General features: G+C 45.1%; 3 protein-coding genes across 4 annotated transcripts; 2 read left to right on the top strand and 1 right to left on the bottom strand.

Annotated features, from left to right (window-relative positions):
* Positions 1-2,245: 2,245 nt before the first annotated feature.
* On the top strand, positions 2,246-16,290 carry IFI30 (IFI30 lysosomal thiol reductase). Its single transcript, XM_066635669.1, has 7 exons — positions 2,246-2,579; positions 10,520-10,702; positions 10,873-10,947; positions 11,764-11,853; positions 13,442-13,594; positions 14,301-14,369; positions 15,759-16,290. The coding sequence occupies exons 1-7, from the start codon at positions 2,454-2,456 to the stop codon at positions 15,837-15,839; spliced, it is 777 nt and encodes a 258-aa protein (XP_066491766.1). The 5' UTR covers positions 2,246-2,453; the 3' UTR covers positions 15,840-16,290.
* A 25,725-nt stretch (positions 16,291-42,015) lies between these two features.
* CPAMD8 (C3 and PZP like alpha-2-macroglobulin domain containing 8) lies at positions 42,016-98,541 on the top strand. The gene is made up of 43 exons (XM_066636288.1): positions 42,016-42,293; positions 46,353-46,504; positions 50,762-50,784; positions 53,165-53,330; positions 53,424-53,476; positions 54,171-54,188; positions 54,714-54,768; positions 54,964-55,077; positions 55,338-55,422; positions 55,901-56,009; positions 56,407-56,634; positions 58,164-58,334; positions 58,669-58,797; positions 59,922-60,108; positions 60,313-60,485; positions 60,595-60,744; positions 68,267-68,431; positions 71,625-71,767; positions 73,957-74,019; positions 79,113-79,341; positions 79,510-79,663; positions 80,667-80,803; positions 81,453-81,504; positions 82,836-83,134; positions 83,673-83,898; positions 84,192-84,368; positions 84,536-84,617; positions 85,477-85,633; positions 86,484-86,558; positions 88,580-88,745; positions 89,648-89,734; positions 90,390-90,526; positions 90,858-91,013; positions 91,418-91,480; positions 91,608-91,846; positions 92,579-92,666; positions 93,216-93,290; positions 94,205-94,310; positions 94,410-94,520; positions 95,120-95,332; positions 95,461-95,538; positions 96,966-97,126; positions 97,221-98,541. The coding sequence occupies exons 1-42, from the start codon at positions 42,226-42,228 to the stop codon at positions 97,121-97,123; spliced, it is 5,517 nt and encodes a 1,838-aa protein (XP_066492385.1). The 5' UTR covers positions 42,016-42,225; the 3' UTR covers positions 97,124-97,126; positions 97,221-98,541.
* Positions 98,542-102,874: 4,333 nt separating this feature from the next.
* SIN3B (SIN3 transcription regulator family member B) lies at positions 102,875-130,172 on the bottom strand. Of its 2 annotated transcripts, XM_066635844.1 has the most exons (19): positions 130,062-130,172; positions 126,471-126,577; positions 125,789-125,942; positions 125,250-125,513; positions 123,997-124,140; positions 122,909-123,031; positions 121,625-121,714; positions 121,161-121,279; positions 119,234-119,441; positions 118,956-119,072; positions 118,323-118,561; positions 116,830-117,013; positions 115,296-116,040; positions 110,058-110,227; positions 108,886-109,059; positions 107,717-107,809; positions 107,466-107,560; positions 104,277-104,481; positions 102,875-104,190 (listed from the first exon to the last, which is right to left on the bottom strand). In XM_066635844.1, exons 1-19 carry the CDS (start codon positions 130,170-130,172, stop codon positions 103,960-103,962), a joined length of 3,573 nt encoding a protein of 1,190 aa, XP_066491941.1. In that variant the 3' UTR covers positions 102,875-103,959. The 2 variants fall into 2 exon arrangements, with proteins under 2 accessions (XP_066491941.1, XP_066491942.1); XM_066635845.1 differs by lacking the exon at positions 130,062-130,172 and having other exon boundaries at positions 108,886-109,023; positions 126,471-126,571.
* Between the last annotated feature and the right edge of the window lie 2,683 nt (positions 130,173-132,855).

Raw genomic sequence — 132,855 nt, 5'->3', positions numbered from 1 at the left:
ATCCAGGAAGGGGAGGGCCCTGACCTTCATAAGGCACTCAGCTGTTCTGTGTCTGCTTCCTTGGGGCTTGCCCAAGCCCAGGAATAGGACTAAGAGATGGGAGGAAGAGGAAAAAGGGTGAAGCAACCTCTTTCCCACTGCTGAATTCTGTAGCCTGGTTGGGAATCGCAGCAGCAGGGCCAGCAAACCCCTTTGTTTCTACCCCTCTTTTCCTGGGGCCAAGAAGGACCTGGACACCAGCATACACACCCCTCATATGGTAACCCTACCTAGGGTGGAGGACAGAAATGCTTATGTAGGATGTATATACCTTTCCTTGTTTTGACAATAGCATTTGGCATTCAGGAGCAACATGCTGTAGAACAGAGAGTTCTATTGAGTTCGCACAGCTAATAACAATTGATAACTCTTCCATGAATGTCTACTTTTTGAAATAAATACATACATACATACATAAAAAGCACCCTGCTGTGTCAAATCAGAGGTCCATCAATTTCAGCAAAATATTAAAACAGCCTCAACCATTGTATGGCTCAAGCATCTTGGCATTCAAGGTATGCTGCTTCTGAAGATGGAGTATATCACCATTGATAATTCCCTCCTCCACAAGTTTGTCTACTTCCCCTTTAATTAGAATGTAAGCCCTGTTGGATCTGATCCAAAATCTTGTTGAGATCAGGATCCTGTTTTGCACACTGGCCAATTGGGTGCTTCCAGGAAGCCTGAAAGCAGACCATGAAGGCAATAACTGTGACCTGCTGTTTACCCCCACGAATGCAATTAGTTTCTGAGCTAGACTGAGCAGAGAGATTTCATTAAGTAATAGCATGACCAATAACTGTTGATAATCAAATACATCTAGGAAGATAGCTCCAATGGTCTTTTCAAGTGGCCATAACCACATCTTGTGGCAATGAGTTCCATACAATTATAAACTTCCTGACTCCAGCAGGTTGCCAGCCTTCACCACCAAATGCCTTTCACTTTATTGAACAGGACATGCACATGAACCAATTCAACTTGTTTTTCCCACATAGGGCACACCCAACATTTCATCACAGGCTGCTTGTAAACGATGCCATTCTCCAACTGATTTTTACCTGCCAGGAAAGGCTAATCTCTGGCATAATTATTCCATACCAAAGTTGTTCGTTTGACTTTGTCAGCTGAAACATATCCACATTTGCATCATTGTACATGTACTGAAAGAATGTCAGCTGTGATTTAGAGAGTTTTCTCCCTAATTTGCTAAGATATATTTTTGAAATTTTACTGAGCTGTTGCCCAAATTCACACCCTGCTAACTATGCTATCCGTATTCCAGATCAAATGTAAATGGCAGCCTGTAAAGAGGTGTTTTTCAATGGCTGCTCCCAAATCTTTAGGATTCCTCTATCAGAGGAACAAAATTATTTTGCTTTTCAGCAATAATGTAAAACATAATACAAAAAGTAACCTTTTAGTTGCTGAGGACTAGGGTTTTGTTTTGTGCCATATTTATGTGTGTTGCACAGCTGTCTGTTCATGAAAGGATTTTAGCCTAACAACTTTATTTAAATAAACTCAAAATTTTCAGTGAAAGTTGCCTGCTTTTTACAATTTTGGAGGCAAGGGACATGTGTGAGAGAATCTAAAATTTTATAAACCAAGGTTACCATCCACAATTTTATTACCTTTTCTTTCCTTCTGTTTGTTTTTTTAAATAAATTTTGGAACTATGGAGTATTACATGAGACAAAAATTTAGCTTCCAAAAAGCATTACTTGACCCAAGGCCTTTGAGTAATGTGGAAGCTTCAGGTTTAAAACTCACCTTGCCCTAGTTTTCATGTAACAACTTCTGTTGCCTGTAGTTCTTAAAGCCTCTGCAGTTTCCAAGCACCATGTAAGATTTTTGGGTGGCTTTAGATCCAAACTAGAAAGCAAATTTGTTTTTGCATCAAATTTGACGCAAGCAGGAGAGATATTGTATAGTGACAATCCTTTTCAAATTCCCAGATTATCAACTCCTTCTTATCAACTCCACAGATTAAATTGGGGAACTGGATAATTTTTGTATGCTAGACAGACTTTAGAGCGTGCACATGTTTGTTTGTTGTATAATGAAGTGTAGAGCACTGATAGCTTATCAACATTGTTTGCATTCTTGTGTGTTAAAGTAACTCTGCCTTGAATCATGAGGTATGGTATCTGGACAAACCCAGCCAACAACAAAGTGTGGGGAACTTCTACGAATGAATGCTCTGTCATTAGTATGATGGCCTTTCCCCAGACTTCCCTGGCTGATGTCTGGTGTCTCTGCGCCTCCTGATTGGGATATGACGAGCTGAGTCATGAATGGAAGAGGAAGAACGGGCTGCCTAGAGCAGGAAGAGGGCGGGCTCTGATACTGTTTAAAGTCTCACCAGCACGCCTGAATTCTCAAGACTCTTGAATTGCCACCCTTGCGTGATCATGGGCCCTTTGCTCTTGCTTCTTGCCTGCTGCAGCTTTTGGGCAAGCACTGGAGATGCTAAAATTGCTTGTAATTACCCACCCCAGCTTTGGTGCCAGTCCAAGGAGATAGCACAAGCCTGCAAGGTAAGGAAAAGGATGGATACTCAGACTGGTTCCTGGTGTTCAGCTTCATGTCACTCACCCTAGCACTGTTCACCACCATAACATTCCCCACAGTTTGGTGGTCTTAGCTGGGGATACGCTGAAGGCTGTAGTGCCTGACTCCCACTGGGCCCAAAGCCTCACTAGGGGAAAAACATGTACTTGCTTCTTTCAGAGGAGGGGAGAGTGGCACTGTTCTAACACTTGCGCACGCAAGGATGCTGGTCATGCCGCTTAAGTCTTCTTGAATTCTTGCTTTTCAAAACCTGCTCCACTCTGTGTTCAGAAACATGCAGACTGTTTTGACCATTCCCAGGTAGCTTTCCTAGTGAAGGGGATGTCAGGGGTGGGAGCAACCCTCTTGTTTAGGCAGGAGGGTCTTTGAATTCCTTCTCTGATCAGACTGGAGGAGCAGGTCATAGTGTGCAGCATCTTCCTTGCTCTTCAATGCACGTTGCTCAAGTCTCAAGATTTTCTAAATGTTTGCTGAACTTTCGGCAGATCCAGTCCCTCTGGTCTGTGCCATGTGGGCCTCTGTCCTCGATTAATATTGTTGTGAAAGTGTAAATTGGTTTGCTGCCTTCACACTCTTGAAAACAATTTGCTGGCTAACCTCTTATTTTAAAAATCTTGTTTGCTAATGTGACGTGGCTATTAGCAGGGCTAGGCTGTAGGTAAGACAAGAGATGAGAGAGAAGCAAAAGCAGCCTCCTCTGTATGGTGCAATATGACCTGACTGACACTGTGTCATCCAGTCTCTTTAACCTACCTATTTGTATTGCATGTCTGCAATTTCCAATTGTCCCTTTGGGTAATTGAGGTTATTTGCATTGCTGGGGGTTGAGGGGATGAGCAACAGGCTTCTTGCAAAGTCTCATGGAGAAAATTTATTTTGGAAAGAAAAGGCAATGGCTGAAAGGAATACAGTTCCTTTGCAAATGCACTGCTACTTGCAGCTGTCATGCCTAAAACACTGCAAGTTTGCTGGCAGACACAATTAAAAATCAAACGCAGAAAATATAATTCAACCGAAGTAAAGTGCAATATATGGCTTTGAGATGGTGGGCAAATACATCCAATCGCCAGTTCTTATTTCTTTGGTGTAAGGCAGCTCTAGAGTCCACTGTAGCTCTGTAGAAGGCTATTGGGGGATCTATGATATAGCTGAAATTCGAGGGAGCTAGGGCTAGGATTTGTGGATTTCATTTCTGCCCAGCCCACAGGTGTACACATTTGATCCCTGTTGCATATATGCAATGTTGGGTAGAAATGGCGTAAGGGTCCCCTACCTTTTCATTCTATAATTTGAGCAGTATATGTTATTTCCAGATGGGTTGGGGGAGGTTCTTGCAAAGGACTTTAAATTAGGTGGACTTTGGCCTGATCCAGCTGTGTTCTTAAGCAAGAGTTCATTCTTTATTATGAATATTTAAACGCATTGACATAATGGATGGGGGTGTTTGGTGTGTATGTCTTTTTTTTTTTTTACAGGAAGACAGGAAACTAGACCACACAAGACTAATATCAGCCCATCTGTGAAACAGATATTTTACAGGAGGGCCTAATCCTGTTTGGGGTCTCCAGCTCCTTTTCTACTTCTACAGTTCTTTTTCTCACTGGCAGGATAGGACAGGGTCTGTTAATCCCTTTCAACACTTGAAAAGCTCTTCTTTTCAAAGAAGACCCCAAAGGGCTAGAAACATTATATATATGTTCCATATTCATATATGTATGTTCCAGAGGGATCTGAAGGCCTTAGGAGTGGACCCCAACAAGTGGGAAACTCTGGCCTCTGAGCGGCCCGCTTGGAAGCAGGCTGTGCAGCATGGCCTTTCCCAGTTTGAAGAGACACTTGGCCAACAGTCTGAGGCAAAGAGGCAAAGAAGGAAGGCCCATAGCCAGGGAGACAGACCAGGGACAGACTGCACTTGCTCCCCGTGTGGAAGGGATTGTCACTCCCGAATTGGCCTTTTCAGCCACACTAGACACTGTTCCAGAACCATCATTCAGAGTGTGATACCATAGTCTTTCGAGACTGAAGGTTGCCAACGTGTGTGTGTGTGTGTATATATATATATATGCTTTTCTGTTGCAAAAAAAAAAAGTAGTATTCTTGTTAATTAGTTTGCATTTGCCCACCATTTGTCAAAATTTCCCACGGAAATCCCCATTGCTACAAGTGTCAGTCTCGGAAGTCTGCCCAACCTCATCATTCTTTCACTTCTCTTTTCCAGAAAGGAGTAAGATTGGAGGCTGGGCATGTCATGGGCTGAGATTCTTTTCCCCTGTGGTCTTTCATCCTATCCATTTACCACTTCCCTTGCAACCTGTCTTTCTTTCTTGCCTACAGAGAAGATGGGACAGGTTTTCATTGCATCTTTTTCCCAAGGAGTTCTAGATAGTGCATGTAGTTCTCTCGTCCCTCTTGTAATCCTCACAAGGACCCTGTGAGGTAGGTTATGCTGAAGAGTGACTGGTTCAAGGTTACCCAGGAAACCTTTTGGCTGAGTTGGAATTTGAATCTGGGGCTCTGTGAGTCAGGGGTTCTCAACTCAGGGCTTCTCCCTGGCTTTACTATACCACCCCTGGACCATTGTCCCAACCTCACAGCAGCTCAAGGGCACACGTGCCCAATTTTCAGGTAACCCACATGCTTAAGGGATCCAGTCTTTCAGCTTGAGGGTATAGGCTACTGTTTTTAATTTCGGTTCTACCAGTCTGTGCTATCTCAGGGGGACATAACAAACCAGAGACAACAGAACCCAAGTTCTTAACCAAAATAAACCAAAACACAGAGTACAAGGTTCTTAAGCATAGGTACCAGCTAGTTTCTACACACACAGACAAGCCAAGTGAGTACACTGTTTCTGGGGCAACAAGCCCCTCCATCCAGTAGTTCTGCCACCACCTTGGTTATGCCAGCAACTCAGCCCCAGGCTGCCTACAAGCTTTCCCTGGCTCTTGCATACTTTGGCCTCCCTTTACACTCAGGGACCCACATCTCCAAACTCCGGTACGTATTTTAATAGCGACATAAACAGCTACGCTGGATTAGCTGAATTCCTGGTCCTTAGTACTCAAGACCACATGCAGGTCTGTAAGATATATATTGGTTTATTAAGAATAAAGAATTGGTTACATATAGCCAAAAGGCATTAAGGAGTTGTGAGATAAGATTTACAACATACAACTGTCAAAAATAATAAAGCTGCTCCTAGTTCTAATTACCCTTATCTCTCATCTGGTTACTCCAACCCTTTGAGAATAGGCAAGGTGGTTACCTATCAAGCCATAATGATTTGGCTCCCTCTGTGATTTAGGTGGGGGCACTGTCCCAGATGAGGATCCACTTGGATACAGATCCTCTTATATGCAGATGATGCTGTAATAATGTCCTGGACCCATTTGGGTTTAAAATGCCTTTTGAAAAAGTGTTTGGAGTAGTTGTCAGAAAACCATTTACAGCTGAATTTTGACAAGTCTAAAATATTCGTGTTCTCTAGAGCAGTGTTTCTCAAACTGTGGGTCGGGACCCACTAGGTGGGTCGCAAGCCAATTTCAGGTGGGTCCCCATTCATTTCAATATTTTATTTTTAATATATTAGACTTGATGCTACCATAGCATGTGACTGCATTTGGGGAAAAGTTACAGACCTGTACTTTTAACAGACTATGTATATGCTTTTAACAATGAAAGTAAATAGGACTTACTCCTGGGTAAGTGTAGATAGGATTGCAGCCTAGGATTGTTAAAAATTTCCCTGCTGGATGATGTCACTTCTGGTGGGTCCCGACAAGATTCTTTTTCTAAAAAGTGAGTCCCGATGCTAAATGCGTGAGAACCACTGCTCTAGAACAGGGGTGCTCAAACTTTCAACTTTAGGGATGCTGGACCTTTAACAAGTGTATAGAAGAGAGAATTTCAGCAGGTGCAACTTGTCATCCCACAGATGACAAGCTTCACCTGCTGAAATTATCTCTCCTATACAATTTTAAAGGTCCAGGATCCCTAAAGTTGAAAGTTTGAGCACCCCTGCTCTAGAACATGGAACCTGTATAATTGGCAACTACATTGACACAAATTAGAACAAGTTAACCACTTTAAATACTTTGGTCTAAATTTACATTATAGTTTCTCCTGGGCTATTCACCGGAAAATGGTAATTTATACAGCTAATGTTACCTCTGAGTCCATCACTCATTTTTTCTTTGCAAGAGGTAACTATTATGTGCCAGCAGCCTTGAAGACCTTTAATGCTAAGGTGATTCCCCAATTATTTTATGGAATTCCTCTTTGGATTTGAGCTTTAAACAATGCTCTGGAATCTGTCCAAGGCAAATTTCTGCAAAAAATCTTGCACTTACCAAATTGTGTAGCTTATGCAGCCTCGTACCTAGAAACGGATCAATCATTGCTAGAAACCAGGACCTGGCCGATGACTATCAAATATTGGCTGTGTATATATTACAACTATGACCCTTGAAGCCTCAAGTAGCCTCATATCTACACTCGCTGCATAGTTATCAAAAAAGGAGAGCCTTCTCCCTCTGCCGTTCTATTTGGGAAATTTCACAAGATCGCTCATGGTGAAAGGCGATGCCCATGTGGGCTGGGATGTATTGACCACTCCATTGTCCACTCCATTCTTTATGGTCCCTTTTACACCGAGATCTGTCAAAGATATCTGAACCCTATATTGAGAATAAGAGGAGGATTTACTGATGTGGCAAGAAAGTGCTACCTCCTAACTGACTCTTCTGTGGAAATATCCGATACTGTGGCAATTTTCCTATATCAGCTCACTGAGCTGCACAGTCGAGAAGTTGATTTGCTTCCAGTCTGACCAAATGTATATAGTTTGCAGATTTGTTTTACATGCCGATAAAGGATTCTATCAGGCCCAGCACCCATGATAGAATGAATACAGCCCCTCCCTCTTGCAGTACTTCAGGAATGCTGTTAGCCAACCAGTATAGTCTGATCCAAAGAACATTTTAGAAGGCTGATGCAGTTACTCATGGGCACTTGATCTCATCCCCTCCCAGCCAGTGAACCTCAGCTGCCTGGCTGCACTGAACTCCTGTTATCTTGGTCCTCTTGGCCACTGAGAAGCAAGATAACAGAAAACATCCCCACCTTCAATTAGGAAGATTCTCACCAGCTGTGAAAGAATGGTTGCAAGCTCCTAAGTGGAAACAGGCATGGCATAGATTTTCACCTGTACTTCACAGGCTCCTAGTCCAACATTTCAAGTACTTATAGTTTAATAATCAAGAACAGGGGTCTCCAAACTTTTCAGCACAAGGGCCACATCGTGTATCTTGACACAGTTTTGAGGGTTGGAAAATAAAAAATAAATACATGGAGGACCTATGTGCTGAGAGTTTGATTGAATGCAATAAGTGGGTGGGGGTGGAAGGAGGAGGGGAGCAGAGGGCAAAACTGATTTGCACAGGAAAAGGGGGGAATGGATTTTGAAAAAGCATCGAGCAACCTATGATGTAAATCTCAAACTTGTTATGTCTCAGTTTCTACTCTGTTTTAAGTTTAACTAACATACAGTATTTATATTCCAGGTCTCTCAGCATCAGTATATATTTCATTCAGCCACTAGAGGTGCTGAATTTAGTGTCATGTAATGGGATTTTTTTCCATTACATTGCATTACATTCGGCACCCTGACATGTGACTTTTGAGCTCTGAGAGGTTGGGGAACCTCACAGACCAGATAAAATCCTCCTGAGGGCCAGATTTGGCCCCTGGACCAGGGTTTGGACACCCGTGATCCAGAATATAAGGCCATCTTTATAAGCATTAACTTGGGAAGGGCCCCTGCCTTAGTCGTTGTGAAGCAAGCACCATTGCTCTTTACGGAGCAGCAGCCCCCTTTCTGTTGGGGCTGCTGTGTTGAGGAGCACTAGGCCAAGGTACTTGGACCCCCACAGTGCAACTTGCTGGCAAAGCAACAGCAGCTGTTTGTGCCCCATGAGTAGGACTGGCACATCCATGAGGCCAAACCAAAGTGGTCATCTCTGGCAGCAGATGGGGGGGTGCCCATTTCCATCTGCCTACTTGCCTCCTCCTCCTTCCATTTCCTGGGTTGAAAAAAGGAAGAGTGGGACAGAGAGGAAGAGGAAAAGTGAAGGGGAGTGCTGAGCTAGGACATTGGAGAGTGGGAGGAGCAGCCACTGGCAGATCATCAGGTAAGGGGGCAGCATTTGGCATGCCCACTCAGGCATCCAGAGGTCTTGGGCCAACGCAGGAACTAGACAAGTGTTTTTATTCCAACTGTCCTATGCCAGGCAGAGCCTTTCAATGCTCTGGGCCCTCTCCATGGCCCTCAGCCATACACACATTTTATGATGATGATGATGATGATGATGTTATGCATTTGTACTGTTGCCAGTTGGTCCATTTGAATCTCCAAATGGCTTTAACATAAACATAAGAACAGCCTAGTTTGAGGCAGACCAGGGGCCCATCCTGAATAAAAGAACTACCAGGTAGGTGGTTGTGGGAGGCCAGGAAGTCCTTGTTGTTTGTCCCCTGTATTTTATGTTCAGACATAAACTACCTTTGAAGATAGAAGTTTCATTTTGCATCATATCTAATAACCATTAAAAAAAGGTCTCCAGCGTTGTGTTTCCCACAGTGGCTAACTAGAGACATGAGGGCAATAGCTCTCTATCACAGTTTGCCTCCTAGCAACTGAATCACTATGTAGACAACATGGCCAACAGTCATTAATAGACTGAGCTCTTCCCTTTTGCGGTGAATATGCCTGTTCCTCTTTTAAAGCCATCTAAGCGAGTGGCCATCACCATACCTTGTGGTAAAATATTCCGCTGATTCTGGGCTTGCAGGAAGGAGGAATGTATTTGTCTGACCTGAATCTGAATAGAATTAGTTCTAAGTTTTGTCTCTGAGTGATCAAGAGAGTAAGCAAGGCTTTTCTCTGTCCACTTTTGCCACACCTTGTAAGTTATAAACTTTTTTTTTTCTAAATTGAACCCCCCCCCCATGCTTTAGTTTTTCCTTGTGCTAGCTTTAGATTGGGGGGGGGGAGGGCTTGATTGTGATGCTCCCTTCTCTGAAAGTGTTTAATAGTATCCTTTTTCAAAGGAGAGATCAAAGCTTTGCACAGGTTTCCAGTCATGATGTACTGTAAATGATGGCTTTTAACACCTGAGAGTTAAAAAAAAAAGTACTTAAAAGTTTTTCTTTGTTTCTTTCTGATTTGTTATGAGCCTGCTGAACACATGATCCAGTTGGTCACCAAGATGCATGATTTCCCCTAGGGCAATGGTTTTCACACATTTAGCACCAGGTCCCACTTTTTTAGAATGAGAATCTGTCAGAACCCACCAGACGTTATGTCATGACTAGAAGTGACATCATCAAGCAGGAAAATTTTTAACAATCCTAGACTGCAATCCTACTCACACTTACCAAGAGTACATCCCATTTATTACCATTGTTAAAAGAGTATACATAGTAGCTTGTTAAAAGTACAGGTCTGTAATATTTCCCCAGATGCAGTCACATCCCATGGTAGCATCAAGTCTATTAAAAATAAAATATTGAAATGAATGGGGACCTACCTGAAATTGGCTGATGACCCACCTAATGAGTCCTGGCCCACAGTTTGAGAAACACCACCCTAGGGTAAAGAATTTGACTTTTTTGGCCCAAGGGTAGGTGACTATGGGCCCAATCCTATCCAGTTTTCCAGTGCCAGTGCACCACGTCCGGTGGTGGTGGGGGGCAGTCACAGTGGCCTTCTCAAGGTATGGGAACATTTGTCCCTTACCTCAGGGCTGCATTGCACCTGCATCAGTGCTGGAAAGCTGGATAGGATTGGGCCCTGAACCAGTTGATCCACAAGACTACAGTTCTTTTGACACCCCTGGGTCTCTTGCAGGTGGAGGAACACTGTGCTAAGGTGGCAGCACGGTCGCATAAAGCTTCTCCTGTCTCTGTGAGCCTCTACTATGAAAGTCTGTGCCCAGCCTGCCGGGGCTTCCTGGTTCTCCAGCTCTTCCCCACCTGGGTGATGCTCAATGATATCATGAATGTCACACTTGTTCCTTATGGCAATGCAAAGGTAAGGAGAACAAACTTCCTAGAGAGGAAGGCGTGGGGGGAGGCTACATGCAAATTGTGGGTCGTCTTTCTTTGAAAATTGATACATGACCCCTTCCACCTCTCTCTCTCTCTCTCTCTCTCTCTCTCTCTCTCTCTCTCTCTCTCTCTCTCTCTCTCTCTCTTTTGCAGGAGACAAAGAAGGGCCAAAAGTGGGAATTTCAGTGCCAGCATGGTGAAGAAGAATGTGTGGGCAACCTGATGGAGGTGTGTGCTTCTAGGATACTGAAGTCCTATGCTGGCAGGGCAGGATCAGTGGTGGCACAAGAAAAAAATGCAGGGGACACAGAAGCCACTCCCGAGTGGTGCATAAATAAGAACAGAAGCTCTTGGCCACCTGTCAGGGATGCTGTAGCAGTTCCATGCACTGAGCAGGAGGTTGGATATGATCCAAGGTCCTTCCAACTCTAACGTTCCATGATCTTCTAACACTGCATTTCAGGGGTGAGCTCTGTCCCACCTTGGATTTTCAAAGGAGAAATAACGGTGTATTTCACACTGTTTGTCCCATCCTAAACAAATTCTTCTGCACTAAGTCCTATTGATTTGATCAGAGTTTAAAGTTCTGTTGCTCACCCCAGTTCTGTTACTGATGGATGGCAACACTATGGCGACACTGCTCTTTATACATATTGAATTGTGGATAATAAAAGCACTCCAAACAGAGTCTGTGAAAAGTGTCTTAAGTAACCACAAGGGTCTAGCAATGTGGGGACAGGTCACGGGTGTGCTATACATTCTCTTGTGCCAACTATAGCTAGGCCCCACAGGTGACTGGGTGTCCCTTTTTTGAGTACTGTTGCCTGCAGCCATTAAAGTAATATGTGCATATCTGGATTTTGGACACTATGTAAAGGCATGGGAAGAATCTAAGTTTTTGCCCTTGCTTTTTTTTTTTTCCCCTGGGCTTCCAGGTGCCCCTTCCCCCATGTTTCTCCCAGTGGGCTCTCGATGCTGATCTCTCCTCTGTCTTAGTCTCTGTTTTTTGTTTGCTTTCTAATTCCTACTGCCCACCTTCCCCAGGCCTGCCTCATACACCTGATTGAGTACAACTACTTTCCAATCATTTTCTGCATGGAGTCGGGCATGGACGTCGTAGGGGACCTACCACAGGTACATCTGAAATTATTCTCCACCATCCTTTCTATGCCACTCTAGAACCGTGTCTGTGTAACCATGAATCACAAAACCCAGGAGGAAGGACTCTGCTACCTCCTATTAGCCATGCTTTCCACTGAGCCAAAAATATGGTGGCTGTCATGGTGAATCCATCCAAAGATCCATGCATTTCTCCACCAGATGGATGCCTCCAGGAAGCTTATAAACAGGGCATGATGAATCTAGCAATCCACCTGCTAGTGCCCAATAAGTGTTCACAAGCAGTAGACCCACTCCGCAGAGAATCTTTTCCAAAATATCAGTGCTAATAGCCAGGATGGGAAAACTCAACATGGCTTGACTCTAGTTGAGTCACTGAGTCACCGCCCCCATGAATCAAAAGAGTCCTAACGGGGGCACTTTCCTAATAGCTAAGTCACCCTTTAGTGATTCTAAAAGACTCAAGTTGCCCCCCCCCATTAAAAAAGTCTGTCATGGAAAAAACGAGGCTGCTGCCAGGGTGTGTGTATGTTGGAGCTCTCTTTATCTACTCCCTTGCTGCCCTGTCCCATCTGTAAACAGAGTGGGAGGGATTGCGAGAGAGCGGGGACAGAAGCATCAAGAGGGAGGAGGGTCATGTGCAGCAGCTGCGAGGATTTCTAGGATGACCTGATCCTTTGCAGCCCTACTCAGAAGTAGTCCCACTGCAACCAGTCATTCAATGAGAGTTCCTCCTCCCAACCAGCCATCACTCAATCATAAGGCAAGAATCCCCCTGGGCTATTCTTCCTGCCCTCCCTCAGCCAATGAAAATATCAGAATGCCCATTCATTGTCCAATGATCATCCATTCCTGCCTTCCAATCAGAGATGGGAAAAGAGAGCCCAGTCCCGTCTCCCGCCCCCCCCATTCATTGCAACATTAACCCTTTCCTGCCCTCCCCAACTGGAACCTCCCTCCTACTTGCCCCGTCAGAACGCTGGCACCATGAGGTTTTTCACGCTGTGAAAACAGTGCACATGAACACCAAGACTTGTCAGCATCCGTGGGGTGAGTTCTGAGTCAGGGGGCCCTGACTTGAGGCTTTTTCAGAGTCTTCCACACGCGCAACTCACAGTCGCCGAGTCACTCAAAATCACACATTTTCGCGACTTGTGTCTGAGTCACTGACTCAAGTTCCCAACCCTGCTAATGGCTACTGATGGACCTTTCCTTCAAGGTTTGAGTTAACACTACAAAATCAACCTGTTAATTGCTAGGAGTGGTCTAATTTTCCCCATCTGATGCTCTTTTTCCTGAGGGAGCTCAGTCCTTTTGATGATGTGAATGAATATATAAAGGTACTTTCCCTGAGGCAGACCTCTTGGTCCAACAAGCTCAGAATCATCTCCTCTGACCAGCAGCAGCTCTCCAGGGTCTCAAACAGAGATCTGTCGCAGCCATAACTGGAGATACCAGAGATTGAACTTTGGGCTTTCTGCATACAAAGCAGGTGCTGCTACCATTGAAACTGTGTGTTGAGGTATCTATTCTGCTTGGCACTCAAGCCAAGATGGTAAAGTAGCAAGGATTCTCACCCTACTGCCTTGCTCTGTTCTTACAGTGCCTGAAGGTGTATGCTCCAGACTTTCCTCTGTCCAACATCACTGCGTGTGTGAATGGAGATCTGGGCAACCAACTCATGCACCGTAATGCTCAGCTCACCAGGGCCCTTAACCCACCTCATCGATATGTGCCATGGATTGTTGTTAATGGGGTAAGTGCCACCAAGAGACTGGAAGATTGTGTGTGTAGGTGTGAGTACCAATCCCAGTCCCATAAAGACTTGTCCACCTATACTTCCAGATGGGATGTTTAGTACCGGATTATCTCACATTGTTCATACACTATTTGCGGAGTATTCACACAACATTGTTGGCCATCTGTGATTCATCTCTACTTTTTCCCCCATGTGGTTAAGTCTTATTAACAAGGAAAATCAGTTAATGAAAAAAGCAGCACACAACCTGTTAGTATGGACAATTATTAGTTCTACTGTTCTTTTTGAGACCCGTGTGACCTGATTTAACAGACCCAGACTGCCCATGAAACAAACAATGCCATTCACATTGGGCCTGAATTGGGAGGCAACAGGGAAGGGGCAATGAACAATAACACAAGTTTCAAGAACATTTCTCAGCGGTTGCCTGTTCATATCTCTCTCTGGATATGAAAGCAAATCATTTGTTCTCTGCTGTAAGAAAGGGACATTCATTCATTCATACATACCTGCATACATACATACCCTGCTTAATCTCCCAAAATGTATTCTAAATGACTGGCAGACTGTGTCCGACTGGTATTCCAGAGAGTGCTCCAATTCCTTCTTGATGGTTTGCTTGTAGAAACGGTTTCCCCTCTCAGCGATTGCCAAGGAAGGGAATGTCCTCACTTTGCATTTCACTTCTTTTTTTTTTTTTTAGAACCACACAGATGAGCTTCAAAAAAAAGCACAAGATTCCTTGTTCATGCTAGTTTGCAGCTTGTATAAGGCAAGTATCTCTCTTTAGGGATTAATGCTTAGTTGTATGCTAAACCCAGGTGTGTTTTTTTTTTGAACAATCAAACCATCAGTAGGGTCTGCACAGTGAAGAGATGTGACAGTCCACTGAATTACCCATGAATGTGGTCTAGGCAGACAAAGGGTAAAATGTAGCTAGTTTATCTAAATGAAAAAGGGTTTAAACAATATGGGTAAAGAAAGGTGAGTAGTAAAAGTATATATATATATAGGGCCCAATCCTATCCAACTTTCTGGTGCCGGTGGAGCCTCAATGCAGCCCTAAGGAAACACATGTTCTCATATCTTGAGGAGGCCTCTGTGACTGCCTCCCCACCACGGGATGCAATGCACGCCCCATTGGCACAGTTGCACCAGCACTGGAAAATTGGATAGGATTTGGCACATAATTGGGCAGCAATTCCTTAAGAGACACCAGGAAATTGAAACGTATTTTCCTATCTAAATGTAAGAGCTAAGAAGAAGGCATAGCTCAGAAGGCAGACAGGATGAGGCAAACAAGAACAAGGATTTGAAAAATCTAGTTTTTGCCATGTCACTCCTGACTGGTAGAGAGAAAATGAAGTCAAGTAACTGAAGAACCTGTGTGTTCATGTGGCTGGCCCTCTTGTTTGCTTCCATACTAACCCTATCTGCCTTCTTTAGTCTCACATGTCACTGAAAACTCAGAAAATGAATGACTTTTTGACAATAAAACATTGGTTCCTGTATGTTTTCCATTACTCTGCTTTGTTTTCAAACCTAATGTGTGAAAACGATTTTTTTTTTCATAAATACAATTGCACTGCCAGCCTGTCTGCTGTGGAATGGCAAAGTTCAATTGAGGCTAAAAGATTTCTGCCTTTAATTAAAAGCTTCCCAGAAACAGGTTTAACCCATTTTATTACTCTGTGTTCAGCATATATGGGAGATTAAGGTTTGGGGGAGGGGAAATTTTAGTCAGTTTCTTTTCCTGCCATATACATGTGTGTAATGACAATTCCATTATTTCACTACAAAGAAAATTGATATAACTCTATTGTGCTATAAAAGACAAATGGAACACATACATGCCAAAGGAAACAAGTTGAATTAAGGGGTAACTCATCTGAGCTGCTGATCCGAGCAGAAAGCAATCAAAGAGGTAGCATTTGAAAAGAGGAATTGTTAATTAATGTTGCAGATGGAGCTTTGCTGAATGGAGAATTATGATTAAACATTGTTGAAGGATCTTGGCCTTGAGGATGGCTTAAATAATATAGTTCTATATTAAGTATTGTGTGCAACTTCTGTTTAGTTCCAGCCGATGTGGAAAAACTAAGATCTCAGTGTGAAAGCACCCTTTTGTGGTTCTGAGTATGTTTGTCTTGTCTTCTTACAGGGTGATCTACCTCCTGCTTGCAGTGGGGAAAGCCAGACTCCACTTCCCCTCTCCTCAGAAAATACCTGTTTGAAAGTGTAACTTCAGCCTCTAGTGTCCCACAACCCAGCTTTGCATCTTGCTCGACCTCTAGAGCCAGCATGATCTTGAATGGATCCTGTAGCTAGAGGAGGCCTCCTGTCTAAGGCTGACCACAGGAAATGTTTTCTACCATACTCAATGTGTCATTAGCCTGTGGAAGGCACTGCCACAGGGTGGAGCTCTGGTCTGGAATGCACTGAGTGCCAAGGAGCAGCTGGACCTTTCTATCTGTGCAGAAAGAACAAAGAACTGCTGCCAGATGCTTTGGGAAGGAAGGTGCCCTCCATTCCCGTGTCGCTATTAGAGCAAGCTTGTGGGAAACTTGGCTGCTGTAAGCAGGAGTTCTCACTCCATTGCTGCAAATCTTAGCCATACTTCAACTGATTTTACTTCAACATGGAAATTTTGCGTTCAAAAATTTTAAAAAAAGATGTATCTTTTTTCCCAAAAAGATGTGCTGGTCTTCTTTTGGAACTGGGTGAAGACGGGGTGTGTGAAGAATTTGGGATCAAATAGGCTAGGGGGCTGAAGTCTAGTCTCAACCAGATTTTTCCATCTGCTTTGTATGATCTCTGCTGATGTATAATGGCAATAACCTTGGAGGATCAGGTCAAAAGACCTTCAGTATCCTGTTTCCAATGGTGGCCAACCAGATGCCTCAATTAGCAACAATTAGTAGCCCACAAGAGGGCAAGAAAGCAGCAACCATCCTTTGCTTTTTCTCTAGTTCAGGGGTCTCTAAACTCCAGCCCAGGGGCCAGATGTGGCCCGCAGCCAGCCTCTTGTCCCCTGAAAGCCCCTGGCCCACTTTGCCAAACATGACTGGAACTATGCTCTGGTTGCATCTGGAGGGTGTTCTAAGGGCCAGAGAGGTTGAATGAATGAGCCCATTCATACATTTATTCACACAACTAAGTTCCATCTCTAATTTATATAAATTTTATATTTAATTTTTTTTTCCAGCCCTCAAAACTGTGGCAGACATTTGATGCAGTCCTCTGGCCAAAAGGTTTGGAGACCCCTGCTCTTGTTCCTTGAGGTAGACTGCCTTTGACTCTGCAAGTTCTGTTTAGTTTTAGCTTTGTAGTTACATATATTAGACCTTTATTGGCACAGATAAGGGAGATACACAACAACAAACAAACAAACAACAAACAGAGAACAATAAAATAAAGCAATCATAATCCTCCATTGCCCCCTCCCCCATTCACCATAATGTAGCAGACCCAGAATTCCATCCCGCCAGTACCCCAGAAACAAAGTTATCAACCTTGCTGAGAGAGTTTCCAATATGGAAAGAAGAGATTGTAACTTAATTGAATCCTCCTAACCCTGCATTTTATTCAGCAGTGGAGCCAGGTAGTTCATACGAAGGATGTCATGAAGTGGGCAGTAAAAAAAATATGTTGTACTGTCGCCACACAGTTCCTGTCACAGATACATCTTCTTTCTGAGTAGGGAATGCCACTAAACCTGTCCACTAGCAGAGCTGATGGAAATGCATTACATCTCACAAGGGAGAATGCTCTGCGAGCCTGCGGGCACTGCAGATGATACAAGAAAGAAGCCAGTTTCTTTAACTGGAAAACTTTGTAGTTAATAGCTGTTGATGGTCTGGTCCAGGCAGTCTGTACTTCTGGAGAGTGGGTCTATCTAGTCTGGTATCTTGTACGCAATAGTAGCTGGCCAAATGCCTTGAGGAAATACCTAAGGAAAGCACAAAAGCCAAAACGGTTCCCTATTTTTGGCCCCAGCATCTAACATTTTTTGTGTTTGAGTGTATGTGAGGGCAGAGGAATGAACAAACACACGTTGGGTCATCCTCCGTGGTTAATAATGTACATCAGCTATGCCCTCTTTCATGAGCCCTTCACACAGTTGTTGTCATGAATGCATTCCAGTTTGACACTTGGTGATTAAAATTTCTTTCTTTCTTTTTGTCCTGTAAAGAATAGCGTAAATCACACAGCTTCCTGCAGCTAGTTCCTTCCTGCAAAGCAGCTTTTAATAATATATTATGAGGGAGGGGTAGAAGAGAGATTTAAAAAGCAGACTTGTTTGTTTTTGTTAATATGAGTGTTCTGCTTTTCATTTCTGTAGTAGCACTAAAAAATCTTCCATTGTGTGGAAAGCATGACTTACCCCCAAACATTTTATGGTGGAAATAGGGACACCAACTAAGGACATGCACCCAATTAACCTGCCCTGTGCTGTGTACAAAAAATAAGATTTGTGGCTTGTTGGCTGGAAACAGATATGCTAGGAAAATCAATCTTTTATATCAGCCATTCCACCAGAGCCTTACTGGCATGAAATGACATTGCGCTGAACATAATTAATGCCTTAGTGCAGCATTTCTCAAACTGTGGGTTGGGCCCACTAGGTGGGCCAATTTCAGGTGGGTCACAAAGCACCTAGCTCAGCCACCATTGAAAATACAGGGTATTGGGCGTGGAATTGTTCTTTAGCTTTTTAGCATGAGTTTAGGAATGTGATCTGTGAGAAACTGAAAGATTGGAAATAATGTAATTGTAGCTACAGTAGTCCCCTCCCATTGGAGGGCCATCTGAATTTCCCTGGTGTAATTCCTATATTTTGCCAGAAGGGGGCAGTCCCTAATTATTGCACTAATGATGTGAGTAGCAAATTCTCATTGCAAGAGAGCAGTCCTTGGCTGTAGAAGAAGTTGTGTCTGTTGGATCTGCAAACCAAGAATGGGTTTACAAGCGCTTCATTCATGACATGCCTTTTCTCTCCTCTGTTCATGCAACAGCAGAAGTTGTCTTGGCCCCCGTCTTTTCTTTCATCATATGAGTGTGTGTGCGTACGTGCTCCTTATATAGCTACCATGTCAAGCCTCCTTATATAGCTACCATGTCAAGCCTCAGGCCATCCAGCTTCTTAACCTTAAGTCCACAGGACATTGCTAAAACCACATGCAAACATTTTGACTTACCTGAGACTAAGATTTTTATCTAGTGTGTTTGAATGTGTGCAGAGCTAGTGACAGGTGGTCATTCTACAGAACAATGGTAGGACACAGCCACCTGACATGCAAATCAAGTGACTGTATGCAGGGCTGAAAGGGTGACTGGCAGCCAGAGCAACAGCAGCCGCTCCCTCTACTAGCCCTTCCTTGTTCACCATGTCTACCCCCTTGCTAACCTTCAAAAAGTTCATTAATGCCTTCCAACTGCTTTGGTGCAACCTTGTTTGAGAAAATTCTATGGTGGGGGTGGCCAAACTGTGGCTCACGATGCGATCTACATGCGGTTCTTTGGCATATAATGTGCAGTTTGTGGAAGTATGTTACCTGAGCTCCTTTTTGCATCACAATTAATATAAAAGGTAAATTAAAAATTTTCAAGCTTCATAATTTTTTACCAGGTATAAACTGAGAGTCCAATGGAGTAGTTTGATTAGTGTAAGTTTAATGTTCATGGTGAGTAAATATATTTAAGAATAAATTTTAAATGCTTCTTAAATACTACAGTTCTCAAACAGCTGAAGTTTATTGCATGTCATTACCGCCCCTGTTCCCGCCCCCCACCCCTATTCTTTCTCCTGTAGAGGTTGCCAACTGAAGGGTGCCCCTTCCTTTTCTGGGAGGTGGCTTCATGATATGGCTGAACCCTGTTCCTTCTGCTCAATGGTGCCCCTCTTCAGGGTACACCCTGACAGTTGTGCCAAAGCCTAGATATGCCTATGCCTTGCCCTTGTTTGACTGTGTGGTTAGCATGTGATCAGTGTTCTGATTTAGAGATACAGTGATTATTCTGTTTTACTGTCCCTCCAATAATTCACAGCTTAAAAGAGGCATATTTATATTTATAAAACATTTATATCCAGTTTTCTGTTGCAGTTATAGAACACCTAAAGGATAATCAAAACTTAGTTGCATACATACAGCCATCCACACTCCTTATACCAATGCCATATGCTGTATTAGGGCCCAATCCTATCCACTTTTCCAGTGCCAGTGCAGTTGTGCCAGTGGGGTGTGCGCAGCATCCTATGATGGGGAGGTAGTCACAGAGACCTCCTTAAGGTATGGGAACATTTGTTCTCTTACCTTGGGCTGCATTGTGGTTGCACCAGTGCTGGAAAGTTGGATAGGATTGGGCCCTTAGTTTGCTATACTGGTGCAACATTGGTGCTTATGCTATATTGTTGTAATAGCCTGACCACCAATGGGTTAAAAGTCAAGTAGTTGATCCATCTAAAGATGTTGCTGTCATCTAAAAGCTTACATCAATAGTACAAACTTTATCTCGGCAGCTGCAACATGCAAAACAGCGCTTTAGTGCTCAAGTATATTGATTTACATGAATGCACATTAGAGTTAAAAATGTGATTTAACTTCTAGTCTCTTGGGTGGGAAAGGGATGCATCAAGTGATGCAGGAATGGAATTGGACCCCAAAGAATGACAATGCTAGCACCTGAAGCTAACACAGTTTTTAAATGGTTCCGCCCAGTGCTTTTTTTGTAAAAGAAAAGGTGCAGGAACTCACGACTTGTTAATCTTTTATTTATTTATTTATTTATTTATTTATTTATTTATTTATTTATTTATTTATTTATAAACAAACCCTTTTTTATTGGAGAAATAAAAGATTTTTTATGTGCTTCCCCCCTAAAGATGAACTTACTTCTGAGTAGACATGCATAGGATTGGGCTGTCAATCTCCACATCCCCTTCCCCCTAGCTACTTAATCTACACATGGGGAAAAATACTGTACAGGTGCACTTGTAGTATGTAGTGTGGCACTACTTCAAGGAGAGGAAGCAGTGAATGGATTCTGAAAAATGGCTTACATGAGTTTCATGTAGTAAAATTACTCTAAGCAACTGTGGGAGTAAGAACAAAAAAGGAATTCTTACACGAGAGGGGTTCTTAGGTGCACATAGCTACGTTTGCAAACAAGCCATTAAACATGGTTTAATTCAGGTATCAGAATACTCTGTGTCTTTGGGAAGGCGCTTGGCATGCAATTGTATGTTCTCTGCTGCCCTGAGCAGCTGCTGTGCATTGCTAGAGAGGAGCTGCAAACGCTGGCTGGCAGAGGGCATGCTTGTGGGAGAAGGATGAGGAGGATCTCTGGCAAGGCTGGACAGCACATTGTAAACACGTAGAATCCCTTTTCACCTGCCCTTAGCATGTGAAAACAGATGCAGATATATATCTCTGCCAGGATTAAGAGCCCAATCCTAGGTATGTCTACTCTGAAGTAAGTCTCGTTCTAGTCAATGGAGCTTATTCCCAGGAAAGTGCCTAGGATTGCAGCCTAAGAGCCCAATCCTATGCATGTCTACTCAGAAGTCCACTTTAGTGAATGGGGCTTACTGTGGATAGGATGGCAGCCTCAGGGCCCAATCCTGTGCCTGTCTACTCAGAAGTCACTCCCATTAGAGTCAATGGGGCTTCCTCCCAGGAAAGTGTGGAGAGGACTGCAGCCTCAGAGCCCTTCCTCTGCCTGTCTACTCAGGCTGCAAGGCTATGACACTTTCCCGGGAGTAAGCCCCATTGAACACAATGGAACTTACTTCTGAGTAGACATGCATAGGCTTGGGCTCTCAGGCTGCAAGGCTATGCACCCTTTCCCAGGAGCAAGCCCCATTGAGCACAATGAGACTTACTTCTGAGTAGATACGCCTAGGCTCATGCTGCAGATTGACACAGGGGCTGCACCAGCCAGCTTCCTTCCCCTCCTCCTCCGCCAAGCCAGTACCTGGGCATTCCATGGGTGCCGCAGCCCGTCTCCCTGGCTGGCTGGCTGTCCATCCTCCTCCTCGGCGCATGTCCCCCGCACCCTCCCCCAGCTTGGAAGCTGCACAGGGAAGCAGAGCGCGGGGGGAGGGGAGGCAGGCTGGGCTTAGGCGAGAGCTTGGGGATGGGGCAGGAGTGGGTTGTCGTGCGGTCAGGCAGGGGCCAGGCGCCCGCCCACCCTGCACCCCCCAGCACCTACCCAGCGAATGCCTCTGTTTTGCTTCCCCCCTCCTGGAATGCCTCTGAAGGGGAGGGGCCCCTGCAAAAAGGTGCCGGAACTCCGTCCCCCCGCGTTCCATTAGAAAAAAAGCCCTGGTTCCGCCAAAACATCAAATTAAGATAAGTGATTTACCAGTATCAGAAAACGCACCTCTCCTGGACATTAGAGACAACTGGAGTGCATGGTATTATGACTGTGATAATTATTTATGTTCTAGGTTGTTCCTTGTCAGTTTACATGATGTGTGATGCAATGTATTCTAGTTCAGTGTTTCTCAGACTGTGGGCTGTGAGCCAGTTTCAAGTGGGTCCCCATTCATTTCAATGTGTATTTTATTTTTAATATATTAGACTTGATGTTATCATGGTATGTGCATTTGGAGATCTGTTCAGGCTATTATGTATATACTTTTAACAATCTGAGTCTTACTTACTCCTGGGTAACTCCTGGGTAAGTATGGATAGGATTGCATACTTTGGGATCTTTGGAGAATTTTTTAAAACATAGCAGCTGCTTGGGAGGCAAGGAGAGTTCTTTATTTTAAATAATTTTTAACCTATTCTTATTGTAAACTTTTGATTTACTTAAGTAATTGATTTGATATTGTCATGGGGAGTGTTAAAAATTTTCCGGCTTGATGATGCCATTTCCAGCCGCGACACCACTTCCAGGTTAATTACATCACTTGTAGTAGATCCTGACAGTTTGTCATTCTAAAATGTGGGTCCTGGTGCTAAAAAGTTTGAGAACCACTGTTCTAGGTTTTATGAAAATCTAGGGGAGGGAGGGAACTGATTTTTTCTAGTTGCCACCCTCTCTATCATTAGAGCAACCCCATAAAGAATGTAGGCCAATAGCTCAGCTTGGCTTCTCTTGGCCTTTTTCTTTGCAAAAGCTGCTTCCTCCTTGACGGAAGTGGTGCGGCTTAGTGTGTTGCCCCCGACCCGGGCAGCCGTTTCTGCATTTTTAGGCTAATGGAAACTTATTGGATTACCATTTGCCTCCCTTCCTCAGCATAAATGCCACTTTTTCAGAGAGCCGGAAACTCATACTGAAACTGGTAAATGAACTGCCGCCGGCTGGGCCACAAGCGCCAGGCAATGAACAGAGCAACCCCCAGCGGCAAAAGATCTAACAGTCCTGGTGAGCATTAGTTCAATGAACCAATTAAAGGCATTTCCAGTCATTATGTGAACATTTCTGCTCAATTTGCAGAAATAATTTCAGGTTGTTTATTCCGCTGCATGTAGACGCAAGGAGACGTTAAAATGGAAAGTGAAGTTTGTGGAATTATTCTAAAACTATGTTTGATCTATTGTTTTAATATTTCCGCTTCAAGACAAGTATTAAAGGAATCTCATTCACAGGTTGCTGCTCTTATGAGGCTTGAATTTGAGGGGGGGGGAATCCAGGAAATGAGATAATTCCTTTGTTTTCATTGTAACTTCTCCAATTAACTTTTAAAGTTGGTAAATTCATGCACATCACTTTTTAATCATGATCATTTGATAAGGGCAGGATGTTGGTTAATCTGCTTTAATCCTTGTTAATTAAGTTTTATGTCTTTGTCTGCATAATAAAAGATCATTAGAAGTGGACAGTTCAAAACTACATTCCTGAAGATGATGTGCAGTGCAATTTTATGAATGTTTACTTGGAAGTAAGTCCAACTGTTTCCAATCAGCATTGCTGGCACCAAGTTGCTGGAGGCCCTGGGGCAAAAGTGCAATTCCCACATCCCTTAGCTGACCAGTTGTAAGGGACAATGCAGGCAAAGTGGATTCAGCATGTACCAGATAGTGATGGTACCCACCTTCCTGCTGCATTCTTCTTACTGGGTAAACTTGGATTGGACTGGGGAAAGGTAGCCTTTACTGCTACCACCCAAAGCTAGAAAGCCCAAACATGAAGAGGATATGAAAAATCTTGGGATAGCATCCCCTCCAGGCTTAGAGCCTCCAAATCCAGGGGGTCCCCTTAAAAGTGATTACAGTGGAACATGGGTTGTCTGGTAATTGGGGCAACCCACTCCCTTGTGAGTGAACAGAAACCCTGACAGGTGAACTGCAAAGCTAAAAAGTTAATTAAAAAGCTCTTCATGGATATTAGGCAGTGGCAGTTCCTCTTGCTCCCCCTGCTGGATAATGGGAGCATGCAGTAGATGTCCTACAAGATGCAATGATGCCTTTGGAGATGCTCCCATTTGTTGAGAGATGCCAGACAAAGTGGAGGTGCCTACCTCTTGCCTCACTCAGGTCACCATTACCATCGGTACTGGAACTTCAAGTGTCAGATTGGCTGAATAGGCCCTTTGATGGCTGTGGGTCCTCATTCACTGCCAGACTTGGACAATTCCTCACACCACCTCTGGCAATCACACTTAGGCCCAAATCCTAACCAGTTTTCCAGCACTGGCATAGCTGTGCCAATGGAACGTGTGCTGCATCCTGCAGCTGGGTGGCACTCACAGAGGCCTCCTCACAGTCAGGGAATGTTTGTTCCCTTATCACGGAGCTGCATTGCCCTTATGTCGGTGCTGGAAAATGGGTTAGGATTAGATTAGCAATCCAGAGTGCTCTTAGGTTCCGTCCCTTGCACGGGCCAAGGACTGTAGCAAACATGTCATAAGGCACATTTGTTCCTCCGGGAGAGTTGGCTGGGATGGCACAAGGACCACCCAGGTCTGATGAGTTCGTGCTGTCTGAGGGCGGCAAGCTCAGGGGGGTTGGGAGGGTGGGCGGAGGGCAGAACAGAAGCATTTGGGGGCAGGGGGAAGGTGGGCAGCAGACAGGCTGGTAGGCAGAGCCAGCCTGGGAGGGTGGTGGGACCAGCACTTAGGCCAGATCCTAACCCTCCACCCAAGCAGTCGGGGAGGGCTTTACACCAGGCTGCTCGGATCTGCACAAGCAGTTTTGCTGGCACGGATCCAAGTAGCCCCGTTGAGGTGGCTGGGGCATTACTTGGGTAAGGGGACATAAGTCCCCTTGCTCTGAGTTGTACTCCTTTCACCTCCTAACCTGTGCTGGATAGGCACAGGTGGGTTGGCCTGCCTATTCCAGCACAGGTTAGAATTGGACTGTTAATCTCTAGCCAGTATGTGTAGGATTGCAGACTAAGTGTAACTTCTTGTACATTTTATGCATAAATTACTGCATATTAATCTGCATACACTCCATTCAAATATCACTTCATTTTAAAATTGTCCCTCTCTTGCTTCCTAACATGAATTAGCAATGTCCAGAAGTGATGCACACCAGAGACTAAAAGAAGTTTTAACTTTTTATTGCCACTTTCAAAAATGTCCTGGGATCTCTGAGGAGAAAAAACACCTTCACCGGTGAAGGGAAGGGGTCCTGCTTGTGTTTTAATTCATTTGAGTATCCTCTTTCTCTACAGCAGCATTTCTCAACCAGTGGTACTTGTAACATTGGTGGTACTTGAGATGATGCCTGATGGTACATGTTGAACCCCCAGACCCCTGCCACCTGGCAGCACAACCAGCAATGCAATGCAGCAAGCAGCAGTATGAGGCTTGGCTTAGCAGGTAGAGCTCCAGTGTGCACGTTTCTTGTGCTCAAAAAAACCCCTCCCATCTGCCCTGAGCCTCTTACTGGCATTTATCGCATTGCATCTGGCCTCCCAATCTGGCAGTAACTGGTGATGACATCATCACCAGTTACTTCCAGTAGTACTTCCAATAGGTAGGGGACAAACACTGAGAAATACTGCTCTGCAGTTATAGTAAATGCTCCATGATTGGAATTCCCAGCGTCTATTTATTTTATAAAAAATAGCCATCAGGGAATTTGGATCAGAGCTATGGCACAGGGAGGAGAAATTAATCCTTTGCTCCCACACCATTTCCGCAACTTAAATTCCTCCCTCACTTCAACAAAAAGCTATCAGTAGCCTCAGGGGGGAAAGCATAGTGGCACAATTTTTGTGCAAATTTAAATGGCAAATTCTTCTGTTGTATGTGAATGTCCTGTGTGTATGACAGTTTAGTGCATTTGAGTACTGTATGTAGTAGGTCTTTATCATAAATAAATGTGTTGGTCTGTAGTTTTCCTGTGTCTATGTATTGTAGCCTGTATTATCCCACCCCTTGCAGAGACAGTAGGTGATGGTTCTGTAGGAATGTTCAAGAGATGGTTGTGGTTGTGTTGTGTGGTTGTATTGTGTTGTGTGGTTGTGTACTACAGGAGTGGTGAAATTTTAAGATGGAATCTTGTGTTTCTGGAGAGAAACTTCATCAAACTACCGTATGCTGTCAGATCATTAGTTCATCTAGCCCAGCATTGTCTCCTCTGACTGGCAGTGGCTCTCCCAGGTCTCATGCAAAGAGTGGACTTTCCCAGCCTTTGCTATTTGTTATACTTTAACTGAAAATAGAAAGGATTGAATCTGGAACCTTCTACGTGCAATACAGGTGCTCTACCACTAAGCCATAGTAGATGTTTGATGAACATATGAACCTGCATTAATCAGTCAATTCAATTTCAATTTCAAGAACCTTTATTGGCATTAAAACAGTTTATAACGGGCACAAGAAACACAGACTATATATCAGGGTTCTATCCACAGCATAAAAATTTAAGTTAATGGGACACATGAAGATAGTTTCCTTATAACAACTAGCAAATAGTCAGTGACTAAATCAGTGATAGCCACAGAGGTATCTTCCAGGAGAGAATGCAAGAAATCATCGGATGAACCAGAGAGGACAGACAAAATTGGGTCTAAAAAAGTACTGCGCAGTGTTCAAAGAGCAGGGCAGTAACACAGGATATGGACCATCGAATGGCACATTGTGGAATCTCCCCTCAAGAACTGCAGAGGGGAAAATATTGAATCTGGCGAGCATAAAAGCTCACCTCTTACTTGGATTGATTAGTTCCATGAAATAATTAGAAATGCGGGCAAAAGATGGTAAAAGGCCAAAATAATAGGGAGAACAGGTGAGATTAACATTGGAAAACCAAAACGGGGATTCAACCTCAAAAAGTCTGGACTTGATGATGGAATGAGCCTGGTTAATATCAGTATCAGCAAGAGATTCTATCGTGATATCCAAAGATTGGAGTTTAACTTTGAAAAGTCTAAACCAGGTAGAGGTATAAGAGTCATTAAGAAGATCATAAAGATCATTATATCAAGTCAGACTACCCATCTAGCAGATCTCCAAGGTCTTTCTCAGCCTGGCTACCTGAGATTGTTTCAATGGGAGAAGCCAAATCTGGGGTCCTCTGAATGCAAGTTATGTATTTTAAGACTGACTTATGCGTCATTCAATGTGATGATATGTGACTAACACACTATTAGAAGACTAGAGTTTCAATGGCTCAATTTGCAGGGCACCCTTCACAAATTGCCCATCTTGATTTGAGTTGACTTGAGAAGGAGAGAGTCCTTCCTTGTCTCTAACCCGCCCCCATTTGAACAATGAGTCTTGGGTAAAGTGACTTTCAAAAAAAGTGTTCAGCTAACACTGCAAGAGTGGTTGTGAGAAGGGATGCAATGATGTATCAGCCTGGGGACTTTTGTTTGTGTGTGGGGCACAAGTGTTGGGAGAAAGCACTCTATCTTCTGAAAAAGACAGTTTTTCTGTTGTTGAAAACTGCTGCTATCAGTTGTTGCACCTTCCAATATTATTTCAGTTGAATGTTTGGACATTGGAAATATCTGAGGCAAGCCATAATCTTGTGGCAATTAAGACTATTAGCTCCATAGAGGTAATTATGGTTTTTCTGCAACATTTCTTTCTTTTTAATTTAAAGTTGCTGAACTGGATGAAACTGACCCAGTAACTCTGATCAAACTGAGAAAAAAACAATTGCACACTACTCCCCAGCCTCATTAAGATCTGAATAAGACATGGCCTACCCCCAAGCTCAGGGGAATTTTGAAACTGTCAGATATGTGAAGTCTGCAAACCATACAAATTCAGTGTGACAAGGCAAATTCTACCCCATTTCCTTCAAGGTTCCAGGTCAGCCTTCCAACCCACAGCTCCACCTTCCTCAGCTGCATTTACTAACTGCTAATTAAGTGTTTCCATTCCTTTGTAGCCCACCTAACTGTGAATTAATCAGCTTTAATTAAACTCCTTCTGCTCAAGCCAAAATCCTGAGTACAGTAACTATTTATTTGCCAGTTCAAAAGTGACTTTTGATTTTGAAGCAAGAAAGCATTCTGAATTTGGTCTCTCATTTGATTGGATAAATGTGAAGAAAATAAGTGACATTCAGAACCTCTGAGAGGAATTTTATCAGGGGGTACAAAGTTTCTTTTGGGCCCCTTTCTTTCTCCATTGGATCATAATCCATTGCATCATAATTTTGTGTAAGCGAAAATGTGTTTGCAAATATAAGTACTTGTGTTGAGGAACTATGATAGTTTTGTATCATAATCTGTAGAAATTATGATACAAAACTATGTACGCTTACAAAAAACATGAATGGCAATATAGGCATTTTCTGAGATCATTTTCTGAGATCCTTGGAAATTTCCAGCTCTCCTCCTTTGACTCATGGGCCCTCTTTTTGATCAAGGCACAATGTATCCTCTACACCAGGGGTGCCCAAACCCCGACTCTGGGGCCACTTGTGGCCCTTGAGGCCTCTAAATGTGGCCCTCAGGGAACCCTCAGTCTCCAATGAGCCTCTGGACCTCTGGAGATTTGTTGGAGCCCACACTGGCCAGATGCAACTGATCTCAGCATGAGGGCGACTGTTTGACTGCTATGGGACGACGGCTCCCTCCACTGCTTGCTGTTTCATGTCTGTGGTGCAGCAGTGGCAGGGAACGAAAGGCTGGCCTTGCTTTATGGTAGGCCTTTTATAGGCCTTATATTGCAAGACCTTCATTCATTCATATAAGTTCATCTTTAATATATTCATTAATGTAAATGTATGTAAATTTATTCAAATTTGAAATTTAAATTAATTCTTTTTTTCCCCAGCCCCCAACACAGTGTCAGAGAGCTGATGTGGCCCTCCTGCCAAAAACTTTGGACACCCCTGCTCTACATCCTTCTTTCATGAGTCCTGGTGAGATCAGAAAATATAAGATCCCAGGAAATTTTGGGGTTCCATCCTTTGGCTTCTGGGCCCCCTTTTTGACTATGGGCATGGGTACAATTTATCCCCTGTACCCACCTCTCATTGGCCCTGGTGACACTCATTAGTGTGAGTTGACCACTATGGGGTTGTTATATAGCTGAAGTCAGAAAATGTTATATCAGCTATGATAAAAATCCCTGATTGCCCTCTAGTCATGTTTGCCCTACTGTGTTGTTTATTGGTCAACTTCCCCAGCAGTCCAGTAAAGAAAGAGCCTGTCTTTGAGCCAGCTCATTGGGCTGTGACGCTCACTTGATTTCCAGGAGCAGTAAATTCAGGGATTCAGGTGACCTCCCCCACTCAGTCCCTTGGGTGAAACTTTATTACTTCCTTCAGATTTCCCTAAGGTGCCCTTCCTTTCTCTAAATCCCCAGCTTTGGCTGTTGGCAGTAAGAACAGCCTTTTCCCAGTTCATTCCCAGTTTACTCAATACAAGGGTGATTCAGGGAGCAGAAAGATGGGTGTCAACAGGGCCAGCCCATATGTGAAGCCAACTGAAATGGTCATTTCAGGCAGCAGATTGGTGGGAGGTGCCCATCAATGTTCACCTACTTGCCTCCATTGCTGCTGCTCCTCCATCCACTCCCTGGAATGGAAAAGAAAGAGGGAGACAAAGAGGTTGAGGAAATGAGGAGAGTGCTGAGCCTAGAGCATTGGTGAGCACAAGGAGCAGAGGCTGGCACATCATTAGGCAAGAGGGAGACGCCAGTTGGCATGCTGCCCCAGACATTAGGGGTCTTGGGTCGATCCTGGTGTAATCTGCCAAAGGGAGAAATTAAAGATATGTTTTGAGTGGGCACAAAAATGGTCAAAAATGAGGGCTGTCTGAACTGCAGTAACTTACAGCCCAATCCTATGCATATCTGCTCAGAAATACTCCCAGGTAAGTGTGGATAGGATTGCAGCCTCAATCATTCTTCATAGGATTTTCCCCCTGAATTCTGGCTAGGTTATACCTGGCACTGAACAATGTAACATGCAAACATGGAGAAATGCAGGCTTGCAAATGTGTTTGCAAATATAAGTACTTGTGTTGAGGAACTATGATTGGCTATGATTTCTCATGGTGTATCAGTTTTGTGGTAAACTATTGTGATGTACATACATTTTCCATGCAGTTGCAAGTTACTCCTGACAACATGTGCAAATTGAAAATAAGCATCAGAAAGTCTCAGAGAGAAGAATTTATAAATTGCATATTGCTGAGAAATCCATTCCTGAGGGGAAACAACCCACATCAACGGATCTGGGCCGAAATACATAGTAGGGTGGGACCACATTAAGCAGACTGCATCAAGAGAACCTGTAAGAGGTTGTCAAATGGATAGAGGGCTTGATTTGGCTCATGGGTTGAGGCTCTCCCCACCCCACTTGCTGCATTGGTCCCTGATGGTGCATGAATTTGATGGCTTGTCATCAAGTTTCAGAAACCTGAAACAAACAGCTGGCTTGCTCTGAACATCAGCCCCCACCTGCATTTCTGATCTAATTCCCCACTTATGCCCGATACTCCACCCAGCTCACTACAGTGAACTGTTGTTCTGAACGACCCTCTCTTCTTTCTTGCTTTGCCTTCCACATCCTGTGCAAAAGGTGCCAGTTCTAGAATTTAAAAGGGCTCCTGTGTCTTAAAGAATATCCAGAATAATCTCTTAATAGAAGGGAGAAATCACCAGGGTGTGAAAAGCTGCATCTGGTTAAATTCTTAGCTGTTCCCCCTGAATATTTGCTGTAATCCTCTTTTGAATGTAACTTGCTCCTATTTGTATATAATCTGAAGGCACATGACACAGCAGCAATGCTGTATGTAGTGCCTGATTGGGCAGCCCCCTGAGAACGTTTTATAAACTTTGAACAAATGTTAACATATTAATATTTGAGTAAGTCATATATTTATCTTCTGAGTAAGATCATTCAACCATTTAGATCAGTGCTTCCCAAACTTTTATTACTGGGACCCACTTTTTAAACCAACAATCTATCATGACTCACTGACACACACACACACACACACACACACACACACACACACACACAAATGTAGAATGAAATTTTTTAAAATATTAATAACACATTATTAATTAATAATTGCGGCGATACAAGGACATCTGCAAGAGGGATCTGAAGGCCTTAGGGATGGACCTCAACAAGTGGGAAACCCTGGCCTCTGAGCGGCCCGCTTGGAGGCAGGCTGTGCAGCATGGCCTTTCCCAGTTTGAAGAGACACTTTGCCAACAGTCTGAGGCTAAGAGGCAAAGAAGGAAGGCCCATAGCCAGGGAGACAGACCAGGGACAGACTGCACTTGCTCCCGGTGTGGAAGGGATTGTCACTCCCGGATTGGCCTTTTCAGCCACACTAGACGCTGTGCCAGAACCACCTTTCAGAGCGCGATACCATAGTCTTTCGAGACTGAAGGTTGCCAATACAATACAAATGTTCTCAAGGTTGCTAGAGACCTTACACGCACACACAAAGAGAGCGAGAGAGAGAGAGAGAGCGAGAGAGAGTGTAGACATTTGCTAGACCCTCCCTAGAAAAAGAGTTCAAGGACTGTTCCCCAAATCTTTATAGTCATTCCAGGGTACCCAGAAGGCTGAACTGGAAAGCAAGATGTGCAATTAAGGACTTCCAGGCCAGACAAAAGGCTGAAACTGGGTTCACATTATCTAGGTACACCAATTACAAGAGAAAATTGGAAAATGGGACATTTTAATTTGGGGGTATGAAGGTTATTCCAGCTAACAATTTTCTTCTGCAAACTGGGCAAGGGTACTTGCAAAGAATTTTTTTAATGTTTCAAAAACATTTTGCAACCCACCAAAAATTGGCCTGTGACCCACAGTTTGGGAACACCGATCTAGATCTTTATTATCTACGCTGACTGGCAGCTGCCCTCTGGCATTTCAGACTTTCCCTGGCTCTACCTGGAGCTGCTGCCAGGGATCGAACCTGGGACTTTCTCCATGCAAAAATATGCATGGCTTTATTTCTGAGCTTGTCTGAAATCTGAATAACCTGTTTCCAATCTCAGTGATAGAAAAATCTGATAGTGTTTAGTATTGGGAAGCAACAGGTTAAGTTTAATGACAGGCAACACTGTTAAAATAGCAGAAGGGTATAAGCCAGTGAACCTGTGTGTGTGTGGGGGGGGGGGGGTAATTGGCTTCAAAGAGGTTAAAGCTCTTCCTTCTGAGGGAAACATTTTTTGCCCCTCCCAAATGGCAGTTAGTGACAGAACACTCAGTCCAACTGTCACTTAACACCATATATGGGCATCAAGTCCCAAAAGCTGCACCCACACAGTCATACTGGCAGCATATAAAAGGCAGAGCAAACTGTGCCCAGGGCTCTCTCAGTTTCTGCAGGCCAACAGAAAGTGTTAGTAAACCAGGCTTTCACTCTGAGAGGTCAACCAAGGTGTTAGCCTTCCTGGGTTAGTTCCATCAGACCCGCTTCCCTTCCTTCCTTCTTTCCTTCCCTCACAAAGGCTCATGGTTCTCAGAGGCCACAAGAACTGTCTGGCTTTCAGCCCTGGTTGTCACCAGGCTGTTAACCCCCTTTCCTTGGTACTATCTTTTTGTTCTCCTTTGTTTTCTCATAACAAAATCTTTGTTGGACTTGAGAGAACTGTGTCTGTGAATGTCCTTTCAGATCATCCTGTCTAACCAGCACAAAGTGTCCAAGTATAGGAACCATGTTGCTTGGGCTTCTTGACCCCAGATTTGGCTTACACCAGTGCAATGTCCAGTGAGCTAATAATATTTGCTCCATGATTGATGGACAGAATACAAGTGTCATAAAATAATGCATATATAACTCTTGAGTATAGTCTTTTAAGTTTAGAGAAAGGTGTGGGGTAATGGAGGAGCAAGCTAGAGTTGCAGGTGTTTGGTAGGCTTTTTGTTTTAACATAAGAAAAATCAGGCTGGATCAGGCAAATGGTGTGGCCAGTCCAGCATCTTCCTTCACATAGTGATCCACCAGTTCTCTCTGGGTAACCAACAAGCAAGAGTGAATGCTATAACCCTCTCAGCATTATCCCCTTGCAACTGGCATTCAGAGACATTTCACCTGGAAGTAGTATATAGCTTCAAGATTAGTAGCCAGTAATATACTTTGTCCTTCATTAATTTGTCAAATCTCATTTAAAGTCATCTAAGCTAGTGGCCATCCTCCCCCCCCCCCCCATCTTGAGGTAGTGAACTCCTTAGATTCATTAGGCACTTCCTTTTGTCTGTCCTAAATCTCCTGGCAGTTAGTTTCATTGGTTGATCCTTCATGTACAGGTGGGTGTGAGAGAGAACTCTATCCATAACACATGTATTCTTTTATAAACTTCACTCAACCCTTAGTCACCTTTTTTCTAAACTAAAAGTTCCCAACATTGTAGCCTTTTTTATAAGGAAATCTCTCCAATCTTATGATCATTTTGGTTGCCCTCTTCTGAACATTTTCCATCTCTTCAACATCTGGTTTTAAATGTGGCCATCAGAACTGCACACAGTATTCCAGTTGCAGTTGCAGAATAGGTTTATATAAGGGCATTATTATATTAGCAGTTTTATTTTCAATCCCTTTTAAAATTATCCGTAGCATGAAATTTGCCTTTTCATGGTTACTGCATATTGGGTTAACTTTTTCATTGAGCTATCCACAACCACAAGATCTCTTTTCTGATTAGTTACTGACAACTTGGATCCCACCAGTGTATGAGTGAAACTGGGATTTTTATTTTGTCCAATATAATTTTGCTCAGATATTGCCACAAGAAGTTTTATAAACTCCTGAGTTTTGAGTTTGTACCATGTTGGAGAGTTGCGGGTCTGTTTTTTGAGGCAACTTAGAGAGAAAGAGAGGGATATGTTCTTTAAAGGACTTGTTAGAAGCCCTGAATATAAAGGCTAAATTTAGCAAGTAACAAGTGGCACAGCAATGCAGTACTTTTGTCTGTCTGTGTTGGTACACATTGTTCAATGTATTAATCACTGAGTGAGAGACTTTGAAATGGTGGCCTGCAAAGAGACCCATATCATTTGTACCAAGAGACAAGGACTGATTTGGATGATAAAAAATTTTAATATTTCAAGTAAATCTGCTCCCTGAACTGCTTCTTCTTCTGGATATTTGTACCCCAAATAATGACTGTAACTGTTCTTATAAATCTGCATATGGATCACTTGTAAAATATTTGCTTTTCAGTATGCTTTGTCATTAGTCTAACTTACCCTGGCAATGTAGGGAGAGGAAAAAGGAAAAAGTTACACAAAATGTAATAAAAAAGCTCTTTGAGAGGGTGATTAGTTAGTTATATTGCTGAAATCAAAAGCTGTCTAATGCCAGAGGAAGCTGAGAGAAGTGCTAGGGCAGAGTGTGAGAAAGTCAAAGCAAGCCTCCATCCATCCCAGAGCAGCTCCAGAACCTGGTTGATGCTGGACTCCATCCCCACAGTAACAAAACTTTCACATGAGCAAAGGGTGGGGTGCTTGCTGTGAGAGGATTGCAGGGGGGGAAGAGGGGGGGAATATGGGCGGAGCACAGCATTTCCTTTCATTCTTGAGTCCGCTCTGCAGGTTCTCTCTCTGGGTGTTTTAATTTAGTGGGGTGTAGCTTGTGTTTCTGTATGAGAGCCATATGCTTCCCTTTCTTCTTTATTGCTGGGTGGGTAAAGTTATACACTAAACATCAGGCCATGCCTGTGAGATCATCCCCATAAGCCTGGGACCTGCAGAGGTTATGGATAACATAATGCATTCTAAATGTATACTGTTCAAGTCCTGGAATAACTTAATATTATCTTAGACAGGGGAGGAGACCCCAGCTGGCCCATCATCTGTGGAAACATGAACTTTTCAAAACAGAAAGAGGCAAGCTCAGCCCAGTCATTTCCATGAAGAATGGGTGCCCTGACAGCAATGGCCTTACTGAATGAGAATGAACATTAACCCTGCAGGCTTGTACTGACCTACAAGATTTAGCCATTAGCCAAGCAAATTTGTAAACTGAATCCAGGTCTTGCCACCCTTTTTGTTTTTTACATTCTGCGAAGGTTTCTGAATTTGATGCTGCCATTTGGCATGGGAGTTAATTTGTTGTTAAGTACTTCCCCAGCGTGTTTGGATATTGCAAAAACTTAGGGAAGGGAAGCTTTCCCAAGTTGAATTCTTAAAAGTCCTTGCTTCCTCTGCCCATCAACCTGAGACCACATATGCAAGGAAGTTTATTCTTCAGGATAACCAGAAATCTGCATGTGTTTGAGAAAAAGGGACAAGCACTCACAGAATTTGGCACTAGAAAAAGGTGTTGGAAAGTCTGGGGAATAACAATGCCCTAAATTATAATTACACTGGGAAAAAAGCACAGTGAGGGCAACAGCAGGTGGAACTTCCTCTGCCCCTGCATGTGAACATCATGGTTTGGATAAGATGTAATTGATCAAAAGCATCCCCTCCAACATATCGCAAAGGAAAATATGAGACACACCCTGGTTCTGCTCCATTGGCTGGATGCTATCTCCCTTTACTCAGGAAAAGATGTTCTCTTTTAAAAGCCAAAAGTTTAATGTAAAGAACAAATATCTTTTAATGTAAAGATATGCTTTTCCCAGCACAACACGCCTAAAATCTCTTCAGAGTGAGCCTTCCTGAGGTGTGAAATGATAGGCCATGCACTCTGTGAAGCCTTAGTGTTCATGCACAGGCATTTGCATTTATAGGCACTAGAGACAAGAGGCATCTATCTCAGTGTGGCTTTAATCATATGTGGAGCAGTGAGTGATTTCGGAACATGAGCAGATTTTCATCTTCAAATATTTTTCCACTTGCTTAAGTGTTTTCTTCCAGATTTAAGGTTGAATTCAAAGAACCAAAAGAGGAAGAAAAATAAAGTAGTGGCTAGTGCTCATCGACAAATGCTTGTGCAACAGCTTGTACAAGAGTTCACGCAGTGCTATAACTGAGGTCCTATAGCAATGTTTACTGTTCTGTTCATGCAAGAGGTTGCATAAGTAGGAGTGATCCTTGAGCTTTGTTTTGCTTTTATCACACAAGATTCTAGCATGAATATATAGCCAACTCTCTGTGAAGACATTTTCTGAAAATGTATGCCGAAAAGCACCTTTGCGTGCAATATTTGTTAACTGAATTAGTCCTGAGCATTAAAAATGCACAAAGATTGATCAGGGCTGCTCTCGGCTGCCCTCTACATAGAACCCCCCCCCTTTTTTTTTTTTTAAATCTGAGGTAATAATGATAGCACTCAGGGCTCAGGCATGTATGTGAGATAAAAATGATGGCATTGTTTGTGACTAGAGAGTAGTTGTCACAACAAATTTATTTTATTTTAATTAAAAAATATTTATACTGTTTTTATCCCATAGGATACAAAGCAGTTCACAAAGACACAATAAATTAATAGTTAGAGAAGAATAAGGATGATCAGTAGTGAAAAAAGAAGAAAAAAGATACAACTCTTTTTAAACAAATTTAAAACAGCTGAATAAAAGAACCTTTTCTAAAAGCTTCTAAGATACAGAAACACAACTGCTAGAAATGTAATAAAAAAGAACTAGGCCTTAAAAAAAAACCCTTTAGGTTTTTACAATTCTGCATCTAAGGGTTGATGTGAGGGAAGGCAATAAGGGTACAGAGAATTATTTGGAAGAAAAAGTGAGTCAAAGGCATCGAGGCCCTCAGAGGTTATGTTGTTGGAAACCTGAGATTTCATCTCCATTTTTAATTCACAGTGGGGGGGGGGCATTATTCCATTAATTTTAATATAAGAAATAACATAGGAAAAGATCTGCCAAGCCACCTGCTTCTGGGAAGCCCACCAGCAGAAGAAAAAAGCATACATCTCTCCCACAGTTGCTTCTTTGTAACAGGTTTTCAGAGGCATACTGCCACTGAATCTAGATGAAGCATATAGCCATCATGACTACTGCCCAGAGATAGACATGTTCTCTATGAATCTGTCCAATCCCATCTGAAAGCCATCCAAGCTAGTGGCCATTACCACATCATGTGGCAATGAATTTCACAGACTAATTATGTGCTATGTGAAAAAGAACCTCCTTTTGTCCATCCTACATCCCCTGCCAATCAGCTACTGTGGATTACACCGGTTCTAGTCTTGAAAAGGAGAAAAACCTATCACAACCATGCATAATTTTGTAAGTCTCAATCATATTCCATAATAGCCCTTTTTCCAAGCTAGAAAACTAGATGTTGTAGCTTTCCCTCATATTTATTAAAAGCTTTTACACTCATATAAATAAAATAGGCAGAGAAGTCCTCTGGGTTGATGGAAATGGAAGCCAAAGTTTCCCTTCAACTTTTCTTCACAGAATCATGAGGAAAAGAAAAATAGTTATGACATTAAACTTAATTGTATTTACTGTAATATTTATATCCAGCTCTTAAGCATGAGCACTAGCAAGGTAATTGACCAAAATAAACCAACAAACCCCAGATAAAAGCAATCTACAATTATTTGTTTTAAAATCCTTTCACAAAACTCCCTCATGGCTCTCTCTCATATTAAACTCACACAATGGGCATGGAGGTTAGTTCTTAATTACTTTCTTAAAAACATTTTTCCTCAGAAAATGTGGAAATTAAAAATTATTGTCCAAGGCTGTCAGAAATCTGTGGAAATATTTCTGAGGGAAGATGAGGTGCTGGTGTGGTTTTGTGTACCTGAAAGGGAAAGTTTGGGCAAGGAAAGGATCCTAGTTTCTTTTTCCTTCCTACAAAACCTAAGAGACTCTTCTATTAACTTTTCTTTCATGTGTAGTCTTTCAATATGTTGCTTCTTCACCTAACAGGATAAACATATGCATGTCTACTCAAAAATCAGTTTTATTGTATTCAGTGTGGCTCACACCTAAGAAAGTGTGTATAGAATCCTGGGCTGCCCAGTGCCCAGAGGAGTAGTGGTGCCAAAATGGCTACCGCTGCATCCTATGGGCTTCAGGCCGCTGGCATCAACTTGGGAGAAGGGGTCATTCACCCACTTCCCCCAGGGTAAGGCCCAAGCCCTGCAATGAGGTTACTCAAGTCTGCGCCAGCAATACCAGGTGCAGAGTTGAGAGGTCCTGTGTTGGGCTAGGAGGCCTGACGTGTGGTTCTGGATCCTATCCTGCCCCCCTCCTGCTCCAATCCCTGCCCCCACTCTGCTTTCCCCTGCCCTTCTTATGTCACAAGTTGCACTTTTTTGAATTTCAAACCCTTTGGGAAAGTTCCTGTTTATAATGCTTTCCCCTCTAGACCCCTGTCTTTATATAATCCCTGACAGTTTTCATGCATCTGACAATGTGGACACTAGCCTGTGAAAACTTTTGCCATAATAAATAAGGTATCAAGTAGTGGTTAGAATGTCTGAAGAGAACTAGTGAGGACCAGTGAGACCCAGGTCAAATCCACACTCAGCTAGGTTTGCCTGGTTGGATGTATCTAAAAACCTGACAGCATTGGCCTATGTATAAAGCCAGCTGAGGCAATTGATTCAGCAGCAGATTGGCCCAATTCTGTCTGCCTCACTTGCCTCAACTGCAACTCTTCCCACTCTCTGGATTAGAAGAAGGGACAGAAAGAAAAAGTGTGGATAGGCTTGAGTAGACTGGGGGCCCAATCCTCTCCAATTTTCCAGTGCCAGTGCAGCTGTGCCAATGGGGTGTGCGCTGCATCCTGTGGTGAAGGGGCAGTCACAGAGGTCTCTTCAAGGTATGGAAACATTTGTTCCCTTACCTCGGGGTTGCATTGCAGTTGCACTGGTGCTGGAAAGTTGGATAGGATTGGGCCCTATAGCATCTCTCACCACTTCTCCACACCTCCTCTTTTGCCCTGTCCCCATCTTCCTTTTCCAGTTTAGGGAGCAGGAAGAACAGAAGCTGGTGCATCACCAGGTAAGAGGGGGAGGCAGGGAGACACACTGCCTCAAGTGCCAGGAGGTCAAGGGCAAGACCTGAACCTGAGATTTCTGAGGTGAGACCTGGTGATGTGCCTCCATTCCCCCCCCCCCACCATGGAGGAAACAAAATCTGGTATTGGAAGGAGCCCAGTGGTAAAGGGGTGGTGCCCAGCAGCAACCTCCTATTGCCTTTGCCATCTGTCTACCTGAGAAAAACCTAGAGAAACCGTCATTCCTGGCAAAGTGGGGACTCTGTTTATCAGCCTAGCCTACCTCACAGCATTGTTGTGAATATAAGACAGAGAGGAAGCTAGTCCACTGCCCTGAGGTCAAAAGGAAGGCAGGCAGGCAGGAAACCCTATCCTTTGGAAATTCTCTATAATGTAGCTCAGTGGTTCTCAAACTTTTAGCACTGGGACCCACTTTTTAGAATGAGAATCTGTCAGGACCCATTGGACGCAACATCATGATCAGAAGTGATACCATCAAGCAGGAAAATTTTTAACAATCCTGGGCTGTAATCCTACCCACACTTACCTAGGAGTAAGTACCATTTATTACCATTGTTAAAAGCATGTACATAGTAGCCTGTTAAAAGTACAGATATGTAACAATTCCCCAAATGCACTCACATACCAGTGTAGTATCAAGTCTAATATATTAAAAATAAAATATTGAAATTAATGTGGACCCACCTGAAATTGTGGCCCACCTCACCCCAGCACTGTCTGTTCTGGAGTTAAGTCAGATAGAGGTTAAAAGAGAAGTTGTTTCAGACCTCATTGATAAATTAAAGATCAATAAGTCACCGGGCCCTGATGGCATACACCCAAGGGTTATTAAGGAATTGAAGAATGAAGTTGCAGATCTCTTGACTAAGGTATGCAACTTGTCCCTCAAAACGGCCACGGTACCAGAAGATTGGAGGATAGCAAATGTCACGCCTATTTTTAAAAAGGGAAAGAGGGGGGACCCGGGAAACTATAGGCCGGTCAGCCTAACATCTATACCGGGTAAGATGGTGGAATGCTTCATCAAAGATAGGATCTCAAAACACATAGACGAACAGGCCTTGCTGAGGGAGAGTCAGCATGGCTTCTGTAAGGGTAAGTCTTGCCTCACAAACCTTATAGAATTCTTTGAAAAGGTCAACAGGCATGTGGATGCGGGAGAACCCGTGGACATTATATATCTGGACTTTCAGAAGGCGTTTGACACGGTCCCTCACCAAAGGCTACTGAAAAAACTCCACAGTCAGGGAATTAGAGGACAGGTCCTCTCGTGGATTGAGAACTGGTTGGAGGCCAAGAAGCAGAGAGTGGGTGTCAATGGGCAATTTTCACAATGGAGAGAGGTGAAAAGCGGTGTGCCCCAAGGATCTGTCCTGGGACCGGTGCTTTTCAACCTCTTCATAAATGACCTGGAGACAGGGTTGAGCAGTGAAGTGGCTAAGTTTGCAGATGACACCAAACTTTTCCGAGTGGTAAAGACCAGAAGTGATTGTGAGGAGCTCCAGAAGGATCTCTCCAGACTGACAGAATGGGCAGCAAAATGGCAGATGCGCTTCAATGTCAGTAAGTGTAAAGTCATGCACATTGGGGCAAAAAATCAAAACTTTAGATATAGGCTGATGGGTTCTGAGCTGTCTGTGACAGATCAGGAGAGAGATCTTGGGGTGGTGGTGGACAGGTCGATGAAAGTGTCGACCCAATGTGCGGCAGCAGTGAAGAAGGCCAATTCTATGCTTGGGATCATTAGGAAGGGTATTGAGAACAAAACGGTTAGTATTATAATGCCGTTGTACAAATCTATGGTAAGGCCACACCTGGAGTATTGTGTCCAGTTCTGGTCGCCGCATCTCAAAAAAGACATAGTGGAAATGGAAAAGGTGCAAAAGAGAGCGACTAAGATGATTACGGGGCTGGGGCACCTTCCTTATGAGGAAAGGCTACGGCGTTTGGGCCTCTTCAGCCTAGAAAAGAGACGCCTGAGGGGGGACATGATTGAGACATACAAAATTATGCAGGGGATGGACAGAGTGGATAGGGAGATGCTCTTTACACTCTCACATAATACCAGAACCAGGGGACATCCACTAAAATTGAGTGTTGGGCGGGTTAGGACAGACAAAAGAAAATATTTCTTTACTCAGCGCGTGGTCGGTCTGTGGAACTCCTTGCCACAGGATGTGGTGCTGGCGTCTAGCCTAGATGCCTTTAAAAGGGGATTGGACGAGTTTCTGGAGGAAAAATCCATTATGGGGTACAAGCCATGATGTGTATGCGCAACCTCCTGATTTTAGGAATGGGTTAAGTCAGAATGCCAGATGTAGGGGAGAGCACCAGGATGAGGTCTCTTGTTATCTGGTGTGCTCCCTGGGGCATTTGGTGGGCCGCTGTGAGATACAGGAAGCTGGACTAGATGGGCCTATGGCCTGATCCAGTGGGGCTGTTCTTATGTTCTTATGTTCTAGTGGCAGTCTGCTGGTACTCATTTGCATCTTTTTAGATTGTGAGCCCTTTTGGGACAGGGAGCCATTTAGTTATTTGATTTTTCTCTGTAAACCGCTTTGTGAACTTTTAGTTGAAAAGCGGTATATAAATACTGTTAATAATTGGCTGGTGACCCACCTAGTGGTTCCTGACCCACAGTTTGAGAAACACTGTAAATTTGTATAGTACAGGATTACAGCTTTGGTGACTTTCTCTTCAAGACTTTCTCTACATTGTAGAGTACACCAAGGCTGTAATCCTGTACTTTACAAACTTACCTGGGAGTAAGTCCCATTGAACATAATGGGACTTATGAATACACATGTATGTATAGGATTGTGCTGCAAACCTGGCAATACAGTATCCATGCTATAGTATTGCCCTGCAATCTATAGGATTTTCCTGCGGTAGATACTGGGGTGAACCCAAAGCAGCAGAGTTGGGACGTGGTGTCTGCCCTGCAGTTAGAGATGCGCTTTCAGCGCCCGTCTGTCCCTGAGCCTCGGTTGTGTCCTAGCAAGGAGGGGAGTCCGCGCCGCCCACAAACAAAGGAGGGCCGGGAGTGGGGGGCGTGGAGGAGCCGGAGGAGGGGCAGCCGAAGCGGGCGGGCCTGGCGAAGAAGCGGGGAAGGAGGTGCTGGGCCGGCCTGAGCTGAGCCACAGTAAAAGCGAGCAAGGAAGCGAGCGAAAGCCAGCCAGCCAGCGGGCTGCTCGTGCTGGAGAATCCCAGGGAGGCTGGACCGGGCGGCTGCCGCTTGCATCTATCCTTCCTTCCTTCCTTCCTTCCTTGCCTGTCTGCCTCCCTCCCTCTCTCTTTTTCTCCATCCTTGCATCTTCATCTCCTGCGCCGGGAACAAAGGGCGCTCTGGAACCAGCCATGCCCGGTCGCGCCTGGTGGATCCTTCTGCCCTTGTGCAGCCTCTGCACCCTAAGCCCTCCCAGACAGTGAGTACCGCAGGCATGCAATGCAACGGGGGAGAAAAAAACCAGAAAGGAAGCCAGCTGCCACTTGGTGGGACTGCGAGGGCACACACTTCTCTTGGTACCAATAAGCAGGGGTGCAGCAGCCTCCTAGGATGGAGAGCGGGGCTGCTGAGCATCTGCAAAGAGCTTTCTCCTCCTCCTTGCTTCTGCCTGTGTCACCCTTGGGGAGATGGAGCACAGCTCTTACGTTTCCAGTTTGGTAGGGCTCCTGAGCATGTACAGAGAACCCTCTTTTTGCCTCCCAGGAGACAAATCACCCATTAGGGAGTGAAGTGGCACAGATACAGAGGCTTTCAGTGAATAAAGTTCAAGCTGTTGTGTGAAGGGAGCAGGGGTGCCTCTGAGCAGGGGTAAAGAACCCCTCTGAGAAAGCCATTTGTATACGTACTCTCAGTAGAGCTCCCTAGTAAAAACACAGTAAGACTTGTGATCCAGTGCCTTTCTCTTACCAGTCTCAGATTATTACTGGCCTCCCAGTCCAAGAGTTGTGCTTCATAGTCCTCAATTTCTTAAGGACTAGTTAAGGACCACATTACATGTGGACAAGCCGTAGTTGGTCAAACTAGATCTGGGAATGCAACTCTGCCTGGTTTTGTGGTACCAAAAGTCACTCTGACCTGTCTGCTGCTTCATCCTTGACAATGCAATTAAATAGTCTCTAGAATTAGGTGTTAGAATGGTTTTTTGCTGCCCACCTTGTCAAAACTATGCCTGTTTTGAGTGGCACAGTCCCTAGCATTATATACAAGAGCGCATCTCTGCGTGGGCGATCGGTTTAATTGTGAATCTGAAATAACTTTCTCTCTTTCATATCTGTTCTTGCCATGGCCAGCCTGGCTAATTAAATTCTATCCAACTTTCCAGCACTGGTGCAGCCACAATGCAGCCCTGAGGTAAGGGAACAAATGTCCCTTTCCCTTGAGGAGACCTCTGTGACTGCCTCCTAACCACAAGATGCAGCGCGTACCCCATTGGCACAGCTGTACCAGCACTGGAAAATTGGAGAGCATTGGGCCAAAGTAATTTGTCCATAAAATATGTCAAGGAATGGGTGGGGGGTAAATTTTTCAATCATTCTGCTTGGATGATTGTAGATGGATGTTCAGAGATAATTACTCCACATTGTAATCTTGAGGATGCAGGCTGTCTTTCTTGGAACTGGATCTCACTACTTTGCTAGTGTGATTTCAGTTGTGAAATCTTGAACTTTGGGGGTAATTAGGCATTCAGTATGTCATGAAATTAAATGTGTTGTGTGAGGAGTTAGATGTGCTGTGGCAAAATAAAGAAGATGCATTAAGAAAAATGTTTGAACCCTAAATATGAAAATGGGCATTCAGGTATGTGGAGAAACGCATATTTTCAATTAGCATTTGCAAGTACACTACTTTTCCTCTGGCATATTTTGGAGGGGTTAATTCGCCTACTGTTGAATATCTAGAACATTTTCCTAGCACCTACCTTCCTTGCACAGACTGCTTAGCCATAATCCTCAGGCAGGTACTGAACATCTCCCATCCAATGCCTACATTACGCTCCTCTGGTGTACAGTTATGTCTTGGGTGTATATAAACATCACCTCAAGAAACCTTTTAGATTCCACTGTAACAGCACACATGAGGTTGAAATCCTGATTACAGTACTTTCTACATCAGACATGCTTTTTCATAAACTGGGAACTCTTGCTTGCCCAGTTGGTGGAAACTCCCTGTCCTTCAAGCAGATTTAAATCCAGCCTTTACTTGGCTTCTGTTTTGTGTTGTATTGGTGGATAACCAGCTGACACGTTGCACAGTTGTGCTTGCAAGATGCCATGGAAAGCCTTCTGGTTTTTCTCTTGCTTTCTTGAAACTGTTTCAGATGCATGTTCTGGTGGTAAGACATGCCTTTCTCAAAAGTTCTTGCAGGATTCATCAACATTATGTCAGACAGACAGCGCCTGCTCTAACATTTACTGTGAGACCTTGCACTGGGCTGTTGTTGGCATGTCTGATTTTCAATCCTGTCATAGACAGCATCAGGCCATCATTTTAACCTTCTATGCACCATATGATGTTGCCTGAGTCAGACTAGTTCAATATTGTCCATATAGCTTGGCAATCTGGCAGTTACTTCCTAGAGTGCGTCTCTAGTCTTGCTACCTGAAGTTTGAACCTGGTATCTTCTGCATGCAAACCACGTACTTCGCCACTGAGCTACAACCCTTCTTGTAAAGTCTGGTACAGGTAGGCAGATAAATCTGTTGTTGCTTTAGCCACAGAAGTGCTCTAGAGTGGAAAAATGTCATCTGCCAAAAAATGACACTTGCAGTACCATAAAAGCCAGAGAACCAGGAAGAATGACTTTAAATAGTGTTCATACATGTGTTCCACATATGAGCCATCACCCCATGGTTAATGTGGCAGCTTGCAGCTGTTTTTCTACTGGAAGCAGACATACAGTATTCTCCTTTTCTCTTCCCACCCCCTGTAGACTGGTATACAAACCATGGCCAAGGATTTGCAGCTTTAGTGAGTAAATATTTTCTGATGGGGCTTTTAGCCTGGTAATTAATGAACATATACCATATCCTGCCATTCCCAGGTTCTTAGCAGGCCCGGTGCAGTCTGCCTGACGTGTACCCGGGAGAGATCTGAACTTTTGCAGAGTTGTAATGGGATCTCCATGGCAATGAACCCTGCTGAGAAAGAAACACAAAGTTTGGAATTTGCAAAAAGGCAGGGTTGGGAGCTATAAAACAGCACGACCCTCACCCCCCCCCCCGGTAGCCTATTAATCTCCAGCTAAAGAGACCCAATGGCTGGGGCTGTAATGAAACAACAGGCTGTAATATGTTTTAAAGTGTGTGACATGAAGAGCTGTCTTCTGTGAAGGTTCTTTGGGGAGAGGTGAGCAGAAGTGAAGATGTGAAGTCACAAGGAGGGTATAAATAATTCCGGAAGGACTTGAAGCACCATTATTACATTATTTAGCATGTGTTTGACCTTTTAGAGTGTTCAAAGCACTTTGCGAACATTATCTTTAGTAATTCAGGAGAGGATGGAGCAGTGAAGAGAACCAAATATGCATTTTTGGCTCAAGGCCAGCTGGTGTGAGAGGCCAGAGGCTTCTCCTACTCCTAACTGTAGACAAATTTGTACTAAGTATAGCCTTGGAGTCCATCAGGGCAACATTAAAAGCACCAGAGGGGCTGTAAGAGTTATTTCCATAATCTACAGATGTAGCATTCTCTTTATGCAGGCAGAAACACAAGTCACTGGGAAGGAGGAGTTTCTTGAACTGCCATCATTCCATTCTTAGCTTAGCTTTGTCCTTCGGAAAAACAATTTAAAAACAAATATTTGGCTGAGATTCTCTCAAATCCAGCCTCCATTTAGGCATATGTACCACTAAAGTCTAGTCATTTGTAGAAAGCTTTGTTCATCACTCCTCCAAAAGGTCTTATGGTATGTGAAATTGGTATGTGTTTGTGTGACAGACAAAAAGAGTTTGTGCTGCTGGTTTTTTCTTTTTCTTTTGAGCAATTATCCAGCCTTTAACATTGCAATTATTGGTTTATAGGAAGAGTTCTGCTGGATCAGCTGAAGGTCCAGCATCCTTCTTCCCATAGTGGCCAACCTAATGCCTCCAGGAAACCTGCAAACAAGGCGTGAAGGCAATAACTATCTTCAGCAGTTTCCCAACATAACTTTCCCAGCAACTGTTACTCAGTTCTTGACTGCTTCTGAACATGGAGGCTTCATATAGCCATAGTGACTATAGGCATTGCTAATACAAGATTCTTGATGTTGTGAATGTTTAATCAGCTACCATGCACCCCAGATCCCTTAGCATTGAGTATCCTTGCATTGCATGCTCTGTGGAGAAGTTTTCAGAAATGAGAATGGTTTCTTCTTGACTCGGAGCGGGCCTCTTTCAAGGATGGGAGTTACCTGGGGGCTAGAGTGAGGAACTGCTTCCAGGACACACACGGTTGGTGCTGCTCTCTTCATACTTGCTTCCAATGTTTCTCTTTTCCAGGGGCTATTTGATTTTGGTGCCTTCTGTCTTCCGATCAGGTGTGGAGGAATCTGTGAGTGTGACCATTTTTAACCCAGTCAAGGAAACGACAGTCCAGATTCAACTGGTGATGAAAGGAGAGACAGTAGCACGAGCTCATGGAGCGGTTCTGGGTAGGCCACCATTTACATATGTGCAAAGAAAACAAGGAGAGAAAGGGCTGGTAACAGATTGGAGCTGTTCAGCTTCACCAAAGGAACATGCTGATGTTTTCAAAAGAACAGTAAAGTGCTTTTCCGGAGGATGAAAACAGTTGCTATTCAAATTGCTTGAATTCTCTGGGTTGTATCGAAATGAACTTAAATCTGACTTACTATTTATTTTATTTATTTATTTTGTTTTAGAAATTGTGAATATATTTAGAATATGTTTTAGAAATTTAGAATATATATAGAATATGTTTTAGAAATTTAGAATATATATATATATATATATATATATATATATATATATATATGTATAAAGACATTAAAAACAATTAAACACAATAAAAACCTGGATCCAAAATTAAAATGCATTCAAAAAGTGCCATGCCCCCTGGTGTCAGCATAAAAGGCCTCCTGAAATAAAAAGGTCTTAAGCCCTTGCTGAAAGGACTCTAAAGAGGGAGCTGTTTCTCAATTCCAGGGGGAGGGAGTTCCACAGATGGGGAGCCACCACTGAGAAGGCCCTCTTTCTTGCTGCCATGCCCCTTACTTCCGCTAGTGGCTGCACAGTTAGAAAGGACCCCTCTGGACCTGAGAGGACGGGTTGGATTGTATGGAAGGAGGCAATCCCTCATATACCCTGGACCCAAGCCGTATAGATCTTTAAAAGTCAAAACTAGCACTTTGAATTCAGCCCGGAAACCAACTGGCAGCCAGTGTAGCTGCCAAAGCAGTGGCCCGGTTGACTGAATCGACCAGTCAATACTGATATTGACACATAAAAGGTTCAGTAGGAGGCAGCTTCATGTGTTTGAACTACTATGATAATGTGTTCAATTGAACATTTCAAATTGTATATACTGTACAAAAAAAGCCACCTCCATTGAAGCCTAGGTATTCCTGCTCATAAACAGGTAACAGTCCAATCCTGAGCTGTCCAGGGCACCCAGACTCGGCGGCACCAAGAAGGGCTGCCGCCGGACCCTGCGCCTACCGTGGGAAGCGCCTTGGGAGAAGGGGACTTTCGTCCCCTTCTTCCAAATAAGGTAAGCAGCCCCGCAATGGGGCTACTCACTTTACGGCCGATCAAATGGTTGGTGGTAAGGTAGAGGCTCTCGTGTAGGGCGTGCAGCCCTATACGAGTGCCCTGGATCCTGCAGAGCAGAGCTCCACAGACCCGCCTCCCATCCCTCCCCCAGGCACGCCTCCAGCCCGCCCCCCTCCCTGCATCACACATCCCCATCACGCCTCCTCCCCACCTTCTCTCCGCCCCCTGCCGGCCTCCCCCCTCCCCAGAATGCCTCCTCCCTGCCCCTGTCCCTTACCCCACCTACTGTTCCACATTCAGCGGCCCAGGAGACCACTGAGCTGCGGAAACTGGGCGACCGGCCTGCGCAAGCCCAGCACCGACTGGTGCTGGGCTAGCACTGGCGGGAGCTCGGCAGTGAGGCGGGCAAATGTGCCTTATGGCACGTTTGTGACAGTGCTTGGCAGCACGGAGCCGTGCCGCCCAGCACAGGATTGGGCCCTAAAATGTCAATAAAACCATTTTACAATCTCACCAGTATTCATTCAGAAATCTTTCTGTTCAACATTTTAGGGTTTGCTAGCACATCTCAACCTAATGTTAACAGTGGCAATTAGTGCCAAAGTGATGGTAATGGTCTCCACATCAATATGGCTTTCAAAAGTCCATGTATAATAGCACTCTGTTATTAGGAAATCAATTCATAAAATTACTTCCAGTGATAAAAACAGTCCTTCAATTTATTCCCCAAAGCAGTGGGGAAATACACCGCAAAAACTACTGCTTATTTTGGTGATATAGAATTGGCTGCTTCAGGTACTCTATGTAATTTCTTCTTTTTAAGGATGCTGGTGGCCCCCACATCCATCTTCTAGCTCTCTGGAACAAGAGCTCATGAAACTTGAACATTTTTTGAGACTATCACATTTAATGGCTCCTCTAATAATTACAGTAATTTCTACTTAAAAAGTAGATGATATAGACAAATCTGCTTCCTCTAAAATGAAAACCGCGAAACCACACAACCTTTTTTCCTTGGCTGCCTTTTCATCCATTTAAAACACCAACCCCCAAAATTCCCATTCCAAAATGAATCATATGTCTTTATAAATAATTCCATTCTCCAAATGTTATATTCCAGAACAATTTTTCACCACATGAGAACCAAAAACGTTTCTGACTACATTTTCATTCTTCCAAAAGATTCCCTTGATAGCCACTGTTGTCAGTTCCTTTAGTTGGTGCTGCTGTACAGCTGCTTTGCCCCCCTCCCATTTTATCAAAGGAAAAAGCACTTTCTTATCCTTGTTTTCCAAAGCGTCTGCAAATCCGATTATTAACATTCCAGTTTGAAGCTGCAACACGCATTGCTTGAGTGGAAGCTAGGCTTATATGCATTGTGGTGAAGCCCCTCTTCATGGTCTAGATCATATTGAAGGCTGCTAGTGCGGTGAGGTGATTCTTGCACAGGTGACCAAGTTGTGCTAGTCATGAGTTTTCTTTGGCTACACTGCAGCTGTGGCTTAGTAGTGTAGCCCCTGCTTTGTATGCAGAAGGTTCCAGATTCAGTGCCTGACAGCATGTTCAGGTAGGGCTGGAAAAGTCACTTCTCCGTCTGAAACCCTGGAGATCTGCTGCCAGTCAGTGTACATGGACCAAGAATCTGAGCTAGATGAAATAACAAGATGAGTCACTGTAAGCTGTATTTTATGTTGTGCACAGTATGAGGGAAATCATACAGCCACTTTGCTGAAGCTAAGCAAAGATCTGGATTATAGATCTGGATAATGACCATCCGCAAACCCCATGAAATTTGTATTTTCCAGAGTGCTAAATATGTATAATTGAGGGCTTTTCTCTGTTAGTGTCAGCAGCCAAAATCCCAAAGAAGAATTCAAGTTGAAGTATTGGTATTTGCCAATTGGGTCATGATATTTTTCTGGTTAGCAATTTGAAATTTCTCATTTAATAGCTTTGTTGGATCCTAATGTATATTTATATATTTGTGATACATTGTGCTTTTATAATGGAGCTTTGTAAGCTGCCGTGGGCATTTACTTTGGCATGGAAAAAGCAGGATATAAATTTTTCAAATAAAAATAAAATAAATATAAACTGCCTTCTAGGAGCCCAATCCTGTGCTTGGCGGCACAGCTCCGTGCCGCAAAGCACAATCGCAAATGTGCCATAAGGCAAGTTCATGGGACTCACCGCGGGGCTCCTGCCCATGCTAGACCAGCGCCAGCCGGTGCTGGGCTTAAGCGCTGGGTGGTTGCCCAGCTTCCACGGCTCGGCAGTCTCCTGGACCACTGAGCTGCGGAACGGTGGGTGGGGATGGGGTTGGGGAGGAGGCGTTCTGAGGAGGGAAGAGGCTGGTGGGGGCGGAGAGAGGGCAGGGGGAGGCGTGCCAGGGGAGGGAGGGAGGATGATCCGCAAGCTCCGCTCCGCAGGATCCAGGGCACTCATGTAGGGCTGCATGCCCTACACAAGCGCCTTTCCTGAGTAGCCCCATTGAGTAGCCTACCCTAGTGAATAGCCCCATTGTGGGGCTGGTTACCTTATTCGGGGGAAGGGGGCAAACATCCCCTTCTCCCGAGGTGCCTCCCGCGATAGCGTGGGAGGCGCTGGATTCAGCAGCAGCCCTCCTCGGTGCTGCCAAGCCTGGGCACCCCAGGCAGCTCAGGATTGGGCTGCCCGTTGGAAGGAAGGCAGTTTTGCAGTATTATGAATATATGTTTATATGACAGAACAACATCTGCAGGTTGTGTGTGTCAAATTCAGGGGTGATCCACCTTCCAGAAGCAACCATGGACCTTAATCACTGGATTGGCCTTGGCCAACTCTTGTTGACATTCTCTCTTTAGCACTTTGCAGCTATTGTGGCCAGAATAAATACACTCAGGCTTCAATCCTAACCACACTTTCCTGAGAGTATGCCCCATTGAACGAAATAGGACTTACTTCTGAGTAGACCTGGTTAAGATTGCAGACCTGGTTAAGCCTCAGTGAGGCTTTTTTATTTTCCTTTATTTTTATTGAATTTCATAGTTTGGTTTGCTTTCACTGTAGCTGGATTACAGCTTTTCACTTGGGGAGATTTATGCTGAAATACAGTCCTGATTTCATTTGGCTTTACAAATTTTCTCTGGAAAAGAAAAACATTTCTTGATTCTTCTTTTCTCTTGTATATTTTGTAGGTAAAGGGATGATCAAGCTTAAGGTGAGTGTAAAGTGGTATGACTCAATGGGGATGAGATGAACATACCAAAGGAACCAAATAGCCAGGCAGGATAAATTGCTATATTTATTGGGCTGTACAGATATATCTAATTCAAATATAATGGCAAACATATTGTTTCCTTCTCTTTCACATATGAGAGAAAGCAATTGAAATCTGCTTTTGCACTAATCACAGTTCCGTATTAACATCCAAACTTTGAGAAACTGTAGTTTGTTCAAACAATAGTTAGTTAAAACAAGTCTTTGCTTGACATCCTGGTTTATTGGGCTTTCATCATGTTTATTTGGATATAATCATGAACTGGGCCGTCGTCTTTACTTGTGACACCTTTTGGGGAGGAGCATATAGAATTACAACTGAAAAACAACCTTCCCTTCAGATCTGATTGCTCAAAGATTATGGGGCATCTTGCAAAAAGTGGTGGGGAACAACTTATTCTAGCGCTGTTGCACTACCTCTGCCATCTGATGTTCCTCACCTGCTCCCCTCTTCAGACCTGTGTAGATTTTTCTTCAATCACTGATAATGTCACTGCACCAAGTGTTGGGTGGTAGCTCCCTTAATTTTCCCTGCTCACAGTAATGGACCTTCCTTTGACATGTCCCAGGGCAAATGTCCATGATACTGCCCCCCTTGCACGATGTGGTCCCCCCCCCGCTTACCCAGCATGATGAAGCCTTGTGTAACACCACAGATGACTCAGAAAATTTTCTGCGGTTTCCCTGCAGTCTTAAACAATACTACCAGGAAATCTCTTGGGAAACTTCCGGGAAGTCTCATAAGGCTTTCTGAGTGGACTGGAATGCCATGTGGATGTGGCACTTGGGGCATTTGCCCCCTACCTCCCCTCCAGGCCCACCACTGCCTGCTCTGAAAATGCATTTTAATCTGAATGTGGGGCTGTAGGCTTCCTAGTACATTGGCAGAAGCGCTTTCATAGTTTCTTAAGCTTGGCTGGATCCAAGACCACACATTCCTTGGCAGCATTTCTGAATGTGAGCTCGTTAATGTAGTACACACCAGTCCTTCAGTGGTTGCCAAGAGGTCAGATGTCAGACATATCCTTGACCGTTGTTCCTCCAGTCTAACTTCATCCTGGTCTGTATGGAGTGAAACACTGCTGCTGTTTGTAACTATTACTGAGTTTGCGGTTGCTGGAACCTCTCAACAACAGCTGCCGATCTGCTTCTTGTACTTGGACCAGCAGCGCAATCCTATGATGTCTACTCACAAGAAAGTCCCATTGTGTTCAATGATGCTTACTCCCAGGAAAGTGTGTATAGGATTTCAGTGTAAGCTGCTCTGTTTTGCTTAGCTAGGACAGCTCTTGGCTGTGTCATTCAGAAAGCAAAACCAAACTTGGTTCTGTGTTTAGAGCACTTTAATACCCTTCTTCCTGGACTGGCACATATCCATTTATTACATTTGTATCTCAGCCTTCCACTGAGGATCCCAGAGCCTTGCAACAATCCTGCAAGGTAGGTAAGGCAGACAGACAGTAACTAACAGCACAATTCTAGCACAATCCATTGAGTTCAGTGAGACTTACTCCTAAGTACATGTGCATAGGATTGCAGCCTAAGTTGCCCATAGAGGGAATAGCTCAGTGGTAGAGCACATCCTGTGTGCAGAAGGACCCAAGTTCAATCCTTTGCAGGATTAGTCTAGGTAGGACTAAGAAAGACTCTGCCTGAAACCCTGGTGAGTCAGTGCAGGCAGTACTGACCTTGATAGATCAATGGTTTGATTCAGTATAAGGCTGCTTCAAATGTTTACCAGGACCATCCATATCCCAGTGTGCAGAGCACATGTTTTGCATGTAGATGATTCAATCCTTGGCATCTCCAGTTAAAAATATCTCAGGTAGCAGGAAATGCCTCTGGAGAGCGCTGCTGGAGATGGTACTGGACAAATGGTATAATTACTTGGTATAAGAATAGTTCATATGTTATATGCATAGGGAAGTCTGAGCTTGAAAATTGTGGTTGGTTCAGATCAAATCATCAGAGCAATGCTGGAATTAATAAAATTCACTAGCAGAATATCCATAACCTACATTGCAAGAAAAAAAGGCCATTGTGTATATGTACAGATGAAAATGTCTTATAGGAAGTAAGATCATTGGTCTACCTATCCCAGTATTATCTACATTAACTGCTAGTAGCGATCCAGGATTTTAGACAAAGAGGGGTCTTTCCTATCCCTACTTGGATTTGCTGCCAGGGATTGAACCAGAGAATCTTCTGCATGCAAAGCAAGTGCTTTGATTCTGAGTTATGGCCCCTTCTAAATGTGTTGGTCTCTTACATACAGATTATGTTTTCCTCATAACTCTTGTCCTCTTTGGCTTCTTTTCTAGGTGCCCGCAGGGCTACAGGGCCAAGCCCAATTGAAAGTCTGGGGCAACCGACACTTGACAGAGGAGGGCTACATCTTCCACAACTACACCACTGTGACTGTTGACAGTAAAGGGGCATCTGTGTTCATTCAGACAGACAAGCCTGTGTACAGACCCAAGCAGAAAGGTTAGTGTAGCTGTTGTGGTTTCAATAGTACTCTGATCCCTTGTGCCAGGACTACTGTAGTCTTCTCTGACACTCCTTTTCATCTCTTTTCAGTGCTCATCAACCTTTTTACTGTCAGCCCTGACTTGCGACCAATCAATGAGAGGGTAAGGACCCATGTTTTTCTATTGTTCCTTCTGTAGTTCCCCTTGTTGGGATGTTGCACATTCAGGAGACTTTAGAATTAGTATATCTGGGGAGTTAATTACTATTTCTCATCCTGCAGTATGAGTGGTCAGGATTGGATTTCTTCTTCCTCCAGATAAGTGGGGCTATACCACAGTGATAGATCACCTGCTTTTGCGTAGAAGGCCCTAGATTTGATTGTAAGCACCTCTAGTTAGTGCTGGGAAAACTTCAGGTTGAAAATCTGGGGAGCTGCTGACTGTCAGTGTAGACAGTTGATGGACTAAGGATCTGACTTGGCAGAAGGCAGCTTCATATGTTCCTTGCAAATGAAGGAGCAGAACCTAAAACTTGTTAGCTGACCTTTCAGACAGGGTGTGGGGTGGTCAAAAGAAGCAGCCTTCTAAGTCCTTCATCAGGCAAAGCCTTGTCTTTGCAGAGATCTTGTTGTATGCATAGAATCTCCTCTGAATCAGTGCTGCTGCATCCTAATGGAGACAGGGAAGGGGTAGAGAGTGAGGGCCTCAATAATATCTGGGAATGGTGGCCACAAGGAAGAAGTTCTTGTTTCTCTTTTAAACCTAAGCAGAACTGTAAAGAACTGAATGAAGACTGTAGTTTGAGTTCCTTCGAATAATATCCAGCAAACTGCTATGTCTTTTTTCTTTTTTTCAGGTGGAAGCCTATGTGGTGGTAAGTGTTTGGCACATCCCAAAGGCAAACGGTGCTGAGGCCTTCCTGGGCCAAGAGGTTTGTGAATTGCCTTGTCACACCCAGCTGGCAAGACAACTAACTTATGGAATGTTTAAAAGAATGTGTCAAGCTTTTGCTTTGGCTTCAGGAGTATTTTCCCTTTGAAAGGTTCATGAATAGGATGGCCTGGTCTGACCTGGCCTGGTTCCAGATACCTTCACTGTGGCTGTACTCAGACAACCATGCGAACCACAGTTTGGAGAATTGTGAACGTGCCATGTGTGAAAGTTCCAACCCCATGAATGATTCTGCAATAATAAATCATTAGACTTTAAGGTATCATGAGACTAAGCAGAAGCTTTAGCTTTACAAAGCATGCAGTCACCCTTCACATTTCATTCAAAAAATACAGTTATTCTCTGTGAGCTTTTTCAAAGACTCCAGCAAGAAACATGTTGAGTTGTTGTAGCTGTTAGTTTAAGCCAAATAGGCAAATGTATGGCTCTTATGGTAATTCTTTTCCAGGATCCAAGAGGGTCTCGGATGATAGAGTGGAACAACCTGAAGCCAGTTTGTTGTGGTGAGTTTCAGAATGTTCCGGTTGAGCATATGTGCCCATTGTCCAGAGCTCTGTGGAGGAAGGGCAGGGGACAAGAAAAGGAATCTTCCTGCTAGCATAATTCTTCTTTTTGCAGGTTCCAGTTATTACTACATAGTCCCTTCTGGTCTACCATTTCAGTTCATTCTCTTTCTTCCTCCCTCTCTTTTTTTGCAGGTATTCTGAATATGAGTTTTCCTTTGTCAGACCAGCCTGTGTTTGGCGAGTGGTTTATTTTTGCTGAAATACAAGGGCACACATACAACAGGTCCTTTGAGGTTCAAAAATATGGTAAGTGACCAGCGGCACTCTGCTGAGGCTTATTTTGAAAGCACATCCCACAGATGGTCTGGAGATGAAATAAGTTGTTTTAAAAAATCCAGAGAAAAAGATTTGCGCAGCTCAGGGCTCCTGGCTATAGCTCTGGCAGCTCTTCATGAAGGCCTAGCCAACTTCTCTGGTTTTTCTGAGCCATAATGCATAGACAGATCTTAAAATGGTTCTCCCCCTTTCTCTTTTCTCCCTTCCATTTATTTCACTCTCTCTGTTAGTTTTACCCAAGTTTGAGCTGCAGATTGACCTGCCTCGCTACATACGTGATCTTAGCATCTGTGAAAAAGGAACTGTCCATGCCAGGTAAGAGTAGAGTGCTTGGACATCATGAACTGGGAGAGATAAGTAAATAAATGTTTTAATTGACTCCTTTGTTGCTCTCTGGTCCCCAGTGGACTTACTCAGATCTATGACTGCTATTTTGCTGCCATAAATCTGTTAGGTTGAAGGGTGCTTGTTGAGTCTGGGACAAGAGCATAGAATCCCATGGGTGCTGCTGCGATCCCCCCTGCCCCTTATCTGCACCGATGGCTGATCTGTACTCATTACTGCTGGAGCACAGTTGCCATGCCATTGGCAGTGAATCAGATTCAGCTATTTCAACCCATTCCATGCCCTGTGAATTGTTGTTAGTCAGCATAGACATTATTGTCCTAAATAGATTAATGATCTGACTTGGTAGAAGACAGATTCCTAAATTCTTACATTCACAGGGTGTTTGCACCTAGAAAAAAGAAGGAAGCACATGAAATGTACCATTGTTGTGCTTCTCCTGTTTCAGGTATACATTTGGGAAACCAGTGGTGGGGAGACTGATGGTTAACATGACTGTAAATGGAGTGGGCTACTACCGACATGAAGCGGGGAACCCTGTTCTCAAAACCACTGAAGTAAGTGAATGATTGGCTTATGTGAATACCCACTTAGAAGTGTTTCCTGTCTGGCCCAGTCTAAAGACCTTGAGGTGTAACAGTGTCCAAAGAGGAATAGCTTAATGAAAAGTGACTTTCATCTGTAAAGTCCAGCCTGGCTGTGTTCAAGTAGGCATCAGGATCATATATCCATGAGCCTATCCATGATTGTAATGCCCTAGAAACAGAAAGTGGGGTGATGTATTGAGTGAGCCAAGTTACCATTTCACAGACTGTGAGTGGTATTGGTTCATACCAGCCTGCATCCTTTCTGTTGGGCCTTGGCGCCCCAGGGAAGAAGGAGGAGCCCAAGATTTTGTCCACCGGCCAGAATTTATGTTTCTTCTAATTCTATCTCTTGTGCCATTGCTGGCAGATCGATGGCTCTGCAGATTTTGATGTGTGTGTCAAAGACATGATGCCGACTGATGTCCCAGAGCATTTCAGAGGTGCGGTTAACATTTGGGCCACAGTGACCAGTGTTGATGGGAGCAGGCAGATCATGTTTGATGACTCCACGCCTGTCCAAAAGCAGCTTGTGGACATAAAGTACACTAAAGACACCCGGAAGCATTTCAAGCCAGGCTTGCCCTACAAAGGGAAGGTGAGTGAGGAGGTGACTTATGTGGGGTCTTGTGATGAGAGGGCTGTGCATCATGTGACTGAGCCCCAACTTTCCACCTTTTTGTGGAAAGCATGAAACATTTGAATATTTTGGAGGTTGCTGTTGCTCTGATATTGTTGTCTCCATCAGGGAGCAAGATATATCTTCTGTGCAGTGCATTTGGGTTAGTAAAAGGGAGAGGAAAGGTTTCTGGATGTGTAAAACTCTTTGTCTTTAAAAAAAAATTCTTTGTAATCAAAACAACTTCCCTTACAAAACAGGCTGAACAGTTATACATTTATAGCTAGTCTGAGCTGTGCCATTGAGTTTTGGATGAATTGTGGCCTAGTGAAGGAAACCTTTTGTTCTTTTTAGACTTGTTGATCAGCAACATGTTATAAACCAGGGAATAGGTACAGTAACTTTTTATTTTGAATTTTAGTTCTCATTATTTTACATTTACAGGAAACAATTGAGTAAATGCAACATAAGGAACCTGGAAAGAAAAATTTATTTGAAAGGCTAAAGAAATGAAATGTGAAGAATTGCATTTTATAGTATGGATCATAATGTGATATCTGAGGAAATAAGGAGCTTATAGAAAAATTACAGAAACACCCATTCAGGCTAGAGTGTCTACATATGTCTAGTATACAATAATAAGATTCAACCATAGTCTTTCGAGACTGAAGGTTGCCAATAAAATATTTAAAATATTTATATTCCACTTTCAATGGAGCTCAGCACCAGCACTAATGGAGTTCAGGACTGGGCCCTAATTGTTCTACTTGAAACTATTTTAGAGGTGCCTGTAAACAATATAAGTCTTTAAAACAAGAACAGAAATAAACCTTTATAATGTGGGTCAAATGATCCCCTCCCCCTTCTGAAAATTAACCAGCATGACCTAAGCCAGCGGTGTCAAACTCATTTTATACTGAGGGCCGAATAGCATTCATTATGCCTGCTGAGGGCCAAGGTGTTTTCATTAGGTATGAAGTGATGTCATTAAACCGGTCATAACCAAAAATAAGCACTTTTTCTCACTTAGGAACTCAATAGCTGCAAAAGACAGAAGAGAAAATTTGCAAATTTTGATCATATTTCAAGATACAGGAGAACACAATTTTCATGTGGGCCGCCCTTTCAGCAGTAACACCTCAGCACTGCTCAGCAGCTGAGAGCCTGAGGGCTAGACAAAAAACTTCCGCGGGCTGTATCTGGCCCCCAGGCCTTATGTTTGACACACCTGACCTAAGCAATAGTATGAAAGAGAAGTGAATCAGTTATTACACAAGGACTGTAGGAGAATCATTTCCTAGTCCAAACATGATGATGCTTTCCCAAACACTGAAGCAGACTTGTTCTTTGATTTGTTCTTTGATTTGCCCAGATTTGTTGGTCCACTCTTGTCCCTCCATTCAATGCCTTATATAGTTTCCATCCATGGTAATCTCTGTTACCCCTGCAGAGGACAACCTTCCTATTTCTCCATAGTAAATCATTGAATTTTATCTCCTTCTGTTCAGGTGGAAGTCACTTACCCTGATGGAAGTCCTGCAGATGGTGTGACTATCCGGATAAAAGCAGAGCTCACTCCAAAGGACAACATTTACACAAGCGAGCTGATGTCTAGAGGAGGCCTGGTGGAGTTTGAAATCCCCTCCATCCCCTCTGCTGCCCAGTACATCTGGCTGGAGGTGGGTGAAAGCCCTTGATAGGATTAGCGGGGCTGTAAATGCTGTTAATCTCATCAAAGGCAGACTTCGTTAACAGGCCTTGAGGATAAGAAGTGGGAAGTGTTAACCCTGGCCTTAGAAATTGTGTGAATATGTGTGTGTTTGTGGGAAGTTCCAAATCCTGTTTTGCTGTTTGTTGAAGCCCACTTTCTAAGAATTGTGATGGGAGAGTTTTCAAAGTGGATGGGAGTGCAAGAGGAGGAAGGTGGGTGAGTGGAGTTGAGCCAAATTTGCTGGGAGCAGAAGCTGAATCAGTGTGCTGAGAATGACTTTGTGCTTTCTTCCCTCTCTCAAGACCAAAGTCATAGCCCTGGATGGAAAACCTGCTGGAGACCAGTACCTGCCCAACTACTTATCCATCAGTAGCTGGTATTCACCTAGCCAATGCCACATCCAGCTTCAGATGCCAGACAAGCCTTTCCTGGTAGACTCCAAGATGGTTGTTTCTATCTTACTTCCAGGACATTTAAGGGGGAGTGGGACATGTTGCTGTTAGTTGGAGCCCCTGCTGGCTGTTCTCCGCCTACTTCACTTAGAATGACTAATCTCCCTGTAGGGAAGCTGGGACCCAGCCAGCCCGCCTGTTTTTGCTGGGTGTTCCAGTTGGCCAGCACTTAGAACTGATTTTGCTCCAGGGAAAAAAACTGAGCTCCCAGAGCCCCTTAGCTTCCTTTATCCCTCCCTCTCCCTACTTTGAAACTAGAATCCTGTGTGTGTTCTTACATCTTGCATTTTGTTCTGATGGTAGAGTGGTAGAGGGGGAGATACTCACTCTCTCAGAAAGCATTTCCCTGAGCTGTCAGGCTAGAGCAAATTCCTTTTTCTGTGCCACAGACTCCTAGATGGTATTTTGCACCTTCAGGGCAGAAGGCTGCAGTACTGGGGGGGATCCATGGGTACAGGTGACCCTGGACGACATGGCTGGGGCGGTGGCGTGGCCACCCATGACTGCTACCCCCCCGGAGGCATTTTGAAGGCTGGAGAAGCTGAGTGTAGCCTCCCTGGCCTCAGATGGCCTTCTGAGGTCTCTGGAGGGCCTTAAAACATCACTTGCGATTTTTGGCCCAAAATCAGAAGTGATGTTTTAAGGTCCTTTGGAGCCCTTAGAAGGCTGTAGTACCTCTAGCTGTGCCCCCAGACACTACAGTGGCCAGGACCCCCTCTGGAAGGCTGGACTTGTATTAGTTTCTTTGAAAGAGTCAAGAGAGTGCTCTTTCTAACCCCAAGAATTTGCTAGCCCTGCTCTGTGGCACACTAGCAGCAGCAATTCAATAGGCTTACTCTATAAGGGGAAGCCCAGCTCCTTGGTAGCTCTGGGTCTCTGTGGGTGAGTAGGAACCATATGCAAGTGCTTGGACCCCAGGATGGAAAACTTTCTCTCTGAGTAGCAATCTCCTTGAGGTTCAGAAAGTTCTCCTCATTCTAGTGGGCCTGCTTTTACTAACTAATATCCAACTTCTTGGCCTTGGTGTAGAAGCACTTGGGGTCAGGTAAGGAGAAAGCTTTGCCAGGCTTCTGAGGATACAGCTCTTACATTTCTCTTTCTAGGTGGAAGAGGAGGCATGCATCACAGTGAAATCCACATGCCCATGTAATTTCACACTCCACTATGAAGTAGTGTCACGGGGTAACATTGTCCTGTCAGGGTTACAGCCAGGGAATGTGACTCGGCAGAGGAGCAAAAGGGCTGTCACCATGTTCTCTGGCAGGAACATCCACGTCACTCATTTTCCAGGTATGATTGCAGTTGGGAGTAGGGAGGAATGGCTTTCTAATTGAAACAGGGGAACACATTAGGCATATGTCTAATATGTGACTGCAGGAGCACACTGGCTCTGCTTGATGGGATTGGGCAAACCCTGGAATCCCATCCTGTAATGGCAGCCTGACAAGATGTATTTTGTACTCCTGACTCTTCTCTGTACCATTTGTTGTTTAGATCCCACCAGTCCTCCTGCTGCAGAGATGCACACCTGTGTGACCTCCCTCCGTTTCTCAGTAACTCACAGTATGGCTCCACTGGGCCGCCTCCTTGCATATTATGTCCGTGAGAATGGAGAAGGGGTGACAGACACCTTGCAGTTTGCGGTCAAGCCCTCCTTTGAGAATCAGGTATGAAGAGCATGCCTAAATTGACTGTGCTTCTGAGGTGGGGTCATTGCAGGACGTATGTAGAGTGATGGTAGGGCTTCTTTTCCTTCTTTTTAATTTCCAATGCTAGGTTTCGGTGACCTTTTCATCAAATGAGACGAGGCCAGGTGATTTTGTGGGAGTCAAGGTGCGAGCTGCACGGGGGAGCTGTGTCTGTTTGGCCACAGTAGATAAAAGTGTTTACCTACTCAAACCAGGCTTCCAGCTGACATCTGCCCAGGTGAGCAAACCCTGTGTAGTGAGGGGGTGAGAGTGGACAGCAGAGAGTGACATCCTGTCAGTTCTTCAGATGTATCCAGATAGAAGTGACAAAGCACAAAGTTTGATAAATTTAAAATATTTGCCTTTTCATCCCAACACAGGGATGCCCTAGGAAACTACAGTAAAAAGTTAAAAGCAATCCATACAATTATACAGACAGGAAGAGCAGATAAAACCGTTTAGAAGAAGCAAGGAGAGGAATATAAAATTAAAGAGTTTCTTCTCCCACATGGAATCTGCCCAGTCATCACATTCATCTTCAGAGGCCCTTCTGAGGTTAAGTACATGGTAGTCAGACAGAAGATATGCTAGGTTGTGGCATCCCATATCTGGCCAATGCAGATATGCCCCCTGGCACCAAGTTTGTTATCCTTCAGGAGCTGGACAATGGGGACCTTATTAGTTGCCGAAACCTTTCAGGATGATTTTATTTAAGCTTTTCTGTTTGTTGTCTTTATTACCTTTGGGTTTTTAAAATCATTTTTAGCCTTATGTTAGTGATGTATTTAATGTCATTATCAACAACTGCTCTTTTAACTGATGAGCAACCTACAGCTTTTGAAAAGAAAAACTGGTGAAGCCAAGGCCATGCCAGAACAAAGCAGTTTGTACTTGATGTCTGAATACCATAATGAAGGGTACCAACCTGATCTTCTGGGGCAAGGAGTTCCATAGTTTGAGTGCTATAGAAGCCCCTCTCCTACTGCATATGCACCAGTTCACCATAATAGAAAGCTGAGAAGATAGGCAGGATTATGCATGGGGAGACTATCCTTTAAAGCAAGGGTGTCCAAACTTTTTGGCAGGAGGGCCACATCATCTCTCTGACACTGTGTTGGGAGGTGGGATAAAAAAGAATTAATTTTTCAAATTTGAATTAATTTACATAAATGAATATATTAGAGATGGAACTTATATGAATGAATGGAGGCCTTACATAGCTCAAGGCCTATAAAAGACCTTGCACAAAGCAAGGCCTGCCTTTCCTTTGCTGCTGCAGCTGCATCACAGACATGAAACAGGAAGCAGTGGAGGGAGCCCTCGTCTCACAGCTCATGCGAGAGGTTGAACAGTCACCCTTACACTGACAGCAGTTGCGTTGGGCTGGTGCAGGCTCTAATGAATCTCTGGAGAGCCAGAGGCTCATTGGAGACTGAGGGCTCCCTGCGGGTCAGTTTGGGAGTCCTCGAGGGCCAAAGGTGGCCCCCAGGCTGGGGTTTGGGCACCCCTGCTTTAAAACCTTATAGTATAGTGTCATAGCTTCAACTGTCAGTTTTGCATTTCACAATACAAGCACAAAAATATGCACTAACATAGAATAATACCAATAGACCATTTTCAGATGTTGAGGTACTTGAAGTTAACCCTCTGTATGCACATTATAAGTAAAAACTGTATTTGGGTATGAAATTTGATGAAATAAAAGAAGCAGGAACTACAGACACTTTCCTGAAAGCATCCCATTCAAGATGAGTACACCAAACAGCATCTTATACATATGTTAACACCATGCCTATGACAGCTACACTCTTGTAAATATAGGAAATGATCTACATTGTTTGGTGTTGACTCATGGTGCAAATGACTCATGGTGCAAAGATGGAAGCTGTCCAGTGCTGAAAATAGACAGATTACAACAGCAGTGGCAGTGAACTGTACATACTACTGTAGATATTCGCCTATAATTTCTACCAATAATTCAAGTGTAGATTGACACCTCATCTTATCTGTCAAGGCTCAGGGGTCAAGGCTGTTCAGGCTGTTGAGGCAGCCAGGAGAAGCCCAGAGGAGCTTTAAAAGTGCCTGCGGAGGGTCTGTGAAGTGTCTGATGGACATCTTGAAAAACTGCAGACAGCTTACAAACACGCAGCTTTGTTTACATTTGTTGGAGCTCTTGTAAAGTCTTCTGAGCATGCTCCTTAACTCCAGACCCAGGAGTGCCTCTTAAAACGGCAGTGAACAGTATAAAAAGTTTTCTGGCAGCAATTGAAGCAGGGTGTTGGGCAGAGGTAAGCTGTTCATTGTGCTTTATATTGGTGCTGCATTTGTTTTGGATGGTTTTTTAAAACTGCAAGTGCTTTTCTGCTGTTTCAGACCTGGATTTTTTTTTTCTTGCAGTGTACAGTTCTGTTGCTTTGGGGGGGACGGTTCACAGTACTACATAAACACTTGTTAATGTCTTCAAAAACAATGGCATGGCTCAGGTTCTTCTCCTTTTCACAACCCTTTCAATCAGGTTCCAGGGCAAGCTCCTCCTCACAAGCACTATTCCCCAAGTTTTACCCTTGACTTATCTGAGGGTCATAGAACATTCCATGATTTTTGGCTGAAAACCTGCCCTCACATCATCTGTGAGATTGACTTATGGGCTAGTATCTACAGTAGTTTTTGTGCGTTCACTGCAGCAGGCTTCCTTCACCATGTTTCTGAATATTTTGACAAGAGTTCACTCCCTTTTTCTTCACATGTGACCATACAAATTAGGCTTGCTGGATCTTGGTTCAGCTGAGAGAAATGGCTGAATTATCAAGAGGGTATCTACAAGCAGCCAAGAAATTTTTACTCTGGCAATTTCAGCATGCAGAAAACCAACAGGCCAATCCTAACCTGTGCTAGAATAGGCAGGCCATCTGGCCTGCGCCATATCTTGCGCAGGTTAGGTGTAGCTGCCGTGCAACTTGGAGTAAGGGGACATGTTTCTTCTTACCCCGTGTTATGCAGCAGCCACCCCTATGGGGCTGCTTGGATCTGCCTCAGTGAAATTGCTGGTTCAGATATGAGCAGCCTGGTGTAATCCCGTGCTGCCTGGGAGGATATGGCCTAAGTGCTGGAGGTTGGTCCCAACCCACTCCTGGGACTGGTCCGCCCTCCTCCTGCCCTCCTTTGCTCCCAACTGCCCCTGTTCTTCCCTCCTTTCACCTTCTCCAACCCTCCATGCTGGCCATCCTTGACTAGCACAGACTAATCAGCCAGGCCCTGGATATGGCATGGGGAGGCCAGCGCACATCCTTGCATGGCTTCTCCAACTCTAGAGTAATCGCAAATGTGCTTTATGGCATGTTTGCAACACTTCCAGGCCTGTGCAACCTTGCACAGGCCGAAAGGCCAGTTGGGGTTGTGCTTGAGCAGGCCAATCCTACTTTGTTCTATAGCGAGCAGGTCAGCAGGCATCCAGTGCAAGTTTGGAACCAAAAGTGGTGCAACCCTAGGCAAGGGAAAACTTTCCCCTTAACCTGTGTTGCACTGTAGTGGCCCCAATGGGTCTACTTGGATCTGTGCCACTTGACAAGGTGGTGCAGATCCGAGCAGAATGGAGCAGCCAGGGGCCGCACTGTGCTGCTAGGGAATGGGGTCAGGATCTGGCATAACTGGTGGATCCTGACTCTGCTCCTCACTCGACCGCCTCTGGGAATGCCCGCCGCCCATCCTCCCCCCGCCCTGAAACGCCTCCTCTCCGCCTTCCCCACAGCCCCCAGACCCCTGCATCAGCCGAGCTAAGCTGACGCAAACTTATCCTACAGGTCCTGGATCTGGCACTGGGAGGCCAGCGCAACTTCTTGTCCTAAGTCGGCACAAATGTGCCTTATGGCACGCTTGTGACAACCCCTGGGTTGGCACAGGTGACTGGCCTAACCTGGGGATTAAGTTTGCACCCTAAGTATGTGTTCTCTGCAATCCTTGATCAAGCTCACATGCAGAACAACATATTAATAAAATATGAGGGCAAGACAGTTGATTTCATAGACAGAGGCTGCAATCCTAACCTCTTTTCTGAGAGAAAGCCCCATTGAACAAAATAGGACTTATTTCTGAGTAGACCTGGTTAGGCTTGTGCCCATAGCCTCATAGACATATCTTTTTCCTTGGTGGATGATTGCTTGCTCATGCCATTGCTCTAAGGGCAGGGTTCATCCCCCCCCCCCTGCTGATCTCCAGCATGGCTGCAGTTTTCCTCTGTGGAGTTTTTCTTCCTGCATAAGCCTCTGGCTGTGCAGGAGAGAGGGGCAGTGAGACAGTGTGCAGAGATGCCAGCCAAGAGGCCCAACACCAGCACGCCCTCCTCACAGCAGTTGTGCTGAACCTCAGCGGACCTTTGGAGCCCCAGACCGCAGCTCAGGAGCCAGAAAGGGGCAGCATTCCCCCCAGAGGCATTGCACAATGAGTATAGTGGTATAGGCACTGGGAAGCGCTACATGTGAGCACATGTTCAGGACATGGAGATAAGGTGAGGAGATGATCTAAACCTGATTTATTGGTAGAAAGTTCTCACCTTTTAGATGAGTATCTATGGTAACTTTCTCTTAAAGATACTCATTCAGTCATTTGATGCATCGGAATCCTGTTCATGATACTGTTATAGGCATACTGGTAATGCAGGGAGTCAAGATCACAGCATTAGTCCCAGGAACAAAACTTCCAACAGTTTATGAGGAGGTTAGGACCATGGACAGCTCCAGGGCTAGGCCAGTCATAGGCAACAAGGCAAGTTGGGATGTTGTTCTAACCGAGGTTCAAAGCAGACTGATGGTTTAAGAACTTGCTGGGGGCTACAAGGTAGCTAACTCCACCCTTTCCAATGAGAAGTCTGCTGTTCCTTAAAGAGCTTCACCTAGTGGCTCTGCGGCAATTAACTCTGATGGCATATTGTGGGGTAGAATGTGGTTTGCTTGAACATTCCTCAAGAGAGTCTAGAGCAGTGTTTCTCAAACTGTGGGTCGGGACCCACTAGGTGGGTTGTGAGCCAATTTCAGGTGGGTCCCCATTCATTTCAATATTTTATTTTTAATATATTAGACTTGATGCTGCCATGGTATGTGACAGCATTTGGGGAAATGTTACAGAACTATACTTTTAACAAGCTACTATGTTTCTTCTTTTAACAATGATAGTAAATGGTACAGACTCCTGGTAAGTGTGGGTAGGATTGCAGCCTAGGATTGTTAAAATTTTCCTGCTTGATGATGTCACTTCCGGTCATGACATCACTTCCGGTGGGTCCTGTCAGGTTCTCATTCTAAAAAAGTGGGTCCTGGTGCTAAATGTGTAAGAACCACTGGTCTAGAGCAGGGGTGCCCAAACCCCGGCCCGGGGGCCACTTGCGGCCCTCAAGGCCTCTCAATGCGGCCCTCAGGGAGCCCCCATTCTCCAATGAGCCTCTGGCCCTCCAGAGATTTGTTGAAGCCCACACTGGCCCAATGCAACTTCTCTCAGTGTGAGGGCGACTGTTTGACCTCTCATGTGAGCTGTGGGATGAGAGCTCCCTTCACTGTTTGCTGTTTCACATCTGTGATGCAGCAGTGGCACCTAAGGAAAGGTCAGCCTTGCTTTTTGCAAGGCCTCTTATAAGCCTTGAGCTATTGCAAGACCTTGATTCATCCATATAAGTTCATATTTAATATATTCATTTATGTAAACTTATGTGAATTTATTCAAATTTGAAATGTAAATTAATTCTTTATTTCCCCGGCCCCCGACACAGCTTCAGAGAGATGATGTGGCCCTCCTGCCAAAAACTTTGGACACCCCTGGTCTAGAGGATGATAGAGCTGCATCCTCTGGTTGTAGAAGGGATGTTGAGTCTAATCCCAAGGGTATTAGGAGATTCTGAAACAGGCTTCCAAGCTCTATGTTGGGGGAATTTCCTCCCCCATATCCATCTTCTCTTCAGATTCATTTGCCTCATTCACAAGGGCCATGATGGCAAGCAAGGAAGTTCTTGTCACAGAAGAAGTGCATGCTCATATGGGTGGTGCAGACGCTTTCACCTTATGTTGAATAATGGTTGGATTTTGAGTCAGGGAAACATTTCCACTATGTGAACACTCATTAAATGTGTGCCTGACTTGGATCAGAGAAATCACATGTCTTTTGAATATTCCATGCGCTTACAGGGTCTGACAGCATTTACTGGACATGGAAAGCTAATGGCTAGATCCACATGGAATGTTGTGTCAGTGCTTTCTGATGCACTGCTAAGCCTGGCTGTGCTTTGAATAAAATAACTGAAACAACCATTGAGAGGCTTGTCATATTGCTATATGACTAGACAAACACCTACACTGATGTGGACGCAGCCAGAAAGAAGCTTTTTGCAAAGAGGGACTATGGAAAGAATTCCGTCCATGCAAGGTGTTCCTCAGCAGCATGGAAAGAGGGTAGACTGACCAGGATGGTTACATTTGGGGCCAGAAACCGCTTTCAAGCCCTGCTTTTCCTTTCCTGGCACACTGGAGCTGGATTCAGATGGTTGATTGGTTGTATGAGCCCTTCTGAACAACACTCCTGGATATTTTCATGAGTTGCTATGACCTACTGTCTTGTGTCTGTATAAAAAGAAGCACAAGAGTTGCAAAACAGATTAATCTTTAATGCCTTGTTCTGTCCTGTTGTGAGGGTGGCTGCCTCGATAATTTTGTTTGATAAAATAAAACAAAACAAACAGATGTGTTAAGTTAGAAACTAATATAATTCCTTAACTACACATTTCAAAATTTCTGTTTGACTTCTCAGAACCAAAGTATCATTATTTATGGCTTAAATTGACATAATACTTCATGCATTTGTGTTTGTGCATGTCAAATATTTTAAAAAACTATAATTGTTCAAAGACACCCTGATGTTTCTAATTATCTTTATTAACTGTGACCATATCAGTTTGATTCATGTATGAGTCACCATATGTGATACTGTGCTCAAACAGAAACATTGTTTTCATCAGATGTACATGCCTCAATATCTGAAAGTGGTCATTATGCCTTATTACACGTATGGTATGGTGTAACTTTCAGTGCTCATATTAAAAAGTGCACAGTTGGTGGCTATGCCACTACATCAGTGTCCTCCAAAGTAGGAACTGCTGCACACCAGGAAAACGCTCCCTGGCACAACAGGAACCTATCATTCCTCCAGGGAGCCTGCTGTTGTCACCTTCAATCTCCTCCAAAGCCTGTGCCATCCAGCTGCGTCTGCCTGGAAATCTGGACGCAGAGCCTGTTGAGGGGCAGAATGTGAAAGTGGCTGGGTAGTGCGTGAACTTTGGGGGGAGATAGGTGATGATAGCAGGCTCCCTTGCAGAACGCTAAGCTTTGTTAACGAGGAGGGGTTTGCACAGATGCCAGATCCAGCCTGCGAGCTGGGTTTGCACCTGCTGCTCTACACCATTAAGTAGCTTGGTACCATGATACTTAAAGATAACTATGACCAGAACTTTTATTTGAACTCAGACCAGAAGCTAGTGCAGCAGGTCACTTTCTCTGAAAACCAACCCTACTCAAGGCTTTCCTAGTTGTTTCTTGCACTGACTGAGGCTTCCAAAGACATTTCCAGGGCAACCCCACATAGAACCTGTTAACAGATGTTTTAGACAGACAAGGAGTGGCTCTCTCAGCTACTCCTGAGACAGAACCTAGGATGAAATTCAGCAAGATACTTCCAACACCCTTTTGTTTGTGATGCACTTCATTTTTTGCATCCTTGTGTAGATCTTCCAGGAATTGGCAGATTATGATGTGTCTGATGTCTTTGGTAATCCCAAGGAAGATGGGCACTTCTGGTGGCCAGGCATATCGTTGCGCAGGCGCCGACGTCGCTCCTCTATCTTTCCCTGGCACTGGGACATCACCAAGGATGCCCGCTTTGCATTTACGGTGAGGGCTCTCCCTCTTGACTTCTCAGCTAAGCATCCCCTCTGCTTTTTATGTCTAACATATTGTAGCACATACAACTAAAACCCAATCCAACCCATTAAATCTAATCTCCTCTTTCTTACTTGATATCCAGAGCAAAATTTGTTTTGTGTTATTTCCTGCCACTGAAAACCCTGAGCCCAAAACTTTCATTAGGGGTTGAATCTGGTGAGTTTAAAATAACTGGATTATGTGATAGTTTGGATTGATTTTCCTGCAAGCTGTGTCTTTGGGAGTATGCCAGAATTGCTACTATAACCCCTTGAGCCTGAGGTCTTTGAAGTTCTAGACCCCAAGGACCACAGCAGGGAGTGCTGTGAGCAGACAGAGAGAATGATAAGTGATCAGTGGAAAAACCATGAATTTCCTGGTTCTGCAGAGCAGACCTTCCCGGGGAAAATTTTGAAAGCCAGAAAGAGATGTTTGGGAGACTTCAAGATAAAACATCCGTGTGTGTTCAGCTGTTTCTGAGGGGCATAAAGGGGCACTTGGAACTTGGCCGTCGTCCTGTCTGCCTGGAGTGCCAGTTATTTTCTGGGCAGATCATGTTTGCCCTTGGAAAAATAATTTTACAGGCTGTTTCCTTCCAGCTGTTCAGCATTCAGCCTGAACAAATCCTCCAATCCTCCTCAGCCTTTATGTGCTTTGTGAAGGGACTGCCTTTCTTACTCTGGCTGCTCATTTACTGCTTGCCTTTTGGGCTCCCCCTTGGAGTGCATCTTTTATCAGGTGGTTTGTAAGTGTGATGTTGGGTCCCCTGAGATTTAGCACTTACAGCAAATCTCTCTTCTGTAAGACTGGGCAACTTTCCCCAGTGAGCTCTGTCCTGAGATGAAGCAGGTGAAATTTGATTAGCGTCCTTGGCCTGGCAAGAGAGACATAATACTTCTGCTCCAAGTGTAAGATATTCTCAATATATTCCCAAAAAGAAATACTCCTTTGGTGAAAAAAAAAAAATCTTGTTGGAGAACAACTTTAAATGGGAAAAAACTGGCAACTGGAAACTCTTAAAGCAGGTAAAAAATGAACTGCAGTTGAACCTAAAACTAAGAGCAATTTACTTTAGGAAGGGCAAGCTCTATCCTTTTAGGGGGAGGAGAAAAAGGACTCTCCATTAAGGACCAAATCTCCCCTCCCTCTTCCTTGTGTGCAGTTTTCACCCATGGGATGTCTAAAGCAATACTCTCTCCCAATAGAATGAGAATGCCAGGTAAAATCTCCTGCTTCTCCTAAGTGAGGCAGGGTGGTTTAGGGACTGTTTTCAGATATGGGATTTTAAAAATTGTGTGTTGTGAAAGCTTGCTGCAGAGCACACCACTGCTTTGAAGTAGGGCTGTCCCTAGAGCTGCAATCCTATATACCCTTTCCTGAGAGTAAGCCCTATTGGACAAAATGAACTTCTGAGTAGACATGTAAAGCATTATGTTGTTAATTAAATCAGTCTTACAGCGAAATCCTCTGTATGTCTATTCAGAAGTAAACCCCATTGACTTTAATCAGTCTTCCTCCCAGCTAAGTGTGTATAAAGTCACAGCCTTAGTTGATTCATCTTATGACTTTTAGTTGATTTGATTAATCAGTGTGAATTTGCAGATGAGTAAAACAGTAGTTCTGAACCCCAAAGCATACTTCCTCTGGGTTTTTTTTTTGGATGATATAAGTCATGACAGGTATCATCTCAGAAGGGTATCATCTGAGAAGGAGGGTATCATTCCCTCCTGTGTGAGATGTAATCCCTTCTTAGGTGCAGTCATCTCTCCTTTATGTGAGAGCAGAGGGAATGTCTTTTTTTATGATGGGCAGTTTTTATGTTTCCGTTAATAATTTTTGTTAAAACCCATTGCCCAATGCCTGATCTTGTCTGATCTCAGAAGCTAAGCAGGGTCAGGCCTGGTTAGTACTTGGATGGGAGACCGCCTGGGAATACCGGGTGCTGTAGGCTTATACCATAGTCTTTCGAGACTGAAGGTTGCCAACCATTGCCCAATTAATTGGGCCCATCTTTCCCCAGGCAATCATCTCACAGTAGATCAGATGAAAAGACAGACAAAAGTAGGTTTTTTTTTTCTGGAAACAAAAATGGGGTGGGGGATTTTTCCATCAGACAAACACCCTAGTGCTTACAGATGCAGCAGCAGGGTACACCTGCCTCTTTTCCTGAGATGGACACACAGACTGGTGCAGGAGGTTTCTTACCTTCCCCCAGGCACAAGGGCTCAAACTGGTTATTAACTGCTTTGTGCCAGCAGAAGAGATACAACCCAGTGATGAAAGCTGCTCACATTTAAGTTAGTATTTCCTATTAGTATTTCCTACCCAACTTCTCTTCTGCTTATGTGTTTTCCACCCTTCTTGCTTCCTCCTCTGTCTTTCCTTTTATGTTCTCTCCTCTCCTCTGCAATCTCCTAGCCTTTTTTGAATTCTGTTTCTTTTGTTATTGGGCATTTAGAATAGGACCCTCCCCCCCCCCCAATTTTACATTGTTGAATTCCACTTGACAAATTGTTTGACAGCAATTTTTTGGTGCCTCGTCTCTTCTGCAGCATTGCACTAGAGATCCCTAACTCCCTGCCTTTCTGTGCTCCCTCCTCACCTTTCCACACTAAATATACTAATGATGGGAGCAGGTGGGCAGTTCTTATGGCTGTCTGTTGACTTAGCAGTTTCATGTCAGGTTTGCTGTCTGCCTGGAATCCTCTGCAACCTGGATGAGGCTATCAGAGTTGAACAGAGGCTCTGAAGTGACCTTTGAGGAAGGAGAGAGACTTTGCTTTGGGCTGACCTCCTGAGAATGGAGGGTGACTCTGCTCTCACAGAATTCTGTTTGTTTTCTCACCTGGCCTTGCCTGGCAGTTCCACTCAAGGCATCTGAAAGTTTATGAAGCCAATTTTCCAAAGCAGCACCTGAACTCTCCAGGGGAGGAGGAAGGTGGTGGTGGGGGAAATCCCTGAAATGTCTAAATATTTGCCTGGTTACAGCCATCACTTGTATATTTCTGTGCCAGGATTAAACAAATTCCTGGTGTTTCCTTCAGTGATCTTTCCTTTCATAGACATTTGCTGCAGCAGGGGGCTTCTGCCTCCTTAGTCTGAATCAGTCTTTAACAGAGGAACTCTGTTGTTGTTGTTGTTGTTGTTGTTATTTATTGCCTAGGAAACTGGTTTGGTTGTGATGACGGACCTCGTCAGTTTAAACCACAGACAGCACGGCGGCATGTACACTGATGAGGCTGTGCCAGCCTTTCAGCCTCACACGGGAACGCTGGTTGCCTCTGTACATTCCAAGGCTGTGCCAAGGTAGATCTGCTGCCTTCTCTTCCTCATTGGGAAATGTGTTCTGTTTCTGGTTTGGCTCTCTGTGTACAAGTTCAGTGTCTCTTGCACCCACAAATGTGGAGAGGCATGGGCTTGGTTTATCCTATGGAGTGAATGTCTGCGGGAAAGCATGACTGAAATGTGCCTTGAACAAACCGCAGTGGCTCCTTCTACTCACTGATGGGAAGTAGCATATTGCTGTGATCCCAGAGATGCAACCCCAGTGTTGCTGCTGCTGCTGCTGTTGTTCTGGGCACTGAGGCAGACACCTGCTCTGTGGCTCAGCGGGTGGCAGAGGCTGATAAGATGGTGCCAGATGGCACTGGGGAGGGAAAGCATGGAAACTTTGATAATGCCATTGTGCTCTTGCCCCCTTGGCTGCTGAGATGCTGTGAAGAGGGATGGAAACAATTAGCTGCACAGGGAGGGAGGGGAGAGAAGACTCTGTGTTCCATGGGAGAGCTGGAGGCGTCTGCCTTGAGCTTCCTGCCAAGCTGATGGATCTGGAGACATGAGGTTGGCCTGAGGAGAAGTAGCCAATGTTTGACCATCTTACCTCCCTTCGTATGCTGGTGTCTTAAGTACCATTCGGATTCTTCAACTGCAATTCTTTATGTAATTACCTGGGAGTAAATCCCATTGAACTCAGTGAGACTTCTGAGTAGGTATGTATAGGATTGTGCTGTTTGTTTACTATGGGTCTGACAGGGAAGAACAGGGAAGTCCTTCTTAATGAGGAATGTACCATAAATGCAGCTGCAGCTGAATGGTAGAGCATTGCCTTGCATATAGAAGCTTCCATGTTCAAACCCTGACATTTCCAGGTAAGGCCTCTGCCTGAGATCCTGCAGAACCGCTGATCATCAGTGTAATAGTACTGGGCTAGATGGGCCAGTGATCTGACTCATTATAAGGCAGTACCATATATTCATGAATAAAAACCTAAGCAATGTTCTTCTGCTTTTAGTCAGGGGGGCCATGATTCAGTAGTAGAGCACCTGCTTTGCATACAGATGGTCCCAGGTTCAGTCAACGGTATCTCCAGTTGAATGGACTGACCCACCCAGCCAGATTCTCATTCTCTGCGATGGACCATGGCTCTCTTGGTGGTGCTGGAGGTCTCTCCTGACCGATGACGCACTCTACAGCAAGGGTGGATCTAAGGGGGGCCATGGGTGCGTGGGCCCCCCCCCCCAAACTGTCTGCCAGTAAGGAAGGACACCTGCTGGGCTGGGGAGCAAAATCAGGGACACCCACTGGCTGGGGTGCCAGTGAGATTGGCCGGAATGGGAGTCCAGGTCTACCCAGCTGGTAGACCTGGGCTGCAAGTCCAGGCAGCAGCCCAGATCTACCAGCTAGGTAGACCTGGACTTAGAGCCCAGATCTACCTGCCAGATAGACCTGGGCTCCCAGTTTAACTTACGATCTCTGTGGCTGAGTAGACCTGGGCTCCTGCCTGAACTTGGAATGCAGATCTACCGTCTGGGTAGTCCTGGGCTCCCATTCCAGTCAATAGCTCCAAGATCAGGTGGGATCCCAGGTCTACCACAGAGACCATAAGTTAAATCAGGAGCCCAGGTCTACCTGGCCGTTAAATCTGGGCTCCCGGTTCAGGTGGGAGAGCAACTCACCCAGCGAACCTCAGCCATGGAGGCCATCAAGTTCAACCTGGAGCCCAGTCTACCCGCCTAGTAATCATGCCCCCCCCCCACAAACACTGGATCTGCCCCTGCCCTGCAGCCCTCTGTGCGCCTCTGTCTGGCCCTCAGAAGCCTCTGTAATCGACTTCTGGTTTTTGGAAGCAAACTGGAATTGGCTTACGGAGGCTTCTGAGGGCCGTTCTGAGGCCTGCAGAGACTTGTAGAGTGGGTTGCTGGGCTGGGAGAGGCCTCTGGAGGCTCCGGTAAGTAATGGGATTTTTGGAATGTCTTCTATTTGGAGTCAAACCAGCACAAGTGAAGGCTGGAGGGCCCAGATTGCAACCCACTGTGCTTGGGCTTGTGACCCACGCTTTGGGAAGCACTGGTGTAGACAATGCTGAATTAGATGAACCAATGGTCTGAATGCAGCCAGATGCAGTCTCTAGCTATAGCTCTCTCTAGCTTCTAAACCCTTCCAATGTCCATCTCCTTTAAATTTCACTAGATACTTGTATTTCTTGTCTTTCACAGAGCGGAGAAGAAGAAAAGAACTTTCTTTCCGGAGACATGGCTGTGGCACTGTTTGAATGTCAGGTACCTGTAGAATTACTCCACTTCTGTCCTTCTGTAACTGTCTTCTGTGCACATGCATAGGGACAGACTGTCTCTTTCCCTACCTCATCCTGTTGTTTTGTGTTGGTACTTCTTTGCAGCTGAAGGAACAAGTGTTGGGAAAGCTGCAGGAATGGCAGTTGTGAGTTGCTCAATGAGGACAGGGAATTGCTGTGTTTGACATGCTGCTTTAGGGATTCAGCCATTTCACTAACAGGGCTTAATGCTCCCCATGAGCCCTACATAGGCCATCAGTTGTATCACTTTTCAGAAATTCATACTGAGTTGCCAATGGCAGGAAGATTGCTTGAGCATTTGCTCTGTATACAGTGAAACTTTATTCAGTGTGGGTTCCTCTTATGAGCCCTCAAATGAGGTGACAAAGAGGTCCTTGTCAGTCAGTCAGTCAATGTTCAGAGATTGTATGCACTGTCTTAAGAATTTTTGGGGTAGGGGGCAACAGCAGGAGGGACTGTTGCCTTCATGTCCTATTTGCTGTAGAACAGTTCAAACATAATACTGATATAACAATAATACTTATTATTTATGCAGGTCTGGCCTTTTTATCTACAGATTTGATACCCATGGATTCAGCTCACCACAGCTTCTGAATCTGTGGTGGAGGGCTGGACCTGAGCTCCCGGATGCAACCAGAGGTTTTCTCTGGTCGTATCCAGGATTCTTTCTAAAGCAGAATCTGCACAGAATACCTCCTGATGGCAAACAGAACACATTTGGAGGTCCTATGGACCAAACCAGTGAGTTTGATTTTCCATGTGTTTCAGTATCCATGGTGGGTCGAGGAACAGATCCCCTGCGGATACCGAAGTCCAACTGTATAGCAATATACATGGTTTATCTAGAATAAAAAAGACAGGTCTCTACCCTAAGGAATTTAGAGTTGAGAAACTGACACAAGGAATATAACAGAGGAAAGGAAGAGGATGGAGGTGGGAAACCATGTGCAAATCTTTCAGTTTCGTGTACTCAAGCTTAGTTACAGTAGGGGATGGGATTAAGGTTGCAATCTTATACACACTTACCTGGAAGTAATTTCAATTAAACCCAAAGAATCTTACTTCTGAGTAGACATGCCTAGGGTTGTACTGTGAGGTGTGGTGCCAAAGGCTTCCTAGAAAAGTTGGGCTTTGATGTTTGTGAGCAAGGAAACATTCTGCAGGTGTGCCAGGAGGCTGTTCCAGACATAAGGGGTGGCAAAGGAGAAAGGATAGAGTTGTTAGAGAGTGCAGGAAACCTTTGTATAGTTGAGGGTGGTGGAGCTGGAAGAGTGAAGGTCATGGGCAGAACGGTAGCAGGATGTGAGAAGGAGGGAGGGACATGACCCTGGAACCAGAAATGGACTGGAAGTCAGTGAAGGGATTTAAGGAATGTTGGCCTGTATGATATAGCCTAATTTTGAAAACCATACACAGGATAAAAGTACAGCCAAGTAGAAATTGCGCATATATGAGAGCTGAAAAGGCAGTTATATCAGCTGTTAACCAGTTAAGTGGTCTGGGAAGGAATGTAGGGAGGTAATCCAGGTTCTTCTTTTGGAACTTGTTTTTGCTTTTGGAAGCAATGCCAATGGACAAATGCATCCATCCTGCATCTAACTCTAGAACCAAGCTAAAGCTGGCAAGTGACTGAGATGCCTTTCCATGGGCTCCTACTCTGTGGGTGGTTGTTGTGGACTCCAGTTGGTTAACTGCCCTCCACAGTGCAGCCCCTGCTACTGTTCTCAAGTGAGTTCCTTAATGTTCCCACAATGGAGTCTAGTCGGCCTGATGGAGATGGAACTTGGTTGATGCCACAAGACACCCTTGTCCTGCTGGGCTGTGAGCATTCCTCTCTGAAGCCAACCCTGCCCATTCCTTGTTGCGGAGGGATGTCCCCCAAAATAACTCCAGCTGTTAGTCCAGTCATTCCTGGCACTACAGCAGTGAAACAGATGACTAATCCCTGCCAGATGCAGCTCAGAGCAGGAGAGGAAATTTCAAGCAAACTGTTAGAAATCCCATCTGACAGAAAACTCCCTAGCAGTGTATTTGCACCACGTCAATTGAGCATGAGACATGCTTTGTAGGAATCCACAAGGGAATTCCAGCTGAGGTCCTGTTAATTGTAAACAGGAGAGGAAACTACAGGTTGTGTTTTCTCTTCTTGAGCTGGATACAGGTCACTTTCAATCTTCTTGCTTTCTTCCACAGAGGGACAGGTTGTGGGAGCTTGCTCCCCCCCCCCCCCCGAATGATAAATGGCTCTCCTTGGAAGAGGAAACAAAACCTTTGTGGATTTCCTACATTCATATCCTCAGCTCTTGTAGTTTCTGGAGCCTGGCTGGAGTGTCCTAATAGTGGTGTGTGTGTGTGTGTGTGTGTGTGTGCGTGTGTGTTTCTTGGCCAACTGCCCAGGCGGCGAGTAAGTGCTATCATGTGTAAAAATAATAGGTTAATTCTGGTTATGGGCTGAAATCCCAGTGGAAAGAACATTGGTTGCAGCGAATTGTCCAGTTAAATGGCCCAGAGCTCTCTTGGACGTTGCTCTTGTTTAATAAGACATTGGCTGAACCAAATTGCCCCCATGGGAGAGGGGCTAAAAAGCCCTGGAACTGAAACTCTCCCCCTCGCCCTTTTTTTGGGGGGGGGATTTATATTTACACTTGTAATTCTTGTCTTATCATGTTCTCAAGGTGTGTGACAACTCTAGTAATAACTCAGCAGATAAAATTATATACCTAAAAAGCTTCAATCTGCATAAACCTAGTATACATCTGTACAGCCTCTCTCTCGCTAGATTTAGTGTTCTCCTGTCTGCTGTTTTAGTTGGAAAATTTCATAAGGTTGCCCATGTTGACAGGCAATGCCCTTGTGGGTTGGGCTGTATTGAGACCATTCTCCATTCTGTTCTTTACTGCCCCTTTTATACTGAGATCTGTCAAAGACATCTGGATCCCATACTGAGAACATAAGAACAGCCCCACTGGATCAGGCCATAGGCCCATCTAGTCCAGCTTCCTATGTTCTTATGTATATACAGGTCCAACCTTGTTATACACTGATTTTTTATACAAGGATTTGACTCAACACAAATGGCCACTGCAAATGAGAAGGAATGTGCTGATCCCTGGAGAAGGGGAAAAATGCACCCCTTTAAAATGCTTTTCTTGGTGTTGTAGAGATTTTATCTCAACATGATGAGAAGGGCCTTTAAATTAAAGGAAAACAGTCCTTTGCAATAGTTGGAGAAAGGGCAGGCAGCTGACAATCCATCAATCACTCTCTCTCCAAGTGACCCCCTCCCTTCCCCCTGAACACTTGAAAGAAAGATAATCCTTTCTAAGGGCCAGGAGAGAGACTGATTGTTGGATTGTCATCTTAATGAATCTATCTTAACAGCACAAAGGTCAGCAAGGATGTTTTTAAATCACCTGAGCAAAGAGGCTTTGTTTTTTCAAATTGATTTGCTATAGTGCTATTTTTGCCATCCACCTGATTGTTCCATTCTGGGAACAGGACAATGAGACTCAACCTGTAGTCTGTAGATTTATTTGTCATATATGTCAATGAAGGATTCTATTCTATTCTGTACAGCCCCTTAAGCAAATTTAAAGAGAGATCATATACACTTTCATGTTTAAAAGGGAGATATTTCTCCTCCCCAGAGAACTTATTCCAAAGCTTCATGGCTAGCACTGAAAATTTCCTTTAGAAAGAAAGACGCTGGAGTTCATTCACTCTGACACACCTGAAGGTTTCAAGGGCCACCATTATTTTAAATGATGGCTGGATAAAGTGCCCAATCCTAGACATGTCTACTCAGAAGGAAGGCCCATTATAGTCAATGAGGCTTACTCCCAGGAAAGTATGGATAGGATAGTAGCTTTGCTGCATAATTCTATCTTGCTCTGGAACAGGCAGGTCAGGAGGCCTGAGTTGTATCCAGCGCAAGATAGGGGCCCGAAGTGGCTCAACCAGAGGCAAGGGGAAACTGTACCCCTTATCCCCTGGTAAACCACCACAGCCCCAATGGGTCTCCTCGGACTTGCACCACTTCTGGAGGTGGCATAATTCCCAGGAGAGTGGAGCAGCTTGCAGCTGCTCAGCGCCGCTCAGGGAATGGGGTTAGGATCCTTCATAATTGCCAGGTCCCAACCCCGCCTCCCCTTCCCTACCCGTCCACCACCTGCCCCAGAATGCCTCCCTCCTCCCCGTTCTCTCCAGACTCTTGTGTTGGCCAAGCTCAGCAATCCTCCCTGCCAGAGTTTGCATGGAGGCTGGAATCAGCCTCCACGGGCTGGTGCGCATTCCTGTGCCGGCCCAGCCAACTCTTGAGGAGGTGCAAACATGCTTTACAGCATGTTTGTGACCCTCCTGGGCCAGCACAAGAGTCTTGGGCACATGGCCCAAGGCACATGGTCCAAGGCACCCAAAGTTGCTTAATTCTTACAGTCTACCCTTCTTTGGTTTGTGGAGCGATGTCTTGAATTGAACACACAAAGCTGTCTTCCAGAGAGCCAGATCTTTGGCTCAGCTAGCCCAGTATGACTGGCATGGAGAGGATTTTTCCTAGCCAGCTTCCTGAGATATTTTTTAGCTGGAAATGGAACATGGGGTCTTCCACATGTAAAGCAAGTGCTCTACCACTGTATTCTCTGTTCCTTCCTTTTGCCTTCACTCCTGCATTCATCACCATTCTCTTGTCTTCCTAGTTTTTCAATTGTAAGCTCCTTTTGTACTTTGTTTAGCATTATGCATGTTAATAATAATAGGTCTGTCACTCTTGCTATTCCGCCAATAGAGAAGTGAGGCTGTAGGAAGGTGTTTCCTCCAGCCAACAGACTTGAATGTGGAAGTTCATATTTCCCAGGTTCAGACTCAGTACTGGACCTTGCTTTTGGGCTCCTCTCACAACCCAATTCATTAAAATAGAAGCAGGAGGTGTGCTTTTTTAAAAAGTTTTTCATTTAACTGTTTTGTATTGCCCTTGATACTTTATGTCTTGTTCCCTGGGCCTTTCCTATGAATAATTCTCTTCCCCCCCCCCATCTTATTATTGCTATTATTCTGTGGCAGTGCATTAGGTGAAGCCCAGTTGCACCTGGAAGTCCCAGACTCCATCACCACATGGTTGACAGAAGCTGTTGGGCTATCTGAGGAGAGCGGCCTTGGTTTGGCGAAACAGACGAGCTTGAGAACCTTCAAACCTTTCTTTATTGAATTCACCCTTCCATACCGTGTCATCCGTGGGGAGCAGACCAAGATCCCTCTGACTGTTCACAATTACCTGGCGATATGCTTGGAGGTGAGGCTTGTGTTCTTTACTATGAGGAGCAAGAAGCAAGGACATGGCTCTTAGGAGAAAGCCGCCACCGCTGCCTGTAATGACGTAACATCACAGGTGGCGGTGCTGTAGAGATTTCTAGAAACTCTGCCAGAGGAAGTTTGGAGTAGTTTGTGGTTTTTTCCACAGGTTCACGTGAAGATTTCGGTCCCCAAAGGAATAAAGTTTGTTGGACATCCTGGAAGACACCACCTGACCCGGAAGAAGTGTGTGGCCCCTAGTGAAGCCAAACCCACATTCATTGTACTCTCCTTCAGCGAACTGGGACAGAACAACATCACAGGTAATGAGTGGTTCTTGTGTCTTGTGCCCTCAGGGAGATGCCCAGGGCAGATGCCAATTTTCATAACTATGAATTATGCCAGCAGCATTTATAATCTGCTCTTGGGGAATTTTGGATTCCTAACTTGATTGCAACTGGTAGCTTCTCTGGCTACTCACATTCTTCTCTGAATTTATTATTTTTCTCTCCCTTCCCTAATTCAATGTATATTTACTAAGTCCCATAATTATACATACCAGTCTTTCTGAAATAGAACATGCTCAGTTTTTCAGTAGTTTGCAAATTACAGTCATAAAACCAACAATTTAGAGACTAGAGACTATCTTTTTTAGATAAGCATAATTTTTGAATTTGGTTACCAGAAGTGAGACCAAACCAGGAAGATCCATTCTGAAATGTTGTTGGTTGTTGAAAGAGAGAACCTCTATGATTGTAAAAATCCCCTTGAGGGATTTAGAAACGCCTGCCTATGTAAACCGCATTGAATAAAGTCACAGGAGTAATCTGATGACCAGAAAGGCAGTATATAAATACCTAGTTGTTTTTGTTTTTATTATTATTATTATTATTATTATTATTATTATTATTATTGATCTTGCTATTACAAATTGCTGTTCACATCTGTGACCAATAGTTGTTTATGTTTATACATGTCCACCAACAGCATGAAAAGTAGCATTCTTCTCATCTGTGTATATCATTGCTGTGCACATGCCTGCTCTTGTCTGATCTCGGAAGCTAAGCAGGGTCAGGCCTGGTTAGTACTTGGATGGGAGACCACCTGGGAATACTGGGTGCTGTAGGCTGATACCATAGTCTTTCGAGACTGAAGGTTGCCAACTCTGACAAAGCATTTTAACAAGTCTATAAAATATTAAAATATCACTGATTGTAATCTTTAATGGTTCTCTGTGAAGTTTTTTCCCCCCAATTCCGAGCCCAGGTGGAGTTGGCTCTCTGCTCAGGAAGAGGTTTGAGGATTCACCTCCTTTTATCTCTTTAGCAAAAGCATTTGCTTATGGTGGCTGCTGTCAGGATGGTGTGCAGTTTGCTAAGAATGGGAAGCACTCTGAAGATGGCCATGCAGACAAGCGAGCCCCTGTTGGGATTGACTATGTCCGGAGAAGTGTCATTGTTGAGGTAACTTGCCAGAAGTCACTGGCTTCTTCTGACTGGAAGTCCCATTGAGCTAACTGTTCTCTATCGCCTTAGGCAGTGATGTACTTGGTGTATTTGAACTCAGGGCAGACCACTGACAATGTCCCATCCTTGGCCTCTCAAAGCTAGGGATAAACTTGGCCTCCACCTCAGAATGCCCCAGTGAGGCCAGTTCTACATGATATGCAGTGTTAGACCTGCAACTCCCTTATTGCTGACACCCAGAGTGGATCCCCCTCACCCTTGGTACACCACTTACTTCAGGTGCAATGGCTAATAGGAATGCTAAATTCATTGGCTGCATGGTGGATGTGTGGCCAGAATCAGCGTATTCAAAGTACCATCTACCCTCATATGATCCTACCCAAATCACTTTTCAAAGCCTTCCTTCCTCTTTGCTTCTTTTCTTTTAATTAATTTTAAAAAGTATTATTACAGGGGTTGTTTCCTTATTTGTTGCTGTGTTTTTTGTTTTTATTTTATAATCTGAAGTTTTTTTAAAAAAATAAATAGAAGTGCATGTTATAATTTTTAAGAAATAAACTCATGGAGGCATTAGATTGTATGTGTTTTTGGAAAGTACAGTTTCTTCAAAGTTTGGCATTTGTGTGGATTTTCTGCTTTTCTTTAGCCAGAAGGACTGACTAGAGAATACACCTACAGTGTCTTCTTCTGCCCAAATGGTAAGAGAACTTGGAGCTGCAAGAGCAGATTCTATCTTTTTCTCTCTCCCTCCTCCTTTTGGAAAGATTAATTTTCTGTTTCTTTCCTTCTCCTAATCAGGTGCTTCTGAAAAGCCCACAAGCAGCAAACCTCCCCACCTGCTTTATTGCTTTCCTACAGCATCTATTAAAGAGGCTGTTCTTGATCTTCTGCCTCTGTTTCATCTAGTCATCATGGCAAATAGCTATGGATAGACTTATTATTATTATTATGCTGCTTTTCAATGAAAAGTTCACAAAGCGGTTTACAAAGAAAATCATATACATACATATCCTCCATACATATCCTCCTTACTGCACCAGTAAGAATAGGCCTTTTCTGATGTTACACTACTGCTGAAGGCCATTTTCAGAAGTGACATTAAGGGCGCAATCCTAACCCGTGCTGGAGCCAGCAAGCCAGTGGCTCAGCCATGGGCAGGGGAAGCTCTTCCCCTTACCTGTGGATAAGGGCTGCGCGCCCCTATGGGTCTCCTTGGACCTGCGCCACCACTGGAGATGGCACAAGTTCGAGGAGAGCGGAGCGGCTTGAAGCCGCTCTGCTTGCCCCAGGGACGGGGGTTCGGATCCGGCATAACCACCAGGTCCTGGCCCCGCCCCCAGCTCCCCGCCTGCCCGCCCCCAGGCCTGCCCTCCCCCCACCCAGTAACGCCCCTCCTGCCCCCCCAGGCCCCCCCCACGCCCACCGTTGCTGCTTATGTTGGTGCGCTCACGCCAACACAAGCAGCAGCGCGGGAGCCACAGCGGAGGCTTCTGCCTCTGTCTGCACGTTGGCGCATCTGAATGCGCCGACGCAGCTCCTGCCTAAGGAGGCGCAAACATGCTTTACGGCATGTTTGCAGCCCTCCAGGGCTACCTATACCAGCATAACTGCCGGTTAGGATTGACCCTAAGACTAGTTTTAACATGTGGGTATTTATTTGGAAAATTTGTCATTCTTCATATATGACTTTCCTGAAAAGTAGCCATTTGATTTCAGATTTTTTGGGTGTCTGAGCATTTCCTGCTTCAATGGGCAAATGTGCTCTTATTATGACCAATTAGGATTGCATTAAATTCTGGTATTAGGTAGGTGAGTGAGAGATGCAATGTTTTGAAAATGGAGGTAGTATAACTGAATACACAAAGACATTAAGATCTGGTGGCATAGCAGTGTTGTCACTGCTGAGGCTGGAATTTTTGGTAGTGGGGTTTATGCAGAAAACCTCTTAGAGGCATTGGAAGTGGGTTCTTGATGAAAGATTCCTAACTGACAGTGCTGCAATTTTTGTTTTTGTTTTGTTTTTGACTAGAGAAAATTCATATTTCCACTCCTAATAAATATGAATACCAGTATGTACAGAAACCAGCCCGCATGACACACTTCAACGTGGCTGTTAAGGCACATAACAATGCTCACATTGCCTTGTCCTCTGGACCTCATGACATGGCAGAAATGACCGAGATTGTGATTGGTGGATACCAGAACTCTCGGACTTGGATTTCAACCAGCAAAATGGGAGAGCCAGTGGCCAGTGCAGAGACAGCAGGCATCCTTTCATGGGATGAGTTCCGGAGCTTTTGGGTTAGCTGGGCCAACGGAGTCATCCAGGTGAGAATGTTTGACTTCTCCTCTTTTCCTTTTAGCAAACTCCTGCCTAATCACAGCACACAACTCTCCTTTTAGACATTAAAGAATTAGAGAACCTTACACCTGTTGCTTTTCCTTGTGTGAAAGATGCTCAGGTACTGCAGATCTGGAACCTGCTACATGTTGGGATAGAACAGAGGGAGAAAAAGAATGAGTTGTCTGTTACTAGTCTCTTACCATTGCAAGTTTATTTGAGTGATATCTTTCTGGGGAGAAACATCCTTGTTTCAGTGGTCTCTGACATATAGTAACAGAAACAGGGGCATAGGATAAGGTCTCATTATTTCCTGCACCACAGTGGGGGCCATTTTGTTTTATATGACTACTTGTATGCTTAAAGTCCTACTCTTATCCCAGGCAAGTGTTGTTTTTAAAGAATAATGCTGTTAATTATCTTTTAGAAATGGGGAATGAAGCTTCCCTAGAAAGTTCCTTAAATCTCCAGCATGGAGTTCTTGAGTTTCAACACCTCCTTGATAATGTGCACTCCACTCTGCAGGTGGGCCATGGAACCTCTGTTCTCAACGAGTCCATCATCGTTACATGGGTTGTCCCCAGGCAGCCAGAAGTGAAGTACATTGGCTTTTCCACAGGCTGGGGCTCCATTGGAGAATTCAAAATCTGGAGGAAGGAAGAGATGGACGAAAATCACAATGAAGCATTCACCCTGGGCATTCCTCACAATGTGATTCCAGGATCAGAGAGAGCCACCGCTTCTGTTATTGGTACTAGTGCAGGGGGCAGGTGGATGTGGTGGTGGATGTGGTGGTGACAAAGGGGTCTACCATAAACACATCATAGCTCTACTGGATTAAACCAAAAGTCTGCCTAATCCAGCATGCTTTGCGAGAATCCAAGCACATAGCAAGAACTAGGTGGCTTACAGGAAACAGTCAGCTTGTGCTCCTCCACAAGACCGTGTTCTACCTTCCACTTACCCACCTAAGGGAGTAGGATCCAACCATCCAAGAGCAGCAATTGTATGGGTTGATGCTGTGGTGTTCTCTCTCGTTGCCAGGGGATGTCATGGGCCCAACACTGAAGAACTTGGATAACCTCCTGCAGCTGCCGTTTGGCTGTGGGGAGCAGAACATGATTCATTTTGCCCCCAACATCTTTGTTCTCAAATACCTGCAGAAGACCAAGCAACTCAGCCTGGAGGTGGAGAGTGAAGCCATAGACTACCTGGTACAAGGTACAGTTGCCTGAGAGGAAAAGGGGAAGAAGGAGCTTCCTGAGAGAAGCCCAGGGAGCAAAGTCCAGTTCCCAAATCCTTCTGCATCAGAAATCTGGTAACAACGATAAAATCTGTAGTCTCTTTTAGCTTTCCTGCTGATTTTATCTTTTATGGCCTCTCTCCAGGATACCAGCGCCAGCTGACCTACAAGAGGCAAGATGGCTCTTACAGTGCCTTTGGGGAGCGAGATTCCTCTGGGAGCATGTGGTAAGTGGCAAATCAATGAGTAGGGCCGCAGCACAACCTCCCCAGCTTCTGTGGCCCTAATGCCAGGTATTCAAATGAAGTGAAAGCTGTTATTGGTTGCTTAATAACCAGAGTAAGTAGAATTAAGACTAAGGGGCAGATGACATGGGCACACCTTCACTTACATCATGGCTCTGATACTGTACCTGATTCCAAAAAATAACATTCAGTGGCAGTTCCAGTTGTTATGGCATGATGTAGTTGTTAAGAATGTTAAACTGGAGATACCTGGGTTCAAATCCCCCAGTTAACCATAAAACCATAACTGGCTTACAGCGTCACTTACCTCACAGGGTTTCTGTGAGATACAAAAAGGAACAGTGCACCAAGATAAAAATGTAATATATAGTGGAAAGCTGAGTGCCTCAGAATTTAGTTCCTCTGCCTCTAGTTCCTAGCCCTCATGATGTCAGCAAAAAGTTGCAAATCTTTGGCCATTTCAACTGCAGTCATTAAAATGAAGAGGAGTCCCAGAAGGCTTTATTTCACCAGATCTTGAAGCAGCCTGTCCTACACAGACACACAGTGACTCTTCCACACAGAGTCTTCACCTATTCTTCTCCCCAAAGCCACTGAAACATAAAATCTTTTTTTAAAAGTATTTAAAGGATGGAAATGGAGTAAGCTTACTTCAGTGTCCTCCCCAGGTTGGATGACTTTTAAAAAACAGATTTTTGAAGCCTGATTTTCAGAGCTTTCTGTGAGTCAGCAGTGGCTCCAAGAGAGGAAACTTTTTTTTCTCCCAAATCTTCTTGGAAAACTGCTGCCTAAATTCCAGGCTTTTGCAGCCTCCCCAGTCAGCTGCCTTTGTATGTTCCAGGCTGACAGCTTTTGTGCTCAAATCTTTTGCCCAGTCTCGTGGGTTTATCTTCATTGATCCCAAGGAGCTGTTGGCTGCTAAGGACTGGATCATCCAGCACCAGAAAGAGGATGGCTCATTCCCAGCCATGGGTAGGATCCTAAATAAGGACATCCAGGTAGGTGAACTGGTGAGGTCTGTATGAACACCATGGCACTAGATTTGAAGGCCAGGTTTAGATGGTTTGAAGGCTCAGCCTCTGTGATCACATCAGTACAAGTATACACCAATTAATGACAGGAATATTTTCTGCAAACTCCATTGTTAGCCGCATGTGCTATTGCTCGGAAAATTGCTAATGGCAGCCTAGTCACACCCCAGAATGCCTTACAGCAGCCCTGTAAAACTCAAAATGCCTTGAGAAACCAGAAAGAAGGAAACTAGCTGGTGAAAGCCCATGAAGTACTGATTAGCAGTTGAACTGGGAAGGAAGCAAGCCCAGTGAGTCTGGGGACCACCATTGCATATTCATTTGCTGGAATATCACTACGCAGTGCATACCTGAACACAGAGGCAGGTTGGTATGGCTCTCACTGGTCCATTTGGCTGAGATTGTTTCACAGAGCTTCTTGCAGTTGAGAAGCTCGATGTTTAAGGTGCAGGTTGAGCTCAAGATGCTGCCATCCAGGCATGTCATCCTGAAGATATGTGACATTGGGCAATGATGTAAAAAATAAAATGAAATTTGCGCTGGAATAAATGAGATCAGATGTCAATTCCATTCTGATTGTAGCAGGTTCTCTTCTCCACTTACAAAATTAGAAAATGTTTCATGACATTTCTCTGCTCCTCTGGTTGTTCTCTTGAAGCAAAGTGGTTTAGGAGTTCTGAACAGAGTGTTTGGATTGGAGGTGCATAATTTCCATTCATGAAAATTACTTTGCAAGGGCAGGGTGCTGGTATTAGAAGTAACTTATGTGCAGTACAGTCAAGCATCTTACAGCATATGTGTGTGTATTGTATTCCAGGGTGGAATCCATGGGAAGATTTCATTGACAGCGTATGTGGTGGCAGCTCTGCTGGAGACAGGAATGACCTCTGAGGTAAAGTGCAAATGTGGAACTGGGTCTGCAGAACTGGGTCTGGGAAAGGCATTGGGTGCTTTTCTTTGCTGTCTGACTAATCACAAAGCACTTGAGTGCTTGTTGGAGAGGATGTTTCCTCATTGGAAGTTAGTCTTGGCTATTATGATTGCTGGCAACATAGGTGGCAGTTTATTTTTATTTATAAAATGTGAGATCCTGCCATTCAGCTCAGATTGGAACAAAATAACAGCACCATCCAATTTAAAACATCAAACTACAATATACACTAACAGCCGAATCCTATCCCCTGCCTGTCCATAGCATGTAGCACTGCCAACAGAACATAAGTGGGGAATGATGGTGATCTCGGGATCATGGAACCTTTGAGAATGCTGTCCACAGATGGAGGCAAAATGTCAGGTGAAAGGCACTCTGTTGGACCATAGCCTTCAAACTCAAACATTTTTAATTGGAAGATTGGACATTCCATCGATGAAAGCCTCAGTATGTATGAAGAGCATATGCTGTGTGCTGTGGGGGGGAGGAACACCAGACAGCCTGGGAGAGGTAACTAAAAATATTTCTTCCGTACCTCCAGTAGGCTCCTGGTTGCCAATGGGCCTCCTTGGACCCAGGACAGCTATTTTGCTGGCATAAGTCCAAGGAGAGGCAGAGGGTGTGCTGGACCAGGAAAATGGAGATAGCATCCCAGCGTGTGCTTTTGTCACTGGGATCCATCTCCTCCCACTCTTGGAATGCCCCCTGTCCACCCTGATCCTCCTGTTCCCTCTTACCCTTGAACCACCCCACCACCACCTTAGCTGCACTTACGAGCACGATATCTGGGAACTGCTGCCATGCATGAAGGGCCTCTCGCCACTTGCATGGCGGCCCCAAAGAGCATGGCAGTGGCACACCTTTTATGACACCATAGTGGCATTTATGGTGGTGGACCAGGAGTTCTGTTGCCATAAGAGGTCCATAGGATTGGATCGTAAGAACAACAAAAACAGAATAAAAATGAGAAGTTGGCAACAATTTATCAGTAAAGCAGGTTTTAAATGACAAGATCTGAGTAAGTAGGAAGCTTTGTACGTGTCAGCGAAAAGATAAAAGATTCAGTGCCAGATCCTCTCCAAGGATGCTGGGTTTCTCTTTTGAGGCTGAGCTTCCGCTTCTAGAGAATAGGATTGCTAGTCTTTCATTGTGCATTGGTCCTTATCGTATCCTGCTAGGTATCCTCGAGATTTGTTCAGGGAATACACAGGGTTCCATCCTCTCAGATTGTTGGATACTGCTCTCTTGTGAACCAGTCTGCTCCTGCCTTTCAGCTGAGATGACTTCAGGAGTCTCCATATCTCCTGCCTAAAGGACCCGGGGGGGGGCCCAACGGTCAATCCAGGGCTATTTCTGGCTACTTTACTTGGCTTCCAGGCATGAAGCTGTTTTTTGGGACACTGCTGGAAGTGCCCAAAGACAACTGCCTTCTTTCCAGGGAAGAAAGACAAGGACAGGGGCATCCATTACCCCTTCCCTGGCCTCCTCCTTTGACCCTGTGCGAGTCAGGTAATATTTTCTCTTATGAAGGCTTGGAGTCTGTTTCTTTGTTACCATCTTTGCTCAGCAACGAGGAATGAGTGGGCTCAGGTCCACTGAGAAACTGGAGGAAACTAAATGACACTTATTAAAATGTTTCTGTAGATGATCAAAGCCACGTTCCTGGCTGGTGAAGTCACTGGGGAAGTTAATAAAATCCTTTTGTTGCCTTTGAAACTACTACCCCCTGCAAAAAATCATGACCATCCCTTTTCCTTCTCTTCTTCATATGTCTGCTAGATTTGGGAGGCCCATCAAATGGAGCCAGATGTATTTCTGCCTCCTCCCTTGGCTGATTGCATACTTGGGGCCATTCTGGCCAAGATGTTGGGTCCACATAGGTACTTGGTCAGCCCTTCTCTAGGACAAGGAAAGCTCAAAATCTGTGCCAGTCTTTCTGGATGCTGCAACTCTGACTGGGAATCTTAATCCTCCTGTTTTAGGAAGAAAAGGGATCTGTTGCCAAAGCAAAACACTTCTTAGAATCCAACACGTACTCAGCTGATGATCCTTATACCACTGCCCTGACTGCCTATGCCCTCACGCTCCTGCATAGCCCCTCTGCAGTCATAGCCTTGCAGAAAATGAATGGCATGGCCATCACTCAAGGTAAAGATACCCACATTCAGGCTGCCTAAAAGCTTCTGTCTTGGAGAATCTAACTGAGAGCTTCATAAACCCTCCCTGACTGTTTCTGTGGCCTTTGTGTATCCCTGGAGCATGATGGGACATGTACACTGTTATTACTATTACCACTATTACTATGCCATTGATGTAGATGGTGCCTGTCAGAGTTTCTTAGGCATCACAGAAAGGTCCCTGCTTCCAAGCAGCTTACAATATAAAGTGGGGAAAATAACAGAAAGAGGGACAGACAGGCATAAGAATGTGGGTAAATACCAGTACAGGTCCTTAAATTTTGGTTAGAGTTGGGGGTGGAGTTGGGGATGCCCCCAACATTTTTGTAATTGGGCAGAGCTGTTAGGGTTTAAAATTTATGGGTTCATAGGCTCATGGTGTGCACTCAAGTAATCTACAGCTTTTGGATCTACAGGCATTGTTTTGTGGTGCTTGTAAGGAGGAGCCCTAACCCAGTGGTAGAGCATCTGTTCTGCATGTAGACTATTCCAGGCATTGACAATTAAGACGATCTGCGGGACTGGGAAAGACCTAGAGAAATACTGCCTATTGGAATAAAGAGTACTGGACTAGACAAACCAATAGACTCACTTAATATGTTTCCTGTGTTCTCTGCTATGGGAGGGGAGAGGTAATGAACAACTAATGCTGGTTTGTTGCAACAGAGGGGGATGCATTGATGGTATGCTGTTGCTTCAACTCTGTGACCCATGTTGCCCTGTGATTATAAGAGTCATAAGTTGACATGCTATGCTTTGCTGTGCTGCTGCATCCCTGTAAGTTTCCATTGCTTCAAGGCTCCTGTGAGGACCACCAGGTTGCTTTGGTCCTCCTACCCCATCACTGTTCTGTTCCTCCATTTTCTTTTCCAGATGGCTTTACACACTGGAGCTTGATGGGTACACTTGCAACTGATGAAGACACATTCATGGGATTTAATGATGGACTTTCCCAGTCAGGTACCTAACTTCATGACTCTTCATTGTAACAATCCTCTGTCCTTGGATTTGAAGTGGATGGTGGATGCAGGGGAAACACTTTTTCATGTTGCCCTCTTTTCCAGTTCTTGACTGGGAAGGGGTGCATGGTTACTATTGTGGAATGTGATCTGAAATGAGGAGGATCCATTGTTCCATGGCAAAGCATTGGCTTTGCATGCAGAAATCCTGATTCAATTGGAAACATCTACAGTTAGGACAGATTTCAGGTGGCTGGCTTAGACCTTCCTCTGCTTGAGAACTTGGAGACCACTGTTGGTTAGAGAAGATAAACCTGAGCTGGATGTTCTAGGTTAAGCCTCCTCAGTAGATGGTAGACCTGATGGAGTTCAGTGGTAGGGCACCTTCTTTGCATGCAACAAATTCCAGTTCAAACCCTAGCATCTCTACCTTAAAAGGATTTTGGCTGGGAAAGATATCTCTCTGCTTGAGACCTTGGAGAATTACTGCACTAGGTGATGCATCAGCCTTGATGAAAAAACTTGGGGGAGGGAATGACCACCTAGGCAAGCAGATCCCCAGAGCAGGAGTCAGGAGGATGAGCATCCAAACAGCCTACACCATGCAGGCATTTAGGACCATACTTGGGCCATGCCACTCCCTCTCTCTCTTTCAGTGGTGTCTGCTGAAGTAGAAATGACTGCCTATGCTCTGCTGACATACACGGTGCTGGGAGATGTGGCATCTGCACTGCCAGTGGTCAAGTGGCTGTCTCAGCAGAGGAATGCACTTGGGGGCTTCTCCTCCACCCAGGTGAGTCTTTGCAAGGGAGAGCCAATTCTACCCCTACCTAACCAGGGGGAAAAAAGTTCTGGTAAGCAACTTCATATATTCATATACCATCATAGGGATATGGTTCCACCAGCCTTTTGGAGGCATGGTTCAATTTTGGAGAAGAACCACAGGGAAGCGTGGTTTCCCTTTTGTGTTTCTGGGCATTCCTATAGTCCTGTGGAAGGGAAGACAAGAGCCTGGAAGTAGTAGCCTGGAAGAAGGAACTGAATCAACAGCCCTGTGACCTGGCATTTGGTATGGGGCTATTATATCTTTGACACTCTTTCTCTTTCATTTCTCCAAATGGCAGGACACTTGTGTGGCCCTCCAAGCTCTGGCTGAGTATGCCATCCTGTCCTATATTGGTGGAGTCAACCTTACCATTTCCTTGGCCTCTACCAACTTGGACTACCAAGAGACCTTTGAGTTGAACAAAGCCAACAAGAAACTCCTGCAGACTGCAGTGGTAAAAGGGCCTCTGTGTTTTGCATTCCCCGCAATGTGCTGCTGCTGTTGATTTTAGGTTATAAATTTACTAGCGTTGCAATGTTTATTTATATTAATTGATTAAAAACAAAATGACTGCAAAGGATCTCCAATTAACTGGTCAGCAGATTTAAAGCACAATTTTGCTGTTTTGAATACATGTAATTATAAAAAACAACAGATGTATGAAAAAGAAAATGCTTGCTATGACATGCATGCAACTTCTAAGAACAACGTGATTTCTTTTTTCTTTTAGAATTGTGTTCCCCCTTCTGCAGATTTAATAATTAGTTAAATTGATTACTTCATTAGTCAGCTTAAGCTGTTTTTTCTGGTGGTAGCCCCAAAATGTACAAGAGGTCCAGTGTGTCCCTTTCTCCACAGATACCCTCCATTCCCACAGGACTGTTTGTGAGCGCCAAGGGGGAAGGCTGCTGCCTCCTTCAGGTAGGGACTTGGGAAACTGCCCACTTCTCCCTTTCTTGTTGCCTGCTTCTCACATGTGGACAGGAGGAGATTCTTCCTGTGAAAAGAGAAGCTGATGCTCAATTCCACTCCTCCCCCTACTTGGCAGATCGATGTTACTTACAACGTCCCTGACCCTGTGGCCAAGCCGGCTTTCCAGCTGCTGGTGAATCTTCAAGAACCTAAGCCAAAGAGACACCGGCGAGCCCCTCGCCCACCCAAGCCCCTCTCCCCAGATGAGAACCGCTCTGAAGCTTCCCACCGGGACCGGGCACTGGGAGATGACGATGACCCTGCTTCTGACCAAGACCACCAGGAGTACAAAGTCATTGTGGAGGCATGCATGAGGTAGTGCTAGTCAAGTCAGTATTCATGTGCAGAATCTCATCCCCTCTGTCACCAAACTTCAACTAGCCTCATCTTTCCCCACCCCTAGCCTAGCAAGGGAGCAGGGAGGCTTGACAGCTGCCACTTCCTGTGGAATGAGCTTCTGAAGAGAGGAGGAAGCTCTCGGGCAGAATCCTTTTTAGTTCTGGATCCATTTCCTGAAGACAGATGAGCAGCTATTTCTGAAGAGTCCCATCCCTTCACTCCCTTTTGCCTTCACTCCTTAATTACTTAGGTGGATGTTATGGCAAGACAATGTTGCAGTTCTTGACTGGAAAAAAGCAGGAAGGCACTTAATGAATGGAAAAACTTCCTCAGAATTTCTAACTGAAGGGATGTCCACAGGAACACATTGTCTGATTATTCTGTGTGAAATAATATTCTGTGTGAGAGATCAATGCACTTTACACTTTTCAAAATATAAGAGAACAATTTCCTTCCCCACAAAACATGCAATCTCAAAATCTGAAAGTTTAAATTTCAATCTAAAATTCATAAGGGAGGGGAATGGAGGCAAGGATAAACAAAGGAAGAATATATATTTATTTCTGTTCGCCCAAGTGTGGGTTTTATTCCAGTAGTATTAGATCCTGCATGACCAGCTAACCTTTCTCTCTATCTGTCTATCTGGATTGAGGCTTGAACTCAGTCATTTGTTCTTTTTTTCTCCTCCCTGTTTGTTTCCTTGGGAAGGTGGCTGCACTCTGGGTCCTCCAACATGGCTGTCCTAGAGGTGCCTTTGTTCTCAGGCTTCCAAGCAGACATTGAGAGCCTGGAGCAGGTAAGGGTAATTCGGTTATACCTCTTTCCAGACCCCACAAACTGTTCTTTGAAGGGAAAGTAGGAAGAGTTGTACTATATTGGAAAAGGGATGCAGTTGTCATGAGGTTTCATAGCAACTTTAGAGTCCTTGTGGAGGATAGGAAAATCTTTGCCTTTGCACTGCCGAAAAGATCCATGTTCTAAGCCCTTAACCTGGAGCCATTTCTCAATCACCAGTACCAAGTTCTGAATTCCTACATGTTCATCTGGTTGAGACAGTCTAACAAAAACATAATATAAATTAAAACACACACGCGAGTGCTGAACAGATTAAAGATATGGGCCATCTACAACAATTAAAATCCACCAAAGACTTCAGTAAATAAAGTGGTTTTCACATTGTCTTTGTTTTTGGAAATTACATGCCCAGATATACATGTTTTGGAATGTAAAGCTTTGTGATATTGTTTTCTGCTCTGAAATAATTGTCCTGTTAAAAATATAAAATAAATATTTTACCACCCAAGCAATCATTCCTGCTAAGCTGGGCCCTTTGCTTCTCTTGCAGCTACTCATGAACAAACAGATTGGCCTGAAGAGATATGAGATGGATGGCAGAAAAGTTCTGTTTTATTTTGATGAGGTAGATCTGTGATGGGTGGTGATAGAGCTGTTGCTTGATAAGACCTTGAATGATCCCAGTTTATCTTTCCAGTCTAACTCCTGAAAAAGGCAAAGGGTTAAAGTGCCCTTTGTTGAGATAACTTCCTTTCCCAGGAGATGAGAGTCCACTTAAATGCCATTCCTATGCTTACAATTCTCTGCATAGGATTCTCTGCTGCCATCTGCTCCCATCCCCGCTGGACCTGATTCTCCCCTTGTTCCGCTCTCCCTCTGTCCAGATACACCTTCTCCCGCCTTCCTCCCACTCTCCCCCTGCCCCAAAAAGCCTCACTGCTGGCTGACGGCCCACTGGCCACTCCAGTCCGGCATCAGCTTGGCACTGAGACTCAGTGCGGACTGGCACAGAGTATCTCCTGCTGGTGGGAAAGTGCTGTACAGCACTTTTATGGCACCCAGTGCTCATGGTGTGAGCGTACCATGAGCTCTGGGCTCAATAGGATTGGGCCCCAAGTTTTGTTAGATCCAGCCTCTTGACCTGCAGCAAATATGTCCACCCGTCCCCACCACAGTCAGCCCCTTAAACCCTATTGCATATCCCCAGAAGGAGCAAAGAGCTATCCTGATGGCTTCAAGCTAGTCAGCCAGACTCCATACTGCTGAGGAAGGCTAATAATATCATCAAGCACTTCAGGGGAAAATTCTCCCAGGCCCTCAATGTGGTAACTGGTTAAATCCTGGGGATGAAGCAGATAAGTTTCTGAACCAGAAGTATGCCCAGTGCCAATCCACCCACCTCCCCAAACACAGCCTGTCTCTGACCCTTCCCTGGTGCTGTTGTTTGTGTCTCCATGAGAATGGGGTGGTGCTCCCCATCATTCACCACAATACATTCAAGTGGTATTAATGACCTCACTGAACTATTCACACCTGCAGATTCCAAGCCAGTGCATGACTTGTGTCAAGTTTGTGGCCTTCCGGGAATACATCGTAGGGAAGACAGCCCCTGTTCCCATCAAGGTGTATGACTATTATGAGCCAGGTAAGGGCCTGCACCTCCACTGCCATCACTGCCAGCTAGTTACTAAGTACCAGTCACATGGCTCCTAAAACTGTGCCCTCCTTTCATTGTGCTCTGTAGCTTTTGAAGCCACACGCTTCTACAATGTGAGTGAAAACAGCCCCCTGGCCCGCGAGCTCTGTGATGGTCCCATGTGCAATGAAGTGGAGAGCTCAGCCAGCCACTGGGTTGGTGAGTCATACGGCGGCACCTAGCTGGTGGACTAATCAAGAATGTGAACTGTAGGAAATCTTTTTCTGTCTGTTTTTCTCTTACAGCCAGGCCTTGTGAGGTTTTTGTTGCTCCCCCTGGAAGTACCTGCCAGTCAGCTAGGCTGAGGGTCAACATGGGATTATTTGGTAATGAGGAATCTGTTCACAAGTACCAACTGTAATGTGTAGTGAGGTTGGTCATTGCTCTCAACCATGAACTACATGCTCTTCTTAACCATGTTTGGCCAGGCTTGAACTACAGGGGGGCAAGTGGGACTTAGTCCCTTACCTTTTGTGTTGGCCCCCTTAGCTACCAGTTCTAGAAAATTGAGAGGAACTGATTTGGCTAAAACTGGAGGAGTTGAAGAGTGGTGCTTTCATGAAAGCTTGCTTTCTCACATAGTGTTAGCTCTGGTTAGTGGCTCTTCTTCTTGTTCTCCATTTTATCCCCAGCTCCCCAGTTACTCCAACAACTCCTTACTACTGAAAATATTTTTTGTAAGAACAAGCCCCTGAAACCAGGGACACATGCATCCTTCCCTTCCTCTCCCTGACCCACTCACCCTGTTGTCCTTGCAGGCTTTGTCCACACTGGGCCTTGCAACAGTGTCTTTGGCTGCCTGGATGATGGGTATTTTGAGCAGTGCATGTGCTCACGGGACTGTGGCTACGATGGGGAGCCTGTGTGTGGCTCAGATGGGCTTGTCTACCAGAACCACTGCCAGATGGAGGTGGCTGCCTGTAGGAACAACACCCGGATTGAGCAGGTCCCCATGGCACAGTGCACAGTGGGTAAGGCCTCTTCTAATGCACACAACTATGCAAAGTTGGGCAGGAATGTGGAGGAATTACTCATTTGATAATGTGGAAGCACATTGAGAGATGCAATAGTTGACTATCACATTACTTCCTTTTTGCAGCCAGGAACTCTCCGGAAGATAGAGAGTCTCATTTCCATAGCCTTGAATTGCCTGGTGGGGGACAGCAGATGCCAACAGGTAAAGTTCAGTTCTGTTGACCTAAGGCAGGGGTCTCTAAACCTTTTGGCCAAAGGGCCATATCAAATATCTGGCATGGTGTTGGAGGCTGGAAAAATAAATTTTAAATATAAAATTTAAATAAATACATTAGAAAGCCTCAGGCCTTCGGAAGGCCCAAAAAGTCACTTCTAGTTTTTCAGGAAAACCAGGAAGTGATGCTTTTAGGCTTTTAGAAGGCATTCTGAAGGGAAGTGTGTGGTGTCCCTGACCCTCAGAACACCCTCTAGATGCAACTGGAGCACAGTTTCGGTCACATTCTGATGAGCAGGCTAGATGCTTGCAGGGGACCAGAGGTTTTCCACGGGCTGGATAAAGGCTCTCCATGGGCTACATCTGGCCCCCAGGCCAGGTTTGCAGACACCTGACCTAAGGCAATATAAAACACTTGGGCTGGATCTGATCAAAGGGTTGTTTTATCCAGCATCCTGTTTCCAACAGGTCAACTGGTTGTACCAGTGAGAAGTCCTCAAGCAGGCCATGATGGCAACAGCTCTCTCCCCTTCAGTTTGCCTTACCCCCAGTAGCTGGCATTCAAATGTAGATGGCTTCTTAACAGAGGTTCCATCCTTTGTTATGGTTACTAGACCTTGCCTTGATAGACCTTGTCTTCTCCATTAATTTCTCTAATACCCATTTAAAGTCCTCTTAAGCCACTGACCATACTAATCTTAGCAGTAAGTTCCGTAAGTCTGCATTGTATGGAGGAGGACTGTTCTTTGTCCTAAATCTACAGCCAGCCACTTTCATTGAATGATATCCAGTTCTAGTATGATAAGAGAAGGAGCTACACTACCCCCTTTTCCATACTGCATAATGCCATAGAGGTGTTTGAAAATGATGTAATTTATTTTACTTAGAGGTAAGCCCATTGTGTTCAGTAAAACTTAGGCTATAATCCTATCTTTCTCACCGGAAACAAACTCCTCTATTCATAAGCCTTTCTCATGTCTTGCCTTCTCCTGCACTTATTATTTTCTGGAACTAAAAAGCCCCAAATGTTCTAGCCTTGCCTTGGTAAGGCGAGTTTTTGTTTTCACATCTGAGCCCTAGCTCTGGGTGTTTTCTCAGTACCTCCCAATTTTGCCAAGGGGACTGCATTTCAGAAATGGTTGCATCAACACTACCTGTTTGATTCTGGTCAGTGGCCTTGGCATGAGAGATGATGCAGATTTACCCCAAGAGGTTTCCAATGTGATGTGCTAGCATGAGTTTGGGACATGTGGACATGCCACTTCAAATTATTTTGCCACTGCTTAATTAAAACGTTAATCTTAATTATCCCAAGTGTTCCTGGTTGAGGAAAAAATCTGTGGGGTTTATGGCAAGTGAGACTGCTACCTTCTCTCTCCTGTTCTGTCTCTCTCTCATTTGCCACACTGATATAGGCCCCACACTTCCACTGGACTTCTCCTACTACTCCTATGAGTATGAGGTAGACCCCTATGCCTCTGAAGGGGATACTTTTGAGTTGACAACAGCAAGCAGCACCGCTGCACAAGACAGCGATGGTCTCCCTGGAGCTGCTATGACCACCGGGGCATGAATGGTAAGAGAGAGGTTACCTGTGACTTATGTGTAAGATTGACAGTGTCTGCTCCTTTCATTCTTCCAAGATGATGTTCCTTCTTTCTCTCCTTTAGACACTGCTCCCGCCGATCTGACACAAGCAGCCCCGTGAGGAGTCCAGCTTGTTTGTTCCAATACATCTTGCTGCCAAATGAAGGTGGTGTCCAGGGGCTTTTGTCCTCCTAACTTCTGGGGAAGACCTCAGCGCAGTCTTTTCTGATCCTCTCCCTCGGTCTTGCACACATTCGCAGTGAGCTTTCTTGCCAGGTCACAAATGGAGCTGAAGTTCAGGCTCTTTTTCTGGAATTGCACATACTTCAAACTGGTTCCTGCAAGTAAGGGAGCTAGTTCTGCTGTCTCCCTAACCCAGACATTTTTCTGTCTCTGCTTCTGCCTTTTAATCTCTGTGTGTTTTTACTGCAAAATCCAGCCACACCTACTGCTGGAGGGGCCACAGCCCCATTTCCCAAGGCCACAACCCCCAACTGAGAGCAGAGACTGACTCTGTTCATCTCTATGACTAGATGAGTTCTCCGTTTCCAAGGCTGCCATGAAAATGGTTGAGGTGTTAGGACCTGAGTTGGGCCATTTGACATGACACTGAGGGTGTCCTCTTGTCTATTTCCACCTTATGAATTGCCCTTTTTTCCATAAAAGCAGGCCCTCGTTCTTTGCAGCAAACAGTGCTAGTGAATTTCTCTCTCTCTCTCTCATGCACTCATGCACCTGGACAGCTGAGGTGCCTCTTACATTGCACTGTTTTTCTCTCTTGACGCAGCTGCCTTTTTAGTGCATAAACTTTTTCCCTGTAAAGTGCTTTTAAATTATCAAAGCTATGAGTGAGGGCAAAATAAGCTGAAGTTCTGCAGGGATAATGCATGACCTTTTTCTTAAACAAAACAGGGAAGCTGTTTCAAGGGTCTCAACTCTGGAAGCTTAGTCCCTTCCATTCACTGTTTCTCTTTCCTCCCTGTAAGGGCAGCTGTGCCAGCCTCGACTGAGAATATTCAGAATCACTGCTGTGCTGGTATTTATTTTAAATCAACCATTGTGTTCCTCTGCAGTAACCATTAAGTGGAACTGGTTAGCTGTAGGATGCCTTCTCCTCTAACCTACACAGGCATCCATTGGCAGTCACCTTCCTGCTGGTGTATGTTTAACTCCTGTCTGCTGTCCAGTGGGCATCTGTTATTGGCTGTTGTCCATTTAGGCTGCACCTTGCACTGTGAGGAGGGAAGCTCACCTCTGGTTCTGTGGCAGTCCTGCCTCTACTAGCCCAGTCTGATAGAACCACAAAGCTAAAAAGCTGAACTGTGGTTTGCTTTCCTGTTCCATACGATTCCTTAGTATGAATGACAGTTGGGAAAGTTGGGTGGGGTGGGAGAAAAAGTTTGATTTAGATACTGATAAATATTTTATTAAAAACTGATTTCTAAAAGAATAGTACCTTGTTTTACTTTTCCCTAAGAGTTGCTGTTAGACTTTCAGGGGGAAGGATGGCAGAAGCCAAACAAAAACAGCATGTGAGCACAGGAAGCATAGAGGGGCTAACGCAGCACCAACCTGAATTCTGAAAGCCTGGCCTACACTGGTAGAGCCTAGCCTCTCTCCCCCCCCCCCACATCTCTATGGTGAAAGGAACTGCTGTAATAGATTATTTCACCAATTAGCATTAGTAACAGGGCATTCCTGAAGCAAAGTGGGGAGAGGTCCCCCACCCAGCCTTACCAGTGCTACCTATCCTGCAAAACATTATTTTATGTCTGCCTCCCCCCTTGGATTTGTAAGTTAGGCCAGAAAAGAAACCCACCCATCTACCTGGAGATGACCTTCCTCATAGGAGCACATGCTTTGTGAGACGGTCCACCAATGAAGAGAGACAGTTGTGAAGGTTCTGATACAAGATACCTTTATCAATGATGGAGGAGAGAACTAGGGAGTTCAGCAAGAGGAAAGCAAAATCTCCAGCCTCAGCCAGGGTGGGGGAAAGTCACCCCAAGGAGTACTCTCCACATTCTATTCAATCAGCTTGGTCTCCCATGGTGCAAAGGGAAAATAGTAGGTTATAACTCCAAGAACTGGCAGGGGAGGGGGAACTACACACAATAACAGATGACAACTTCTTTCCTGGCCTGAATCTCAACTCGGGGAGGGAAGAGGAAGAGATCCCAGGTTCAGTACTTGGCAACATCTCTGATAGTGCTGGCAGACCCGTTTGAAACATCCTGGAAAGCCACTGCCCATTAGTGTACACAACATCAAGCTTGAGTTAAAAATGGCCCAACTCTGTATAAAAGCAGCTTCTTATATTTATGAAAAGCTGCAGCTCCATCTTCTCTGTTATTCCAGGGTCTGAAAGCACTTGGTATACTGAAGCCTTTTTCCACCAGTGGAATGCAATTCAGGCCCAGGCAGAACATCCATTCTTCCCTTTAGGACTGCTGAGGTCAACCCTGTTGGAACCTTCTACCAAAAAAAGGGCAGAGAGGTGGTTTGTAATGAACCCAGGTCATCTCCTCAGATTCCCTCTTCCAGCATATGGCGTATGTGAGACTAGCTAATATCTTTTCCACCCAGCCACTAACGTTCTTTCACAGGCCTTTCAGACATAGTATAGGTTTCAATGCAAACTGAGTTTTCATTGGCCAGCAGAGACTGCTGCCAGAAGATTCCATGTTGATCCTCTCAACCAAAATTTTAATGCTATTAAAAAAAAAATATCTCAAGCAGAAGTGGTGAGATTTCCCATTCACAGAAATAACGAACTAGAAACAAACTGCTCTTTATACCAGCTGTCCCTACAAGGCCAACCTTCAGTGTGAATCCCAACCATTGCAAGAGGGTAAGGGGCTATACCAGTACCTACTGCTTACTGTCATTGTCAGAAGCCAAAACATGCACCCATGAACAGTGCCGGAGAAGTAGCACCCAGACACCTGGTCCAAATAAACACAGCTCCATTCTGAGCTAGAGTAGCTCAAAGCAACCCTGAGAAGCTTGGATTCAACCTCCCATTTCCTGCCCCAGTCACTTAAACCTTTGGGGGGGGGGGCAAGGTGGCACTCCTGGTCTTCCTCCCTCTGCAGGCACCACTGAGGAGAAAATATCTGTCAGTGACAATCTTAGCCCTGGCAGAAGGAGACAAAGAAAAAAGACCAACAAGCCCAGCTTCTCCAGAGCCCCCAACTTAACTGGCAGCTCTAACCTATTACAAAGAGGCTTGAAATGAGTCTAACAAGGGAAGTGTGGAGTTGTCACCCAGCCCTGACTTGGACCCTCCTAACAAGCCAGGGAAGCAGCAGATCTGCCCAGAAACTCTTAGCTTTTGACTGTTTGTTTTGGTTCCATAGCTACCATGACCAGCTTTATGAAACTTGCATGGGCAGGTCTGTGATTCTGCTGTGAGACTGCAGAAAAAGGGGCATTAAATGGCATCCACAACCTTCAATAAGTTTTTGAGAACTAGAGAGTTTCTTGAAAAAAGTACAGGTTTCAGCCTTTGCATCATTCCAAAAATACCCTTGGTGGATTGTACCTGTTGAGAGTCCTAAAAGAGGTGCTAAGTTTTCCACAACTTCCTAGGTCTTTCTCAAGCGAACTTAATTCTCAAATGAATCTGATTTCCCAGATCTTTCCTGCTTAAGACAGAAGATCAGCCAGGCACCTGGGCAGGCACCTTAAGTTTCCTGCTTAAGAAACTTAAGATCAGCCAGGCACCTGAGCAGGCTTTCTGAACATGGGCCAGCAAAAGACAATTACAAATATCCCCAGTGGCACCAACATTCTCTGATGCAGCAGCAAGAGGAAGGGAGCATAGAATCTTCCTGCCACTAGATAGAAATGCACCCCCCACTTTTATTTATTTGGACCAGCTAGTAGTGACCACCCTGAGTATACATGGGAACAAGGCAAGGAAGAGTCTCACCAGGGAAAAGAGAGAAAACAAATGAAGACTTTCAGTAAATGTTTCTTTTCCAACTGTTCAGACTTGTTTGTACCAAAGTTCTAATGAACGTGTGCAAAATGCTTCCCCATGATAGCAGTGCATTTCTGAGCTCTTACCGTAACTTGTATGGTACACATGTGGCTCACAGGACACAAAGCTATCATGAGAGCATGTGCTCACTACATTACTACTTAGTGGAACACTTCGGCATTGTGTGTGTGTGCATGAGACTACACTATAGGTGCCCAGCATGATTTCATTAGTATTGCCTTCACAGGAGATGGATAAATGTTGCTCTCATTCAGCAATACTATTCTGACTCTGAAATGGTCAACCTGCAATGTGAAAAAAACTAATTTATATCCCAAGCTACATACATTGTGTAGAGGTTTTCCTGTTTATTTTTTTAAGGGGTGAGCTTTTAATTTCCCCCTTTTCTAATGCAGCTGGATTCTCACACCTACTGCAAGACAGTCATGGGTAAGATTCTTGGTGGGCTGCAGCATACTGGCATTCCCCCATCCTCAGTTCAAGCAATGAGACTGTCAGTGACAAACTGTGCCATCAGTCTCAAGTCACTCATTTGACTTCTGGCTATCTCAGAACAGACCATGCATAGAAGAAAACCAGAGTGAGGCTTTTCAGCCTGAATGGGACTGGAGGTACAGGGCAGGCTGGCTGGCCTTGCCTGTTGCGGCCTCCTGTTTCAGAGATATGTGTCATCCTTGCCAAAGCATAGCTTCAATAGGTTGTAGTCAAGAGGCTGTAGGGAATAGCTGCACAAAGCAGTCCATAAAGAATTCAAATTTGGAGGGCAAATGGTAACAAGGCAAGAGCTAACAGAAGGAAGGTCAAGCTGGGGAAGAAATGCTATTCTCCACCCTTCTATAAGAGTTCCAGACCTGCTGGTGCTCATCATGGTGAGAGAGTCAAAAAAGTGCTCTCTCTGTACCAGCTGCTGCTCTTCCTGGAAGGGACTTTCTAGTCCTCCAGACTTGAGCACCCAACAGGCAGGCTGGGTCCAGGCTGCAAGTTTGCCAGCTAGACTTTCACACCTTTCTTTCTGGATTCAGGTGATTTCCCTAACTGCACCTGACAACTACACTACAGTCAGTCACTAGGAAATAAAAACAAATGTGAGAATCCCTGCGTTTTAAAATTAATATTTTATTTTACTTGATGTGCAAATAAATATTTTTTAAAAACTACATTCAAAGAGTTGGCAAAGCAAATACAAGCCAAGAGACAGAGAGAAGGAAGCAAGAGATCCTTCAGAAAATGGAAGAACAACCTCGTGTTCTTCGGCCACCAATGGCCCCTCCCCACTGGCTTCAAGTTGCCCTCAATACTCATTTGGGATGAGAGGGCCATCAAGAGCTAGCCATGTCTTGCTTTGTCCACTTAGATTATAAATTAATTGGCTTATAAAATAAAGGACGTGTAAAGATGGCCTGAAGTACACTTTTTAAAGACTGGGAGGTAGGGTAGGGGTAAGAGGATGAGGGCTGAAAGAGGACAGAATTTTCAGATTTCACAATGTCCCCAAATCAAAACACATTAAGCCACAAGCTACCATATAAGTCATAGTTTGGCACAGTTGGTTGTCTCTCTGCTTGGGAACAGCAGAAATAGATGGAACTGGGGTATTTGAAATAAATGGATGGGGAGGAAAAGCAAGCTGGAGGCAAAGATGGTAGAGGCAGGGGTGGGAGTGCTGTGCACAGCACAGGACTGCTTCAAGTTCCTGGAGTCCCCCTCCATTCCTTAGCCGTGGGGGGTAGAGGGGAAAAGAGAGGAGAGAAGCTGTACCCAAAGCAAGGAGGAATTTTTGCCTTTGCCAAAAGGGGCAGAGATGAGGCCAGCAGCCACTTCTTGGCAAGGAGTCAGCCTCTCAAATGGAATTATCTTGCAAGTCAACGCTGTTGCTGCTGCCATGGTGCAAGGTAAAAATAAATGCACAAACCTGTGGGGAAGACCTGAAGACAAGGTTTCTTCCCTGGGTCTTCTGTTGTATATGCCTCTCTCAAACTCAGAGCTGGGTCCATTGTTGCCTTAGGGATCTCTGCAGGATGGCGCTCAGGTCACAGGCAAGGAAGGGGTAACAGTTCACTGAGCTTTGGGGAATGGGGCACATCCTTTTATGCCACAACATCAGAGAAAGTGTCTTTGGGAGGGTCGGGTCTGGGATGCCGTCCAGGTTCACACAAATGCAACTTCAGTCTCCAGAGGAAGATGTGTAACTAAAAGAGTATCTTCCTCTCCTGTTGCACTCCTACAGACAGCAACGCTCCAGGGCCTAGCTGACCCTCTTGGGCCAGCCACGAACCCACAAAGCGGGCTATATTACACTGCGCTTGTGCACTGCCACCAAAAAAGGGGGTGCTGATGGCTTTAGTCACATCGGTCTGAAGAAGTGCATGTGAATTGGAGCAAGAGAAAAAAATCTTGCAAGGTCCCAAGATTTGGCATTTTCCATCCAACACACTTTGATTGACAATAAAGAGCCCACAGTCCCAAGCTGGATCTTCCAGCTAATTCCATACATACGAAGCCTAGTTTGTGCCCCTTCCCCTCAAAGAGCACAATGGCTTGACATTCTTGAGTCCCTGGCTCCCTCTCCCACAGTTCAAACCCCAACAGCATTAAGCTGAAGAGCTCCAGTTAAAATAGTAGCAGCACAAGCTGCCTTCACCCTTCTGCAGAGTCCATCCTCTCCAAGGCAGCACCTCTGTGCCACACAGGGAAAAAAATACATCATCATTGTCCCAAGCCACAACCCAAAGGAAAAATGCTGGTTGGTTAAATACCAGTGATACATAACGTTGCATTCCCAGAGTCCATACAGGCCATGATGGGCAGGCAAGCAATCAGGGCGAGGCAGGTTGGCGGCTGTACTGCACACGGTAGCGGTTGACGGGCACCCCATGGATGCTGACAGTCTCACAGGTGGTCTTGCAGGGCACTAGGTCCTCATCCTCATCCCCCATCAGCCAATCCTGGACCAGCTCAGCTGCCTCTCGATTGACATGTCTACCCAGCCAGCGCCGGTGCCACTCCTCAAAACGCTGGTGGTGTCGTGGCAACACATCAGGTTGGGCCTGCAAGAAACAGACAGGAAGAAAGATTGCAAAATGAAATGGAGCCTCCCTCCTGCCAGGCTTCCAAGGCTCCTCCCATGACACACCAGCTTAGCTCGAGACAGCGCCCCCCGCCGGTACATGTAATCTTCGGCATTCATGATGAACAGCATCTTGTGAGTGTTCAGCTTGAACTTGCAGTCTACATTGCAGGCGCTCTCCACCCCAATCAGCTGCTTCCAGGAGCTTTTTGCCTTGTCACGTAATGCCTGGATCTGCTGGCACTGCCATCGCCGGAACTTTTTCAGGTTCCTGGAATGAAGAGGTGACAGACATCAGGCTGGAGCTCATGGGAGACAGACATACACCAGACTAGCCTCCTCTCAGATGCTTTCCTGCACAGTAGGTGTTTCAGAGGCAATTCTGACAAAACGCTGTCCAAGGGGAGCTATGCTTTCAAGTAAGAGAACTGCAGGGAGCCAGCTTTTGGGCTAAACCAAAATACCGAATGCCTTTATTCCTCTAAGGCAGTGTTTCTCCAACTGTGGGTCGGGACCCACGAGGTGGGTTGCGAGTCAATTTCACGTGGATCCCCATTCATTTCAATCTTTTATTTTTAATATATTAGACTTGATGCTATCATGGTATGTGACTGCATTTGGAGGAATGTTACAGACCTGTACTTTTAACAAGCTATTATGTATATTCTTTTAACAATGATAGTCAATGGGACTTACTCCTGGGTAAGTGTGGATAGGATTGCAGCCTAGGATGCAGTGGCGTAGCTAGGTCATTTGACATCCGGGGCCCATAAATTTTTGTCACCCCCATATGACTTGATTGATTGATTGATTGATTAAACAAACACATTTTTATACCACTTTTCTCTAAGGAGCTCAGGGTGGTGTGCATGGTTCCTCCCCTTATTTTGTCCCCCCAACAACCCTGTGAGATAGGTGAGACTAGAATAATGGTCATGACGAGAAATGAATAATAATAATGGCCAGAAAGTAAACACAGTGAATATCTTCCCACAAGCAATGGATGAAATTCTGCATCAAATGGTAAATAACATGATCGTATTATTGCTAAAAGCCACAATTTCCACAATTTTGGTCACTAGGATGTCACCCTCCCCCCAAGGATGTCTCATTGGTTTGTTTTGAGTTAAGGCAGTGGTTAACTTTTAGTACCAGGACCCACTTTTGAGAATGACAATCTATCCAGGACCCACCAGAAGTGATGTTATGGTTGGAAGTGACATCATCAAGCAAAATAAAATAAATAATTATAAATAATTAAATTAAAGAAAAACAAATAATTAAATAAGGGGAAGCTAGCCATTTCACCAAAGGAATTTTTTCTGTAACTTGTCTGCAATAACACCCCCCCCCCAAATAATCATTGATACTTTCAGCCCTCCCCAGTGCCCAGTTCAGTGTAAGTTCTCATATTTCAAGCATATCACTATCAGGACTCACCTAGCTTTGCAAGTCTAAAAACAAATAAAAATTTACCTTACAGTTCAAGCCTCTGTTTTATTCTTTTGGGGGGAGGTGGGTGCTGCCTTCTGGAGCACTGGTTTAGTTCCACTTTCATCAGATTGGGACCATGCAGCTACCCCTCTATTCCCCTTTGTCTGCCTTGACCAGGAGTCAAGGCACGTTTGCCTACTTGCGAGTAAACATGACCATATTGTGGTAAATATATGCACAGGCACTGGGCTTAGCCTTAGTATGTGGCAAGAGGCAGGTGTGCCTGCGCAGAGCACACTCTGCAAGCCTTGAGATATGCTGACACTATCTTTAAGCCCAGGACCAGTAAACAATAGGATGTTATGGAGAAGCGCTTCTTATCTATATATGTTGTGGTTAGCTAGAGAGCCAGCCGGTTGCTGCCAGTGTAATCTTAGTAACCTCCAGTAATTCTCTTGTATTGTACAGTATTGCTTCACATGTTTAAGAATGAATAAAAAGCTTGAGTCAGGCTGGCCGGGGGCGGACACTTTCTCTAAATCTCACTCTGTCTCGCTTCCGGCTCAGCTCTCTCTCTCTGCATTCTCAATCTGAAGCCATGCCTGCCGTCTCTTTCACTGCTCTCTGATGCCTTGCTGCTTTAGCTTTAGTCTCAGCTCTTTCAGTGCTCTTTGCACTCCCTCAGGCAACAAGGTTCTGAAGCCTTGTGTGCCTCCCAAAGCAGTATTGCACTGCTACACCATGTGGCTTACTTTTGCTTTCCATATGGCTCAATACATTAAAGAAACAAATAATTAAATAAAGGGAAGCTAGCCCTGTTTCACCAAATGAATTTTCTCTGTAGCCTGCCTGCAATAACACCCCCCCTCCACACACACACAAATATCAGTGAGATTTTCAGCTGTCCCCAGTGCCCACCTGACCAACTCAAGCCTGTTTTATTCTTTGGTGGGTGCTGCCTTCTGGAGCATTTGTTTAGCTCCACTGTCATCAGAATGGGACCATGCAGCCAACCTTGCATTCCCCTGTGCCTGATTTGACTAGCAGCCAAGGCACGTCTGCTTACTCGTGAGTAAATGTGACTGTGTTGCTTACTTTCGCTTTCCATAGTTCTCAATACATTCGCAGCTTTGAGGGAGGGACTTCCTTCTTGGGTGTTCTTTGGGGGCTGCAAACATTGGATAGGAACCATTCTGGTGTCCTTGGATTCCTCTCAGCCTGCCCTTTCCGACAGACTAAGGCATGGCTGCCTACTCATGAGTAAACACGCAATATGGCTCAGTTTCACTTTCCATAGGGCTCCATGCCTTTTTGGTTTTTGGGCCATAACTTTTGATGGAAAGGAGATATTGCACTCCGGTTTTTCCATTGCATTCTGCTGGAAATTCTGCATCCAGTGGTATATAGCATGATGGGGTTAGTCGTAACCTCCGCAATGTTAGCGATGTTGGGTCATTTGTGGTGTTACCCCCCCAGGGCTGGTACCCGGAGCAGACTGCTCCCCGCCCCTCGCTAGCTACGCCACTGCTAGGATGGTTAAAAATTGTCCTGCTTGAAGTGGGTCCCGGTGCTAAATGTATGAGAACCACTGCTCGAAGGTGTGCAGGGTGGCTCCCTGGCTTGTCTCCATTTCATCCTCACAACCAGGGTAGGATAAAAGGGTGAATGGTCCAAAGTCACCCAAGAAGTGTTCTCTAAAAAGGATAAAAATGCACCTGCCTGGAGAAGGGGGCATAACTAAAGGTAAATGATGGAAGAAGAAAACTCCCCCCTCTGCCCCCACCCAACTGCAGGGATTCTGAGTGGGCCATAGTAGCTCACCTTTGGAGAAAGACTGGTTTTAATAGGAAGCCTTCATTCTGGTTGCTTGGAGCTCCCTCCACTCCTACATACTGCTCCACATAATTTGCTAAGTGCTGAAGGAGACAGACAGATGGTCATTTGTTTTCCCTGTTATAAGGAGCTTGAGGCACAAACACCTGCCCTCCATCCCTCCTCATGAAATTCTTCCAACAAGCTAAGGAATGTGGGGTTGAGTCCTCCTCAATAAGGAAGGACAGTAAGATAATTACCTGGACCTCCATAGGGTCTTCAGTTTGGGTCTCTTCTGTGTCCAGCAGCTCAATGGTCATGATCACCTGGTCTTTCCTCTGAAGGAACATCACCTGCCGGGGGGAGGGGATGCAGGCAGTCATGCATATACACAGACAAAACGGAACCTTCAGAAGGCCACCTCCCCTAGCATGCTAGGCTCCCAACTGAAGGACAGAGACACCAGTCATCAGTATGGTCAACTCATATCCAAGTAGCCAGTTACATGTGGGCAACCAAAGCTGACTCCACTGGCTCAATGAGTGGAGAGATGCACACTGACAGCTGATGTGACTAAATGCCAAATAATACATTCTATTTAAACATGTGGTTATGAGATGTGCTTAAGACTGGAAATTTCACTGACAAAAGGCAGCTGAGGGCCCAATCCAACTTTCCAGCTCTAATGCAGCCCTGAGGTAATGGAAAGCAGTTGCAGACCTACCATTAGGTCCGATGGGGCAAAAACCCCAGGCGTGAGCCACTAGGACCCCACGGAAGCCTCTCTGAGGCTCCCGACGGGGGCGGAAACCATGCTTCTGGTTTTGCAGAAGCACAGTTTATAGCGTTGGGGAACCTCAGAAAGGCTACCTTGACACAGCCCTGGGTCACATGAGGCTCTGTGAGCCTCAGGTGAATACAGGGGCAGATTTTTGAACAGGGGTAGCGGCGATAGCCTGCGGGCGGGCGCCATCACAGACCTTTGCCCTGGGCGTGGGGCGATCCACTGCTGAAGGGAACAAACATTCCCTTATCTTGAGGAGGCCTCTGTGACTCCGCCCCCCACTGCAGGACGCAGTGTACACTCCATTGGCACAGCTGCATCAGTGTTGCAAAATTGGACAAGACTGGGCCCTGAGTGGGGCAGATCTGGATTGAGACCATAGCATGTAGAGAGAGACATAATACTATTTTCCATGCCATCTCCCCACTGAAAATTCACAACCCCCCCCCCCCCGGCCTTCAGACAGTTCAGGCAGGAGAGAGGTCGCTTTAAAAAGGATAACCCCAATCTACCTCCCTCCTGCCCCTATGGTTGATTTTTGCTGAAGAGAATATGGTGCCACCTAAACTGAACCTTTTAACCTGGCATTTAACCACAAGGTGTTCGGCCTGAAAAGGAGAGAGGGGAGAGGGATGACTTCTGCACCTTGAAGCAATTCTCATCTGCCATGCAGCGCTCAGCCTTCCACTGGTAGCTGGTCTCCTTGGCTGCCCGAACACACTGTGAGGATAGATTGCCTCCAGCCGCACCACACTTCCGCTCTCCAAGGTACAACTCTACAACCTTCAGGCAGACATCATCACTCACCAAATGATGCAACTGTCAATAGGGGGGGGGGGGGAGGTGTGCATTAGGAAAAAGAAGAGAAAAAAGAAAAAGACAGCATGCTTGGACATTAGTTACACACAAATACCTAATCAGCTTTTAATAGGAAGAGCCCTGATTAGTCACACCAAAGCTGGGTCCTATCTTGTCCAGCATCTTCCTGCAGTGTGGCCAACCAGAAGTCCTAAGCAAGGCATAAAAGCAAAGGCCTACTATACTCCACTGTTTGCCCACCAACAGTCAGTACTCAGGGACAGGCTGCTTGGGAACATAGAGATTCCATTAATCCAACTTACCTAATAGACCTCTCCTCCACAAACCTCTCTGGTCCTTGTAATAAGAACATAAGATCTGTGTTGGATCAGATCAAGATGGGACTGTTTAATCCAGCACCGTTTCCAGTAGTGGCCAGCCAAATGCCTCTAGACAGCCAGCGCATGAAGGCAACAACCGTCTCCACTCTTGCCCCCCCAATAGCACTTAGTACTGAGGGAGAAACTGCTTCTGGACCTGGAGCTTCCATATGGATCTTTTCTCTCTTTCCATCCTAAGGCCATGAAGTTATATACTCAGATCTCAGTCACACAAGCCTTTTCTCCCCCTGACCTGTACATGCATGAGACTAAGGCAACAATCCTAACCAATAGTCCAGTGCTGACCTAGCCACAATGCAGAGCCAAGGTAAGGTAACAAATATGCCTTTACCTTGAGGAGGCCCCCCTTGACTGCCTCCCACTGCAGGATGCAGTGCATGCCACATTGGCACAGCTATGTTAGTGCTGGAAAGTTCGTTAGGACTGTGCTCTAAGGCTCAAGCCCCTCTCCTGAAAGCTCCAAGTGGGTTCCCTACTTCCTTGGAACATTGTCCCTGGCCTCTCTACAGAGTAGGGCACCCTGTCTGCTAGCAGGGAGGGAGGATCTCATCTGGCGCACCATTTTCCAGTTTGGAAATTGGGCCCTGCAGTCTCTCACCTTAGCAGAGCTGCCATTACCTGCCGGACGATGTTCTGTACAAGCTTGTCCATGGTGAAGCCGATGTAGGCATGGATGGTGAACATCTCCCTCAGGGTGTCCTCATACTGGGTGGGGTCAATATTGCCATCCAACAGATTCCTCACCAGGTCTAGGAATGCTGGGTAATATTCCTCCAGCTCCACTTCACCTAGGTGGGAAAAACAAAATGAACACATACCTCTCACCTCAGAGAACCAGAGGGGGAAAAAACCCAGAACCACTCCCAGACATCTCCACAATGGAGCAAGGAAACAAGTGCCTAGGCGTTGTACACTGGGTTACAACTTGTCTGTGTGCTCCACAGGCCTGAGCAACATACCCCAGATAAGAGGAGATGAGTGTCCAAACACAGCCTGTCTCAAAGTCTTTTAAACTAGGATTCAAAGTCAACTTATATTTCCAACACACAGAAATGACCCAAAGGCTGATATCAGCAGTCTGCCCCTCCAACATACGCACTACCTTCCTTCAGAACTTGGCAACCAGATTAGATGGTCAAAGACACAGTGGCCTCTAGTGGCACTTGACATAACAAGTGGAATTGACATAACAGTGGAATTGACATAACAGCAGCTGAAAACAGGTAGGAGCACTTGGAGAATCCAATACCTTTGACATCTGCTTGTCCCCATGTCAAATTATTCTGAACTCTTCTCTATCTAGCATCTACCACATGCTTCTGTTTGTCCCATGTGCACCAAATAATGAAGTTCCACACACCCTGGTCTTTGATGGCATCAATAACTTAAAAAAAAGTTCCACACACCAAGGGAAGCCAGTTTCAAATCTCAATAACTCACTTCATACTTGATAGGACATCAAAACACGTTTTTGTACAGAGCTAAGTGGTGGAGCATACAGGAGGGAGTGCTTGCTTCAACATACATAAGTGCAGTGATGCACACTGGTAAAAAAAACAACACACCCCAATTTCACAAGCACACTGATGGGGTAGGAGCTGTCGAGGACAAATCAGGAAAGAGATTTTGGAGTTGTGATGGATAGCAATATGAAAATGTTGACCCAGGGTGCAGCAGTGGTGAAGAAGGCAAATTTCATGCCTAGGAACAAGACTGAGAATAAGACTGCTACTGTATTGCCTCTATACAGATCAATGGTGAGTCCACATTTGGTATAAGTTCGGGTCCAATCTTATACAGTGCATACCGGCTTTCCACCCTATGGCACATTCTTGCAAATGTGCCATAGGGCACATCTGCGGCCCTCAGCGTCGGTCCAGCACTAGTGCTAGCTTAGCACCTGCCGGTGCTGAGCTAGTGCTGGTGGACCACTGGCTGGTGGACTGTGGTTGCACAGACCGCCAGGCAGCAGAGAGGTAGGTGAGGGTGTGGGAGGAGGCAGGGAGGAGGCGTTTTGGGGTGGGAGGAGGGCAGGGAGGAGGTGTGCTGGGGGGAGTGAGTGGGAGGTGTGCTGGGGGGAGGAGGGAGGCAAGAGCTCCACTGGATCCTAATCCTCTGTGTCAGGCCACTGGTCTGAAACGGACGCTCTTGATTCTATGCCAACCCTTAAGTCACTGTAGAATCAAGTAGCCCCACTGCGGAGTTACTTGCCTTACCCAGGGGAAGGAGATGAAAATCCCCTTCTCCCAAGGAGCTGCCGGTGCTGCCTGGGTTCTGCTTAGGATGCAGCGGCAGCCATTTTCAGCACCGCTGCAGCCCCGTGTGCTGGGCAGCTCAGGATTGGGCTGTTATATAGTTCTGGCTGCCAAGCCTCAAGAAGGGTATGGCAGAGCTGGAAATAGTGTGAAAACAGGGCAACCAACAGACTAATCCTAACCAACTTTCCGGCACCAATGCAACTGCAATACAGCCTCAAGGTAAGAGACCAAAACATTCCCTTACCTTGAAGAAGCCTCTGTGACTGCCCTCCACACTGCAGGATGCAGAGTGCACCCTGTTAGCATGGCTGCATTGCTGCTGGAAAGTTAGTTAGGACTGGACTGCAGAATGACCAGAGGACTGGAGCAATTTCTTTACAAAGAGAAACAACTACATTTTGGCTTTTTAAATTAAAAGAAAAGGTAATTAAAGGGAGGACCCACAACTGAGACTTATAAAATTATGCACAGAGGAGAGAATGTGGATAAAAAGAGGTTTTTCTCCCTTTCTCATAAGACTAGAACCAGAGATTATCCAAATAAAGTTACTGGTAGGAGATTTAGGACAGATAAAACAGTGCATACTTCACCTAGTGCATTCTTAATCTGTGGAATTCATTGCCACAAGATGTGGTAATGGCAAATAGAATAGGTGGCTTTTAAAGAGAGATTGGACAAATTCACAAAGGACACATTTACCCATGCCTACAAGTAATGGTGGCTATGTGCTACCTCCAGATTCAATAGCTGTATGCCTCTGAATACCAGTCGCTGGGGAGTAACAGTGAGAGAGAAGCATGCCTTTCTCTCTTGCTTGTGGGCTTCTCAGAGGCAGCTGGTGGACCACTGTGAGAAACAGGATGCTGGACTAGATGGGCCTTTGGTCTGATCCAGCAGGGCTTTTCTTATGTTCTGTGATCCATCTATTTTCTCTGCAGTGCTAAGTCTGAAAATCTGAGGTTTTCCAAAAGGATATTGTATGTGTCAGATGCTGCTTTACACAGGTTACTGCAAAAAGCAGAAAAAAATGTGTAGCGATTTTTCCATTTAAAAAAAAAGAAAAGAAAACCAGGCTCGGGCTTTCCAAAGAGGCGATCCCTCATCCAGAAAGAGCCTAAATCAGGGGTGTCAAAACTCATTTCATATATACGTGATCATTGCAGCAAGAATGGTCTATGCCAGGTTATGGAAGAACTCAGAAATTCCTGGTGTAGGGATGTGGATTGAGAAACTGTACGAGATTGTCGAAATGGATGTGTTGACGGAAAGATTGAGGGATGGCGAGATGGAGAGAATACAGAGATTGTGGAACCCATTATATGAATGGTTAGATAAACGATTATGAAGTATTGATTGAAGAGATGATAATTATAGAAATAAGACAGTATTGGCTGCAGTTCTGTGATTCCCTAGTGTTTTTCCCTCTGTATTACCCTGAATATATGTATCTGTGATTTTCCCTGTACCCATGCTTTAAATCAAATAAAATATTAAAAAAAACCAAAAAACTCATTTCATATAGTGGGCCAAATAATATTAATGATGCCTGCTGAGGGCCAGAAGTTACATCACTAAGCAGGAAGTGATGTCATCAAGTAGAAAATGGCAAGAAATAAACACTTTGTTCTCAAAACAGAAACTCATTAACCCAATTATTACGGGGATCGCCTTCTCAGCAACATCGCTTCTGCTGAGGCATCACTTCACAGTTAGTAGCTGAGAGGTGCTCTGAGAAGTTACACCTCCGCAAAAGCGGCACTGCTGTAAGGATGGCCCACACGATAATTGGGCTCTCCCAGTACCTCGATAGCATCTCCCTCTTTCACTCCTGTTGGTCAACTCCTTGCCTTCTGAGGTTTCCTTCCAACTCTCCCCTTCAGAGACTCGACAGAAGCAGTATTACTGAAGGCTCTGGACAGGCCCAATTAGCACGAGGGCCAGATAAAGAGCATCTGGGAGCTGCATCAGGCCTGATGGCCTTATGTGGGACACCCATGCCTAGACCCTCCAAGATGCATTATGAAAAGAAACATCTAATTTCATTTATTCCTAAACATTCAAAATTTACTTCCAACCTCTTTTCAAATCAGATGTTTTCCTTTATAATTTTATAAAAGATACAACTAAATATGGCTAAAAAATCTGCATGCACTTTTGTGGAGCCTAATTTTTCATGAAACTCATCTCTTGGATTGTGTTAGTAGTTGTTGTCTTATTCATGTACTTGACTATGTTTGAATGGAAAACTCAATGAATGGAGAATTCTTTCTTTATTCCACCTACTCATTGCAGAACCTCTTTTCTTCAAAATAAAGAGTAACAGATAGCACAGGTAGCACTGACACCAAAGAGTTTTCTATCACCAGCACAGGATTTCTCTAGAACGCCTGAACTACAGATTCTCTTGATGTCCAATTCCAAAATTGTCTCTAAGTTTGCCATTTCATGATTTAGCAATGTTAATTGCAAAAGCAGTATCAATCAACACTCTCATTATTCTTGGAGACTAGACCTGGTTGGTCTAACCCTAGAAAAGCTCAGCCACCCACCACCTCCTCCTGCTTCAGTCTCCTTCTCTTGCTGCCTGAGTCTGCCAAGTGACTTTGGTGGCTCAGAACCCGGAAGTAATTGGCAGTGACATCATCACGTCACCACCAATTACTTCTGTGTCAGCACAGTAGCGGGTGATGCCAGGGTCTTGCAGCCCCTGTAGTATTAAAAATTGGACCACCCTGGCCTAGACAATCCAGAACCAAATTTTCTAAGTATCTTATTAAGGCTGCAATCCTAGACACCAGCAGTTCCAAAACTCTCAGGGAGAGTTTAGAACGCTGTAAGTGTACGCAGGGGCAGGGCAATGGCGGCAACACAACCACCTTGATCACTCTGCTGCTGAGGACAAAAGGGCTTTTTAAAAAATTACCTCAGGCAGTGCTTGCCCCCTGGAGGGTGCTGGGAGTCCATGGACCTCACTGCAGGGCTCCCCACACCTCAGAACAGCTTAAAAAAATGTATATATTCTTCCGGTTTCACGGTTGCAAACTGGAAGTGAGTCACTTTTTTCAGCTGTACAGAAATAAAAACCTGTAAAATTATTTAATTAAAAAGCCCTTCTGTCCCCGCTGGGTAGCACCAGCACCCCAACCCTTAAGGGGGCAGAGGCAGGGCTTCCTTGGCTGGGGTATCATGATACCTCAGTTTGGGAATCTCTGCTATACACACATACTAGTGTATATATATACTTACTAGAGTGAGAGAGAGAGTTTATAGACACACACACTAGCGTATATACAGTATACGGTACTAAACACTATTGAGCAAATACTAAGCAAATAACACTATTATTCTATTAAATCTTACTTCTGAGGAGTCATGGATAGGACTGTGCTGCAAGTTTCTTAAAATATTTATCCTCCACTTCATTCCTTGAGCCCTCTGAGTCTAGGATTATTCTTCTGCTCCTGGACTGATGGCAGTGTATGTAATTACCTTTTCCTGCTGCTCACCATTTTCCAGAAGTCTAAATGCTTTCCCCAGCTTTTCTCCTACTGCCTCTAAAGCACTGCATTGAACTTCCCTGGCTGCAGGCAAAACTTACTTGGTTGCTTCAGCCTCAGCTCCATGGCTGGGTCATTTGATCGCTCTTTCCTGCCCTCACAAAGGAGCTTCTCTCTCTCCTTCTCTGTCCGATATTCCAGAAGCTGCTTCTGCGCTTGGCGGTAAATCTTGAGCAGCCTTGAGCAGAGTGTCTGATGAAGGCGGAGGAAAAAGTACCAGTTGTTGTTGGCAAAGAAGAGTGTGTAAACATCATCAAGTGAACGGTGGGGTCCAGAAGGAGGTACCACGCTATCCAAACCCCCCTTATCCTTCAGGGGGCTGGTGGGTGGGACAGGAGGATTTCTTTTCCGCAGTTCATGGCCCTCTAAGGCAGGTGGCTTGTCTTCCATGGAGCTGGGTAGTGGGGTGGGCACATTCCTTTTCCGTAACTCATGCGCTTCCAGTGCTGGTGCCTTGTCCTCCATGGGACTGGGCGGAGGTCCTGCTGCAGTCCTTTTCCGCAGGTCACGTGTGTCCAGCACGGGAGCCTTTGGGCTTCCCTTCTCCTCATTTGGTGGCTCTTCAGGAACAGGATGCTCAGGCAGTTTGGAGAAGAACAGATCAGGGACAAAGTGATGGACAATCTGCTGGATGGTAGCTTGGTCTTCCTTCTGGATGGTGGGCTGCCGTTTGACGTAGTAGCTGATGAGGGAAGCTGCGTCATCCAAAATCTGCTTATCTTCATAGACAAAGATGAGGTGGGGCTCATTGGTGGTGCCCCTCCCCTCAGAGTGCTGCTCCTGGTGCTGAGGAGACAGAAAAAGACAAGTTTCAAATGAACCAACCCAAAACTTAGTCTCTTCCCAATAGCATCCTTGTCTGTATCAAGTGAGATTAAGTGGGTGGTGTCTAGGAAGAGGACAATCTCAGTGGTGGCCCCTAATGTGCAATGCACTAGCAGCATTTCTCAATACTGCTACTGTGACTTATCACTTGCTCCAACACTCTTCTTGGAAGCACCACCAAAAGTAACTGGCGATGATGTCATCACCATTTGCTTCTGGATTTGGAAACCACAATGGGAGTTTTCAACAGCGGTAAGAAACTCAGAACAGGCAGGATAGCTTTTCCAAGCACTTCAAAACCACGTGCTGGAGCTTTGCCCACTGGGCAGAGCCTCCAACTGCTACTGGAAGCTCCCGTCATGGTCTCACTGGTGGGTGGCGGGTGCTATGTGTACCACCCAACACCACTTGGAGTACCACGGGTTGAGAACCCTGCACTAAGGTTTTTGTCATTCTGAAAACAGGCTGAGAGCTTTGTAATTACCCAAGGTGTTTAGAGGCCACTTCTATTGCTGCTCGTGCTGGTCTTAAATAATCATCCAAAGCTTTTAAGTTCTTAAGAGAGTTCCTAATTATTTTAGTTAATATTACTGCTATTCAATTGCTGCTCTTCAAAGGTGGCTTTTATTCTTATGAGCTGTCAAATATTAACAGAAAAGCATGATAGAAACGCTGTAAATAACGGACAGTGAGATAATCAGGCTCCTGCCTGCTTCTATTTTGCCGCACAGGATAGGCTCTGGTCCTTACCTCGTCGTAGACACTCTCAATCTCATTGAGCAAGCTCTTGGAGCGCAGCGCCTTGGTATCATTCTGCTTGAAGTTCACAGCCTGGTGGTCAAGAGACTTCAGGTAGGCTTTCTCATACTGTTCTCGCCAGATCTTGTTGAAACCCTGCTGTGCCTCTCGCCACTCCTCCTCTTTGGCCTTCAGCCTGCAACAGAGTAGAGCACACTCAATGCAAATGTCAAACAAGCAAAAGCTGCATGAAAGCTGTGAAGGAACAAACATCTACAGAACAAGAGATCAGGAGCAAAACTCTGTGCTCCTTTAAAAACATCACCTGTCACTGGACAGTGTAAGACTAGGGTTACTGAAAAAGAAATTAACCATATCAGTTTTAGTCAATTGATTAACTAATTATCTGAATGGGGGTAAGCACAACAGTTCTGAAGCAAAAAAGCATGTACACACTTGTCATAGAAGGCGTCACCTTAGCATGCTAAGGTGACGCCTTCTATGACAAGTGTGTACATGCTTTTTTGCTTCAGAACTGTTGTGCTTACCCCCATTCAGATTGGAGAAGGATGAATGCCTTGCCTTGGGTTCAGACCACATGTGCAGTTGTTTCGCAGGAAAATACATTTATGGGTTTCAACTTACACAGGATTTGGGATGACATGTTCACTGTAATTCAGGTCTTTCTGTAAGGCAACCATGTGGGCTTTGCAACTATATGTTCAAAAATCCACACGGAAGGCTCCAAACTCAAGAAGGGAATGAGTGGGAAAGAGGCACTTGGATATAATGTCCATTACCACATGGGTTTTTGTACATTTGGTTTTGTACATTTGGCCTTTGAAAATTTTCTCGTGTGAGTAAGAGAAACAGAAGGAGGAACACATCTTCTAAAAAGTGCTTGCCATTTGCCATTATGTTCCTTTTAGGAACATAAAAGGCTATCATATTATGAGTTAGGCCACTGGTCCATCTAGTTTAGTATTGTTAGCATTGACCAGGAGTGGCTCTCCAGAGTTTCAGTCAGGAATCTTTTCTAACCTTCCTAGGAAATGCCAATAATTCAATTTGGATGTTTTGTTTGGAAAATAAGTGCTCTAGCACTGAACCACAGCCCATCTCCCAAACTTACTTTTGTAAATTCATTTACTAAGAACTTATTCTATTCTACTACTCTATTCTACTTATTCTATTCTATCTACTATTCACTTAATTTAACCAATTAAAATTTTTTAATCAATTAATCCAACCAATTAATTTATTAAATGTCACAGTTCTACATAAGACAATTTACTGTGTGACTGAACAGGATGAAGTCTTATTGTAAGCTGCCATCCACGCACCACAAAGCAGGGCAGAAGGGATAATGTTGCCCTGACGCAGCACATAATGCATAATCTAAATGGAGTACTACAAAGGCAAGTATAAGAACTGTAAGGAGCAGAGCAAACTGGAGTACTTAGATTTTTATGCGAGCAATACAGCATTGAGGGCTCTCAAGTTACCTTTTCAGGACAACAGGGACGGCAGTAATTGGATTCTTCTTCAAGCTCTCAATGATCTCTGGTGCTTTGTCACCGTAGATGCGGTAAATGGCCCGGCGCTGAATGACCTCTGAGGTGCCACCCAAACAATCATCCAATCGGAACTTGTCCTGGTCTTCCTGTGACATACGGGACAGCTTTTTCTGCACACTCTCCAGCACACGGATGGTGGCCAGGTTGGTCTCCAGAACAACATCCAGCTGTGAAAAGTGAGTCATGAAGTACTGGAGGAGAAGCTACCAAGGACTCCTAATCCCTTAAAGCTGATCTCAATTACTTAAACTGACCATAAACCCTTGGGACAGTCTGGCACATGACAAAACCATCTGTCCCAAACCCTAAGCAGCATCCCTCAAAGCCGAGATCCCCTTCATGGAGTATAGGAGACAGGAAAATGGAATTAATAATGTCTTCTCTGGGCTGAAAGCCAAGGGATGAAGATTAACATGAAACTGGAGAGTTGCACACAGAGGCAAGAGAAACATGGTGGCACCTAAGGGAACTGCTCAGCGTTTGCTCTCCTGGGATCACCTCCACACATCACACTTCCATTCCCAACCTAATAGGCACTCAAACAGCGGGGATGAGACACACCTCAAACCGTTCATCTTCACAACGATGTAGTTGCTCTTCGTAGGGAGTTTTTTTTGAACTGACAAAAGTAGAGTCTTCAGACCAGGATGGGAAGGAGACCCAAGTGTCATTCAGTACCTGCGGAGTTAAAACAAAACACCCCCAATACTCAGCCAGCAGGACCCCTGACATCCTCCTGTGACAAATATCAGATATGGAGCTTGGGCATTCTCCAAGGTGTTGACAGTTTGCCACCCATTTTCCAGCAATGAGCAGTGACAGCAAAGATGGTAGCCCACCTCCTTGCAAATGGCTGTCCTGCCACTGCACTTGGGTTGCTGGTAGGTCTTGGGAAGGGCTCGGTAGCTGGAGCCGATGCGCTTGCAGGAGGCGTAGTCAATCTCACGGCACATCCCATCCCCAGAGCGGTCACTCATTGGGGAGGCGAAGGAGAGTTCTTTGACCCCCAAGAAAGACTTGAACTGGGCAAAGAGTTCAGGGAATTTCCTTTTAAAAAATACAAAAAAACAGAGAAAACAGTATAGAGAAACAGAGATCAGTCCAGAAGGGCACATACATCTGACAACCACCCTTGCTCCTGAGACTGACTAAACTTTGGGAGACAACATTCTACTTTGCCTGGTTACTTGCCAAAATTCATCCCCCAGCTGTCTTCTGTTTATGATGGAATCCAAGCTTCTGTGGGTCTGCCAGCTACTGAGGTCCCCTGGCACAGTCTCTCCAGATTCCACTTCAGCACAAGTGACTAGCTCTAACATTCATAAAATTTTTGGTGCCACGCTATGCGCCGCATATGCGACCCTCAGTCTTGAGTCAGGTCAATTTAGACTGGAGACCTTGGGTTGGCTAAGGGTTTTCAGATTTTGGTTGCGAGTGCACTTCCAGATGGATCAGGCTAGCCTACTCTGGAGTCTCCTGTCGGTACTTTCTCTAGGGCTAGCCCTATTTAATAAGAAGATATATTCTATGGGGCTTACACTTGACTTGATTAGGTTTGATGCCTTTAGATCAGGCTTTTAGAACCCTGAAAGTAAGGCTTTTTGATATAGAGCAGGGGTGCCCAAACCCCGGCCCTGGGGCCACTTCCGGCCCTCGAGGCCTCTCAATGTGGTCCTCAGGGAGCCCCCAGTCTCCAATGAGCCTATGGCCCTCCAGAGATTTGTTGGAGCCCACACTGGCCCGACGCAACTGCTCTCAGTGTGAGGGCGATTGTTTGACCTCTCACATGAGCTGTGGGATGAGGGCTCTCTCCACTGCTTGTTGTTTCACTTCTGTGATGCAGTAGCAGCAGCAAAGGAAAAGCCAGCCTTGCTTTGTGCAAGGCCTTTATAGGCCTTAAGATATTGTAAGACCTTCATTCATTCATATAAATTCATCTTTAATATATTCATTTATGTAAACTTATGCAAAGTTATTAAAATTTTAAATGTAAATTAATTATTCCCCCCCCCGGCCCCCAACACAGTGTCAGAGAGACGATGTGGCCCTGCTGCCAAAAACTTTGGATACCCCTGATACAGAACAGCAAGATCTGTAAGGTAATGCTTCTAAGGTTTGCTCCCCACTTTATTTTCAGCTTCTGATCATGTCTGGCAGGAGACCTGAGTACCTATATCTTTTGGAATGTCCCCAGGAGCGAAGGGCTTTTACCCTTGCAAGGTGTAATTTCAGCCCCTTGGAACTGTGGTTCAGCAGATTCAGAGGGTTACCAGCTGAGGAGACTCTGCTCATGTAGGTTGCAGGGTGTGGAAGCACAGTACCATATGTTATTCTATTGCCCATTTATTAGGACTTACGGTCATGCTATCTAACCCCAATCATGGCCACTTGCTCAAGCTGGAATGACCAGGACAAACCTTGTTAAATTGTTTCTTATTGATTGATTGATTAATTGATTGATTGATTGTATCTGTATCCCCATCTTCCTCCCAAAGGGACCCAAGGTGACTTATGCTCCTCCCTTAATTGGCTGTAGGACCACCAGCCCCTGCTCCTGACTTGGGAGATTAGGGTGCTCTCAGTACTGTGAGACAGACTTTCTCCCCTGTCCTGGAGCCCAGAAAGAGATCTGAATTGACTCGCATCTCATCTAACCGAGTACATCCTCCAACTATCTCAAGAGAAACCTTAACATTTGCAAATCTTAGGGAAAAAATAAACCTGACAGGCATGCATAGAGGGAGCAGGAACTGAAAATTCTCTTACCCCAGAAAGGGCGTGACCAGCTGGAGAAGTTCAGAGCCTGACACCAGCTCTTGATTGAAGAGGGCAATGCAGCGGAGGAAGTTCTCATATACCTCCTGACTCTTCAGGACACGGCGTACCTGCCAAACAATGACCAGAGAAGGAAGTGATTATGGAGTCACCTTGCCATAATGTACTGTTGTCTCTTGCAGCAGTTGAGCTACTCAAACCTAGTGACTCAGGCAGGAACAGGGTAGCCAAACAGAAAAGCAAAGCAAAACAGCAGCAACCTCCAATCCAATCAGCCTGCTGAATCCCCAACCAGGGCTGGTTGCTAACAGATTAAATATCTTTCCCCGTCTTGATGCCCAGAATTCTTTTATCTGAAGATTTAAGGGGCAGAACTCAGGTCAACATGTCATGGAAATGTATTTCCACTAGCTATGATTCCTCTCCCACCCATGCTCCCATGCTAGATGACAAACCTTATCAAAGAAGGAAAATTCCTGCAAGGTCCCATATTTGCCCACTGTTGCGATCGAGAGGTCCTTGGTTCCTCGTAGTTTCATCTTTTTCTGTTGGGAGAGGGGTAGTTGTGAGCATGTCAGCCTTTTAAATTACACTTCTAGCTGACCTGAACTAAGCTTTATAGTATCATGAATCTCAAGCTGCAAACTGAGCAGATAATATGCAAACTCTCCCCCATACTTGAGAGGGCAAAAGTAGCTCCCTACAATGCTGTACAATCTGGGGTGGAGATGCAGAGAGATTTTCTGAAGTGCTCATGAGAATGTTGTGTGTCCCTTTAGATATGTGAGCAAGGTCTGTAGTTCCTGGACCACTTGTCAAAGGGACAAGGAATGGAGAAAAAGATTGTCCAGATAAGAATGCATGTGCACACCTGGACATCTCAGGTGTGCCATGAGTGCTTGGTGAACACCAATGGTTGCAGGGGACAGGCCAAAGGACAGGGCACTGTATTGACAACATCTGTTTACATATGTGAAGTGAAAAACTTGCTGCGCATCAGATGGATCAAGATATGGAGATAAAATTCCATTAAATATAAGGATGCGAGGACTGGGGGGGTGGCCAGGATGCTGAGCTTGTGCCCTTGCTTTCTTTCAATGTTTTGGTAGATGTCTTAGGCAAGCTTTCTAGCATTTATTGTATAATCAAGGCCAACTTCAGCAATCTTATCCATGAGGTTGGTTTTCAAGTCATGGGGCAGGAAATGGACTTTGGGGAAGCCAGTCATCCTTTAGTGGAGGCTGCATCATTTGACAGAGATTGTGAGACCTGGAAATCTATTTATTTTCAGTACTTCTATCCATCCTTTCTCCCCAAAGGGTCCTAAAGCGGAATCTGTCTGGCTGCAACTAAGAAAGCTAAAGTGTCACATTATCTTGTTCCTTTTAAGTAAAAAACCCCAAACACCCCTATCATCCAACCACATCTAAAACTAGAGTGGGAGGAAGAAAGTCAGTGCAAAAAAGAAAAAGGATAGGCCAAGCTGGAAGAAATTCAATTCAACTCTGCCAAGGTCCTGTTGCTTGGATTGAGCCATGACTGAAACCGGGAGAAGCCATCCTTGCAGGAGGTGGGAGAAGATTCTAATCACATGGCTCTGTCTCCAAGAGGTGCGGGGAGCAACCTATGCAAGGACACCCTCCTCCATTGCTTAAGAACCCCCATCTATGCTACCCTGAGTTCCATGGTCGAAGAAAGCCAAGTTAAAAAAGTAAAATAAATAAGTATAGTTCAGCTACCTTGGCTGGGCCAGGAACAGGTCGAAGCAACAACGGCCTGGAGCGTTTCTTGCTGTGTTCCAGGTGCTTCTCGTGTTCCATTTTGGGGATGCTGTTTGTGTCACATGGTCCATTTCCTGTGAACTAAGGTGGAGAGCAGGAAGAATAAGCTCAGGCTTCTGATACAAAGCCCCAATGAAGGTACAAAACAAATGGCTTCCCATAAGCAAAGGGAAGAATAGTTCACGTTAGTCACAGATTTGGAATTTGTGGTCCTAGCTTTTTTCCTACCCCCAGTCTTGGGGTTCCTATGCAAAAGAGCTGTCCCACACTTGCCCAAGTTAGTAAACATTCGGCAAGCACAATGGAATCTCCATATGACTGTTGCAGAATTTTCTGCAATGCACAGAAACAGCGCAATTTCTGAATGTGTGCCAAGCTCTTTCCAGAGTTATTGTCTGACCTCATACTTTGTGAAAATACAAACAAAATCTCTCTATTTTAAGAACACAGCCTGCACCAAAAACAAGCCAGTTCTTTTCCATACAACTTGATATGCAGGCTGCAGCAAGAAAACCCTCCCCTCCCCTCCCCTGCATTCTCCAACCCAGGGGTGTCCAAACTTTTTGGCAGGAGGGCCACATCATCTCTCTAACACTATGTCGGGGACCAGGGAAAAAAAGAATTAATTTACATTTCAAATTTGTATAAATTTACATAAATGAATATATTAGAGATGAAACTTATATGAATGAATGAAGGTCTTGCAATAGCTCAAGACCTATAAAAGGCCCTGCACAAAGCAAGGCCAGTCTTTCCTTTGCTGCCACTGCTGCATCACAGATGTGAAACAGCAAGCAGTGGAGGGAGCCCTTGTCCCACAGCTCATGTGAGAGGTCGAACAGTTGGCCGTCACGCTGAGAGCAGTTGCATCAGGCTAGTATGGGAAAGTCTCCAGAGGGCCTCAGGCTCACTGGAGACTGGGGCCTCCCTGAGGGCCGGATTGGGAGCTCTCGATGGCTGGAAGTGGCCCCAGGGCCGGGGTTTGGGCACCCGTGCTCCAACCCATCAATCTTTAGAGCCAACCATGTTGGACAGCAGAAACATACCAAAGATCTCTTTGCTTCAGGAAGGAACTGTCCAAACTCAGAGAGCAGATCCTCCTGGCCCCGAAACAGATTTGCTACCTCTGTGAAGACTTCTTCTTCTGACATGCCTCGAAATGGACGGCCTTTGGTACTCAGCTGCTCCTTCTAAAAAAGTTGAGATGTTTCATGGACAGTGCTAGCTTACAGCAAAAACCAGACCTACAACCAGATACCAGACCTATCCCACCTACAAACAGCACAAGAGCCAATTTAGTATGGTCTTTATAGTTGTCATGCTCCCATGGCATTGGAATCTGCATGGCTAAGAGGACAGTTTTGCTGCCAAAACTCTCAGTGGTTAGAAGAACCATAGCCACCTTGAGGGGGATACGGAGAAGGTGAAACTGGCTCTCTCAATTATTGCCACTGGCAACAGTTTACATAAAACAAGACCAACACTTTGCATGTCATTCCCTCTGATTCTGTAGAATCTCCCTTATTTTCAATTGCCTGGGTTTGACTCTCCTCTTTGGACAGGGGTCCATCCAAACACCAAGGAATATTTAAGTTATAGTCAAAGCCAAGTCAAGGTATATACTCTGATAAGTAAGTAAGAGGTAGTGAGAACTTTCTCCAATCTCTTCCAAGAGAGCAAATCTATCTGTAGCTATTACTTATGATGGTTACAATAATACTTTTAGTAACGCCACTTCTTTTAACACTGTTTTGTTATAGCACTCTTCACTCAGGGTTGATTGATAACTTTTGCAGCCAATGAGAGCTGTGCATTATAACCAATCAGTGCCAGTTTCATAAGAACATAAGAACATGCCCCACTGGATCGGCCATAGGCCCATCTAGTCCAGCTTCCTGTATCTCACAACGGCCCCACCAAATGCCCCAGGGAGCACACCTGATAAATGCCCCAGGAAGCACACCTGATAAATGCCCCAGGGAGCACACCTTTCCTGCTTTATTGTCAATGACATCTTCTATGGCTCTGTTTCAGACAGTGCTTGGCTTTCCAGGAATGTAAAGCTTCCATTATTGGAGGTTTTACTGTATATGAAACTCCATGTTTAGAGGAAATATATCTCAAAATACCACTTGTGAAGGAAGAGACAGGCAGCAGAGGGCTCTTTTATGACTTGCTTGCGGGCATCCTGGAGGCATCTGGCTGACCACCACTGGATACAGGATGCTGGACTAGGAGAAACTCTGCCTAGATCCAGCAGGGTTCTTTTGACATTTGAGTAAACATGCATAGGATTTACCTGATATGTATGAAGGATCTCCAAGAAGGACCGGTAGATTTCTGGATGGTCAAGAAATCGAGTCTTGATCTTGTTCACATAACTGATGGCATTGTTGAACTCAACAGAGTCTGATTCCAGTGGCATCTGCAGCTTGTCATCCTTGCAGGGCAGCTGCTGCCGGAAGTCCTCTGGACAATCACCATGATTGTGCACGTTCTCCTGGCAATAGTGGAGCATCAGGCCACTGCCAGAAAGGGGGCTCTGAACTGGCTCTAGGGACACCTAGAAGAAATGAAGGCAGGTAAATCAGGAATTGTTTAAGGTAGAACGGTTCCTACAGTCCCTATGAATAAGTCCCATGGTAACTTCAGGCATACAGTCTTCATCAGCTCACTTCTGCCATTGCTTATCACTGTTAAGCAACAACATGAATCTTTGTTCTTGCTTTCTACGCACTTAATAAATAATACCCATAATGATGATGATGACTGTTATCAAGATGAATGGAAAGATCAGGTGTAAACATGAATAAAAAATGTAATTAAATCTACTCAAACCTGGCCAGCCAGAGGTGACTGTATGCTTAGCTTCCCATTCTTTGGAATCTCAATTCGGTAACCCAAAGGCAGGAAAGCGTTGAAACCAACAATGAGGTCCGGATGTTCATGGAACAGCTGAGAAACACGGCGGATGACACCAGGGGTGTCAATGCTGCAACCAAAAAGAGACTGATAAGAGCAAGAAAGCACGGATTCTAACCTCAGATGGCAGCCCAAAGGAATCAAGCATGTCAGTAGTGGGCGGGGGGGGGGGGGAGACAGCTGAAATCAGCAGAGTGGGCACAGAGAAGCCCTGCAGGCCAAGGGCATTGAATCACTTGCACGGTATCCAGAAAGGGCTAGTGCCACTTCTTTGCAACTTGGCTGGGCAAAGACCCCAAAAGAATCTTGTTCTAATTTAAAAATATAAATTGGCACCTTAATTTTTGTAAGAGCAAATTCTCTCCTGATGGAGTGGAGAAAAGCAGGATATAAATATTTTTATATAAATAAATAAAGTGGCTAGAAATATTAAAAACAAAAAAGAATAAACACAATAACAGCACTTCAAAGCAATACAAGAGAATATTTCCCAAGTCTTGCTTTCTCTCTCTCCTGCCTGAGATCTGCCAAGAGGCTCCCTTTTTTGGGAGGGGGGAGGGAGAGAATAGGATGCTGGATTCAACTTGGTTCATGTTACCTCTGGCTCTTGAACTCTTTCATGATTTCCAGGAAACCGTTGTAGGTGGCAGGGTCACTGCCAAAGCGAATCTTCACCTGGTCCAGGTAGGAGAGGGCATCTTCTACCTACAGAAAACCATAAAGAAATATGGGGGGAGCAGGGACTATCAAAAGCAGTCCCCATATCTGTCTTCCCTAGAGCAATATTCCTCACCCCCACTAAGGAAGTTTATGGTAACTAAGAGCCCAATCCTATGAATGACCACTCAGACATAAGCTTTTTATTGTCAATTGGGTTGATTCCCAAGTAGGTGTGGACAGGACTGCAGCCTAAGAGGATCCCTATTTTCTTTCTTAGAACTTGGCCCAAGCTTGAATCAAACCAGTCCATTTCAGTCAGTAAAGTGCTGCTACTAACCTCACTATGAGATGTGACCCAAACTGCTTGTATACACATATAAGTATTTCAACTGTGCAGAAAACTCTGTGCTTTGACATATCATGAGGAGATGCCACAGAGGACTCCCTTTTCTACTAAACTCAATCTTGGAGCCGTCATCTAGATACATAGATTCATACCGCCAATGGCCACTCTGGAACTCACTTGTAGTGCTTCTTTATAAACCTAGTGCAAGTCCTGACAGCATGCATCAAGATCCTTTCCAATCACCTAGGCTGGGAAACAATGGAATCTGAGGTTATGTAAACCCTCCACTGGGACCACTGGTTACCAGTCCAATAGCCTCAATATATCAGCTTACTGAACCCCAGCAAAGTCCAACCAAAGTGCTTCAATTTACAAAGGACAGCAACCATGTCTGTCTGACTGTAATAAAGCAAAACAGAGAATCTGGCAGCTGCTTGAAGACCTAGTTGTAAACCTAGACACATTTTCCTGGAAGTAAGGACCGCTGAACACTTCCAGTAAAAATGCCTAAGATTGCACTTCACATTTATTGTGGCATAAACTTCCACGGGCCATATGTATGGAGTGTTATCCATGAAAAGGGCTCTAGTCCCTAGAAGCTGATCTGATGCCATGATACATAGGTTAGTATTTAACCTATGGACAACCTTCAGTGGTTGTCCTCTTACCTAGAACCCTCTTGCTCCACCTACTTCAGGTCATTGCCTACCCAGCACTGAGAACTCAGCATCCTCCACCACATACTGTGGTGAGAAGAGCTATGTTCCTTTGCCTGGGGTGGAGAAACCAGAGAGGACAGCTTCTCTGACTGAATGCATGTAGGAGACATAACCAATCACATTCAGTTTGGGGTGCAAAGTTGAGAAGCCTCAACTGCTAAAGAAAGGGGGTGCCACCCATTCACCCCTCTATGTTACAAGAGGCAAAAACAGTCTGGTGGGAATCAGCAGTATGTCAGAGATAGCCCTATATGTAAGATAGGCTCTACTGAAAGAAGCTTAATGTACATTAGTTATTCCTATACATGTTCAATGAGGCCCCCAAGCAGGTAGCCTGGCAGGTACCTTTTTTGCTACCTTTTTTCCTTGTACCCATCAATTTGGGTGATGAATGGGTAAGTGGGAACTGCATTAAGCTGCAAGGGCAGGGCCTGGAGCAAAGGTGTCTATTCTGAATAACTTAACTTGAAATTAACCCAAGTCTGGCTGGACATGTACCGCATCTGATAAGAGAGGTCGGGCACCATGACCATATCTTCCTTCCTCCACCTCTCTTCAGGACAGGTAACACAGTTTGTGGTCTAAATAGTGTCTGGATGGAGGCAGAGTAGTTGGCAGGGTAGAGAGAATATGAGTGTATACTGCTCCTTCCCCACCCACAAATGGGGCTATGGCTGGAGGCAAAAAAACCCAGAGAGGAAACACTACAGATGTGTGCCACTTAACAACTGTTCTCTGATCCCCACTGTTATGCAATTAGGTCATTAAGTGAGCATTCAGTCCAAACTATTGCCTTTGTTGTGTAAACAGAGAATAACTGGCTGAACAAGAGATAGGTTGCCTCTCTGTATTAAAAGCCTCACTGGGTGCAATTCTAACCCCTTATGTTAGTGCTTTCCAGCACTGACATAAGAGCAATGCAGCTCCAAGGTAAGGGAACAAACATTCCCTTACTTTGAGGAGGCCTCCCTGAGTGACACCCAACTGCAGGATGCAGCACATGTCCCATTGGCACCACTATGCCAGTGCTGGAAAGCACTGACATAAGGAGTTAGGATTGCGCTCTCTGTTGAGTAAACAGACATTCTGCTGCAGGCTATGGGAGACTATGTTCCTTAGACATTCTGCTGCAGGCTATGGGAGACAATTGCCTCTTTAAGAGCATCTTTATAGTGCTTTGACTACCTTCATATATGTGGTCAGTCCTTAAGCAAATGGTTGCTAAGTGGCACACGCCTGTACAATGTAAAGACATCCCCCCATACACACTCATACGTAGGAACTTAGACTGCAGATTCCATTTGCTGTTACAGTTGGGGCAAGACACATGATAAAAAGAACAATTCCTGGTGCCACATATATAGTCTTCAACTTCAAATTAACTACAGTAATCAGAATAACTGCAACCCACATATTCCTTTGCTTAGCACACTCACAGCTGACAAGTTGTTTAATACGTTCTGAAATTCTAAGGTGCAGGTTCCTGACCCAAAGATGCTTAAAATTCAAGAGGGGGAGAAGGGAACAAGAGAAGACTACGGAGAGAGTTGGAAGCAGGATTAGTTGTCTCTGATGCAGATTAAGGATGCAATCCTAAACATGCACACTGACGAAAAGGGAACAGGAAAGCAATCCAACATACACTTAAGCAAATAAATTTCACTGAGCATAAGAAGACAAACAGCCCAATCCTGTCCACATTTTCCTGGGAGTAAGCCCCATTGACTTTAATGAGACTTTATTGAGACTTACTTCTGAGCAGACATGCATAGGATTGGGCTGTAACTTTTGAGTAATCATGAACCGTACTGGGCGTACAACTGTACATACATTAATCTGGGATCACGCACCATTAGATGCATCAGGATCTCTGAGCACAGCTACAATCCTGTGCATGCCTACTAGGAGGCAGGTCCCCTTCTTTACCTGCAAGCCAGGAAAGGTGCACTAAGGTTGCAATCTTATGCACACTTTCCTGGGAGTAAGCCCCATTGACTATCATGGAACTTACTTCTGAGTAGACATGCACAGGCTTGTGCACTAAGGTTGCAATCTTATGCACACTGTCCTGGGAGTAAGCCCCATTGATTCTTATGGGAATTACTTCTGAGTAGACATGAAGAGGATTGGGCTCCAATCCGGTCCACACTTTCCTGGGAGTAAGCCCATTGACTACAATGGGACTTACTTCTGAGTAGACATGCATAGGATGGGGCTCTAAATGCGCGCGCACCGTGATGGGGGGGAGGGAGCTGGTCTGGCAGACTGTCTGAAGGGGGATCATGCAGCGGAAGTGGGGAGGGTCCTCCATCTATGGGGTGTCCATTCAGGCAGCCCCAGCCACGCCCCGGCGTGGACCCCAAATATTTGGGGAAGGGGGCGGGGTTAAAGGTCACCGAGTGGGGCGGGGCTACCCCAGGGGCACCGTTTTTCCTGCCCTCCTCCCTCCTCTGCTCAGACTTACGTGGACCGGGAGCTTCTCGGGCGCCGCCCCTCCGCCGCCGCCTCCCCCCGTCCGGCCCCCCAGCCTAGGACCGCTGCCCCCCCGGCCTCCCCCTCCGCCCCCCGCCGCCATGTTGGGAGCCCAGGAACAGCAGCCCCGCCACCGCCTCCCGTCAGCCGCGGGCGCGCGCACTCGCTCAGCCTGCGCGTTGCGTCACCGCGCACGTCACCCGCCGTGGCGGAGGAGAGCGGAACCTTTCAGGTGCGGCTGAGGGAGTTGGACGGAAAGGAAAAGTCGACGTCCGAGGGAGGGGGAGTGCAGAGCAGTAAGAGAGCGAAGTGGGAAAGCAGGCTGAGCTCTTTCGGAGACGGGGATGAAACTAAGACCACAGTGACGCCCTAGAAGTGAGACCTGGTTTCAGCCATAGTCACTCTAGCTTTTTCCTACATCTATGTCTACAATAGCCTTAATCACTCTAGCTTTTTCCTATATCTATATTCACAAACGTCGTAGTCACTCTAGCTTTTTCCTATCTCTAGGTCTACAGCAGCCATAGTCTAGCCTTTCTCTATCTCTATGTCTACAATAGCCTTAGTTACTCTAGCTTTTTCCTATCTCTATGTCTCAGTCCACTCGTACAGATGTAAATGTGCGCATGAGCAGATTCCAAGGCAAGCCCCCCCCCCAGAAAAGGCGGGAAGAGCGCGTGCCCCTTGCGGTTTCTTGTCTCATGGGGGCAGGGTGGATGCGAGAGGCAGTTATTTTTGGCGGGAAAATTCGAATGTTTCCCCCCCCCAGCATGAAGGAAGTGCTTAGGTTTAAAGCTAGCTTCTTTTTTTTGTTACGAAAAAGATTATAACTAGCAAATACATAGTATCATATAAGTGAATTATATACACATAGTTAATGATAGTTTTTTTTAAACAAAAGAATATGCATTAAATTTATTAGAAGCAGGGGTGTGCAATAGGTGGAGAGGCAGGTGAGGCAGAGCCTCCCCACTGGAGTCCTTTGAAAAGCAGCACTGCTGTTGTGTGAGGCATCCAAGCACTCACAGTGGCATATGGCTTGTGAGTGCTTGGGTGCCTCACACAATGGTGGCACTACTTTTTGAAGGACTCTGGTGGGGAGGATCTGCCTCACCTGCCTCCCCACCCACCGCACATCCCTGATTAGTAGATGTGTATAGTGCCAGTATTCCTGAGGGTGAAAATACTGTAATGCAAAGCTCCCATTATTTTTTAATAAAGTTGAATTTTTTTCCTCTTGAACTGAGAATTCTTCACACCCAAAGTATTAATTTTTCTTTTGAACCTTTTCTGATGCACACATTGGACCTGTGTGAGGCTGACAGACATCAGGCCTCAATTGGTGCACTGTGTTGGGATTTCTGTGGGATGCTGCCCAAAGTCCTGGGAGGGCTGCAGCAGTTGGATCTGCCTGGGTTTTGTTTCCCCCTTCTCCTTTGTACTGAATGGGCTCTGGATATAACAGACATTGTACCATCACAGCAGCAAATCAGCACAACCTCAACATAGGATCTTGTTGGCATCCTTCAGTCTCAGAAGACTATGGTATTGTGCTCTGAATGGTGGTTCTGGAACAGTGTCCTCTCCAGTGCACGAAGCCTGGGTAAAGTAGGTATGGAGGATAGGCTGTTACCCATGCAGCAAATCCCCCCTCTCCACGTCGCTGAAATGGTCCAATGGAAAGGCAGAGGCCAATACGGTTGGTTCCAGCGGCGTCGCAGGAGTTGCCAGAACGTGACTGTGTTCAGCCATGAACTGCCTCAGGGACTCCGGCTCCAGATTTTGCCTCGAGGTTGACTCCTGGAAAAAAGCCTTTTCCATAACTGGATGTAGCCACAAGGCAGTGGAGGTTTGGGATCAGAGTTTTCCTTCTCCCAGATGAGCTGCCTTCCCAATCTAATGAGTCCCATCTACATCTGGCTGTTTAGTCACCTCTTAGGACAAGTACAGCCAAACTGAGGGCCTATTCTTATCCCCAGCCCCCAGGGGAAGGGGGTCACATAGGGAAACATAGGGTCCCTGCTGAAGTCCTAAAATGCTGCAAAGAGATCATCGTCACTGAGCTGCATGAAATCCTCTGTCTCTGCTGGAGAGAAGGTGGAGTACCTCAAGACATGAGGGATGCAAACATCATCACACTGTACAAGAACAAAGGTGACAGGGGTGACTGCAACAACTACCGCGGCATCTCTCTCCTTAGTGTTGTAGGAAAGCTGTTTGCCCGAGTTGTACTAAAGAGGCTCCAGGTACTTGCAGAGAGCGTCTATCCAGAATCGCAGTGTGGATTCCGAGCCAACAGGTCCACCACTGATATGGTATTCTCCCTTAGACAACTGCAGGAGAAATGCAGGGAACAACGACAGCCACTCTTTATAGCCTTCATAGATCTCACAAAGGCTTTCGACCTGGTCAGCAGAGACGGCCTCTTCAAGATTCTCCCCAAGATTGGATGTCCACCCAGGCTCCTCAGCATCATCAGATCTTTCCACAAGGACATGAAGGGCACTGTTGTCTTCGATGGCTCCACATCAGACCCTTTTGACATCCGAAGCGGAGTGAAGCAGGGCTGTGTTCTTGCACCAACCTTGTTTGGGATTTTCTTTGCTGTCCTGCTGAAGCAGGCCTTTGGAACTGCAACAGAAGGCATCTATCTCCGGACCAGATCAGACGGAAAGCTCTTCAACCTCTCCAGACTGAGAGCAAAATCCAAAGTCCAGCTGAAATGTCTGCGTGACTTCCTCTTTGCCGACGATGCAGCTGTCACTACCCACTCTGCCAAAGATCTC

Source organism: Tiliqua scincoides, chromosome 8 (assembly GCF_035046505.1).
Source record: "Tiliqua scincoides isolate rTilSci1 chromosome 8, rTilSci1.hap2, whole genome shotgun sequence".
Taxonomy (NCBI): domain Eukaryota; kingdom Metazoa; phylum Chordata; class Lepidosauria; order Squamata; family Scincidae; genus Tiliqua; species Tiliqua scincoides.
Note: the sequence above shows the minus strand (reverse complement) of the source record. Positions and strands in the feature narration are given on the sequence as shown.

Bases quoted from the DNA above. Each gene is read 5' to 3' on its own strand.
- IFI30 (XM_066635669.1), top strand. From the start codon at position 2,454: ATGGGCCCTTTGCTCTTGCTTCTTGCCTGCTGCAGCTTTTGGGCAAGC. The intron at 11,854-13,441 runs GTACATCTGAAA...CTGTTCTTACAG, and splicing joins TCGTAGGGGACCTACCACAG to TGCCTGAAGGTGTATGCTCC. The intron at 13,595-14,300 runs GTAAGTGCCACC...TTTTTTTTTTAG, and splicing joins CATGGATTGTTGTTAATGGG to AACCACACAGATGAGCTTCA.
- CPAMD8 (XM_066636288.1), top strand. From the start codon at position 42,226: ATGCCCGGTCGCGCCTGGTGGATCCTTCTGCCCTTGTGCAGCCTCTGC. The intron at 83,135-83,672 runs GTGAGAATGTTT...TCCACTCTGCAG, and splicing joins GGGCCAACGGAGTCATCCAG to GTGGGCCATGGAACCTCTGT. The intron at 91,847-92,578 runs GTAGTGCTAGTC...TTCCTTGGGAAG, and splicing joins ATTGTGGAGGCATGCATGAG to GTGGCTGCACTCTGGGTCCT.
- SIN3B (XM_066635844.1), bottom strand. From the start codon at position 130,172: ATGGCGGCGGGGGGCGGAGGGGGAGGCCGGGGGGGCAGCGGTCCTAGG. The intron at 117,014-118,322 runs GTAACTTGAGAG...ACTCTGTTGCAG, and splicing joins GTCCCTGTTGTCCTGAAAAG to GCTGAAGGCCAAAGAGGAGG. The intron at 109,060-110,057 runs GTAATGGCAGCT...CCCTATTGACAG, and splicing joins TACAGAACATCGTCCGGCAG to TTGCATCATTTGGTGAGTGA.